The sequence below is a fragment of the Alligator mississippiensis genome, chromosome 4 (genome assembly GCF_030867095.1).
Source record: "Alligator mississippiensis isolate rAllMis1 chromosome 4, rAllMis1, whole genome shotgun sequence".
Lineage (NCBI taxonomy): Eukaryota > Metazoa > Chordata > Crocodylia > Alligatoridae > Alligator > Alligator mississippiensis.
The window spans coordinates 187411772-187554569 of record NC_081827.1 but is presented as its reverse complement, the minus strand read 5'-3'; the positions used below and the strand labels follow the sequence as shown (position 1 = coordinate 187554569).

The window sequence follows — 142798 nt, the reverse complement described above, 5'->3', positions numbered from 1 at the left end:
AGTTGTATATTTGATACCCCTGTCCTAAGGCAAGAGACATTAAGTTGTTGCATTTTGGTAAGTCAGTCAGTGCTTGGCTGGATCCAGAGGAGGCACTGCTAAAGGAGCACCCACTCCACACAGCAGCTTAGCACAGACATGAATTGCTTTAAACAGTGACTTATATTTTATTGTTCTGACCAGTTCTAGCTGGGAAAAGATGATCTAGCAGGACAAGAAAATCCCTTCAGCTGCCTCACATAACTCCTTGGTAAGCTTTGTCTGAGGCTTTCCAAGCACATTCTGAACTCCACAGGGAGAAGTAATAGTTCCTGTTAATTTGGGCACCCTGATTACTTCTCTGAAAAGTTGTTGGCCACCTACTAGGAAGGATTTTGCTTAGACTCAGGGTACTCACAGTGGGATTTTAAACCAAGCATAAGTCACGATAAGCAGAATTAGTACACTCCTTGTACCTGTTCAGCATAGTGCCCTGCAGTGCAAAAGCAAATAACTAACAACAAATCTGGGAAGGTGATGGTGAGTAGGTGAATAAGAATGACCAAGAAGCCTGGACATTTTTAACAACATCCTCCCCATGGAGAGGCAAACAGGGAACTCTGCATTTGGATGAAGCAGGCTCCTTTGCTGAAATAAGTAGACAGCTCCTCTTCCTAACTGCCAATGAATGGCTCTTGCTCCCAGGCAAGTCATTTCAGTTTGCTGTGCCTCAGTTTCCTCATCTGTAATAGAGATGCCCAATGTTATGAAGAGTACCCTCTGAGACAGCTGTGTATTCCTATCATCCCTTGTTTGCTACCCAGATTAGTTCCTCTTGCCTCTATTTAACCCTGTAGTAAAGTCTTAAATTTTGCATTTCTAGCTTCCACCGTCATTGTACTCAAATGGACCACAATGTTATAGACAGGTCAACATGTGCCATCCTTGATCAGGGAACCCTCCCATCTGTACACCAGGAGGGATCAGCCCTTAAACATTTCTCTTCTTACACATACTTCCCATGCTCTGCCTGGCAAAGGACAGTCTTTGGGAAGGCCTCAGTAAGGGAGAGTGCGGGACTGGACAGGAAGCTGCATCCACAGAAAGCAATAAAGGGAAGAGGCAGATGGCACTTGTAGGAAAGTGGCAGGGGATGCAACAGCACATGAGGGGAGGGACATGGAGAAAAATGGAAAGGCACAGGTGCATCTGAAAGCTGCCCTCTCTGCCCAGTCCCAGCACAGATGCAAATCCCCCTGGCAAAGCCCCCTGGCTCTGCAGGTTGGATCCAGTGGCTCTGCAGACTATATGTTTTAGGGCAGGAGGGTCAGCCACATATCATATGTAAAAAGCAGGGGAGATGAGGAGACCACAAATGCACTGCCCCTGCAATAGGTGAGTATATTTTAACCAAGTTGCTTTTCTGAGGCACCTTGGAAGAGTACCGTGTCTCACAGTACAGGGGCAGGCAAAGAACCTACACAGTTCTTGCTAATCTGACCTGGGGGATGGTATGGTGGGGAACCCTTCCTGGCCCATACAGACAGACAGCCAAAGCCCCAAAACATGGTGTAGGTTAATGTTTTGTTTCCCCAGCCTAGGCCATGCCAGTCACTCATAGCCCTGCCCATCGTGCAATCCCAAACTGTCTCAAACACTATACATTGTATCCCAAATAAGTCAAATCCCTCTCCACGGATTCTCAGTTCTAACCCTCCGCTGTGCTCTGCAGCCCCCACCCCAGTGGACTGCTTCAGCATCCTCTGCCTTCCACTGAGATCTATCCACACAACTCCGTTACTGAGACCTCCGACTTCCAGTTCTTATAGTCTCTGGTGAAGGGAAAGGCAGAAGTGGGTATGCCCATAGTCATAAAGAGCCATCCACCTAGTGCTACCTCAGCACTTAAGTCATAGGGAAAGGAACCCCGCTACATATGGAATTACCAGACACCTCCCACACAAAGTAAAAGTTACTTCTTGGCTCTAGCATGGAGACTGTGAACGCCCAGATGATATATACAGATTAGCGAACCAAGAACACTTTCTTCCTTCCATAAACATGTTCAGTTTCATCTTGAAGTGTTTCCGTCTCCTTGCCCTCACTGTGTTGCTCAGGAACCCATTCCCAAATTTCACTCTTTTAGTCATTAGAAATCTTCTAACTCTCAAACTGAATTTGTTCTTAACCTGATTTTAGTCATTTAATCTTATATTAAGGTTATCCTTTAAATTAAATAGCTCCTCTCCCTCCCTGATATTTATCCTGTGAATGTATTTGTAAAAAAAAGTAATCATATCCACTCTCAACCTTCATTTTAAGCTGAACAAGCCAAGCTCCTTTAATCTCCTTTTGCAAGATAGGTTTTCCATTTCCTTATCTATCTTAGTGGCACTTCTTTGTTCCTGTTCCAATTTATTTTTTTTTGAACACTGGTAACCAGAATTGTGCACAGTATTGCACATGGGATCTAACTAATGTCTTGCACAGTGCTCTCCTTATGTCTTCCAAATATACCCTGGCACGTGCATTCTAGAATTACATTAGCCTTTTTCACAGCAATGTCACACTAGCAACTTATAGTTCATTTACAGTCTGTGCACCCAGGTTCATCTCTTCCTCTGTCACCAGTCTATGAAACTCCATGTCATAGCAAAAATTCTTGTTATTAGACCCCAGGGACTTTCAACTTCCAGCAGCCATTTGTATCAGTAACATATTGGCTTGAAAGTGAAGTTTTTCTTACTGAGGAAGTAGGTGATGTGCCAGTCAGTAATGGAAACAACTTCCTCCATTGTAAAAGCAGACACTCATGTGAACTGAGCATGTGGAAGTTGGGGTGAGGTGGTCTGAAGATAGCTTCCATTTTTAATGCGGTCACTGCAAAATTGTGAGGGCGTTCCAACAGTTGTCATTCCTTGTTTTTAATCTTCTGATTAAAAGACACTCTGAGACTGTCCAGTGTACTGTATGCCCACTAGAAGCACTTATCAGCCTTTCCTTATCTACAGGCAAGGGACAGAAGTTACACAAAAACTGGTTTAAGTTATCAGAAACTAGTTTAAAGCTGTAACAGAACAGTTCAGTGCACATAAAGCAGCTTAACATGGCTGAAACTGGTTTAAGATAAACCTGGTTGAATGTAGCATCAGACTTAACTGATTTAGGTCAAACCGGTTTATGAAATTTCTATCCCAGACCCCTTCCTGGTTCAAGTTAAATCAGAGTCCCCCAGCATTTTGCAACCCTAGGGTAGGCTGTCTGCTCCAGTGAGCAGGGCTGTCCCTGACCCTCTGCTCCCTAGCTAAAGCCGTGAGAGCTGCCTCACTGGCTGCTCACTGCCCCTCCTTTCTCCCTAGCAAACTCCAGCTAAGGTCTGGAGCCTGGCAGGGCAGGGATTAAACTTCCCTTTCCCTGAGTACAGAGCTGCCCTGCCCTTCTAAAAAACAAAAAACAAAAAAAACCTGACTGTGACTGTGGACTACAAATCCCAGAGACACCTGGAAGCAGGAAAAGGAAGTGATAAAAAAACCCTGCAGAGTCCTACTGCAATGACTGTGGACTGCAAATTCCAGAGATCTCAAGGGCAGCAGGAAGAGGTAGTGAACACACAGCCCATGCTGGCTATGTGCCAGAGAGCCATGCTCTATCACCATCTGGCTTGAGCCACTGCAGGCACGTGGCTGCACTTCCTGATTCAAAGATAAATGTCTGTTCAATTGCTTTTTGGTCCAGTCTTTGCAGTTTAGACCAATCTGCAAAGATTGAATCAATTCAGCTTTGGGCTTTCTGATTGTCTGTATTTAGCTCAAATCACTAAGTACAACTTACCTGAATTTTTGTTTTCAGGCACAGATACATATTTAATGTGTAACAAATGCCTGTGTGCTTGCACCAAAAACAAAAACCAAACAAACCCAAAAACAAAGAAAACCCACCAAAAACACCAAAAAAAGAATTATATGGAAATGATAATGTGTCCTTCTTGTTTGCCAACATTGCCATTCACTCTTTACCCCACACAAAAGATGCTTACAAAATAGCAAGTATATACCTTCAGGATAGGTTATTGAGGCACTTGTGTTTTGACTGGATTATGGCTGTATGTTGCTGAGTGGTGCAGGATGCCATAGGAAATTTGTAGGTAACATCCAAAGCTTTAGATAGGTACCATTTTGGTTTTTTTTAAAAAACCAATCAGTAATGATGAAAATTACTATTTCCTTTTTAAACTTCCTCTAATGTACCTATTTCATATACAATTGCAAGCGAACTGTCATGTGAGTGCATATGGACAGGCTTTTAGAGACTCATTTTTATTTCCTTTGGACTTTAAAAATTCTATTTCAGAAGATGATTAAACCTTCTCACACTTTGGGTAAATAGCTTATACTCTGCTGTTGTCATTCCTCTGTCCACTGGTCTAATCTGCATTTACAAGGCAGGTTGAATCTCTTGGAGGGCATCTCAAGCCACACTGCCATTAAGCAGATAGGAATCCAAGTCTCCACAGATGTAGGGCCCATGTCCATAAATATATGGTGGTGAGTGAAAACCCTTGGGCATTGTTAAATATAAGGCTACCACATTCCCTGTAAGTGCAGCAGAGATCTGCTCACTGGCCAGAGATATTTCCATGCCTATTCATATTTTACCTTAATTTGAAAGGGTGCTGGGTTGACTAGAACTAGGGTTGCTGGACACCTGAAACATTTCAGAAAAGTTTTGTATTAGTTTATGATTTATTTTACCAGTTATGTCAAACATGCCTTTAAGAGTGATTCACAGGGAAGTCCCTTACATGTTAATTATATACCCTCTAAGCTTGTTTAATTTATTAATGAGTGTGATGAAGATTTGAATTTTCTGGAGTAAAAAGTTCTGCTGAAAATGCAGTTATATCTACTAGGCTTATGGCAGGGGAGGCCAAGGCCACATTAGGGCAACGTGTAGATGTGTCCTACATGTCTTATTGCCACAGGATGCTACATAACCTATTGCAACATAGTGATCACATACGTCTACACATGATTAACAGCTATGTCGCTGTAGCAGCACACTCCAAGTATAGTGCGCTGCTACAGCAACATAGGAGCGAAATTTACCCATGTGCCGTGTGCATGGCACAGTAACCACCTGTACTGCACCGCGCTTTAGTACTTCTAAAAAAAAATTACTAAAGCACAGCACTGTAGCAACATCACCATTTGGCAATGTGTAGACACACCCATAATGTATAACATGAACTTTTTTATCCCCAGAGACCAGTAGGGGAAAAGTCTTAGCAAGAGAAATTGCATAAGTGATACTTATCAGAAGTTACAGAACTAAGAAAACACAGCCTGTATCTGTACCCAGAACCAACAGAATAAGCCAATGGAATAAACCAATCCAGCCCCTTCATTTCACAACCAGCTCGTCTTCCCTAGGAGCACGTACCATACAGAGAATCCTCAGCAAGGTCACATATGGGGCCTTCAAAAGCCACCCCACTTTTAACAGAGTCCTTTGCATAGAATGTGCTGAGTGTCCATGCTCACTCCTCCTCCTTCAGCCCTTAAATTTCTTGCTCCAGAGCTGGAATCAAATAAGTTTGTTCTGGGTTCTTATTGTATGAGCACAGCCATTGCCCCAACCTTCTCCATATCCTTCTTTAAGACCCATCTCTCCACAATACCCTTTGAGATACTAGGATAATGACTTGGAAGGTGGCCTAGAAGCAGATCACTAGAGCTTCTTGTTCAGTCACCTCTTTATCAATTCCTGTTGTCATTGACTCTGCCTCTCTATCAGGCATTCTTGTGGCCAGAGATTGTTCTGGTTGCTGACACCAGGAGCTGGCTTCAGCTTCAGGCAGCTGGTAGCTCCAGAGTCAGTGTTGGCCCAACAACCTCACCAGGCCTGTAGTCTTGCTGGTCAATCCAGCCCCCTGAAGACAGACAGGAGACAGCCCTAGGACCATCTCCTGGTCCCATGAGTCATCAAAAGAACAGTTCAGAAGAGTGGTTTCTTTGGATTTGGGCCAAAATGTTTGCATGCAAACTTAAGTCTGTTGCTGGCACTCGGGGACATTCATTTTTCCATTCAAAGTTTTCCACTGAAAGCCGATTTCCCCCTCTCCAAAATTATCCAAAGCCTATAGAAAACCTGTTTGATGGCTATAACTCTCCATTTCATAGTTCTAGAGCCTTGCAAGCTCAGATTGAAAACTCATGATAGACTAGATGGCAGGGACTAAACTGCCACTTATAAGCCACAATACTGATCACTGGGTTGGAGTGATGCTGTTGCTGTGATGATTCAGGACTTAGGTGAGAGGCAAGAATTCTTATGGGTGATCACTTTTATTGGATCAATTGCATAGCCTGAAGAAAACTACTGTGATACCTGAAGCTTGCCTATATCTGTCCCAACCATGTAGCTGGCCCAGTAAGAGATCATCCACTAGAAAACTGATCACAGCAACTATAACACTTTTAGGTTAACAATGTGTTATTAGTAATTGCTTTAAATTTAAAACATTAACAGAGTGACAGAAGAGACTAAACCCCAAAGGGACAAAACCAACGAGACAGTCACTGAACCAGATGAAGCATGACAGAATTGTCAGGCAGCCTGAGTACTCAGCAGAAGTTTGACAGCTTTGGACATATGCCTGAAAGTCCTTGCACCTTTCTGGCAGTCTGTAAGGCACTATGGGAAATGTGACCTTCCCTGCTGTCACTGTGACCAAGTGGGAGATAGCAAATACCAGTATTAGCATGCAAGTGCTGCTTTCAGCCCGCTTAATAGATTAATTCCCATCAACCTATTTGGGACTTTAATTCATATTCCTTTCCTTTGCTTGCCTCTTCCTTAAAACTCTTTACAATAACATTGCTGATAAAAACAAACAACCAATACATAACTGTCTGCTGCATATTAGCACAATGGCTGACTTCTATGCCTAGAGGTATCCAGATAGTATCTCATAGATGAATAATACTTTGGGATTCTGCTTTTTTTTCTTGTCTATAAAAGCCCACTGGCATTCCTCTAACATGAAAACAAGGTATGAAAGTGCTTCAGCTGCACAAAATCCCTAAGCACAGAAAAGGCATAGCAAGAAAATACCTCTCCCTTTCACCCTTTCTTTCTTTCTCTCTTGTATCCTTCCAGATTTTTTTCTTTTTGTTCTCTCCTTATCCTCCCTCATGCAAATAGACCCAGGGTCCCCTGTGGGGATACTGGATGCATTATCAACTATCTTCAATAGGGTTACTCTTAAGTGCTCTGGCATGAATTGGGTCCACTGTTTTTTGCTCTCCAATTGCAATCTAATAATAGCGAACAACAATAACAGACAGTTTTAAGGCCCTGTTTTGAAAAATGTATTCAGTTCCACACAAATTCCTTTGCAATTTCTATATCCAAGTCTACTCAGCAAGTATTTATGGTGGTGCAGGTGGCTGACATTTAATTTACACATTGTCAATAGCAATAGACACAAATTAGCCAAATTCAGTTTCAAACACATTTCAAAATCAGGTAGTTACTTACTGGAGGATCCTACATTGCTTGACGCTTTTCATTCTGTTCTAGACTTTGCTGCCAGCATACTTGGAGAGGGACTCAAACTAGAGCCTTGGTTACAATACAAGGCAGTAGCTTTCCAAAGCACAGGTGTTGCTTATAAATGAAAGTACTGAGACAATAAAACAGAGGTGTGGAGCAGTAATTGGGAATTTTAACATTCAACTAGCAAGTATTGGCTAGATACTTGCTGCATTGGCTATTTTTCCTGCATGCCTGTGCAGGACAGTACTGGGATGTATGGCAATACTTGACAGTCATGAACTTGTTACGTGTACTGAAGGAAAGGTGGGAAGCATATGTCATGGTGCTCCTAATCCCACACAGGTGGTTACAGTATGAGAGCAGAGTCTTGTCTCCCTCTCCTTCCCCAAATGCATTGGCTAGCACAGCTCAGTTACTGCAGAAGGTGGCATATTCTCTGCCAAGAACGGAATTGATACAAATTATTTCTTTATGTTTTTCCTCATTCTGGAGCAATGTAAGATTTAGAGGCCAAGTCAGTTTCTCTCTCCTAGCCTATTCCTAGGGCAGCAGAAGCACATGCAGTCCCAAACTCAGGATCTGTGGAAAATTGAGCAATCTATTTGAAAGGTGGAAGTAGGGGAACAAATTACAGGATGACAGCATGTGCAGAGGTTATTAGTCAGTCAGTCTGCATGCACATGTCTGGAATGCTAGCTGCAAGCTAGTGCAACTCCCCTTTAAATTAAGAGTCTGTACAGAGTTAGAAAGGTAGTGTCCTTTCATGCAATTCCCCAGCATGTGGCACAAACAACATGGTGGCAGCAGCCATTCTAATGAGGGTGCCTAACAGGAAAGAAGAGAGGGTGATTAACATGCAAATAAAGCAGTACCTAGAGACAGAGCAAACAGACAGCATGGAAGGATACAGACCACAGAGAATGCTGGAGTTACAGACATAAAACCTTGTACAAGTGTTCATAGCCAGACCCTAATGATTGTCAGAACTGAGTCTGTTGATTTACAAAGGTGACCAAAGGGGATAAAAAGAATATGTGGAAAGCTCTTTTACTATCTCATTGGGTGCATCTACACGTGCACATTTACTGCGAAGTAACCAAAATTACTGTGCAGTATGAGCATGCATCTACATGTGCATGTCTATACTGCACAGTAAATACAGTGACTTACATTGACTTGATCATAAATTTCATACCTGCATCATGCAGGTATCAAATTTATACCTGATTAGTTAGTGTGCAGTAATGCACACATAGATGCCTTACAGTAAAGTAACACTGTATGTGTGGATTGACTTGGGGCTGACTTAATGCATGTTAATGCACTTTAACACCTGCACATGTAGATGCCAGCCTATTCCTGCTTACTGTGCAGTAAATTTAAACTGGCGTAAATGCATGTGTAGGCACACCCACCAAGGAACAAAAAAGTCAGAAATGAGTAAATTCTATATTGACAGAAATAATGCTCAAACACTGGGGCAGCTGATAAAATTGTCTGATCCCAAACAGAATGAGGCTTTTACCCAACACAAAGCATCAGAAGAGGAAATTGATACTTACATTATGGAGCTGAGGACTACAGCATCCATCTGTAACATTAGAGATATTAAAGTCTCCCAAATTACAATGTACAGTTCCAGCTTCCAGGAAAGACTATAGACTACAATGAAGGAATGTTTCTGAAATGTTTTTCAGACCCCTGCGATGATCCCCATCCAAACCACTGTTCTCCTATGCCTAGTGCTTGAGCCACATGTACAGCCCCTCTCCAATTATTCTTTTTACCTCCACATGGAGTCCCAAACTCAGGATCTGAGTCCAGCTGGCTTTGTCCTGCCTAGGCGCTGCAGACTTGAGAGGAGGTGACAACGTCCTGGATTTCTTTAAAAATAATATGGTCACTCTAGCTATAACCCTTAAGAATTTTTAACATCCGCTGAAAACAAGGACATTCTTAACTTCTGTGTTAGTAGCTTCTCCTCCTCTCACACTTGTGAGGCTGATGGATATTCTGGATGCTGTGATCCCAGCTCCGTGCCACAGAAATCTGGCTCATACTGATTACTATGGGGAACTAGCCAGCTAATTAGAAAGTGGCTGCAGACAAAGTGTTCACAGTCAGACCCTAATGAGAGGCAGGCCTCCAGAGGTGAAGGATCACCATTATGTAGGGAGCAACCTTCCTGTTCAGTACAGCAGCCAGTTCTTGCTTCTTACCCCAGGTCCTTTGTGTTATTGGGTGGCAAAATGTGTAACATGTCAGCAGACTGAAATGGAAAGTAATGCTTTTGTACAGCACATTCTGCTCAGCACATTTCCCTGCTTCACCTTCATGCCGACCTGAATGAAATTGGAAGTGATGGTTGATGTGCTGACAGCAATTTGCATGACAGGCATCTTGCTTTGCTGTCCTGACCCTGTCACAATGGTTAGAAAGATTTATTTTTTTTTAAGGAGGAAAAGCCTGAGGAAACAACCCCCTCGGGGGGGGGGGGGGGGCGAGAAAAAGGGGGCATCTGAGGGTTTTGTTTTGTTTTTGACTTGGTTACAGATAAATATCTTTTTCCCTAGAACGTGCCATCATCTTTTGACAGGCTAAAAAAACCCCAAAATATTGGATTAGAGACTGACACGTCAGATTAAGTGTGCTGTAGTCACAACAAAACTCAAAGCATGCAACTAAACAAAATATAAAAGGATCCCTGCAAGCTTTTGCTACAGCATGGCTACATTTTTAAGACATGTTATGTCGAAGCTGTAGATGGACTGTCACAGTGGCTAAGTAGTTTGTCTCTGCTAGCTTAAAACCCTTTAAGTTCATGTGTTCCCTGGCACTAAATTGTTCTTTCAGAGAAGGGCTGTATGCTTTTCTTAAACCTAGGTATTTGGCCTCCTGAGCCCACTACTGGAAATCCTATCTGTCAGCTGTGATCCATTGGACTAGACTCTGAAGGTTACCCACATAACAACAGAATCAGCCTTAGCAGTGGGCAACTTGAGTGACTGCCCAGGGTGCTATGGTCAGGGGAAGTATCAACCACCCTGCCACCCCACTGATTCCCACCCCAGAAAGGAATAGCAGTGCCCAGCCCAGTCCAGCCCAGCAGGGACCAACTGAGCCCAGCTATCACTGCTTCCCAACCCCATGGGGTCCCCATCTTCATTGCCCAAAGATCCTGGTGTGGCACAGTGCAGCACAGTGTGGGGAAGAGGCTGGCAGAGGGAGGCAGGCAGGGGGTAGGCCAGGCCAGCCCTGCTACCTGCTGATTCACTCCTAACTTTCCACTCCTCTCTTGCACAAATTTTCCCTTCCTGGCTGCTGGCTCCACTCTGCTGCTCCATGTGCCCATCCTGTCCTGGCCCTGTCCAGTCCAGCCTAGCCTGCCCTGCCTCACATCCAGAGCATAGAGCAGGTATGTACGCCACTCCACTCCAGTCCTCCCCATGCTGCTCCTCACCCAGGTGACTCCAGTCCCACTCCCATGCTGGGTTCAAGTGGTGTCAGGATGCGTTCCTGCCCTATCACGGCAGCCCCTGGGTGCAGCCTACCTCACTAACCTGCTGGAGGGCAACGTGGGGAAGGGGCAGTATTGTCTTCCCATAGCTTGGGAGCTGGTGCCCTTGAGGCCGCTGCTCAGGAGGAGTTGGGCTGGGCAGTGCAGGTAGGGTGACAACTGCTCCAGTCCTGTGCCCCTGCCACCCACCTCTGCCTGTAGCGTGACGCTGAGGAATGGGGGGGGGGCAGGCTGTCAGGGAGAGGTGCCAGTGGAGTGGGGCACCATAATACAAGTTGCCCAGGGTGCCATTTTACCTAAGGTCATCCCTGCATAACAAATAAAGATTCTTTTGTAGGAAAAAAACCATCCAAAAAAACAGCCAACTCTGTTTGGTTCTGGTGCCACAGTCAACTAAACAGGGGGAACCCCCAGTTGCAGTGTTTGGTGAAACTATGTAACTGGGTGGGGGGTTCTGGAACAAGCCCACTCCAAGGCTCTTTGCCATTATATGGAGGCACTGATTTTTAAAGTCAGAGGGGACCATTAAATCATCTAGTCTGACATGCATATCAGAGTCCAAAGAATTTCACCCAGTTATCATTGTGTTGAATCCAACAACTAGTGTTTAACAAAAGCATGCATTTTAGAAACAAGGCTTTCAAGACATCAAGAGATTATGGCTCCACCACTCAATAAGGTAGTTTGCTCCACTAGTCAATCACCTTCACTGTTAAAAATATATGCTTTGTTTCTAATTTGGATTTGTCTGTCTTATCACTAGGTCCTCTGATCTATGCTGTCTTGCAGATTCATCATAACATCTCTTAGATATGACTTTTCCTATCCAACTTCAAAGCTAAAACACTCATCCACACTCTTATCTTGAGTTTTGATTACTGTAACATCCTTCTCCTACCTTAGATGATGCTATCTTGCCCTTCTAACACTGCCTCAGTATGCTGATGAAAAGATTGTTTTCTTATTCATCACTTTGACCATGTAACCACTCTCTATGCAACTCTGCACTGGTTCCTCCTTCTCTGTCACATCAAACACAATCTGCTTCTCTTCTCTTTCAAAGCACTCCACTGGCTTTCCCCACTGGATTGGTCATCTCATTCCCCCTTTCCCCCTCCCCCCACCCCCGGGCTTAGTTGGCTAACATTGTATTTCCTGTAACCTAGTTGCGTTCCCCTCCTCACCCCCATCCCTCTAATGTAAGTCCCTTGCTCGGGCAATATATATTTCCCTACCGGCTTTGTCATCTTTTTCGGATTCACAATCCTAAATATTTACTAATAAAAGTCAATCTGTTCTTATCAGGCTGTCTTAGCACCCTAAGCAAGTCCACCTCTTTTATGGCCTGATGCCAGCCTCCTAGCTCCCATTTCTTAAATTTTCAAACAAGAAATTTCCTTCTTTCTCCCATGCTCCCCTCAGACTTGGAAGACACTTCCTGAGTGCCTGTTATTTTCAGACACTTCCTGAAAATAACCACAAAGCCACCTCATTTTTCTCTCTCAAATTCCCCCCTTTTGCTACCCTGTCTATAAGAAAACTGAAAATAGGTTGCTAGCATGCCAAGTCCATCACCTATTGTGCTGATCATGTTTCCTTGTACCACCTTTCTTATCCATATATTGTCTTTCATCTTATATTTGGATTTTAAGGTCTTGAGGCTGGACTGTTTGCACACTACTAAATAGAGTGGAGGCTTAGACTGCAATTGTGAGAAGGAAATAGCCCAGGTCTCATGTTTAAGGATGGTAGAATATAATCTGTGAGAGACAATATACATTAAACCCATAGATGTATTTTAACAGCATCTCTTCCAGACCAGAGCTTGGCTATATGCACGTTCTTGGGCGATCTCTTTGTAAAAACAAGGAATTTTTGTGGCTAGCATCTCCACTACTCTGCGACTTATGCAACCATTAACATCTATATGGACTTAGTATAAAAGGGAGGCTGTTATTTTTACCTGATAGCACTGTCCACAGATGACTGCAAAAGCAATGAAAACTCTAGTCCAAGAGGTTTGGATGAATATAGTTTTAGGTTCTGACAGGAATTGAACCAAATGCTTGAAGTTTGCCCATCACTGATGTACCTATGCATGGGTGATTCAAGTACTCCTAGACTCCCTACATAGGTGCAGCACTCAGTCCTTCAAGAAAGCCAGATTATGCAGTATAGGGAGACTTGGGTGAGTTTCAATATTAGTGGCTATTTAGCTGACTCTTTGGAAGGCTTCCCGTCATAATTGGTTATTCAGGACGTAGAACTGTTTCTTTCACAAATCACAGGAAGAGGAGTGAAAAAAAAGTTTAACTCCAAGAATAAATGCAAAGTTGAAAGTCAAAACATGAGCTGCTTGAATCCAAAGTTGCAGCCCCTTTAACCACAGTGTCACTTAAGGTTATACAAAACAATAGCTGAGAGTCTGTAATTTAGCTGTGCCCAAATACAAAGCCTCCAACTTGGCAAAATCAAACATACAATTAGCAGTTGCTTCTTGTGATTAGGAGGAATTGTTCTCTTGTGACCTCTAGCACAAGGGGGAGGCTATCTGCTCATTCTCAGAACCTCGGAGTCTTACCCAGATTGTTGCAAGGCTGACTATTTTAAGAATACCTACTGCTATGCGGCTGGTTATGGAAAGCTAACTAGGATGCCCCAGTAGATACAGATGTACTATAAGATACAGTATGCCCTGAGCACAGCTATGAAATTGAAGTGTATAGGAGAAAGTCAATGTCTAAGTGGGTTACTAGTCTTGTTTAGAATGGGAAAAGAGGATAATAGGCAGCTTCTTGCCAATCATGTTGATCTCTTCTATGCAGGATCATATGTTGAGCTCATCACAGTGATATCGGAATATTAAGAAATATGCTTTTTCTCACGTTTGTTATATCCTCTCCTCAAAAGGACGTGTGTGCAGTGGAACATTTTGTTCTGGAAGTCCTATCTATCTAGACACATGCATGTTACTGTGCATCTATATTAGAGAAGACAAAGAAATGCACCCTGTACTTGGAAGAGAAGGCAGGGAGACTGTGATGGTCTTTAGTTCCCAGGGGAGCTCATTTTACAACCCCCAATAATGTTCTGTCTCTTGCACAGACAAGCTTTAACATTATTGTTGAAACTGCCATGTGCTTAAGGAGCAAATCCTTTGACAGTGGTCTTTATCCTGGAGTTTTAAATAATCTTTTAGATAATTTACTGTGAATTATTGAGCGGGGTTCCCCAAGAGTCTTTCTGGGGTCTGGTAGAGCTTAATCTTCATTAATGATTCATAATGATTAATGCTTGGTTCACTGGAAATCAGGGCAGTCTAAAATACCCAAGGTGTCATCACAAAAGGCCTAATGGTGAACCCCATCTTACTAGCAACATGAGAGACTGGGAAGAGTTTGCATTAATGTTAGATTTGGAGGTTTGGTTAGCTTAGAGTTTCAGTGGGCACATAGTTTCATAGTTGTTAAGGGCTGGAAGGGACCTTACAGATCATCAGGTCCAGCCCCCCTACACTTGGGCAGGAAGGACTGCAGGGATCAGATGACCACAGCAAGATTGGCATCAAGATGCTTTTTGAAGATCACAAGGGTGGGTGACCCTGGGGGGACCCTGTTCCAAACCCTTGGCACTCAATTTGTAAAGAAGTTTTTCGTTATGTCTAGCCTGAAGCGATCCTCAATCACCTCATGCCTGTTATTTCTTGTCCTCCCCCGGGAGGCCTTGGTGAACAGATGCTCCCCCAGCCCCTGTTGTATGCCCCTGATATACTTATAGGCTGCCACCAAGTCCCCTCTGAGTTTTCTCTTCTCCAGGCTGAACAGTCCCAAGTCTTTCAGTCTCTCCTTGTATGACCTGGTCTCTAGGCCTCTGGCCATGTGTATGACTCTCCTTTGGGATCTTTCGAGCTTCTCCACATCCTTCCTGAAGTGCGGTGCCCAGAACTGAATGCAGAACTCCAGCTGTGGTCTCACTAAGCCCAAGTGGAGAGCGAGGATGACATCCTTAGCCTTGCTTGAGATGTCTCAGTAGATGCATGTCAGTGTTTGATTGGCTCTGCCAGTCACGGCATCGCATTCTACATGAGACGCCAAATGTGCAGTAGACTAATTCTACTGCACATTAGCACAGGAGGCAAAAACTGTGCTAATGTGCAGTGGAATTACTCTACTGCCCATTAATATCACAAAGAAAGCATGAGCTGGCACTACTGCGCAGTAGCATTGATTATGTTGCATTAAGTTAGTACCTGTTATTATAGGTACAAAACTTAACATGCCATAATTACAGTGCATTAATGAACATATAGATGTAACCAGTGTGTCTTAGATCAGGATTAGTAATGATGTTAGAAATATCTTTGGGGCCAGGATTTTAGGTTCAGTTATAAAGTTGGGGTTAGCATTAGGATTGGGATAAGGTATCAAATCATTTACAGAAGTTTCATAGGTGTACAATTCTGCCTTTGGTCAATGGAGCAACTTCCAAAAGTTGCCTCAACGTGCTGGCCTTGTGCCGTCACTCTGAACTGCTGCTGATGTAGTTTTCATTGCAGGCACTTGACCCTCAGTGAAAGACTCTCAGTGAAGCTTTCTTATGGGGAATTTATGGATTTTTTGTTCTTACACTGTTCTTTTTCTTCTTCTCTTTTTTTTTTTAAATATTTTCTGAACATGGTTTTAAAACAGCATGGCTTCTATATTGCTTTGAGGTCCCAGGCAACAGGACTGCATAGCCAATGGCCAAACAATAGAGGAGGGTCCAATGACAAGTTATCTTTTTGGTTAGTTGAGTTTAGGGTGTACTCCTCCTCCTCATAAAACTAAACAAGCCATGATCTGGTCTTGTTATTGAGCAGGCTGACAGTGCCCCAAAACTAAACTGATCAGCAAAGGTTTATCTATGCAGCCCTGAGAGATATCTTTTAACTTTAGCTAATTTTGCATTGAAAGCAAGGTACAGTACTAGGGTACTAGTCTAGGGTTTGCAGTTCACAGTTGGATCCCCTTCTCTGCTATGAGCTTCCTGTAAGACTTTGGGCAAGTCTCCTTGTGCCTCAGAACCTATTTATAAAATAGGGATAATATTACTGTCCTAACTTCCAGGGCTGCCATGAGGATAAACATACATGAGAACCTGAGATAGATACTGGGTTAGTTTGTGAGATGACTACCTGAGGAAGTACCTGCATAGAGCTGTAACTGGCCAGTAGTATGCTCTGGGCAATATTGATGGAAGGTTCAGGGGCAGTGGATGGAGGTTATTTGCTTTTTTGTCAAGACATACATCAAGTGCTCATTTAAACACCAATTTTCAGCAGCAAAAAAAGGTGACATCTGCCTCCTGTAGCAGTGGACTTTTAGCTGCTGCCCCTGCACCGTCTGCCTCTGCTGCTGCTTCACCCACCCCACTGCCTGAGCCAAAGCCAGAGCCATTGCAAAAAAGATGCAAGGTGTAAGGGACTCTGATCAGCCTGGGTTAAGTTCTGCCAGAGACTCTGATCAGGCAGCTTGGGCTAAGTACCAAGGCCAGCAGCCACACTAGTAGTGAGCCTCAGCTCATGAACTCTGTCCCAGCTTAGGGACAACAAGCATCTTAATTGGCTGCTAGGAGTGCCTCCTATCCACTTAAGAGCAGCTGGGGTCCTGGGTTTGGGGTCAATAATTCTGACCCAATTCTGCTGTTGGAAGCCTCCTGGGTCCTGACTTTGCTTTTGGTTTATTTCTAGACTTTGGTTTTGGGTTTTCCTGTGGCTCTTTTTCCTGGTTCCTGACCCCAGTTTGGTTGTGCTCTTGAACTTTGCCCCGTGGTGATTAGACCAATGACAAGACAGTACTTGGCATCTGATCCCTGAATCTTGACTCTGGACTGTGTTGTGGACTTGGCCCTTGCATTTGGTAGTATGGCTCCTGTCCTTTCCCCTGCTTTCCCTCAGTGGTCTAACTATTAGGCTAGACCACATATGCCCTGGCCCCTTATATAAACATGCATGGGGGGGAGGGGAATGGGGCGTCAAGATGTCCCGCCAGTTCCATCCCGGCAGCACCCAGGATTTGTACCCCCACCTGCCATTACACTACCGCCTCCTTATACACCAGGAGGTGAGCTCTCCTGTATCTGTGCTGATTGGTCACTAAAACACGGACCCAGGAGGTCCTGCTTACCCAGCCCGGACTGTGAATAGCCCTGGAAGGGGAACATGGTAAAGTGCTTGCGATTTAATGACCCATTTTTTGGCCTTATAACACCTACAAATTGACATTGATGGGAAAATCATAGAAAAGTAAGGTTGGAGGGGACAGTTAGCCCAACCCCTTGCTCAAGGTGTCACTGTCTAAATCATCCTGATCAAGTATTTGTGTAACCTTTTATGAGAAACTTTGGGAACAACCCTCATATGCAGCTACCAGATACAATGCCCAAAACATCATAAACATCTTTTAACTTACCACTGGTAAAGCAGGGGAACAAGAGCAGTGTCAATGTCCTGCTACTGCAAGGACAGAAAATAGCTTGTTAAAACATGCAGGAGAGATCCAAGAAAGAGAACCATGCCCCCAGGGGCAGATCCAGGGGGGTGCAGTGACATGGATGCATCCTCTTTTCACTCAACAATACCATAGGGGCAGTAGATTCATAGATATTTGGGTTGGAAGGGACCTCAGCAGATCGAGTCCGACCCCCTGCCCTGGGCAGAAAAGAGCACTGGGGTCAGACAACCCCAGCCAGGTGCATGTCTAGCCTCCTCTTAAAGACCTCCAAGGTAGGGGAGAACACTGATGAATTTGTAGGTGGCCAGAAGATCACCTCTCAGCCTTCTCTTGTGGAGGCTGAAGAGATCCAGGTCCCTCAATCTCTCCTCATAGGGGTTTGCTGCAGGCCCGTAACCATGAGTCCCTCTGAACCCTCTTGAGGTTATCCACATCCCTCTTGAAGTATGGTGTCCAAAACTGGATGCAGTACTCCAACTGCAGCCTGACCAGTGCCACATAGAGGGGAAGTATCACCTCCCTGGACCTGTTTGTCATGCACCTGCTAATGCATGATAAAGTGTGGTTAGCTTTACTGATCACTTTGTCACACTGATGATTCATGTTCATCTTGGTGTCAGCAATGACTCCAAGATCCCTTTTTGCTGCTGTGCTGTTGAGAATGTCCTCCCTCAGCCTGTAAGCGTGCTGATGATTCCTTCTTTCTAGGTGCAGCTCCTTGCACTTGTCCTTGTTGAACTGCATCCTATTCTGCTCTGCCTACTTTTCCAACCTGTCCAGATCCACCTGGATTCGTCCCTATGCTCTAGTGTGTTAACTTTACCCCATAATTTGGCATCATTTGTGAATCTGGACAGAGTGCTTTCCACACCCTCATCCAAGTCGCTGATGAAGACATCGAACAGAGCAGGTCCAAGGACCAAGCCCTGTGGGACTCCACTGCCCACATTTTTCCAGGTCGATACTGACCCATCCACTACCACTCTCTCTCGGTATCGACCCCTAAGCCAACTTGCCGCCCACCCTCCTTCCTTTATTGAAAATATGGACCACATTGGCCCTTATCTAGTCCTCTGGGACCTGACCAGAGCACCAAGAGTGCTCAAACAGCTGTGCCAGTAACTCAGGACTCTTCTTAACAGTCCAAGAAGCAAGTAAAAATTCCCCCTGCTGCTGCCGCTGTCTCTGGCCCAGCCTAGCACTACATGGAACTTAGTTGCAGCAAGGCAAAAGTAGCTCTGGAGCCCCCTTGACCTGGGGACAGCAGAAGTGGTGGGTGGGGGAGAGAGTAAATGAAAGGGTAGAGGTGCTGAGCACACTGGGGAAGGGACAGGGAAGGGAATATTCTTACCCAATAGAGGGACTTAAAAAAAATCCCCCACCACTGCTGTAGTCTGCCTGCCCTGGTAAGAGTGGGGCAGAGGCTGGGGTGCAGCAGGTTGCTGCTCCCATACCCCACTTTCTGAAATTCTGGATCCACCCATTTTGTTTTCTGCAACAGAAAAAAGTGAAAACCCATCAGTCCATGACAATGTTACCTTGGCAAAAAATTATTTCCTTATCTCAAATGTGGCAATTTGTCTGGTCCTGAACAAAGGAGCAAGGTCTTCAGGCCAGACCCATGGGCTTTTTAGTCCCAGCAGGAGCATTAGCACATCCCAATCAAAAACCCCAGCTGGGGCAGGGTGAGTTTACTATAGAACTTCTTATTGTCCATGTCCCAAGGGTTGAGATCTGTTAGTGGGGTTTAGAATCAGGATGGACTTATGACCCTTACTCAAAACTGACTAATGAGAGGAGAGATTAGGGGCAACAAAAGCTGTTAGAGTATGTTTAGTCAGTAGCATCCTCCTTAACTGTTCACACATTATGTAGGTGGGGAGGGGGAATCTGGCTTTTCCGATGCTACTGAAAATAACTCACTGATGCAAAAGGGTCAAACTTTTTTTTTGTTTTTTTGCTGCTGGACTGCTTGTTTTTTCTTCAGTTGCACTATTCCTTTCCAGCTGATTATAAGAATAGTGACACGCTCCTTGTCCACTTCTGTTTTGTGGCTGTTTAACAGAGTGTTAGAAATCTAAACAAAATAGCACTGGGATGGAGATGTAGCACAAAAGCTAAAAACAAGTGTCCTGTGAACTCTTTGGAAATTTTATTCAGCCTCCTTCTGTGGCAAAACAACTGGAGCACTGTCTCTGAAAGCTCCATCTCTGCATGAACAGTACTTCCACTTCCAGACTGATGAACCAAAAATGCTTATCCAAATTCATTGAAATATCATTTCACCGTGGAGGAAATGTAATGTTTTCTCATCATAGGGAGAGACTTGGGAACTGCATCTTCAGCATCGTGTCTTATTTTGTCTTTATTTTATGAGGGTCAAAAATCTACTAATGTAAACACACAGGCCCACTTTTCCAGGAATCACTGAGAACCTAGAATATTACAATGTCAGCCATAAATACAGCCATGCAGATGATTGCTGTGCAATTACAGCACAAAAAGCATCAGTCATTGGTCTAATCATGCAAGCCAGTTCTGTACAATTACAGCATAGCCATCATCAGTCAGACACAGTTGCTTAGGCTAATACCATATGATTACTGCATAAATACATCAGACAGACAATCACAGATGATACCACTGCAGTGTTACACAGTCCATCAAAAGAGTACAAAGTCTAACTGCTAGGAAAATGCTCTTTGCTCTAATACCATCTGCACAAGATACTTAGCTTGCTAGCACAAGACTGATAGAATTCCTCTGGCTCCTACTGATTTTTTTTAACCTTTAAATGCTGCAGTAGTGACACAGTGTATAAGCCAGGGCTATCCTCTGCTGAGCACAAAGCCCTGCAGATGTGCCAGTAGCATGCTTTGACTGCATGAGAGTTTAGACTCCTACTGAGAAAAGCAAGTTCAGCATTGGCAACAAGTGGAGCTGACCAACATTTTTGACTGAAAATTTTTCTTGGGCAACAATGCCCTTTTCATTATTGTTTTGTGGAAAATGTACATTTTCCTTGAGATTTTTCAGATTTTCTAAAAAACTAAGAGTGAAAAAATAATAGCTTCAGCCTTATGTAAAATATTTTAACAAAATCTATAAACAAGGCACTTTTTCTCATGGTTTCATCAAAAATCCCACCCAGGGTTGTTTAAACTAGCTTTCTTAACAAAAGTGACACCTGAAAGACTATAAATCAGAGCTGGGAGAAACACCCCAACCAGGCAATTTATCTATCTATCAAGCCTTTGCAATCCCCATGTTATGATTGAGCGGGAACTTTTAAAGATACCTTGTAATCCTTCTGCTGATTGCCCATAGGGCCAGGATTTTTCCCCCCCTTATGAATGCCTTATAGCAGGGATGTGGGGCTCCTGGAGGGGCTGGGGATTTCATGGTTGGGACCAACACCAAATTCCCAAGGAAGGAGTCCCACTAGGGACACATGTTGGCAGTGAGACGAGAGGAGGGTGAGCAACAGCTGCCGCTGTTCTCACTGCCACTCTCCTTACCACTGTACTGGGTCCAGATATGGCCTGTGAGTCTCCTCTCAGTCTGATTCCTACCAACGAGGAGCCCCATGATCTGGCCCAAAGGGGTGGGTGAGTCTGACACTCCTGTTGTATAGGAGTGTTTTGGTTTTTTACTCCTTCCTCTACAGTGCTGCATCACTCTTGGAGCAAGTGGCTTGAGAGCAATATTGCATCTGGTTGCACTGCCCTGGCTTCTTTTCCATACTGAGAAATCATTGTACAATTCAGAATGACCAGCAGTTCTTGGTCAGAAGGCTGTCATATATAACGGGGCGATGCCAACAATATCTAGCTAAGCTGGAGAGTGAGCCCTATGCCTCCCCTATACCTAAATAAACTTCAGTGAGACTTGTCTAGCTCAGCTGAAGAGATTGAAGCTAATTCATAAATAACAATGTAACAAAGCCATGCAAGATAGAAATGGAAAATGTTTCCATTCCAAAATCATTTTCCAAGCATGTAAATCTACTGTAAAACAACAATCTTTGTACACTGGAATTCAGAGAGGTGCCTGTGTTGATTTAAAAAACAAACCAACCAACCAACCAATTATGTTAATACCTGTGATTTGGCCCAAAATTTGCCCAAGGATGTTTATTTGACTATGAACCCCCATCTACCAAGTGGGAATTTCTTGTGCACTTTCCTTAGAGGATGCTGTACTGCCAGCATCAAACACATCTACTGTAACTGTGCTTGATACAGACATGGGCTAAAAATCACTACACTGAGAAAGTGCTGCTTCTTGCTGCTTAATAGATTGACTAACATGCAAGATAAAAAGTCTGATTAAAATAATTTGGATGCACTAATCATACCATTACCATTTAAATGCCATCTCAGAGGTGTTTTATTTGGTTGGGTTTTTTGTTTTTTGCTTACCCATGACCTGTACCTCTAAATTCTGGTGCTAGCTGAGAAATAAGCAGTTGTTACTATTCTGTGAAATGCAGATATTTACAGCACTGTTTGATCGCATACTATTCTGCTGTCTCCACCTTGTGGCAAAAGTATTGTATTGTCGTACAATTGGCTAAAATGCCAACCAGTCAAATACATACAAAGAATGTTTGTAGAGGCACAATGATCCTTGTACCAGACTTTTATGTCTAATAATTTGTTTAGAATGGTGTTAACAGAAGTTCCTAGGTGAGCTGCTAGTTTCTCTCTGTTTCTTTTTTTTAAATTTATTTTCCTCTGGAGAAAGTGCAAGTTCACCAGTATTTGCTTGCTCTTTTAAGCTGGTAGTATATAGATCAAAACTATTTGAAACGTGTTTGTGAATATTTTTAATTCATGGATATGATTATTCCTTCCCACTTAGCAAATGTTTTTCAAGCCCAGTGAGCAAGAGGACAGCAGAGAGGAAAGGACTCAGATGCCAAAGCAGATGGCAGCCTGTAACACACACAACATTTTTAGATCATACCTGGAAAACACCGCGCTGAAGTTAGCTATTGTAGAACGTGCACATTATAGCAGCAGGATGCAACCTGCGAATCTGAACCATGTACCCTGCAACCTTTATCTGGCTTTAATTGTTCCCCATGATAACTTCACAGAGACAGAGCATTGCTTTTTTAAGAACTAAATGATTTCCATATGTACGTGCTCTGAGAGGGGAAGGAAAAAAAACTCCTGCTCCAATAGCTGTGTTCACATAACATTATCATTGTCTGCTTTATGTACTGGCTGTGGGCTCCTTCCTCATTGCCTGCTAGGGGAAGTCACCTGTATCAAGTGAGTGCCCAGGTGCTACAAGGACAGCAAATGAGAATGGAGTAACAGCATGGTCTGAAGCAGTTCTGAATCTGCCTGCTCCCACCACAAATGTTTGTTTGTGATTTGGCCAGACCCGGATGGTAATGCAGCTTTTTATCTGTTAAAATGGGAGTGGCTGCCTGAGTACATAACTTATTTTATGACTGGAAGGGATCATTGTAATCATTGATATAAATTCCCCTTCCACCCAACACAGGTTTCATAGTTTCATAGTCGGTAGGGTCGGAAGGGACCTGAGCAGATCATCAAGTCCGACCGCCTGCCATGGCAGGAAAACGACTCCAGCAAGTTGTTCGTCTAACCTCCACTTAAAGACCCCCAAGGTAGGAGCCCGCACCACTTCTCTTGGAAGTTGGTTCCAGATCCTAGCCGCCCTGACAGTGAAGTAGCGCCTCCTGATGTCTAGTCCGAATCTACCCTCTGCCAGCTTGTGACCGTTATTTCTAGTCACTCCTGGTAGTGCTCGGGGGAACAGGGACTCCCCCGATGCCTGCTGGTCCCCCGACTAGTTTGTAACAGGCCACTAGATCCCCCCTCAGCCTTCTCTTGTGGAGGCTGAACAGGTTCAGGGCCCTTAGCCTCTCCTCGTAGGGCCTGCCCTGCTGCCCCCGATTGTGCGGGTGACCCTCCTCTGGAGCCTCTCAGTGCTGGCCACATCCCTCCTGAAGTGCGGCACCCAGAACTGCACACAGTACTCCAACTGTGGCCTGACCAGTGTCTCATAGAGGGGGAGGATCACTTCCTTGGACTTGCTTGAGATACATCTGTGGATGCATGACAAGTTGTGGTTGGCCTTCCTGACTGTGTCCCCACAGTGTCGGCCCATGTTCATTTTGGCATCAATGATGACTCCAAGATCCTTTTCTGCCTCTGCACTGATGAGAAGGGAGTTCCCCAGCCTGTAGGTCTGCTGCTGATTCTTCCTCCCCAGGTGCAGCACCTTACACTTGTCAGTGTTGAAACCCATCCTGTTCTCATCTGCCCACCCCTGTAACCTGTCTAGGTCTGATTGCAGCCTTTTCCTCCCTTCTAGCATGCCCACATCCCCCCACATCTTAGTGTCATCAGCAAATTTGAACAGGGTGCTTTTTACCCCCTTGTCCAAGTCACTGATGAAGATGTTGAACAGTGCGGGTCCGAGGACCGAGCCCTGGGGGACCCCACTGCCCACATCCCTCCAGGTCGAAAATGACCCATCCACCACTACTGTCCAGGTGCAGCCCTCCAGACAGTTAGTGACACATTTGACTGTATAGGTGTCGACGCCACAGTCCCCTAGTTTTTTAATGAGAATGGGGTGAGAGACAGTGTCGAAGGCCTTCCTGAAGTCCAGAAAGACTACATTCACTGCTACCCCTGCATCTAAGGGTTTTGTGACCTGGTCACCAGGTTGGTCTGACAGGACCTGTCTCTAATGAACCCATGTTGGTTGCCCCTAAGCATAATCTCCCCTGCTGGCCCCTCGTGGACATGCGCCAGGAGAATTCTCTCAAAAAGGTTACCCAGGACTGAGGTAAGACTAACGGGCCTATAGTTTCCTGGGTCCTCCCTCCTCCCTTTTTTGAAAATGGGAACCACACTGGCCCTTTTCCAGTCCTCTGGCACCACAACAGAGCACCACAAGTGCTCGTAAAGCCATGCCAGGGGTCCTGCAATGACCTCTGCCAATTCCCTCAGCACCCTGGGGTGGAGATCGTCAGGACCAGCTGATTTAAATACGTCCAGTCCCTCCAGAAGTTCCCTGACTAGGTCCTCGCTGACCCTAGGCCTGGGTGTGCCTCCCACGGGACCTGAGGGGGTCTTGGCAGACGGGCTGATCTGGTCCCTGCTCAGGAAAATGGAGGCAAAGAAATTGTTAAATAGGTTAACCTTGTCGTCTGGTGCAACAACCAGATTTCCTAGCGTGTCTTGCAGAGGCCCCACATTACTTGGTGAGGTGAGGCAGTGGTTCTCTCGTTCCTGCACTGAGCCTGATAACTTGATCTAGGACATATTTGCAAAGAGACACATTTAAAGTCATGAAAGGATGGAGAATCCATCTCATTCATGATTAAGTTGTTTTAGTAATTGCTTATCCTCTCTGTTAAAACACGTTGGATAACTAGTCTGAATTTCTTCACTTTTTTACTGCTTCAAGACACTGGATCTTATTCTTAGGGGTTTTTTGTGTTCTTTTGTTTTTTGTGCTAAATTAAAGAGCCTATTGTCAAAAATCCTCCCCTCATATAACTATTTACAGTTCATGATCAGGTCACCTCAAACTTCTCTTCACATGAAACAGTTTTCACTTATTAATTCTTACACTATATGACAGGTTTTTCCAGAACTTGAATCACCTGGGTAGCTTATTTTTTACCTCTTTCCAATTTGTCACCATTCTGTCTCAGTTTTGGACACCAGAATTGGACACAATATCCCTGTAATAACCTCAGCAACATCATTTGTAGACATAACACCTCCTTCATTCTCTCGTGCAATATTCCTTTGTTTATTCGACCAAGGATCACATTGGCTATTGCAACATTAGACTGGGAACATGTGTTCAGCTAGTGTCCACTGTGATCCCTTGGTCCCTACTAGAATTACTGCCCTATAATGTGACCTAGATTCTTGTTTTATAGATATATGGCTTTGCATTTAGCTGTATTAAAATACAAGCTTAAATGAATTCAACTCTGCCTAACTGACTTGTCTCCACCTTTACTTAATTCAACAACGTTGTGTTATTTGCATATTTGCTATCAGTCACCGAGAGATCCTTCTAGACTCTAGATCATTGATAAACCTACTGAATAGCACTGGGCTAACATATCCCTGGGAGGGATACAAAATGGATTATGACTGTCCATTTCCAAATACTTTTTTCTGAGTACAAGTTTTAATGCAATTAATTTGGGCTGCACTGATTTCTGTATGATATCAAGGTGTTTTATTTTATGAAAAGGTCATGTGGGACTAAGTCAAATACCTTCCAAAATCTGTGTATATTATGTCAATACAGCTACCTTAATGATAAGTGTATTAAAAAAATACCTGCTTTCCATAATTGTGATTGGCATCAATTATGCTGTTGATGCTTTAATTCTTTACCATAAATGATTGAAAATATGTACGTGATAATGTATGACTGCAGGTATACAGTAGTATTGCATTAATGATGTCATGTTCAAGGTTGAGAAAACATTTATGTATCACTAATTTTTATGACAACCAATTTATAGAAATATTCCTTAGGCTAAACTTTTCCATCTATGTGATCAGGTTAACAACAAATCATTTTACTCAAATAAATAGTTTTACTGCAGTGATTGCCATCAAATTAAATTCATAACAGATATTTGTCCTCTAAAGTTTTGACAGATGATTTTTTAATTGATAAAACATTAGACATAAGCAGGAAACTGAATTCTTCCAACCACAAAAGACCCAAATAGGTGACACCTATATGAACTCCCTGCGACACTCCATTAATATGCTGCAGGCAGATGTGAAAGGACCATCACCTGCAAGTCCTTGGCCTCTTTGCCAAAGTCAGGGGAATTATTTTGAAATGGCCAAGATTCTGGAGACAGCCATCAGACTATAACAATGCTGAACCCCATCCTACATGTTGAGTTCAGCCCAGGCAAGGAATCCATCTTTAGTTCCTATCCATGTGATGGACTAGAGAAGGAAGGCTCTATAGCTTTGTTACTAACCAGCTAATCCCTTCTTTACTTCAGAATTGGCTATTTCTCTGACACACAAGTCTGATGGATAGTAAATGAGACTGATTCAAAAACATTAGTGAAATGTTCTGAGATATGTGAGAATTGATTTTTTAAAAATATCTTAAGATTCTGGCTATACCATAATTACTCTACCACATGCACCTTTCCCCCAAAATTATCCTTCCAAAGTTAGGATATGTGTCTTAAGCAGGAAAGTGGACATTCTGCCAAGAACAGAAGCATGGAGATGCTGTAATGGGTGCGGTTTCTTTTTCTTCTCTTCCCTCTAGCAATCACATGGAAAGAGAGACAGAGTCTAGCAGGGGCAGATGGAAGGAATCAATAGTGCAGTCACATCCCATTTTGATTTATGCTCTTCCAAAGTTTAAAACCAACTTTTCAGCAGAAACAGTGACATTTCCAGCAGTGGTGAGAGAGTTAATTGACTTTATGGCTCATTATAATCTACCTGATTCCTGCTAATGGCTCTTTACTTTATAGGTGTTAACAATCGTCTCTCCTTTTTTAATGGTCTTGATGTTTCACTAATCAAGCTATGCTTTGTTCAGCATTTTGCTGTGTTGGCTACTCCTGGTCTTTCTTCTCCAATTTCACAACCCAGAAGGTCTTTTAAAAAACCTAGATCTGCCCATGGAACCCAGTCTTCAGCAACAGCTAGTTTCAGCATGTGCCTGCACAGCCAAGGGCTGCTGACAATTCAGCAATGAAAGGGTTACAAGTGTAGCTTTTTGCCTGAGTACAAAAGGGAGAATGAGTAAGCTGAAGTAGAGGCTCTGTCCCTGTTCTACAGGCCCATACTTCTGGAAAAAAAAATTTTTTTCTTCAATCTCCTTCCCAAAAACAAGGTGTGTGTCTTATTTAGGAACATGAGGCATGCGAGAAAATATGGTAATTACACTACATTGCAGAAAGCTTTGATTTGGATAGGATTCTTCTTATAAGGACATTCTTTGCATGTCAACATCTTGGTAGCTCACAAAAACCTTGGAAAATGATTTGGAAATATGGCATACCAGGTGAATTATTTGTGTTTCTTGGATATTCATTTTCCTTTTTGCATTTAATAGCACTAGTACAGGGGAACAGAGGGCTAGGTAGGAGGTAGGTGAAGGGGAGAGTCAAAACAGAACTGCAAACCAGGCAGTGGTCCCCTGTTTTGAGGGACGAGCAAAGGACAGATGAGTCTCTGAGTACACAGGGAAAGGTGGACAAGGTTCCTTGGGTGTACACAGAGAAAGGTGTGCATTTCTAAGAGAATTACAAGTTGACTTTTTAACCTGACAATTGTCAGACACATAAAAGTAAAACAAGGGTGGGAAGGAAAAAAGTCATGAGAAAAACAAAAAGACATGCTGAGTTATTTAAAAAAAAAATATTTGGGACAAATTTTAAGGGTTTTCAGGGTCTAGCTCTCACTTTTTAATCTCTTTAGGCTGGCTATACCTGTGCATGACAGAATAGCTCTTGCCAAGCATGGCTGTAGGGAAACTTTCCTTCTTCATAATGCCACAGGGTAGCTTCAAGAGGCTGCATCTCCCTGACTCAGCCTTCCTGCTGCTCATCTCCTAGGTCTTGAAAATTCATAGGATCAGACATAGCCTTCCTCTGACCCATGCAGCTCCTTTTCCATATAGAAAGGCAGCAGAGCTCACCTTTACTCACCTCAAAAAATGACTTATCTGCTGGCCTGGGACTATTTCTTCCTTGTTCCAAGCTCCCAATCCTGACCTGGAGCCCCCTGCTATTCTCACCAGGATCCGTTCACAGCAGCTCTGCCAGTTCTCATGCCCATTATACAGTCCCACACTTCCCAAATTCCTTCAGTGTGGCAATGCTGCATGTGTAGCCCACAATCCCTTAATCCTAATCTGTAGGCTCCCCTTTCCCCTCTATTCTCCTAAATTTCTAGCCTTGGCTTCCAAAGCATGTACACACTTTTCTCAGTGCCCCTCCATCCCAGCCTACAATAAGCTTGCCTTCTGTAGAAAAATAATTCTATTTGTATCCTTAATGTAGGCAGGATTTCCTCTCTACCCTCCTACAGATCTTGGAATGTGTCCAATATAGTTGCACATCAAAGATGTCAGGAAATAAATTTTACTCCCCTCAAAATATTATAAACTCCTAGGCGCTCCTCTAGCTTTTGCTCCAGCTTTCTGCTTCTGAACAATCTCAACTTTTGGATCCATAGCTAAAGAGTAGTTTGGATGTATGGCTGGGATCCTCTGCATCAGTGAAATAATTGTAAATTCAGGCTGGCCAGAGGGACCTGCAGCATGATTCACCAGGTGTGTAAAGCCCATAACTCAGGAAACATAATGATTTAAGAACCTAGAGAATCTCTGACCGGAGTCCATCTCTAGGCACATATTTGGTAATCTTAATATCTAACGATATCTATTTGGGCAGTACTTAGCATGATTCTTTGCTTTAGCTCAAGCTGAAAAAAATTAAAGAGGTCTTATTGCTTTAATTTTATATGAAAGCCAAGTATTTCCTGCCCCGGTCCACAGTATTCACCTGTGAGGCCAGGTGGGGTTCTTGGAAAAGCCTAGCGATTCTGTTTGATTACAAAGTTAACATTTAAATTTTTTTGCTCTTCAATTAGTGTTTATTTAGGTCCCCCTTGATCAACACTGACAACATAAAGACTTTTTTTACACTGGATAGATTTAAATATTGTTTCCAGAAAAATTATTCAAGTGAACTTTTACATAAAAAGGGCTACTCCTATCCCAGAGTCTTATTATTATAATGCCCATAATAAAATATGTTACAAGTCTACATGAACCTTGAGTTTCACATCAGTTCTCTCAGGTATGTCTCTCGGCATCAGAATTCTTCCCATTGTCAAACATTACTAGGACAGCCTGAGGGGAAGGATAATCTTGTGAGTAAGGCATCAAACTGAATCAATGTTTCCTATTCCTGGTTTCCAGCTTTGCCACAGATCACTTTCTTCTCTGTGCCTTGGTTCCTCACCTATAATATGGGGATACTACTACTGCCTTGGTCTGCTTAGGGGGCGTCCAGACATGTGTGGATGTTTGGTTCCCCAGTAACAACTAGCAGTGGCACACCTTGCACTGCAGCTACTGGTCCCCAGGGAACACCTGTGCTATGCGCACTTTGGCGTACAGCAAGTTGCCCAGCGTGGAGTAAGGGAGGCTGGGCCAGCACTGTACTGGCCCCAGCAGCCTTACCTGGGATCCTGGGGCTGCAGCCATGACAACCCTGCCGCAGAGCCTGGCTCGCAGCGGAACACAACTCCGGGTGGCCCGGCTCCACCTTTCAGCAGTGCATGCTCCCTGAGCATTCGCCGTGTCAGTTTTTTTCCCCCCCATGGTCTTTTTTGACCCCTGGTTGTCCAGGGGGTCAAAAAAACCCACAGAAAAATAAAATAAAAGTGGAGCAGCACACGCTTCGTCAGTGTGCTCTTGCAGCGTGGAGAACACTGCATGTGTTTGCGACACCACATACCACATAACCATGCTCATCTCTTCACGCTCATCTTCTCCCACGGCTCTAGGAGCGCTTGTGAGGCACTGGCCAGGTACCAGAGGATTGGAAAAGGGCCAATGTGGTCCCCATTTACAAGGGGAGAGAAAGGAGGACCCTGGCAATTATAGGCCAGTCAGTCTTACCTCAGTCCTTGAGAAGATCTTTGAGAAAATTAGCCAGGAGCACATCTGCAAGGGCCCAGCAGGGGAGGTAATCCTCAGGGTCAACCAACCTGGGTTCATTGAGGGCAGGTCCTGCCTGACTAACCTGGTTTCTTTTTATGATCAGGTCACAAAGTCCCTGGATGAGGGTGTCAGGGTGGATGTCATCTTCCTGGACTTTAAGAGGGCCTTTGACACGGTTTCCCACCACATTCTCTTAAAAAAACTAAGTGACTGCAGCATTGATGCCTGCACAGTCAGATGGGTGGCACATTGGCTAGATGGTCGCACCCAGAGAGCGATGGTGGATCGGTCGTTTTCGACCTGGAGGGATGTGGGCAGTGGAGTCCCCCAGGGCTCAGTTCTGGGGCCTGTACTGTTCAACATCTTTATCAGCAATCTGGATGTGGGTGTGGAATGCACACTGTCCAAATTCACTGACGACACCAAGTTGTGGGGCAAGGTGGGCACACTGGATGGGAGGGACAGAATCCAACTAGATCTAGACAGGTTACAGAGGTGGGCGGATGAGAATAGGATGGAATTCAACGTAGACAAGTGCAAGGTGCTGCATCTAGGGAGAAGGAACCTGCAACACACCTACAGGCTGGGGAACACCCTTCTTGTCAACATGGTGGCAGAAAGGGATCTTGGAGCCATTGTTGACTCCAGGATGGACATGAGCAGCCAATAATTGGAAGTGGTCAGTAAGGCTAACCGCACCTTGTCGTGCATCTACAGATGCATCACGAACAGGTCCAGGGAGGTGATCCTTCCCCTCTGTGTGGCATTGGTCAGGCCACAGTTGGAGTACTACATCCAGTTCTGGATGCTGCACTTCAAGAGGGATGTGGGTCCAGAGAGAGGGTCCAGAGGACGGCCACTCACATGGTCAAGGGGCAGTGGGGCAGGCCTTACGAAGAGAGGCTAAAGGGTCTGAACCTATTCAGCCTCCACAAGAGAAGGCCAAGAGGGGATCTGGTGGCCATTTACAAACTCACCGGGGGGGACCAGCAGGAATTGGGGGAGGCTCTGTTCCCCCAGGCACCACCTGGGGTTACTAGGAATAATGGCCACAAATTGTTAGAGAGAAAGTTCAGGCTGGACATCAGGAGACATTACTTTACAGTTAGGGCTGCCAGGCTCTGGAAGGGGCTCCCAAGTGAGGTGGTACTCTCTCCTGCCTTGGGGGTCTTCAAGAGGAGGCTGGACAGATATTTGGCTGGGGTGATATGACCCCAGTACCCGTTCCTGTCCGGGGCCGGGCGTCGGACCCGATGACCTGTTTAGGTCCCTTCTGATCCTAAGCACTATGATTCTATGATCTGGACGCGCCCTTAGTGCATAAAGTCTTTACTGGAATGAACAGTCCTACTTTCTATCCATGCAATGTCTAGCATGGTAGGTCCCCATAACCCTTTGTTGAGACTTCTAAATACTAGCAAAATACAAAATACCACCACCATAGAAGTCTGTGGGGTTTTAGAGAGGAATGGATGCTTCAATTAGAGTGTGTAATGGCTGTGGGTATAAGCAGTTTATAGAAACTCACTAAGGCTTTTTAGGCAGTGACTTAAGTTACATATAAGAATGCTTCAGAATCTGACTTAATGCATATGCCTCTGGCAAAAGAGCATTATGATTGATCTTCAGGCCTGAAGACAAATCAGATTGTCACCTTTGAAAGCTCATGTCTCTGAAACAGTCTCTAAGATGCCACTCTGCCCCACCTTCTGGCCAGCAGCTGATAGGCTCTTTTCTAGGCTTGAGTTATTCTGTTGCTTGTCACTGAATCTCCTTCCAATTCTGCTATACCCTTTTTTGTGAGAGCCCCCACAGTATTCCATATGCCATATAAAATGACATGTTTCTGTATTAGTTTATTTCCTATCCTGAATTATTTGTGTGTACGGTTTTTATATTTGATAACAGCTACACGGTGAGAAAAGGTCTTTATCAAGTCTTGTAAGAGAGTCTGGGTCCCTTTCCTGAGCTGATACAGTTAATTCAGGAGCTACGAAGGGGGAGAATTAGTTCAAGTTCTTAGTTCAAGAGGGGCTTTTAGCTGTTAGCTGCAAAAATGTTGTTCTATGAAGCAGGCAAGAAAATTCTTCTCCCAAAGCCTCAACATCCCTTTGGTGCTAGTCTTTTTAATATTTTTTTTGGTGAGAAAAGAAAACTTGAATTAACATTAAAACTAGCTGGGGAATTTATTAACCAAGTCCTGTGGGAATTAGGCAAAAAGTAGAAGAGCAGCCAGGATGCTGCTGGCCAGGCAAAATCTTGGTCCTTCATGAGAATCTATGAATCTGAAATGGGAGATTATGACAGGTTAGGAGTTAGCAAGTGAATGAGTAACAGTGGTACACATGTGGAAAATCCCCATAAAATATTAAAAAGCATTTTATTTTCAAAAGAAACTGAGGTATACAGTTAAATTTAAAATGCCAACATCACTTTACACTCCACATACGCTAAACAACAACACTGTCTGACTTTTTGGGAAAAGGCACTACTTTGGAATGCTGGGCTCCCACAATCTCCCCTTGGTCAGTGGAAAGACACTTACGGAATAGGGATACAAATAAATAGCTGGTAAGAACACAATATCTTAAATTATTCACTTTATTGGAGACCTGCACAAGTTTTGCTACACAAGGGCCAGCTTAGCTTGTAGTATGGGAATATGCAAAAAGATTTTAATGGAGAGTGCAGGAAGAATTTACTGTAGTGTCCAAGGCAGTTGGAAGTTAAATGAGAGAAAGAGCTAAGAAGAATGCTAGAAGGTACACTTGGGAACACAGGAAAGGACCCACTAACTTCAGGGTGCCTGTTTAAATTTAGAAGAAAAACTGAACTTTTCCATTACTTATCCCCCCCACCTTAAAAATCGTTTATTATATAGTCAGAGTTTACAAAACCAGGAACTCGAGTAGAAGCACAACGCACAAATCAGCCTGATGCATGCACAGCCAACCCTGTGCAAATGAAACCTGCGTGTTCTGTTTTGTCCACTGTGCAGTGAGCTAACAGTACCACTGCTACAATGGTTGGCAGAAGAGACGCACCCACTGCCCTGTTCCCATCAGCCCTCAGCCATGTTGACGTTTCAGTTCCACAGAGAAGGGTTAGCTGCAAATTTGACACTTATCTGAAGCTGCCAAAGGCTCATTTGTGACAGTTAATCAAAATAAAGGAAAAAAGTGAGGAGGTACAATGACCTTCACAATGGCTGGTCATAATTCTGTTGTACCTTCCTCCAGGAAAAAGGTAATACCCTGTAGAAGCCTTCTATTGGGGTTAGGCTGAGAGTGTAGGAGAATATTAGCAAGCAAGGACACTTTACTCTACACCCTCTTTGATATTGTTAAATATCCCTTAAGCCTAAATGAGTACAACCATCTTGGACTTACTTCAGGCTAACAAAACCAAAACAGCATGTTTTTGTCACTCTGAATTTGCCACTTTCCTTGGCTGATCATTTCACATGTAAATCTAAAAGGGACTCCCAAGAATCAAAGGACAACTGACTTATAAGGTTGGCTATGACTGTCAGTCGAGACAATCCAATCTCCTAGAAAAGCATTTGTTTTCCACAAATTGTTTTGCTTTTTATATGGCAACCATTGATCCTCCTGGATCACGGTGTATGCATGAGGGCCACCCAGACCTTTGATGTATATGTCTGGGCAGAAATTTTTGGAGGAGTGGAAGCTGCCCAGACCTTCCATCATCCCTTTAGGCCACTGAGACAAAATCCAAAGACCAGACTGAGTCCAGATGTTTGGTGCCTCCATGGCTGTAGTTGTATAAGGTCTCCCATGTGTAGACAAGGATTCTACCACTGAACCACGGAGAATGCTTTTTATATAGTGTGGCCCTATATTAGTAAACAGTCATAAGTATACAGTCATTTTGGGAAGATGCTAAACAATGGTAGCAAGGTAAAGGAGTATACAAAGTTTAACTGGCATTTTTTTTAAGGGTAGGTTACTACACTGGCTGTATTGAGAGTGACAGATTTGTGAGTTACTCCAGGACTCCAATGAGGTGCTGCATGTCTTGCCATGGCACAACAGCTGATATTCACACTGACATGGCAAGTATCTTAACAGACGCACAGCACAATGAGCCAGACAGTAACCAAAACACTGCAAAGACAGAAAATGACTGGTTTGGATAAACTAATTGAGAAACTGGGATACTTCATTTCTATGAAACTGAAAACTCTTGAAAGGCCTTTGAAAATGTGCCAAGAGTCTTACCTGCCATAGGTAGGTTTATTTAACTGGGTGGCAAGATATCCCCAAATGCTATTTATGGTTGCCTCATTCTGAGTGAATTTAATGAGGCAGAAATGTAGTGAATGACAGCTCCATCAAGCAAAGTATCCTATTCAGAGAAAAACTATAACAGGCAGTGCAAATCTCCATTCATAACTCTACTTAATATAACCCAGCTTTGGGCTTGCTCAAGTAATTCAGTCTTTCTATTCTTCTACCTGACTTACTGACCTCTTTGCTGAGACTGCTATTAGAATCACCAGCTGTGAAAATGGTCTGTGTTTGTGTAAAAATGCCACCTAAGCTTTCACTTCAATGAATAATAATTGTATTGTTTGACCAGTCTGAAATGTTCCAAGTCACCATTTGAAACAAGAAAGATTTCCCCATGGAACTGCAGATTCTGTGCACAGTCTGCAGCTCTCCCAAAGTGCAGGTTACAAAGCCTAACCATCCTTCTTGTAAACAGAGGATACAAGGCATCAAATACAAAGCTGATAACCAGCTGAGCACAAGTATCTTAAAGAAAGGCACATGGTACAGATCGTAGACATACTATAATTATGGGACTTTTTGTTAAGTCATTATTCAGAATAAAATTTTGAATGGAAACATTTTGTCTGCATCACAAATAATGCTCTCTCTCATAAAAGTTAAATTTAGACTTAAGAAGTGATTGTACTGACCTTCTATATCAGCTGTAGCAAGAACTGAATCTTGGGCTGCAGCATTTTGGCCAGTGACATCAATGTTTGGTTAAGAAAATGAATATGATATTGCTATCCACTTGTGCTTAAAACCCAACCTCCAATTACACAGTAGGAAGGAAAAAAAAAGATTAATTTCCTCAAAAGAATGCATTTTCCATAAACATTTCCTTGGTTTGGTGTACTGACCACTTATAGTCCTTTGGATTTGTCTGTTAATATACAATTTTCCAGTGGGTTGGTTGTTCACAGTTCTTTTCTTTCTCACCACAAAACCTGTTATAAGTTGTTTTGGGGTCAAATCGCAGAATCTCCCTTTCCTCATGAATCCGGAATGAAAATGTTGAAACTGAAGTGCCTATAAAATACCTGTGAAGGGAAAAATCAGAACTGATTTTTGGAGGGGTTTTTGTTTCTGGTATAAATAACTGCCTTATTTGTATCCATTTTCTTTTTATAAAATTATTGCTACTCAGGAGCACACAATTACATCTCAACAGCAGTATTTAGGTTTGCTCAATTGTAAAATCTGATTCCACATGTAAAAAGTCAAATTAGCTACCTAGCATGAGCGCAGATCCATTGGTCAATAATTGCTACTCCTCCATCTTTGTAGAGCTCTAACTCTTCCCAAGTGGGTTCAAACCTCACCATCTCAGGCAGTAGCTTCTTGAGTTCTTCAGACTCTGAAAGGAAGAAACAAGACTAACTCACTATTGTCCTACACAAAAATTTCATGGAACTTCTGAACAAATCAGGAAAAGTTAACATTTACTTGGGATTTCTTAAATGCTGAAGAAACCAATTCTAGCAGAATGAGGGGGAATTAAATTTATAGGACAGGAAAACAGACAGCACCACTCATCTTATTTTCTTATCTTACAGAGTGTTAGGGTGACATGATTTGGATCTTGGGGAACACTGAATTTGCAGCTGAATACAAGGCTATAGCCTGTGGCTCGGCAAAGCTGCTAACCACAAGGCAGAATGATATATTAAAAGTAACATTGCAAGACGTTTAGGCAAGCATTTTCCTAACAGTGTCATAATGTTGTAAGATATATAGCTCACTGTGTAAGGGGGAACAGGATGCAGCCCACCAGCTATTGTTAGGAGATGAACAGAAGCAAGACCTCGGAGATGGTGAAGAAATCAGCAAGAAACCGCAATTGACTGAAAGAAGCCGGGGTCAGGGTCTTATGCATGCGCTCATAGCAAAAAGACATGTAAATAAATGAAATACATAGGTAATTCCATGCTAATAAAACAAACAAGGGTGGACTAGGACCCCTACGAAATGGGCAGAAGCAATTGGTGATGGACAGGGGGGACAAGGCTCAACTCCTCAACGAGTACTTTGCCTCAGTGTTCCTAAGTGAGGGGCAAGACAAGGCTCTCACTGGGACTGTAGAGAGGCAGCAGCAAGGCACCAGACTGCCATGCATAGACCCTGAGATGGTGCAGAGTCACTTGGAGGAACTGGATGCCTTTAAGTCGGCAGGCCCGGATGAGCTCCATCCGAGGGTACTTAAGGCACTGGCTGACATCACTGCACAGCTACTTGCGGTAATATTTGAACACTCGTGGCGCACGGGCCAGGTCCTGGAGGACTGGAAAAGGGCGAATGTGGTCCCCATTTTCAAGAAGGGGAGGAAGGAGTACCCAGGCAACTATAGGCCAATCAGTCTCACCTCCATCCTAGCCAAAGTTTTCGAAAAAATTATCAAGGCTCACATTTGCAAGAGCCCGGCAGGACAAATTATGCTGAGGGGAAACCAGCACAGGTTTGTAGCAGGTAGATCATGCCTGACTAATCTAGTCTTTTTTTATGAACAGGTTACAAAACGCCTGGATGCAGGAGTAGGGGTTGATGTCGTATACTTAGACTTCAGGAAGGCCTTCGATACGGTATCCCACACCATACTGGTAAACAAGTTAAGAGGCTGTGACTTGGATGACTACACAGTCTGGTGGGTAGCAAATTGGCTACAGGGTCGCACCCAGGGAGTCGTAGTGGATGGGTCGGTATCGACCTGGAAGGGTGTGGGCAGTGGGGTCCCGCAGGGCTCGGTCCTTGGACCGATACTCTTCAATATCTTCATCAGCGACTTGGACGAGGGAGTGAAGTGTACTCTGTCCAAGTCTGCGGATGACACAAAACTGTGGGGAGAAGTGGACATGCCAGAGGGCAGGGAACAACTACAAGCAGACCTGGATAGGTTGGACATATGGGCAGAAAACAACAGAATGCAATTCAACAAGGAGAAATGCAAAGTGTGCACCTAGGGAGGAAAAATGTCCAGCATACCTATTGCCTAGGAAATGACCTGCTGGGTGGCACGGAAGCGGAACGTGAACATGCTTGGATGAACATGAGTCGGCAGTGTGACGAAGCCATCAGAAAAGCTAATGGCACTTTATCGTGCATCAGCAAATGCATGACGAACAGAACCAAGGAGGTGATACTTCCCCTCTATCGGGCGCTGGTCAGACTGTAGTTGGAATACTGCGTGCAGTTTTGGGCGCCACACTTCAAGAGGGATGTGGATAACCTGGAGAGGGTCCGAGAAGGGCCACTCGTATGGTTAAGGGCTTGCAGGCCAAGCCCTATGAGGAGAGACTAGGGCACCTGGACCTCTTCAGCCTCTGCAAGAGAAGGTTGAGAGGCGACCTTGTGGCTGCCTATAAGTTCATCACGTGGGCACAGAAGGGAATTGGTGAGGTTTTATTCACCAAGGCGCCCCTGGGGGTTACAAGAAATAATGGCCACAAGCTAGCAGAGAGCAGATTTAGACTAGACATTAGGAAGAATTTCTTCACAGTTAGAGTGGCCAAGGTCTGGAATGGGCTCCCAAGGGAGGTGGTACTCTCCCCTACCCTGGGGGTCTTCAAGAGGAGGTTAGATGAGCATCTAGCTGGGGTCATCTGAACCCAGCGCTCTTTCCTGCCTATGCAGGGGGTCAGACTCGATGATCTATTGAGGTCCCTTCCGACCCTAGCATCTATGAATCTATGAACAGTAAACAGATGTGGAGCTTGAGATAGGAGGGAATATGGGTGGAACAAAGAAGGGACAAAGGTGGAGTAAATGTTAATGAGCATGAAGCAAGGTGTATAAATGAGGAAATAATGTTCACTGCAGCTCCCCAGTTTGTCGGAGCTTTGCCTGAAGCTGTCTCCATTGTGAATAAAGCTGTTGGGTAGCAACGTGTGCTGGTGTTTGCTCTCTGAGCAACTGGATTGTCATCTCCCTAGTTGTTGGGTGCTACATGGAGTCAGGGTCTAACACAGAGATAATGTCAAGAGCCACAGACCTGGAGGCAGCACTGCCAACAGGTGAAAGCAGAAGTCTGCTGGGCCAGTCTCAAAAAGTCATTAGGTGTCATCAGGTAGACAGCAGTAAAAATGTCACCGTCTATTACCAACTGATACAGGATCCTTAACACACGCATTCTGTTGCTAGGTATTCTGCCCCAAAAATTCAGTAGATTTGGTGACAAAATATATGTTGGCAACACTGCCTAGGGGACCAGCTTTCAGACACAGAATGATCGCACCACTGGTTAGATGTCAAGAGACCCCCTCCACTCCTAATGCTGTTCTCAAATCATGCTTAGAATCAATAAAAAACACAGCAGCAAGAAAGGGAAAGAGGAGGGGGACTTGGCATAGAAAACCCACTCTTCACAGGGGAGGCTTTTTAAAATAGTTTTAGATGTTTCCTGTACATTTTGCGCACGAGAGGTGCTGACTGAATGCTTTGGAAAAAACTTGTTGGGTTAGAGCCTATTCCATCTATGAGGTATACAAGCAAACCTAGTCACCTAAGTGTTTTTCTATTATTCCACCCCACTCATGCCCCTGGGAAATACTAATATATCTATTTTTTCTAATGCACCATCATGTATATAGTTTTAAGACTAAGTCAAAAAGCAGCGAGGAGGAAGAGGTCCTGTTCATCTTTTGAGATAAAGATTTTTCAAGGGCTAAATGAGAGTGGAATAGGATCAGATTTAGGCACCTAAAAGGTGGAACAGGATCCAGCCCATTCTGTTTATTTGCAGAACAGGCACTCCATGGCCAGAACCTCCCTTACCAGTAGGTCTCAACCCTGATTAGGAGAGGCTAACACAGCAGTTAAGGATGGTCCACTTTCTTTGCTATGTACTCCCTGGCTGCTTTGAGAGACCAAATAGGGTCAGTTACAGCAAACATTTGCTAAGTAGACTTCTGCTCCTTGAGAGACAGACCAAGAAACCAAACTCATTTTGTGGAGACTGCCCATGACTAGTTTCCAGTCATTATGCATTTGCGCTGAACTTCAGCTGTCAGTTTAGAAGTGAAAGACTGCAGAATCTCATTCTATTTCCCAAGTCAGTTAGTCTCCCAGGAAGACTATTACCGAGTCACTGATGAATGTTAACTGATAACTGGTCACTCTCTTGTCAATTGCGCCCAGTGAACAAAATAAATTTAATCTACCTACCCTCCTCAATAGCATCAGTGGCTACAAACACTTTCTTAAGTTTATATATCTCCATAAGACTGTGGATCTTCTTCACTGCTCCATGTAGGGTTGGCACATCTTCTCTGTGACCCCAGATGAAATCTTTTCTTCTGAGATGTACCCCAAGGTATGATCCTCCTAGAGCAGTGCCCAACTGTACCTGGCAGAGCATAATTCAGCACATATCAAAACTGAATTACATTGGTGCTGTTTCAGGCTGAAAACAGTTTTGGTACATGAGCATACATTCTGCAAGAAGGTCTGGGTTAATCAAACCATGGTAAAGAATTTGTGCATATTTTATAAGACTTAGAATCATAGAAAAGCAAGGCTGGAATGGACCCCCAGAGGTCATCTAGTTCAACCCCCATTTCAGATAGGATCATACCTCTCCAAACCATCCCATACAAGTTCTCATCTAACCTCCTCATCTAGAAGACAGGAGGGTGATCCAGGCTGACCTGCACAGGCTCAGCAAATGGGTGGACGAGAACCTGATGGTGCTTAACACTAAAAAATACAAGGCTCTCCACCTTGGGAGGAAAAACCTGCAGCATCCTTATAGGCTTGGCAGTGCTACACTGGCTAGCACTACGGAAGAAAGAGACTTGGGGGTCATCATTGACCACAAGATGAACATGAGCCTTCAATGTGAAGCTGCGGCTAGAAAAGCGAGCAAAATGCTGGCTTGCGTCCATAGATGCTTCTCAAGCAAATGACATCTTGGGATTCTCCTGTTGTACTCGGCCTTGGTAAGGCCACAGCTGGAGTAATGAGTCCAGTTTTGGGCCCCACAATTAAAAAAGTACGTGGAGAAGTCTGATAGAGTCCAGAGAAGAGCCATGCGCATGATCAGAGGTCAGGAAAACAGACCTTAAGATGACAGGCTGAGAGCTACGGGGCTCTTCAGCCTGGAAAAGCGCAGGCTCAGGGGTGATCTGATGGCCCTCTATAAGTTTATCGGGGTGACCACCAGTATCTGGGGGAATGTTTGTTCACCAGAGCGCCCAAGGGATGACAAGGTCGAATGGTTATAAACTACTGCAAGACCGTTTCAGGCTGGACATAAGGAAGAATTTCTTTACTGTCTGAGCCCTCAAGGTCTGGAATAGCTTGCCATCGGAGGTGGTTCAAGCACCTACACTGAACACCTTCAAGAGAAATTTGGATGCTTATCTTGCTGGGATCCTATGACCCCAGCTGACTTCCTGCCCTTCGGGTGGGGGGCTGGACTCGATGATCTACTGAGGTCCCTTCCAGCTCTAATGTCTATGCAATCTATGAAATCTATTCCTAAAACTGCACAATGAACCCTGCTGCACAACTACAAGGCACATTACCCAAAAGCACCCTAACCTGCCACATGTAAAGCAAGGGAATGAGGACTGTTAGGATGTCTTTACACGTGCTCCATGGTGGTAAGGAGGGGTGGTGCTTTTATTAGAGTGACTCTTGGGAGCTGCTCTAATTAAAGTGCCCTCAGAGTCTCATGTATTCAGCATCCTGCACTTCAAAATGGCAGCAAGACGCTTTAATTAAAACTCATTTGATGGGCAGGGATGAATACACATGACACTGAGGCTGCTGGAGCATGCTAATTAGCACACTCCAGCAAACTCTATTAGGACATGTTGGAGCAGGCGTCACCCACGTGTATAGATGCCCTCAATGTCCCACTGCTGCAAGGGTTTTTAGAATATATTTGAGAGACCCTCTTCCTTAGACTTCTTGAGTGCATTTTAACAACTCTTGCAGTAACAGGACACTAACAGTCCTCATCCTCCTGCTTTACCTGTGGCAGGGAAGACTTATTATAGCTCCTAACTGTGTTTTGATACCTGATAGCAAGTTGAAGAAAACTGTTCTTTGGGTAATCAACACAGTATCCGAAAGTTTAAACTGAACATTGCTTCTTGACAAGATGCAGAACATATAAAACAGAATAGGACATATTTTGTGAAAGTGGGAGAACAGGAAACCTTGCATTGCTCTTTTTTTCAGCAGAGCTCAATCACAACAGTTTCTGAATGTGAAAAATCAGCTCCAGAGCAAAGAACATATGGAGGGGCAGACACACTGTAGGTGCCTAACTACAGTACTAGCACTGAGAGCTAAAAATCTCACCCATTTGCGTCCACTGTTCTCCACAAAATACGGTCAAAATAGTGAACAAAATCCTTTATTGAATAAATGTTACAGGAAAGACAGATTGCAAATGGAAATACCTTCATCTGTGCCCAGTCCTCATTGTAATGTGTCTTGTCTGCCTCATCAGTGGAATCAAGGTATTTGTTTCTGAACTCATCCCCCACCACACGTAGGTGTTTAGCAAACACCATACTTCGACGGGTCTGTGAAGAGGAAAGGAGCTGCTGAGTAATCATCCAGTGAGTAGGAAGACAGTGATGAACACCTGCATGTGAGAAGCTGTTTCTTTTAGGTCTGCTGGGATAGAGCTAGTTTATTAATACAAGGCTGTGCAATTTTTAGCATTTAATGCTACTTACACAACATTTACATCCCACATCATCCACTGGCCACCGCAGGAAGCCATGCATACATCTCCTATCTTTTAAAAGTTATTTTTTTAACTTTTAAAAATAATCATACTTTATCACATTTTGTTAAGTACTGTGTTAGTTACCAGCCAATGGCCACTGTGGTACTGAGCACGTCCTATACAGTGGTTAATATAAAGTGTCTAGTGCAGTGATCTCCAAAGGGTGTGCCATCAGAGCAGAAGCATGCCATGGAAAATGGGCTGGATTGGTTCCCAGACATGCCCAGCACCAAGCACAGGACTGGGCCCACAGACCAGGTCTGGCCCACAGACTACTGAATGAAATGTGCAGACAATTTTAAATTTGGAAAAAGTGTGTCTTATCTAACAAAAGTTTGGGATTGTCACCATGTGACACAGGGCACTTGGTAAGATGGATCTATGGTCTGATCTAATAACTATGAGTCCTTATGTTCTTGGGAAACAATGGGTTAGTGTTTATATTCCTTGTGCTATCGTACAGTCTGTCAGTTTTTCCCTGTGGCAGGCATTAGCATTTAGTTAATAGATGCCTATTATTTAAACAGTTTTTCAATGATTTTCAATGAACTTAATGAAGTATTATGAAGTTACAACCCAATTCTGAGGCCCAGGCCCAGGACAGGTTTCATAGTAGCTAGGGTCAGGAGGGACCTGAACAGATCACCTAGCCTGACCCCCTGCCACAGGCAGGAATGAATGCTGGGTTCACGAGACCCCAGACAGGTGATTGTCCAACCTCCTCTTGAATTTGCCCAAGGTAGGGGTGAGGACCACTTCCCTGGGAAGTTGGGTCCAGATTTTGGCCACCCTAACTGTAAAATATTGCCTTCTGATCTCCAACCTATACCTATTCTCCATCAGCTTACTACCATTGTTGCTCGTCACCCCAGGTGGTGCCGGGGAGAAAAGGGCTCTACCTATTTGCTGATGATCTCCCCTGATGAGTTTGTAGGCAGCCACCAGGTCCCCCCTCAGCCTCCTCTTGCTGAGGCTGAACAGGTTCAGGACCCTCAGTCTCTACTCATAGGGCCTGTCCTGCTGCCCTCTCACCAAGTGGGTGGCCCTCCTCTGAACCCTCTCCAGGCTGGCCACATCCCTTTTAAAGTGCGGCGCCCAGTACTGGATGTAGTACTCCATTTGCCTGACCAAAGTCGCATAGAGGGGGAGTATCACCTCTCTGGACTGGCTTGAGATGCGCCTTTGAATGCATGACAAGGTATGGCTGGTCTTGCTGGCTGCGGTCAGGCATTGGCGGCTCATGTTCATCTTGGAGTCAATAATGACTCCAAGATCCCTTTCTGCCTCTGTGCTTTCAAGAAAGGAACTCCCCAGCCTGTATGTATGGTGTGGATTCCTTCTCCCAAGGTGCAGCACCCTGCATTTGTCTACGTTGAACCCCATCCTATTCTTGTCTGCCCACTTTTAGAGTCTGTCTAAATCTATTTGCAGCCTCTCTCTCCCTTCGGGTGTGTCCACCTCGCCCCACATCTTAGTGTTATCAGCAAACTTGGACAGCGTGCTTTCCACCCCCTCGTCCAAGTCGTTGATGAAGTGTTAAACAGTGCGGGCCCGAGGACCGAGCGCTGGAGTACCCCACTGCTCACATCTCGCCAGGTTGAGTACAACCCATCCACCACTACTCTCTGGGTGTCAATTTTTTTTCATCAGCCAATTTTTTACCCATCCAACTGTGTAGGCATCAATGCCACAGTCGCTTAATTTATTGATGAGGATGGGGTGAGAGACAGTGTCAAAGGCCTTCTTAAAGTCTAGAAAGACTATGTCCATGGTGACACCATCATCCAAGGATTTAGTTACTTTGTCATAAAAGGCAGCCAGGTTGGTCAGGCAGGACCTGCCTTTGATGAACCCATGCCAACTGCCCCTGAGCATGATCTCCCCTGCTGGTCCCCCACAGATGTGCTCCTTGATGATTCTCTCCAAGATCTTCCCGAGCACCAAGGTGAGGCTTACGGGCCTATAGTTACTTGGGTCCTCCTTCCTCCCTTTCTTGAAAATAGGGACATTACCCAATTTCCAATCCCCTGGCACCTGGACAGATGACCATGAATGCTCATACAGCCGGAACAAGGGCTCCGCGATGACCCCTGCCAGCTCCCTCAACACCCTTGGGTGGAGGGCATCTGGACCTGCAGATTTTTAAATGTCCAGCCCTTCCAGAAAATCCCTAACTACCTCTGCACTGACTGAAGGCGTGACAGAGCTATCCCGAAGATTGTCCCTACCTCTGGTAGGTGGGATGTTCCAGTCCCTGTTCAAGAAAACAGAGGCAAAGAAATTGTTAAAAATATCAGCTTTCTTGTCTGGCGTAGCCACAAGATTACCGTTTATGTCTTGCAGGGGCCCTACATTGCCTGATACCCTCTTCTTGCTCCCAAGAATGCACCAGGTTGGGACACAGCGGTGGCTGGGATGCAGCCACTCTCCACATGGCTGGGAAACAGCAGTCCCAGCTGCTGGGACAGCTCTCTCAGCCATGTGCACATCAGGATCCATCCCCACGGGGCAAGGGCCAGGAGACACTGCAACCAGTATAGCTCTCCCAGCCTTGTGCACATTAGGACCTGTCCCCATGGGGACAAGGCCAGGAGATAGTTGCCCCTGCAGGTGGCACTCTCCTGGCCCCGTGCACATTTTGACTGGCTCCCATGTTTCCTGCCAGCCCCTGGGCTGGTACCTGGGGGAGCCTGGAGCTCCCCCTGGCTGGTCAGGCGGTCCGCGCAGGGCAGAAACAGCCCTGAACCGGGCTGCTCTCATTAGGCGCGAATCTATGCCTTATAGGGAACATGAGTACACATGTTCCTGCATGTTACTGTGCAGTAGCCTCACTAAACATTAATTGCATGTGTGGACACAGCCACAAACTAGTAGTATTGTCATAGGTCAGCACTCCTGGGCTTCCAACCAGTTAACTACCTGTGGTCCATGTATCAAACACCATGGACCTTCCTTTCCTCAGTAATAATACCACTGCTATTATAGCTTAAATACATATTACACTACATCATCTTTATCCTTGGCCCACAGCACTCACATTTACTAGGAGATTAATTTGGCAGTGGTCTCTTGGCATTTGTGTTCTCATTGCTACAAAATACATAAGGTGAAAAGCAGAAAAACTATAAGAACGTTTATTGGATGATTTTCTCTTCCCTGGCCCTCACACATTTGGGCTACCTCATGTAAAAATTTGTACAAACATAACATATACAAAAGTATTTTGATAGAACAAACATTAAGCTTCTGTTTCATTAGGTTAAAACAACTACTAAAATCAGTTAAAATGGGTATGATATGATCAATGTTCTTGTAGCATCTACTTAGAAACAAAGAAATTATACAGAAACTTCTAGAAGCTCAGAAGGAAACGGAAACTGATAACATCACTGGCAACTGGAGCAAGCAGCATGGCTCATGGGTGGAATCAAACATATTAAATTATGGTTGATATATCAAATGATATACGTTTGATATATCAAATTGGCTGCAAGAGGAGTGGGCAAAGTGGCAAAGTTTCAAACTGTGGAGGGCGCTTTGTTACAATCTAGACATTTCTAGACAGTAGAAATGGTATCTGCTAACAGGAAGTACCTGATGTGAGACAGGTCATTTTACTAGCCAGTTTTCACAATGCTGAATTTATAAGAAATATGAAAGCTTCCATCACCATCATCAAAATGAAGCCACAGTTATTTACCTTTTGGATCTGGGAATTTGAGTAGCTTTTCCACAACGATTCTTAGCCTAATGGTTGCACAACTGAATAAACACTGATTGATGCCCTAGTGACTGGTGACATTTTGGGTTATTCAGCAAAACTCTCTTGTATTTGCAACCAGTGGGCACATCTATACAAGATGCTAACTGTGCCGTAGCCAAATAATACTGCATAATAGTGCGTCACAGCACTAACAGTGCTAATACGCTACTGGTGCAGTATTATTAGGCTACTGCGCAGTAGCATCACTTAAAAGATGTTTGCTGGTGCTACTGTGCAGTAACTCCAGTTACTGTACATTTATTTAGTACTTGATTATATAAGTACTAAATACATGTGCAGTAACCACTGTGCAGTAGCATTTCGTGTAGGCACACCCAGTACGTTGAAATCTGAGATTATATAAATCTAGTTCAGCTTCACAAGAAACGGGGGGATAAAGACATTCAATACACTGCTGAATCATCACTTGATGCCTTATTTTCCTATGGGTGGATTGCTGATTTAGCAATGAAAATCTTTTTTGTACCCTGGTAACTTCAATCAGATTCTCTGGGTGGGATTTTCCAGTGCTAAATTCTGGCCTAACTCCATTCCCAGTGAATTCAATGAGAGTTTTATTACTCACTTCAGTGGGAGTAGTTAGGCCAATGCTGAACATTTTGGGAAATCCTATTTCAAATATTTATAATCTTGGGCCCAAATGGACAAGGAACTGCATATGGTCACAGTCCTATTGACTTCAATGCACTGGACATAGATATCTACCATTATAGAGGTCCTTTCGGGATTGAAGCCCTGGGAACAGAACACTGGAACAAACCTCTGGGCTAGATTCACCCAAAGCAGCAAGAGGACATTTTTTGGTGATTTATTCCATCCATCTGTCTGACAAAGAAGCTATGAATCCTGCTCCATTAGGCTGCAACAGAGATTGCCCACAGTTGTAGTGTCAGTTCAGAAAGGCAGCCAAAAATCATAAATGGTAAGCATACCCAGTACTGGATTTTAATTAAAATCAAGTAGAAAATCTTGAGAAGCTAACTAAAAAATACTCACATTCCAATAATCTCTTCCTCCATAGTGGTCATGAAGAAGGTTTTCAGCTCTGTCTAACATCACTGACCTATTAAAAATTGTAAATCTGAGCACAATTCCCTTAGAAAGATAAACTTACAATATTACATTTCTCTATTCTTGTCCTGAGTAGACATAAAGAATTAAACAATTACTTCAGCATATTCTGTTTACAGTAAACACCACACCTAATCTGTTTTGTATAAAGCAGGCATTTTCAAATTGTAATTCACAGCTTACCATGGATGCATGAAGTACTATTTGGTCAAAAAAACCTGCCTCTCCTCATTACTAGCTACCAATCTTATTTAACATAGTTTAATGCAAATTAAAATGCTAATATAACTTGCTATACTTGCCACAGCATTATTGTGACCATGAACAGAAAGACAGGTGATCTGCAGCTATGGCCGATGTGAAGACAGGTAACAAAATGATCACATCTTAACAGAGAAAATGATACTCTAAAAATATTTGAGTCACCTCATATCAGCATGAACAGCCCTCAAAAAAGTAAACAAGATGCACCCATGCACACGCACTCACACACACGCACACAGACACATTCTGCAAATGTCTATGGAGGATAATTTTACACATGCAGGCACTGAGTTTCAAGCTAATATTAACTGAACAGTATTACAATGTGCATACATCTTATCAGTGTCCACTGGTTATGAAGGTATGGTTTGTATGGTTTTGTGGCACTATTTTCTGCTGGAATTACAGCTGTACAAAGTTTTAAATATACAACTGCAGAGCTTTGTAGCAACATTACTAAGGAATTTAATTTTAGGCTTTTCCCTTTGAAGATCAGGAGGTGTACATTTGATATTGATAGAATATTTAGGTTACAACTGTAAACACTCTAAAGATAGGAAATACAAACTTAATGTTCTGCTTGTAAACTTATCTGTTTACAGGGTAATGTGAAGATGAAAGAGGAAAAAACCCTTGAGACATCTCCAAATGTGACGTGTATATACACTGTGATACTCAAAACTTTAATCGGGGTAAACACTGCTATTTTGAAATGAAGGGGTTTAATCTTCCTCATTGAAAATAGATCAAAAAAGAATGTCAGAACTAATACTATGCAAAGCAGACTCTGCTGTTAGCACATGAGCAGAGACATCATTGAGCTCCCTGCTGCCTTATATAAACTGCCTAACATAAAAGGTTGATATGCAGCGGCACTACTACATGGCAGCATTCTTTCACCTCAGTGGTGAAAGAACAGGTTAGGGATTACTCAGAAAAGCTGGATGTGTATTAAGTCCATGGGGCTGGACAGGATGCACCCAAGGGTGCTGTGGGACTTGGCTGATATGATTGCAGAGCTGCTGGCCATTACCTTTTAAAACCTGTGGTGGAAGCCAGGGGAGGTCTCAGGCAAATGGAAAAAGGCAAATATAGTGCCTATCTTTAAGAAAGGGAAGGAAGAGGATCCAGGGAACTACAGACCAGCCAGCCTCATCTCATTCCCCAGAAAAAAAAAAAAATGGAGGAGGTCCTCAAGGAATCCATTTTTCTCTTTCAAATAATTAAAAAGGTCACCATGGATTCACCAAGGGCAAGTCATGCCTGACCAACCTGATTGCCCTTTATGATGAGATGACTTGCCCTGTGGATGCAGGGAAAGCAGTGGACGTGATATACCTTGACTTAAGCAAGGTTTTTGGTATGGTCTCCCACAGCATTCTTGGAAACAAGCTAAGGAAGCATGTATGGGTTGGTTGGATGACTAGACTAATGTGGGTAGAAAGCTGGCTAGATTGTTGGGTTCAACAGGTAGTGATCAATGGCTTGATGTCTAGTTGGCAGCTGGTATCAAGTGGAGTGCCCCATGGGTCAGTCCTGGGGTCAGTTTTGTTCAATATCTTCATTAATGATCTGGAAGATGGAATGGAGTGCACCTTCAGCAAGTTCACAAATGGCACCAAGCTGGGGAGAGTAGCAGATGAGCTGGAGAGTAGGGCTAGGATTCAGAACGATCTAGACAAATTGGAGGATTGGACCAAAAGAAAACTCATGAGGTTCAATAAGGACAAGTGCGAAGTGCTGCACTTAGGAAAGAAGAACACCATGTATTGCTATAGGCTGGGGACCAACTGGCTAAGCAGCAGCTCTGAAGAAAAGGACCTGGGGTTACAGTGGACAATAAGATGGATACAAGTTAACAGTGTGTCCTTGTTACCACGAGGGCTAACAGCATACTGGGCTGCATTAGTAGGAGCGTTATTAATTATTCCCCTCTATTCTGCACTAGTGAGGCTACATCTGGTGTACTGTGTCCAGTTTTGGGCCCCCACTACAGAGAGGATATGGACAAGTTGGACAGAGTCAATCAGAGGGCAATGAAAATGGTGAGGGGGCTTAGTCTGCAAAAGAGAAGACGGCGGGATTTAAGAGCAGCCTTTAACTACCTGAAGGGTGGTTCCAAAGAGGATGGAGATAGACTCTTCTCAGCTGTGGCAGATGACAGAACAAGGAACAATTATTCTCAAGTTGCAGCAAGGGAAGTTTAGGTTGGATATTAGGAAAAACGCTCTCACTAGGAGGGTGGTGAAGAACTGGAATGGGTTATAGAGGTAGTTTTTAAGGCCTGGCTTGAAAAGCTCTGGGAGTGGTCTTTAGTTGGGGGTGGTCCTGCTTTGAGCAGGGGGTTGCACTAGATGACCTCCTGAGGTCCCTTCCAACCCTAATTTTCTATGATATGGTATATACATGGGACTCCTTTCAAATGTGAAGTTACCTATGCGTGTTTGCAAATACAGACCATGACATTTAAAAATATTTACTCTATCTTCACATTCCATTAGAGCAGTTTTCATGTATTACATGTATTTGATTATGAATTGAACTATAAACTCATATTGTGTTTTTTTAAATCACTATACAACTCCAAATACCAATATTTCAAGAGCAAAGTAAATCAGAGATGTCTCTGTGTAGCAGGGACTTTGCATAATTAAATATTACAATAGGGGTGAGAACTGTAATCTTCTTGTGAATTTTGATACAGTAGGAATAACACTCTGTATTATGAGATCACTCTTAGTAATGCTTCTTCATGCATCATAAATATAAGACTATACTTTTTTAGTAAGTGATTTGACTGGGATTTAGTAAGACCTGAGCTCTATTCATGGCCCTATTGCAGACCTTCCTAAGAAAAAGTGAAATTTTCCAAAGGTGGGCACTGAATTACTATATTAATTTTGAATCTTTTTTCAAGAAGTGCTGAACACACCCCAGATCCAACTGAAACTGAAGGTAACAAAGCTGTGCATCCAAAAATTACTTTTAGAGTTTGGCCTTATTGTCTGTTCAGTTCTTCATCAATAAAGTTGCCTGTAATAAAGCAGTACTGTATACTTATAATTTTCTAATTGGCAGTGTCACAGCTATTTTCCATATGTGAAATCAGAAAGGATTTCATATGTTTTAAGAAGAATAAATGCCTCATCCTGAAAGTAATAATCACCCTCTTCACCTATGGCACCTTGTAAGCAGCTTTAAGAAGGACAAAACATACATCCTCCACAAAACAGATGGAACATGAAAGGAGAGGCAGTCAAACCTAGTGGGGGAGAACAGGTTAAGCATGGTTGCTGATATTCAAGGCAACCAAAGGGAAGGAAACTTGCCCAGAGCTCCCTCTTGCTCTTCCTGTGTAGCAGTCTGCAATGCCACCAGTCCCAGCTGTCCTCCCAACACACCTTTGATCTGCTGCCATGAAACAACAAGACACAGAAATGGAAAAGAATTCCTGGATTAGATTGGAGTCCCTTGCTATTGCAACCACCACATCACATCAGCTTCCATGAATTGATCAAGTACATTCTTAAAACAAGGGGGGGGGGGTTGCCCCCACTACTCCTATTGCCAGGCTGTTCCAGAACCTCACTGTTCTAAGGATTAGAAAGCATCTTGTACCTCCCAGCATAAATTAATTCATGACCGGTTTATACACATTTGTTTTTATGCCAGCATGTTATTTGCTTCTTCCTCTCTGGTGTGTACTCCTACCCCTTCGTGCAATTTTAGAGAGCAATAGTGTCTCCTTCTCAACTTTCACTTTGCTAGGCTAACCCAACCAAACTCTTAAGTCTCCTCTTATATTGACAGGATCTCAGATCTCTTGTTGAACCAAGAAGTCCTTCTCTGCACCTGAGAGCAGAGACATAAGCTGCTTGCTCTCCCCAAACATATCTTTCACTCCCTGACAGTGGAAGTCTGTGACACATCATGTTCAAGAAGTAGAATTTCAGTATTAAACTTTGTTTGTTTTCCTGACAGCAGATCAACCAGCTATTGCAAGGAAGGCTGAGGACAGAAAATGCCTATACATATAATATATGTGCACTCAGGGAGAGCAGAAAGGGGCTCAAGGTTGTTTTTCTCTTTGAAAAACAACCCCAGAAGATGTTCCCAAAAAGTGGGTACCTGCTCTTGAGAGCTTTAGGAAGGCTACAAGCTGAGAAACAGGAATATGGGACAATACTCAGAATCATCTGTCATAGTAAGTACCATATTTACCATATTACTCGAATCCAAGTAATCTCTGAATTTAAGATAACATTAATAAGTAGATTCTATAAATGGAAAATTTATAAATGTTATAATTTTCCATGTACAGAATCTAATTATTGAAGGGTCATCTTAAATTCACCCCCCACCCCCACTGCAGGAGGGAAAGCAGTGGCAGGGGGGCGAGTGTTGGTGGGAGTCAAGCAGTTTGACTTCTGCCCCTTTCATACCTTGCCACTGTAGATAACACCACCTGCCCCACCACTTGCTCTCTCTGCTGTCAGCTACCCAGCACCTGCCCCACAACTACTATTTGCCCCCACCCATGTCTGCCCACTCAGCACATGCCTGCCTTCCCTGCCCTGCCCTCTCACCCATACTTCTCCACCTTTTATTTACCCTCATTCCAGCTCCAGTTCGGGCACAGCCAGAGCCATGCCAAAACTGAAGGAAGGGTAAGCAGTGGCAGGGGGGAGGGGACAGGGACAAAAGGGAACCCAAAATAAGGGGCATTTTCCCATCACGTTAAATGGGGAAAAAAAATCCTTGTCATGAGTTTGGGTGAACACAGTATTTCTTAGATACTGAAATCCTTGTAGGCAGAGTGAATGGCTTCTTGTTCAATACAAGACAACACATACTATTGATGCTCAAACTAGCAGGAACAACTAATATCCTAGAAAAATGTGCCTGTATTTTTGAAGCTTTGAAGTCAGTTGTAACTTGGAGCTCTGATGTCACAGCCATTTTACAACAGTTTTAATAAAATTTAACCTCTCCAATATGGCTGTACTATAAGAATGTAATATGGTATGCGCTTCCCCTAACTCCAGTCTCTTAACCTGAAATGGGTTCTTGGAAACATAATCTGAAAGTAAATAATAATATGGTGCAATTTACCGTGCAGAAGTATTTTTCAAAAGAGTAGGAGCTATGATTGAGGCTGATCCTTGGACAGAGAGACACGAGACATTGAGGCCCCGTGTTTCCTCATAACCCCAAAACCAGCCCCTGTAAGAAAAAACAACACCACCACATGTCAGGCAGCAGGCCACTATGCTTAAATGAGTTTGTTCTGTACAGTAGAATTAGTTAACAGTACCTTCCTAGAGACAAAACAACCTTTAGTCCCCCCAAAAAGGGAGAGCCTCCAATAAAACAAAACTTCTTTACATTTCAATTGTATTCAATAATGATCTGTTTAGAGTCAGGTCCCCCAATATCCATGTTATATTTTGTTATTAATAGTTGTTTTTTTTTAAAACCCCCTGAAACATATTTCCTGGGATTTAAAAAAAAAAATCTATTTGTGTAACTTTATCACATTTTATGTAAAAGTTGATGATTGTTTCTTTTAAGTGAAAAGGATAATTTCCCCAGTAAAATAAATGAAAAAAAGCCTCTCTCACAGTCTGTTCCAGACCAACAGTACTGTTTAGACAGTCTTCACACAAAGTTCCTTTGTGACACTGAGTAGCGGAGGATATTCTAGGACTAATGCAAGGTGTTTCCATTTGCAAAGTGACTGAAAGACAGTGCCGAGCAGAACCCTTCTAAGTGGAAAGCAACTGAGCATTGCAAACTGCCCAGAACGCTTATATTGACTCATAAAAGAAATGTTAGAAATACAGTGGCACACAATATTTCTGATGCTAGGTAAGAGCTAGAAAGGTTTTAATGAACTCACTTTTAAGGGAAAGGTCTGGCTGCCTTTTGACCAGTTTCCCTTCCTTGGGAAGTTATCATGAGTTTACTCTGTTGTGACCAATCACAGTAGACAGCATATTATCTAAATTAAACTCTTGCCAATTGCGATCCCAGAAGTAGCAGAGCTTTCTGCAGGTAAGTTTAGAAAAACACTGCTCTGGGAGCTCCTGCCCACAAAGTCTATGACTTCTGAGAGTTATGCTACAACAGTAGGGGCCAACTTTTTTGGCAGGTGTGCCACAATTTAGTCTCGCACCTTTACTGAGTGCTGCTCTGGTCCCCTTCCCCTGCCCAGTCTCCTGCTCTGCTTTCTGCCCTATCTGCTGCTCCACTGACTGTCCCACACATGCCACAGGTTGGCCATCCCTATGGTACAAGGTTAGTTAGCCAGCATCTGAGGTGTCATTCCTGGAATTACTCCTTTCAGAAAGCTACTTCCTGCAATACTAACACTCAAAGTAAAGGAGATGCCAACAGACCAAGCATACTTCTAAGCCTGTAAAATAGGTCACCAACAACTTTTCAAAAACAAGTAGGCCTAAGCTCAGTTCAGCTGATAACAAGGAGCATATAGATTTTGATTAAGCTGTTAGTGCACTTTAATATAATTCCTTCAAAATGTGGATCTATTTCTTTATAATTACTATAAATATGGCACCGATGGAGGCTCTGTGCTTACTTCTCCCACAAGGCTTCCAGATAAAACTTAAAAAAAAAAAGTTTAATTTACAAGTAAGGCGCTATCTATCCTAAAACACCATCACTGCCAACTCCAAGAGACCAGCAATTAAGCTGAGTTTCTTCCTGCTCCCCCATCACCACTAGTTATGAAGATTTTGTAGAAAGCACTGATCACAGTGGTACTTGTGAATAACAATTCTGTTGGGGATTGAAGAGGAACAGAATCTTACCTCTGTCCCAGAAGCTGTATTGGCTCTGCAGGGTGAGAAGGATTAAAAGGGTAAAACAAGACAAAACGAAAAACTGTAACTGAAGTCAGCCAGAACTGCTGTGAATAAATTTGTCATGTTTTGTCAGTGTTGAGATGATGTTGTTGCCATGATGATCCAGGAAATATATGAGGGGCAAGAATTCCTATGGGTGCTATCTTTTATTGGACCAATGGCATGGCCGGGATAGACACTGGTAAGCTTTTAGGCCTCTATCATTTTTTGTTACTTCCAAATCAGCCATAGATATAAAATTCCAGTTTGAAATGATAATACGTAACTACCAGCCCCAGAGACATATATTGTTCATTTCTTGTAGTCTCTATACTCAGAGAGTAATGGATTAGGAGGGAGGGATAAAGAAGCGTGTCAACCCCATTCATGTGGGTGAAGTAAAGCAGCTTCCTAAGGACTATTCCTGCAGGTGGACGCAGGATTAATTTAGCTGAAAATGTATCATGTAAGTTTTTCCACAAACTCCCCCCCTCTAAAAGAGTACAGTTCATGTTTTCAGTTGACTTGTCTCATAAGGAGGGAAAACAGCTGCTTACTCACTGTTTTCCTTGTAAATAAAAGTGGGTTATGATTTCAGCACAATGGGTTTCTCTGGCTAGAAGGCACTGCCCCGCACTGAAGACACTGCAATAATCCAATATAGAGTTTAAAAAATGTCTGAATAACTACAGTGAGGACCACATTAAAAACAAATGAACAGCCTTCATGCTTAAACAAATTGACAGAATACGCCCTTGACAACTACTAGTACCTGAATCATGGCTGCAGGGAAGCCATTTATGCTTCCATTAATGAAGAACCCAGTAGTTCCATATCAAGTATAGGTTAAATTTTACAGGCATTAGAAAGTATTTCCATAGGGACTTTAGATATTCATCCTATGAGTTTTACTTGGAATAGCTTTTAAAGTTACTCTGCACTAAGCCTCAATTAAAGGTTATCTTTTTAAGAGATTCTAATTTCTAATTTTATTTCTTAAAAGTAATAATCACCTCACCCAAGGTGATTTTTCAAGTTTCTCCATAACTGGAAACTGTCAGAATTTTTCTTGTTTTCCAGAAAAAAAAAAATGTTGTATTAAAAACCTGACAAAAGACACCTCCCTTCAGGAGTTGAGACAGAAGGTATCAGGAATAATACATGCATTACTTTCAAATAACTGCTAGAAAAGTGTTTCCAAAGTAGTTTTCCCCAGGCTCAGCTTCATTTATAAGACATCTTTCTCCCTTGAGACTCAAGGGAAAAAAAAAAGGAAAATTATCTAATGGATACCATATCTATTTTCTCTCTCTTTACAAGGCTGAAATTCAAATTTCCTCTCTCTGCTTAAGCAGTTTTATTTGAAATTGCATCTCTTACTTACACTTCCCTTAACACCCCACCCTCCTAACCCCATAAGCCAAGAAGTGTCATTGTTCCTCACAAATAAAGAAAAATGGATATTAGGACTCTAATATACTGCAAGACATTACCTGTAGTAGTCATGTTTGTCTTTTGAGTACATGAGCTGATCAATGCATGGCCTCTCATCTATTTTCTCCTCCCAAGTTCCTTCTTTCCATCCTTCTGCATAGCCTTGTAGAACATATACCTGTTCAATAAAAGGTCCGCCTGACTCTAATCAGGAAATGAAGAGAGATTATCATCAAATACCTGTTCCATGCAACTTTATATATAGTAGCACTACTACTTGTTAAAAAATCTGCCATATTTTTGAACGTACTATAAGTTCAGGAAATTTACACACACACACACACACAAAAGATCAAAGTGAACTGTATCATAGGTGCTCCACTTATACATGTAATTTAGTTCGCTGTATAACACAATGGCAGTTACAATTTGTTGTCTATGGATTACATTGTAAGAAGTTCTGGAAAACTGTATATTAAATGCAGATATTGTGTAAATGCCTAAGTGCAGCTTCACTATTTGCTTTGCAACTAAGGGAGACCAAGCTGCCAAAGGGATGCTACTAGAAGCCCTCTCGGCACCCTAGTCAGCTCAACATTATACAATATTGACAGGGCTATGTACTTAAGAAGCACTGGCTATAAATCTATTATTTAACATGAATTCTTCCCCATCCTTTTAGTTTTATCTTGAGTAATTTCCCCTCACTCTATTTCTCTCTCTTCCCTTCTCTTGCCCCCTTGTGGTAATCTTGTGATAAGAGGCTAGGACATGGAAACTGGACACCCCTTGGATACAGTAAATTTATGAGCATCTACGTTATCTACGCTCACTCTTAAAGATGGATTTAGGCTTTAGCTTGGTATGTCATCCTAACGGCAATTACCTTCTAATACAAAACGTCAGGGAACTTTGGTTGTTTTAATTATGCACATAAAAATGGAATTTTTAATCTTTCAGATGACTTTTGCTTCTACAATTAAAGAGGAATCTTATTTTTCAAACCTAATGTCCTAGAGTCAGTCTGTAATTACTTCTGCCATAGGATTTGTTAAAAGTACTTAAAGTTAGTGAGGCTTGTGTGCTGAGGATAAGGAATACCTATTTTATGCACAGAACCATATATGTCCACTACTGTCTTTTTCTCATAGTGACAGTAATCATGTCAAATATTTTAATAAGACACTAAATTTAGTGACCTACCTTGAAACTGTTATTACTTGCTGGAGTGCAGATTGACTTTAGACTCATTAATGAATGTTAAAAATCAGTTATTTACATGGCCTTGTAGAGCTGGAAGAGAATACAGGACCCTGATCTTAGTAGCTACATCGGTACTTAGCCAAAAGGCAGTTTGTCAAAACTGTATAATTAATAAGTCTCACCATAGTTTATTGGGAATCCAGTATGGCATGAGTGTCAAACATATGGCCTTCAGGTCAGATCCAGCCTATGAAGCCACATGATCCAGACCAAGGATCTTGTACTGAACCTGCACGCTACACGTGGTATGCAGAGCCTTCTGGCACATGGGCTGGGCCTGGTAGTGCAAGCACTACTCACAGCACAAGGTGTTGGTCCAGTGCACACGCTGCATGTGATGCCCATGAGAGACTGACACTGAGCACTGGCACCGGGGATATTCCAGATCCAGCCATGCTGGAGTCAGTAGGTAGGGCTGTCTGGAGTGACACTGAATGCAGCATGTGCCCCGGACCAACCCTCTATACCGCGAGCAGTGCTTGCAGTGCTGGATCCTGCTCACGTGCAGCCTGCACCAGCCCTGCTCCTGAGTTTGAGCTGCCTGTGGCATGCAGGCTGGCTCTGCAGGTGATGCCAAAAGCACAGGGGGCTAGCACAAGGTGTGTGCTGCACACAGCACCCTGTTGGACTCGCCCTGCTGACTGGCTCTGGCACAGCCTGATCTGACCTGCAGACCAGCTGAGACACCCTCATCTGGCCTGCAGGGCTGATTAAGTTTGACACCCCTGCAATAGGGAACAGCCATTTTTTATGTTTTAAAAAGGAAATCCCCCCTCCTCCCTCCCCATTTTTAGATTGCTAGTACAGCAGCAAAGCTCACAGATCCTGGGTTGCAAAAGTGCCATAAACTTAATCAGTGGACTTCAGTCTAACAGATGTATGTTTATGCTGCCACTAACAAGCTGCAGTTGCAGCAGTATGGACATACCCAAGCTAGCTTGGCTACAGCCAGCAGCATAGCCATGGTGGCAAGAAGTTCAGCACAGTCTACCTGAAAAGCTGGGTAAATACCTAAGTAGCTAGGCTGTGGCTGTGCAGAGCTCCAGGCTATTGTAGCTATGTTGCTAGCAGTACTTAAGCTAAGCAGTTCAAAGCTAACTCAGGTCCCTGTACATAGCCTGCAGTCAATGTCTAGGAGGATGTTTCACACAAGATATGTAGAACACTTAGAATGAGAATTTTGTGCATTTGCAGCACAGTGCACTTGGCACGCCTTTCATCCTGGCCGTTCAGCCACTGCTCTGTTGCTATTGCAAGAACAGCCTGACTAAAACACGAAACGGCCTGTCCTGACCAAATGTGCTTTTTAATACCTTTCAGAAGAAAGGTGGGAAAAATAATGCAGGTCAGACTGCAGCGTAAACTTTGAAAGTCACTATTTTAACTTGGATCAGCTGTCTGCCCACTATTTGCATCCTAGCAAAGGTGCTTCTCCTTAACTCATATTTGCTTCTTGTTTTTTAGACAACTACTTTCAAAACAACTAAACTGAGCACGCTGAATACACGCACAAGAGCAGGCATGCTAACAGTGCTCTTGGGTTCACCAATGCAGGCATACTACCAGTGCTCTTGGGTTCATCTTGTTCGCAGGTAACACACAGTAAGAGGAAACGTACAGAATCTGCTCAATGATCAAGCCAAGACTGCCAAGATTTCCCTTTAGAAAAGGTCTAAATATTGCATTAACACGCTTCAGTTTAGTCACTGGAAACCAGACTCTAGTAAGTAGAAGAAATGACTGAAAGATTTAACGTACCGTACCTGCAAGGAACTGCTCATATTCAATGACAGGGATGTTTTTGTCGAGGCTTGGAAGATCAAAAAACTCAGACCAAGGGATTCGGACCTGATGAATATCAGGACTCTGCCAGTGATAAAGACGTCCCCAAGGAGGCAGGACCAGGACCCAAGCTTCTCTTTTCAACAAGGTCTTCAGAAGCGAAGCAATGCGAATGTAGACATCCCGGCGTAGATTGAACCCTTCGGGAGGATTCACATCATACAGAAGATACCTGGAGAAAGCAAGGGGAAAAGAAAGACTTTAAGCATTTCCACCCCGTATCTTCCCCCCCACTTCTTTGGTCTCATTTTAAGTGGCCCTGGAGTCATCTTCTGCACTTCCTCGTGGGTGGGGGTGGGACAAGTGTGCGGCTGCGCGTAAATAACCGTAAGGCTTGACATCCCCCAACACACACCAACTGCAGACGCTTCCCCAGCCTGACAAAGGGTATTTATACCCAAAAGCTTGTTAAGAGTTTTTCCAACTACTGGTCTAACAAAAACCAGCAGATTCACCGGAAGAACCTGGTCCGCCCCACATCCCCTCAAACAGGTTGAACCCTGTGGGGGCCAAGTCGGAAGGGCAACAGCTCGCTTCACCACTGGGGGGGGAGGCTGGCAGAGATACAAGGCGCCAGCCGGCGGCTGCCGCATCACTACTGTCACTCAGCGGCCAAACAGGAGGCTAAATACTCTGGGGGCGAGCCCAGTCGTAGCTGAGGAGGGAGACAGAGGTGACAGCCTGCCTTGGCCCTGTCCCGGGCTGGCTCCTCACCGTCTGCGGGCCGCGGGGGCGGCGCCGGGCAGCGAGGCGGCGCCGTGGCCTGGCTGGAAGACGGCGGGCGGGGGCGGGGGCTGGGCGGCCCGCGGCGGGCACAGGGCGGCGGCGAGGCCCAGGAGCAGCAGCAGCGGCGGCGGCGGCGGCGCCGCGCCCGGGGCCGCCATCTCCAGGCGGCAGGACACGCACGGCACGTCCGGGCTCGCTGCGAGGGGCGGGCCCGGGCCCGGCTCCCCTCCTCCCCCCTCGCTGCCGGGCTCTGCGGGGGGAGCGAGCTGGGACAGCTGCGCAGCCGGGCGGGGGCTGCCTCGTGCCGGGGCCGAGCTAGTCACGCGGCCCGTGGCTGCTGCCTGTGTCCCGTCCTTCTTGCAGCCGCTGACAAGGTGCCAAAGGCGACGAGGGTGATTATTACCTGCAGGGCGAGGCACGTGTTCTTCTGAAAACGTACGAAATCCTTTCTGATTTCACGCGGGGTAAATAGCTGTGACACCGCCCTTGGACAAGGGTCGGTGTGCAGCACCGCGCTGCACCACCTTATGACAGCGAGCTTGACTGACCCGACAACAAGGCAAGTCGTTGCCTGGCTGCTGGGCCGTGTCACCGTAAGTGCCAGTTGGCTCTGCGGGGCGCTCAGCACTTGAGAGAAGATTCAACATGAATCTAGTAATTCAGTGCCCACCTTTGGAAAACTTCCCTTTTGCTTAGGAAGGTCTGTGGTAGGGCCACGAATAGAGCTCATGTCTTACTAAATCCTGTCAAATGACTTATGGGGAAAGCAGCCTTGTTATGATGCATGAAGAAGCATTACTGAAGTGATCTCATTGTACAGAGTGTAATTCCTACTGTATCAAAATTCACAAGATGATTATAGGGCTGAGCTAGTCACTCAGCCCGTTGCTGCCGGCTGTGCGGGATGGGTTGGGATGAACCTGCCTCAGGCAGGCGTTGGACACGACTCTGGAGGTCCCTTCCAGCCCAGCTTCCCTGCGGCTCCCTCCCTCCAGGCTGGCACCATTCACCTGCCCTGACGCCAACCTTGAGATGCTATCATCTCTACAAGTCCTGAACCCTGAGATGGGGCACGTTGGCAGCAACAGTAGGGAGGGCAAAAGCAGCAGGCAGGGAAAGGGGAAGAACGACAGGTGCATGGTGGTGCTGGCATTTTCTGCAGAACTCTGTCGTCATCATGATGGGCTTGGCCTTCAAGGTACCATAGTGGTGGGAGGAGACACCAGAGCCATCTTCACATCCTTGAAGGGCTGCTGTAAGGAGAGAAAACACCTTTTCTGGCTTGCTGCAGAGGTGGCCCAATGGCTCACAGTTGCAGCCAAGTTGGTCTAGGTTGCATATCTATCTGGGAAAATGTCTTCACTGTTAGACTAGTGAGGCAGTGGAACAGTGTGCCTAGGGGAGCTGGGGACTCTTCATCATTGGAGGTATTCAAGGTTGGACAGCCACTGGTGGGGGATGACGTAGGCATAGTTATGCTTATGTTCTTCTATGGGTATACAGGAAGGGACAGAGTGCATGTCCATCCGCCACTGTCTGGGCCCGCTCCCCTCTTCCCTCCTGCCACTTGGGATCCAAGTCTGCTCCCCCTGCACTGCCATGGCAGCAGAGAGGGGAGGAGTGGGCCTGGGCCCAATGCAGAGGGTGTGGGGGGCAGACCAGGCCCAAGGGTGCGGAGAAGCCAGGGGCGAGGCAGTCACATGCAGGATTAAAGCTGGGCGGCAGGGCAGCTCCTGGAGGAGGCAGCTGGCTTCGTGCATGTAGAAGGGACATCAAGCATTGATCCTGCAATTGCTTATATACAGGCAGACTGTAAGATCTAAAAATGCTCTTTAGGGCAGAGACCATGCTATCTATCCTGTGTCTGTACAGTGCCCACCTATGAGAAGCCAAATCTTAAACAAGTATTTTGAGTACTTACTTTTAATACTATTGTTTATGTTAAAGTAATTTTAGTTTCTGGAAAACAGAGGATATGCCTCTAAAGGCAGCAGCGTGTGTATTTTCATTTTCTTTTAAAAGTGTACATGCTTTGAAAGCTACTTAACATTTGGTATGTGTAGATAAATCATCCTGCCCAGGTATAATTTTGCGAGCTCAAGCCAGCAGACAAGATCTTACCAGAGTGAAAATGTAAAGAGTGGATATAAAGTACTACCCCCCTCCATGACAACTGTAGCCACATTGAATAGTGCATTACTTCCAAAACAGTCCTAGTAAAGTCAGGCTGCAGTGCTGTTTATTTAGTCAGAAAGTCAAAAGGCTCAGTGAATAGCTTAGACTTTTTTAGATACTAAGTATTGATTTTATGTGTAATGTTTATTTAGTTGGTGTTGGAACTCTGTGATTGTCTTTTCTACCTTCTTTCCCTGGCATAGATAGAATTAGGACAGTAGTTCAATAGTTTACGACAATTTGTGTGTCCAGTAAATAGCATACATATTTTTATTGGAAATTATTGGCAACAAGTTACAAAATAGAACTGTGATCTATAAGAAATAGGTGTTTGATTAAATTTTACAATACACTTTGTTGCATTTGGTGAAATGCCTAACATTTCTGTGGACACTTTGTGGAACTGATATAAATTAATAAGAATTCTATTTCTGTTACATAAATCACAATGCCAGTATAGTGTTCACTTAACCATGTAATAAGAATAAAGCTTTTCAGTAAAATGAGGATTCATTTTTTGTTTGCCTTCTAAACATTCCTTCAGGGACGGAAACTCATTGGCTTTAGACATGATTAGAAGAGGTTTTTGGTCAGAGGCTGGAGATTTGTGCCAGTAATTCTATTTAGTTCCTCAAGAATTTGTTTTTCCTTTTGATACATCTACATGGAGGAAGAAAGACAAAAAACAAAACATCAGGAGAATGTTTATATTTTTCTTTCATGAATGTACTTTTATAACTGTATATTTGGGTGCAAGTACCTAAAAGATGGGAAGGTGCTATTCTGTACTAAAAAGTGAAGCATGTAAAAAGAGCACCTTGTTATCATGTAATGACCGCCCCTTGAAATGTAATCAGTAACATAGCTGTGTTTATTTTCTGTATAATTTAACAGCTAACAGATAAGATTGAAAAATAATTAGGGAGAATGTCCAAATGACAAGAGGCGAGCTAATACTGGTGTTCAGACCCCAACTGGACTCAGTGTTAACATTTAGAAACTACAATTTTGCATGAGAGCCAATTACTTTTGACACAGAATCAGCAAGCTGATAAACCTACAACCCGGAAATTCTCTTAATGCCATACTAAGAGTTATTCTTCTGACCAGAAGTGTACTTGAAAGGGAAGAATCCTGCCTTATTCTTGCCAATGTCTGCTTATTTGAGTAATTTTACCATCTTGAGAGGAGACTGATCATGTGAACAGAGGCATTCACATGACTTGCATACAAGTATTTACATTACTTCTCTTATTACTGATGGAACCTCTCATCCCTGGATTTCAAGGCACTTTTCCCCTCTGGCCTTAGATACAGATTACTCTGGTAAAGAGTCAAGTGCCCTCAGCTCCCACTGACTTTGATCACAGTAGCTACAGTTTACTAAATAAACTAGAGCTATGAGTTCAGGCATGCAATTTTTTGCCTATATTCTTGTCAAGTGCCATGACCTAAACCTGGGCTTCATCAGTAACTGGATGGGAAGCCAAAGGAAATAATGTCTCTCTCTCTGAATCAGCACTAAATTAATTCCCCAGCATGAGAGCTGGGGCAGTGAGCTATAAAAGGCTCCACCGCAAGAACCAGTTTGAGAATAGATGTGTCACAAAACATCAACAGGCTTCTTCATTGAACGCAGCATTTATCCTGGTGTTCTGCCAATTATACATATCCCAATGTTTGGAACAAGGATTAGGTGTCAGAATACCTGGATCCTGTTCCACACTTCAAGTCAATGAGTGTGTGACATGCAAATAGTTAAATCTGTCTCACTTTCCACAACTGTCAAGTGCAAATAACCTCTCTGTAAAATGTTGACATCCTCTGATTACAGAACTATATATAACTGCACAATGTTAAAACCTAAAATTATACCTACAGTTCAAATGTTGTATTGTAGTACTATGATACACAACTTCTGTACTGATTCTTGCATGATGACAGCAAAATTACACCTCCATAGGTAAGGGTGGAAATACCTACACTAAGCCCCATTTTTTTTTTAACTCCCACCCCAAAGTTTTAGATGTGCTTGCATAAGATTTGAGGATTCCTTCAGATGAAAAGCATATTATAATATTCCACTATCTGCACATTCTGAATGTCTGTACAGCCTCACAGACTATCAGGATATAAAGGTTATACTACAAGAGATACCACTAGTAAGGGAAATTCCTCTAAATTTACAAAGATTTGATTTACTACAACACCCCCTCCCTTACAGATATGTCTGTACCTGCTGCCACTCTGCTTCTGTGCTGTGTTTGTAGCCAAGTAAATGGCACAACCCATGAGCTAGAGTCACCTGTTCAAAAACAAAATTGGTTTTAGTATTTTGTAAATATTTATTTATGTGTGTACATCATTGTAGTATATAACAGCTCACTTGCAACCACAGCTCAGCTGTTCACAAGCAAATATGATAGCAATAATCATTAAACAGTATAAAAAAAAAAATCAGTGGTTCAATACATGATAATTGAATGTCAAAATCTGTGATGACAGGAAAATAGAAAGAACTGCAAAAAACACAAAAAATAATGCTATACAGTCTAACCACAATTATGCTACTGTTTCAAGAAAATCATTTAATAGTTTAAATTAAGAAAATATAAAAATATAAAGAACAGATTATATATAAATTCACCAACAGAAACAGAAATTCTAGCAGACTGTGTATATAACAAGAGCCACCTCTGAAAGGTCAGCATAGCTTTATCATCAAGTTCTTGACCTCAAGATGGACATTTTCAAATGTGAAGCTAGTTTACCTACATTAATAAGCACATACTTACTGTAAGAATGCTGTAGTAATCCTCTTTATTTTCTTGGCATTGCTGATATATATACTCCACTCCAAGGAAGATGTCCCCCAAGTTGTATTCCTCTCGAAAACAAGGCTGTGGAAGCTCTCCTGCTTTCACATTCTGTAAACAGATAATCCAAGCCCATCCAGAAATTAACATAAGAGAGAACTTGGTTATGCAGAGTATCTTTCCATCTTAACAGAGCACTAAGCTAAGCACTAGTACACCAATGAGTATTCATTTAAATAGTGCAGTCTCCTTATGCTCAAGAGTACAGAACCTTAGACATTACAGATTTAACTGAGGGCAGTAACACCTAACTCCCACCAAGACCACAAGAAACAAGCTGAAAAGGTCTTTTGGCCCTCTGATCCTAAGAATGCATCGCTTGCTGTGAAATACCATGTGCAGCATTCAACAATGTATTTCACCTACATTTGACTTTGTTAGAAGGTAGAGTTCTCCTAGATAAACCATGCCAATACTTTAAGTTGCATCAAAGTAGAGACAGTACAAAGTAGATCTGAATGAGACAAAAAGGAGAAATACTTCCACTAATTATTGTTTACATTAGAAAACCCTGACTTTCATGTCTGTGCACCAAAGTGTACATTTTTGCTGTTCTCTTGTCAGCAGAAATGAATTGGGATACAGAAGTATCTCAACATAAGAGACATGATGGCAAAGCTACATTTCCATGTTATCCCTTTCATACCGAGGTGCCTGACAATCTCAGTTATCTAAGCCTGTACTTATCTTCTGCAAGAAAAAACCCTGTCCTCTATAAAACAGAGCCAAAAAGTGTTTGTAATGATCTCAGATATAAATTAGTCTCAGTGTAAATACTTTAAGATCTCTGACGGTTACCTCGAGGATTTAAACATTGAAAATGTGACAAAAAACAGGAATGATACTGACTGTTGCCAGCTACCTCCTGGAAGCATAGATTCCAAATGGCCAAGGAATGGGCCGTGGTAAGTTTGATTAATATTATGGCTCCTTTTACATGCAAGGAAGATTGTCTAGCACGGAATTAAAGAAGATGCTCTCCCAAACCCTCTCCCCATAATCATAGAAAATTAGGGTCGGAAGGGACCTCAGGAGGTTATCTAGTCCAACTCCCTGTTTTATTACCGTCCCCAGCAGCACCATCCCCACCTATATCATTCCAGGCAGGGCTTTGATGAATCGGCCTTAAAAACCTCAAAGGATGGAGATTCCACCACCTCTCTAGGTAACCCATTCCAGTGCTTCACCACCCTCCTAGTGAGACAGTTATTCCTAATATCCAACCTAAACCTTCCTTGCTGCAACTTGAGACCATTGCTCCTTGTTCTGTCATCTGCACCATAACATGCCTCGTGTCACCGTTAAGTCTCATGATGTGTCTATGATCCCCCAAAACACCTTACTTGTATCATTGGAGACAACTGATGCAACAAAATATGGCAGAAATGTTACTTTAGTATTTACAGGACAGTACGTCATTTTTACACAGCACTTTTCATGAATACATCTCAGAGCACTTTATGTAGGAGGTCAATACTCTGTCAATTATCCCCATGCTGATAAGGCTACTTTCTCTATTGGCTTGCAAAGGAAGTCAGTGGTCTTAAGTAGACCAAGACAGTCTGTGGAAAGGAGGGGAAGAAAACAAACGAAAAACCCCAACTTTACCTCATGAAACGGAAACGACAGCACATCAGTGGGGACATCTATTTTCCTGTAGGTGCTATTGAGATGCTGAATGGTTCTGTTATTAACACAGATGACACCCAGGTCAAACTGCTGAACACCCAAAATCTTCTGAAGAATTTCAATTTTCTTGCGAAGCGGGACTCTCCTGATGGGAATGACTTTCTGCAGATTTTGAATGGCTAAACTCATCTCATGATCTCATCAGATACTGACACCAGGATGCTCTGTAAATTAATTAATTAAAAAAAAATAACATTAGACATTAGCAACAGTTAATAATTCACCTATGCTGAACAGGCCCCAAGCAACTGCACTCACTGTCAGGTCAGGTCAGGTTAGTAGCCGGGCACTGGAACGCGGAGAACCTGGTCTTTGCAACCTATCGCCAGCCCTCTCCGCCGCCAAATCCTCTTGCCCCAGTGGGAAGCTACGAGCAGTTAACTCCAGCAGCTCCCCCGGAGCCCGTGCCACTCGCTGCACCGCACGAACAGTCTCAGTACACCCGGCAACATTTGTCAGATACGCTCTTACTCCGGCGGCGGCTCCCGCGGGCTGGGCTGGGCTGAGCCGGGCCGAGCGCACACCCCGACGCCCCCAACCAGGGACCGAAGCGCCGCAAAGCCCTGCGATACTGCCGACCCCCCACCCCCCGCCCGTTGCGCGCGCACCCGCGAGACGCGCCGGAAGTGGCGGGTGCGCAGGCGCTGAGCGCGCATTCGGGTTCCCGGTGCGGCGATGGCGGTAGTGACGCATTCGGTGAGATGCGGGGGACCTGGGGTGGGGCGGTTCCCGGTGCGGCCCCGGGCCGGGCCTGAGGCGCCGCTGTGGGGGCGGCGAGCTGCGGTAGCGACAGGGACTGACCCTGGCTGGCGCGGAGCGGAGGTAGCTGCCCCCCGGGCCTCGCCTCGCCACTCCGCCTGCGCCACGGAGCAGGGTGCCTCCCCCGGCGGCGGTGCTGAGGAGGCGGAGGGGTGCGAGCTGCGGAGCCAATTTTCTTGGCTGCATCAGCCTGATGTATCGGTGAACCTCTGTTTATCTTCAGCGACAGTACATGGGGCGAGTTGTGATCGGTGGTTCCCTACCTTTCAAGACTTCAGCCCCCTCCCACCCCCTTCGGCCTTGTTAGGCTTGGCAAATGCTAGCTCTTAGCTTCCATCTGTTTTTTTTTACTACAAAAAAGAGCAATTTTTCTGTTACAAAGAAGTTGGGAAAATCACAGTGTGTTTAATGCTGTGGATTCCGATTTGAAACCCCTTGGTTTATCTTGTGAATCATGTGTAGGTATTTGCACATCAACCACTGCTAAAATGCATGGTGCCCTTAAAAGGAACTTGCAAAGATATGATAAATACTTAGTAAAGAAATTAATAATTTGCTTGGCTGAGATTTCCTGTTATAAATCAAAACGTGGTGGAGAATATAATGTTGTTTGTGCTTTTGTATTTCAGCTTACCAGAAAGACTGGCTGGACACTGAATGTTAATGAATAGCTGAGCCCAGTGGCTCATTTGCCCCTCTTTTTGAAGATGAATCCCAACAATCCTTTTCATGGACAGCAATCTGGGATTTTCCAGTCACCTTCTAGTAGTTCTGTAGGAACGTTTCAGGCTCCACCACGATTTCGATTTGGTCAGTCCTCAGTGTTTGGACATAGCAGTGTAGGAACAGTACAGAACCCAGGTTTTGTGCCACCTGGCTTTCCTCAGCCTTCAGGGTTAGGCCATGCCTCTCCAAGGCAAACCTTGGGGTTTGGGCCAGCCTCTGGGTTTATACCATCTTATGGGCTTGGACAGGCTGCACATTTTGTGCCTGCTTCTGCGCCAACTAGCTCTTCCATCGCTATTGACCAAGGATTCAGTTTTAAACCACCAACTAATCTTGGGACTTTTCAGAGTCCTCCTAACTTTGGGGTTGCAACTGGAGAAGCTTCAAGTAGTGGCTCTGTGGGATCTGAGTTCAGCTTTAAAACACCAGAAAATGCAATGTTTAAACCAATCCTTGGTGCTGTTTCTGAACCAGAGAAAGCACGAAACCAAATCATCACAGCACCTTTCACATTTTCCCATCCAGGGAGTAGTGGACATGGAGGATTGGCTCCTTTTGGCCTTTCTCAGGAGACTAGTAGCTCAGGTAACAGTACAAATTTCAGTTTTTCAAAACCAGTTACCAGCACTAATTTGCCATCTTCCTTTGCCTCCGTCTTACCAAGCAAAACAACAGAGGATGAGAAAAGGGGGCCAAAGCCACTTTTTGGAAGCCCTAGTAGCAGTTTCACTACTTTTTCTAGCTCATCTGCTGGGTCGTTGGCTTTGGGAGAAAACTTCCAAGTCAGTAAAGCAACTAAATTAGAACATGAAGATCTTCAGACTGAGCCACTTCCCAGTCTTGTAAAGGGAATGAAAAGAAAAGAGGAACAAGATCATTCTCCAAGCAGACAAGATTATGATTGTGGAGAGGAGTCTGAGCTTGCATCTAAGAGTGACCGTCCTCCAGACAAGCGACCTGTTAGATTAAACCGGCCTCGTGGTGGTGGCTTGTTTGGCCGAACATTACAAGATGTGTTGAAAAGCAATAAAGATGGTGGACGTATTAAGAAAGAGACAAAAAAGGAAAGGGTCTCTTTGGAATCTGGAGAAATCGAACCAGTGGCTTCATCTGGCTCAGGTCAACATGTGTTTGCAATACCACAGTCCTCAACCCCATTAAAAGAGGAAGACTTTAAAGAGAAAACAAAGGAAGGTAAGTACAAGGAATCACAACTAATCAAATTGGGCAATGAAAATTAACGCTACTGAAAATAGACATTAACAGGATGATTTGCCTTTATTCTAATTTGCCATTGAATCTTCAGCTCTGGGCAGGAATGGAAGTAGATTTTACAAATAATATACTTCTGCATCATAGCAAATCTGTTACGAGGTGACACAAAAGTAAATGGGTTCTCTTGTGTAGAGTTAAAGTTGCAAAAGCTTACACCAAAATGAAATCTGTTGTTTATGCAAAAACTTGGTTAATCAGGTTTATGGGACCAGTGCTATTAATCAAATGTTGATTACTTTTTCCAGAGATTGAAACTGATGAATAAATAGAAGTTTTGAGCCAGAGTAAGGGAAGTGTATGGGTATAGTTAAAAGAAATAAAGTAGAAATATGTATAACGCAGGAGACACATTTTTTTCCCATAACTTTTACAGTTGCTACTATAATTAAGATAGTTGAGGAGTATATCCTTCTCTGTTTCACTTGTTTTAGCTGATGCCCAACTGGGCTACTCTTTAGCAGAAATACCTTATTAATATCTTTGCTGTTTGATTTTTGTTTTACAAGGTGGATATTTTCCAGTGTTACTTGTGTTCCTCCACTTTGTTTCCTGTCTTCCTTTGTGTGCTGCTTGTTTCACATTTCCTTCATTCATCTCATCTCCCTTCTCTTCTCAATCTCAGCCCTTGCTTTCTCCTGAAATATGTTTTGTGTTTCATCCGTTTTATCTGCTTTGGTTTGTATCTTTCTTCCTTTATCTACTCCATAATTACCTCAACTTTCCCCTCCACCCTACTCATACCCTAGTACTTCTTTATATACTGATCCTTCATTTTGAGGTTGAAGGGGACTAACCTTGGAAAGGCCCAATGCTATGCACTTATTTTACTTTGCCATAGTTACTGGATACTATGATGATAGATGCATTATAAATAGGGTGACTAGTAATTTGAGGGAAATCCAGAACACGGTAAGGACATTTGGGATTGGGGGGGGGGTGTACCACCGTGTGCACACACACCCAGCCCCTATTCTGTTGCACAAGTGAGTCTGCTTCCAGCCCAGCAGGGTCCGGAGCAGGGAGTAGCCCATTGGCTGGATTCCTGGAGAAAATTGAAGCAAAAGTCCTGTATTGGTCGAAAAACACCCACACGTGCCCAGCTCCTGACTCAGGAACCATACATGCAGGTGTGTTCCTGCCAGTCTGGGACTTCTGATTCAATTTTCTCCGACAACCAGGGTGCCTCCAAAATCCAGGACTCTCCTGGACAATTTGGGACGACTAATTATGAATGCATGTCCAGTAATTCAGTCTTCTTATCCCCTGCTGCCTCATAGTTTCATATGTTTGTGTCACTTCATAGCAGATTTGGTGTGATACTGCCGTGTATTGTATAATCCACTTCCATTGTTCCCCAGAGCTGAAAAATATTTGTAAAATAAATAATTAGACTTGTATGCAGTTTTGCCCTTTGTAACATTAAAGGGGTTTTAAAATTGCCACAGGAACTTCAATTTTGAATTTCCTTTGTCCATTTAAATTCTCATACTTAATATTGAACTGTTGCAGCATTTTCATTATTTGATCAAAAAGGAGCACTTGCTGCATGTTTCGGGACCATTTTGGCTGTGAACTTTTGACTTGTCATCCAAGTTGTGCTTCTGTCTGCTCATTTGGGGTCTGATTTGGAGCCTAATTTCAAATATCTTTCAATATTTTATCTCAGATTCTGTTGTTGGAACTCCTGCACGTCGAAATCGAAGTAGCGATAGCGTAGACAGTCTCGGGGGTTTATCACCAAACGAACTCACATCAATCCAGTTGAAAAATGTCCCTGAGTTCCTTAATGACAGAAATGTTCTTGAGAAATATTTTGGTCATATTGCAAAAGTCCGGCGGATATTCACCAGGCGCAACAAAAAACTCGCTATTATTCATTTTTTTGATCATGTGAGTAATATATTTAAGGCTAAATTTCTCTGTGTATCTAACTATTTGTGTTTAAGATATTTACAAGCATTCTCTGTCTTAAGAGTGTATTAGAATTACTAGCATCTGTTCTAGCCAGCCAACCAACCAACATCTGGAAACATGAAAAGTGAGATTGCAACAGGAACGTAAACAAATTTAGTAACATACTCAAGTTCTTTCTATTACAGCAACTTCAACAGTTGGCTATATGGCATTGCAAACTATATAGTTGCTTCATCTAATTGCAAAGTAAGGGGTTGGGAATGCTCAAGCTCCTTTTAATCACTTAGACATTATAGAGAATCTGCGTGCTTGAGAGCCCCAGTATGTAGTAGTATTGGCAGATTTTGTTATAAGAGCCCCAAAATAGAAAAAGAAGCTGTTACAGGTTGAACTGAGGAACACTGAGAGAAGCACAGTTGCTTGGTTTTTATCTACCCCTGCTTTGCTTTGCTCTAGCCAGTGTTTTAGCATCCTACTTAAACAAGTACTAAATAGTCTATGGATTCATATCACCAAATTGGCACAACATTGAACATAAAGGGTGTTTGCAGAAGTAAAAAACCCCCCCAAAACCCCATGCATTACAGGTTTCCCTCACTTTATGTGGTAGATATGTGCAGTTTTTCAGGAACGTAATTTCTGTTTGCATAAAAGGAACCCACTTTACAAGGTAACAAATAGGGATATGTTCCAAGAGTACAGAGCGGCCCAACACCCCCCCCCCCCCCCCCCCCCCCCCCCGGGAAGAGCCTGACCTCAGGGGTTGGATTGAGTGAAGTCTTGATCTGCCCCCCTGCCAATAGTGAGGGAGGGAGTGAGGCTGGGGCGGGTTGCGGTACAGGGGCACAACTCCTGCTGCTATGGGCTGCCGCTCTGGGTGGGAGGTTGGGCCACACTGCACTTGCAGCAAGCAGTGACGGCTCTGGGTGGGGAGGGGCGGCGCTGTGGTGAATTTTGGGGTGGTTGCAGCCCCCCCCCCCCCCATGCCACCTCTGCTTGTGCTGCGCACAGCCTGGCCCAGCCTCCACTGGGAAGAGCCTGGTGTGGACCTCAGTCCCAGCCTGCAGCAGCAGGAACCGCACCCCGCCCCCGCATCCTGCCCTGGCTGTGCAGCACCTGCCTCTGCCCCAGCCGCAGCCCCAATCCCTCCTTCACCATCAGCAGGGGGCCAGATCAAGACCCCACTCACCCCAGTCTCTGCTCTTGTCTGTGCCCTGCTCCCTCCCTCATTGTCAGGGCCTTGATCTGCCCCCCTACCCCCTCTGGCCCTTTCTCCTCCCCCCACAGACTTACCTGTTGCTGATCATAAAAGAATGCATTTACCTCGTATATAATGAATTTTGAGTATAAAAAGGGTCATCACATAGAAGTGAATTCGCATATACAGAACCTGCATAAAGTGTGGGAAACTTGTATTTTAACTTGGCATGTTCCTGCGCCAAACTCCACACATGCCTAGAAATGGCAGCACATTACTTCAGCCAGGCTTGGTAGGTTGCTTTAGTAGGCCTTTTTTGGCACTGTTATCTAATAGCTGATTGAATCAGCTTTAGCTAAAAGCACCAAGAAGCCCTGCTGAAGTTCCCGATCTTTACAGATACTGTAGAGCTGGGTTGAAGTAATGTGCTGCTGCTTTCCGGTAAAACACAGGTTTTGTTTTAATGTCTGCAAGCAGCGTGCATGGCACCTTAGGTGACATAGCAAAGACTGAGTCTTCCAGGCTGGACTACCTACTAATCATTAGAGGTGCATCCAATAGATCAGGATTGAGGTATATGAATAAGCTAGTGTAGAGAAGACTCTGCTGGCAACACACAATACTGTATCTGCTCTGTGGTTAATATGAGGCTTTTAATCTCAAGTGCTCTCGCTAAGGTACGGCACTGAACAAAGCAGAACTGATTTCAGTCATATGTAGCCTCCCCCCCACAAGGCAATCCTTGATAAAGGAAGTCTGTGATTATACCCTCCTGCTTGTCATATCCTGCATTTTGGTATGAAATAATGACTAGGAAGGCAAGAACTGAATCCTTGCTGAAATAAGCAAACATATATCTTTATGCAAGTTGTATAGTTTTCTCTGTATGTTTTTCTGATGCAAATTGACTCTGGTATTGCCTGCTATTTTTCAGGCATCTGCAGTTATGGCTAGGAAGAAGGCAAAAGGATTTAATAAAGATATAGTAACATTTTGGCATAAGAAGAAAACAGGTAAGTCTCTTTCCTGTGTTTCCTTGTATAAATGTTGTATATAGTTATGTTTATTTCAGTGGAACGGCATGCAGGGGATGTGACGCAGCCCCATGACCTGTGGCTCCATCCGATGACCTGCCCTGGCCCCAGAGCCCCATTTAATGCCAGGTCTTAGTTTGGTCTTAGAATTCATCATGCACTGTGGTTCTGTTTCTTTCTCTCATTGTGCCTTATATCACATATGAGGTCATTGCTATGTTACGTGTATGATCTGTACAGTTTGTAAGACAATAGAAGAAGGTAGTTTAGGTCTTTTAGGCATGGCTTTTAACAGACTTCTCCTTAGACAGTGGTCTGGCTTGAAAATATATTTCCCATTTTCACTTTTCCTTTGGAACTGAACTTTCAAGTTGACATTAAAGTATGCAGGCAGAAACCGATTATCACTTGGCTATATGGTGCAAATGAACATGTATACCAGAGTAGTGGAGGCCAACCTTTTTGGAAGGCATGCCATGCCATAAATTAGCATGAGACTCTCTGCAGGCAGCTCTCTGATATCTTTTCCCCTGCCCTGTCTGCCATGTGCCACACACAGGCTGCCTGTGCCACTTGTGACATATATGTCCCTTGTACTAGAGTGTGCAGATAATTTATTTTAGATTTGTTGGTCAGACTGAGACAGGTCAATTCAGAATGAAAATGTTATGGATTTTTTGGTAAATCAAAACATTTCATTGAAGCTGAATGAAATACTTCCTTTGACCCGAAATAGAACATTTTGGTTCTAAGCACTTTACTGCTTCCAAATAAAATCTTAGGATTTTAGAAATGAAGGGCTAGATTTATTTGGGACCTACCCATCATTCAAAAAACACAGAAAGAAAAAGAGTGTAGTTGGTGGTTCACCACTTCTGTCTGGTGGTCCAATGATTAGAAGACTTCCATGTGACAGCGGGAGGCTTAGGTTCAAATCCTGTCTGTGCCTGATTTAGCCTGGAGACTTGAACTAGATCTCCCACTACTCAGAAGAATGTCTGCAGCACTGGCCTATCAGGTATCTATTGAGAGTCTTAATCTACCCTGTTGAAGCTGTTCGACTTTATATAAATCATTACATATATAATAATAATATTAAACTCAATTATCCAAATGCCTTAGAGATGCCCAGAAAATATCGACTTCCAGATAAGTGGAATATTCTCACATTTTTGATGGATATCCTCATATTTCTGAAATCCAACATTCAGATGAATCTAATCAAGCTTTGTTTCCTCACAATCTGCTAAATAAATACAAGTGTTGCTAAATAAATATTTTTTTTCATTTCACATTTAATTACATAATAGTATGGGATATAGTGTTTAATCTGAAACAGAACAGTCAGCTTTATAGCTTTATACTGTGGAATTATACTGCTGCATGATATAGCTTCTAATGCAAAATAGTTTGTAAGCACTAAACAAATGCAAGTGGCCAGGGAAGAAAATTAAAAGAAATTGGAACACATTCTTTGTCCAGAAGTAAAGCTTTTAAAATGCTGATTGTAAAATTTGACACAGATCTGACCTCACTTGGCATGTCATTTAGGTCCTGCTAAGAGAGAATTTTCACCCAAGGAAAAAGCAGATGAAGGTGAAGGAAGACAAAGCAATGAAGAACAGAGCTATGAACATTCCCCTCTTCGCAAATCTTTAATAAGATCCTCTGCTGGTAGCAGCCTGCCAAGTAAAAGGTATGTTCATTTGACTAGGATTCTGGCCAATACTTGTTCTGGGAAGAATGCCTATTATCCTCATGCGTATGAAGTAGCCATAATAATTTTGTATCTAATAATCAGAAAAATGTTGTTATTGTTTGTGTGTTCTTTTGTTCATTTTAGCTGGAATTTTTCTCTCTCAGGAGTCTCCTGGCCTTGTTCAGATTTGAAGTTTATGACAGGTTGGAAAGATAATTTACTGCACAGTTGCGGAAAGAAATCTGACTTATTGCATGACTTAGTAAGGATTATTGTGAGTGATAGCTTTTACTGAATCAACTGTATAGTTGAGAGGGTTATAGGCAAGCTTTCAGGTATGAAGTACCCTTCCTCAGGTTTCTGAGAAGAAAGCAGACATAGCATGAGCTGTATAGCAGCTAGAGCACAGACCTGTGTAAAACTCCAGTGTAAATGACAACAGGATATAAGAGACGTTACTAGGTAGCTAACAGACAGGAGAAATGCACTAGAGGGGATAACCCAAAAAGTGGAAGAGCAAGACCATTAAGCAGATCCTTATTACCTATGGAGTACAGAGAGATTATTGGGGGATTGGGTAGATTATAATAGGTCATTAAATCAATGTCTTTTAAGTCCTTGGTTCTTAATATTTAGTAATCATTTTTTCCCCCTAAGCCCTTCTCTTGAAGGTGTTCTGTAAATTTCCCTTGAGCACCAGGTCTAAAAAGGAGTGTGTTTTCTAGATAGTAAGCTAATTTATTTAGGTTCATCAACACATGAATAATTTTATTACATATTAAGAAATGCCTAGTGGTTTAGCATGGTCCATTTTGGAAGTTGATGGATTAAGCTAAATTGCAAAAAAAGGAGATTCTTACCATGGACTAGAAATGTCCTTTAAGAAGCTGTTGCAGATGAGCAATTTCACTTACTTTCCTACTTCACTTGCAAGTGTCAAAATAATGTTGTTTGTGTATACAAGTCCTTATTCTTAATATGACTGTTAAATTGTATACTAGGTTTTTTACAGTGGTACCCGTTGTTTGGCTATGAGACTGCAGAGGCAGTGCTCTTCCTTTTTTTTCCCCTTTTAATGGACTTAGTTGTTCCCATTAAATTTCAAATAATTATAATCTTTGTTCTTGGTTTTCTGAAATGATCAGATTTTGAACTGAAATTTGCTTACTTATTGTCTTTGCAGAGGTGAATCTGTTTTGCTCTTGTTGTGTGGCTAATTATTGTGATGGCTCATTTTGCTTCAGATATATTGTAACCAGCCACATTTTAAAACTTGAAGCTTGCCCTGCAAATGCATCTCTGTTGGTACATACTATCATAAACTTTTATAAAAGTCGCTTGTTAGGTAGTCAGTTTTTATAAAATATTTTAAGTAATGGGTCTTTTATATTCTCTTAATATATTTTATTGGTTTGGATGATAGTGCACACGTGTAAATGGGACTAAATTGCATTTTTGAGTAGTATTCAATTTGTGAAGAATCATCTAACCTAAGTTGAATAGGCGTCAAATGATGCAATGAGCCGAGTAGTCTAGTACTTCAGTATTACTTCCAAACATGTTGGCCATGATGAGAATAAGGCACAAACCTCTTTACTGTGCATAATAAACAGAAAAATATATTCAGTATAAGTACAAATTACAATAAGTTGAAGATGTGAAATAGATTTAGTAGTAATGCAAGTTGACATAACACAATATAGGGGATTCAGACATGTAACTTCCATTAAAATCAATTAATTTAGTGTTAATAGAAGTTGTATTTAATCAAATCCTCAAGATTGCTCTGAAAATGTCAACTGCAATGTGCAATTGTAATACCACTTTTGTTGACAACATGACATCAAATTATAGTTGTAAACAATAGAAACTGAGATGTACCACAGAACAGAAAGGCAATCAAATTACTATCCTTTTTGTCTTTTACTCTGTAATACATGTACAATAGTATGTCATTCATAAAATCATTTATTTCTAGTTCTCCAGCTAAGAAATCTGCTTTTATAAAGTCACTGCAATTTGAAGCAGACCCATTTGATTCTGGGTCTGAAGGACAGATCTCTGAGAGTTTGGGAACATCAGCGTCTTCTCTCAGTAACTTAATAGGATCAGTAGCAGAGACTTCTGAAGAAAAATATCGCCTTCTGGACCAACGGGATAAAATCATGCGGCAAGGTAACACTTCTAATTACACATGCATAGGTGAGGGTGATCAAGTCTAATTTCAGTTGCTTCAGATTAGGAAGGATACTTCTGCATAAGGGAAGAGAATATTTTGGTCCCGAGAGGTATGAACAACTACCAGTCAGCTCTGTATGATGTTAATTCTGAAGCCTGAGGATGACTGCTTGTTCCACAGTCCATCATTGTATCAGAAATATCCAACTGCTCCAGCATTTTAGATAGTGTGCCTCAACCCATTTCTCCACCTATCTGACCTCACCTCTTTTAGGTTAAGAAACTCTTATGTTTTTATTATAGGTTTTAGGGCTGTCAACTAATCCCGGTTAATGCATGTGATTAACGTGTTAATCATTGTTTACATTAATTTATTTAATGTGTTAATCATGCACATGGTTTTGGAGCTTGCTCCTGGGCTCTGCTCCACTGTTGTCACTGCTGCCTCCGGGCCGCCCTGCGGGGCAGTGTTAGCAGTGCAGAGGCCCACAGGGCAGCCCAGGCACAGGCTGTGGGTGGCTGCAGTAGGTGGTGGAGGGGTGCGCACAGACACCTAGCTGCAGCCTGTAGGTGGCCAGGAACACAGCTCGGCAGCATGTGGAGCAGCACCTAGCAGGCAAGTCTGAAAGGGAAGGGGTGTGTAGGGGGGCAGGTTTAGGCCCCCACATTGAAGGGAGGGAGTAGGTCTTGGGTGAATGGGGCTCCAGGGCCAAGGCAGGTCATGGGATGGAGCCACAGGTCATGGGGTGGCGCCACATCCCCTGCCCGCTTAGCAGTGGGAGGCACAGCATGGCGTTGCAGGTCTCCCAGGGCAACAGCAGCAGACTGCAGATCCCCAGCCCATAGCAGCAGCCCACCTCTGCCCTGTGCACAGATCTGGGGAGCATGTGCCTGGGTGTGCACACAACGGCAGTAGTGGCTTGAGCCCCTGAAAGAGCTGCCTACAGCTCCATCCCATGACCTGCCCCGGCCTCAGAGCCCCATTCACCCTTGCTCCTGCCTCTTCCCCTGTTCCTCCCTCACTGTGGGGGCTTCTATGCCCTTCCCCCACCCCTTCCTTTCCCACATCCCTTCCCCCACCCACACACTTACCTGCTGTGCTGTCTCTGTGTCTGCCCCTCATTCCCAAGCCACAGCCCCCCCAGCCTTGCTGCTGCCCCTCACTCCTGACCCACAGTACCCCACATCCTGCCAGGGTATGCGGGAACCCCTCTCCCTGGGCTCCAAACCCCCCACGCACCTCCACAACCCCCAACACTTTCACAAATTCCCCCCCACACACACACCCCACGTCCACTCTCCAACCATGCAAAAGTACCTGCATAATTTTGCAAAACTCAGTTTTTCTGTGCATAATTTTGAGTATTTAGCTGTGTGATTAAAATTGTGATTAATTGCGACTAATTTTTTTAATTGTGCAACAAATTGCGATCACATTTTTTAATCGTTTGACAGCCCTAGTAGGTACCCATCTGCGTGCACTGCCTTACCAGGCTATGTACATTTCTAGATACAGTATTGTTGAAGCTGAGAAATTCACGTTCGGGCAAAAAACATTGGGACTCCAGAGTTACCTTTGTAGACTGTAAGTTTCTTAGGAAAATGATTGCGTTGTATCTGAATAATAATGTGTGGGGGTGTTGGTTTGCACCAAAAAACAGCATACCTGAAGGTACACTGTAATTTGATTAGATTTATGTGATTTATTGTTTTTCATTTAAGTCGTGTACAGTAGCTAGTGTGGAAACAAAAGGACAGAATGCCTGCTAGTTGTTTTCTTTTAATACTTTTTTAGCCCGAGTAAAAAGGACTGATCTAGGCAAAGCTAAAACCATTGTGGGCACATGCCCAGATATGTGTCCTGAAAAAGAACGCTACATGAGGGAGACAAGGAACCAGCTCAGCATTTTTGAAGTGATTCCAGGATCTGACAAGGTACGAGGCTCCTGTAAAGATCACTGTTGTTTTTATTTAACTTGTTCGACTGTTGTCATTGTCTCATTGGTGCTGTGCTTTCTATCTCTGGTTTAATTCTGGTGAAAAATTGTAGGGACCAAAGATTCAAGATCCCAGACTTCATATATAGAATCGTAGAAGTAGGGTCGGAAGGGACCTTGTAGATCTTCAAGTCCAAGCCCCTGCCTGGGCAGGAGGAAAGCTGGGCTCAAATGACCCCAGCCAGATAGTCATCAAGCTGCTTCTTAAAGACCCCTAGGGTAGGAGCTGGGATTGCCCTACAAAGGGAATCCCATGTTTTAGAATGCAACATAAGCTTGCGAATTCTCATGCTGCTAGACCCTTTGGCTGCTTTGTGAGGGTTGGTTTGGAAGTTGGCAGTTTTCAGTTTGTGGCATAGGTTTATTCCTAGCTCTGCTACAAACTGCTTGTGTGACTTTGGCCAAGTCACTTAATCTCTCTGTCCTGCTTTTTGCCTTATTAAATGTAAATAAGCTTCTCTTCCTTACAGGAGATTTGTGATAGTAGATCTGTTATTGTTTTTAGAGTGGTCAGATAGATGCTTCCCATTGAAGATAACCAACAAAAGCCGTGTGCGTGTGCGTGCACACACACATACGGGTGCCAAACGATTAAAAATGTTTATCAGAATTAGTTGCACAATTTAAAAAAAAAAAAAAAAGTTACAAGTACAATTTTAATTGCACATCTAAAAACTCAAAATTATCTACAGAAAAATGCAAAATAATGCAGGTACTTTGTATGGGTGGGGGAGTGGGGGGAATTTGTGAAGGTGTGGGGTGCTGTGGGTGTGTAGGGTTTGAAGCAAGGATGTAGGGTACTGTGAGGCAGCAGCAGGGCTGGGACAGGGCTGTGGGTTGGGAGCAAGGGGCAGGCATGCAGATGTAGACACCACACACAGACAGTGACGTGCTAGTAAGTCTGTGGAGGGGAAGGGGCGGGGGGGTGTGCAGATCAAGGCCCCCATGGCAAGGGAGGGAGTGGGGCAGGGGCAGCAGTCCTCTGGACTGCCACCACTGCCCCACTGTGGGGCTTGGAGGCAGCAGAGCAGAGCCCAGTCTCCAAAACCACATGTGCGATTAACATTAAAAAAAATTAATGCATTTATCGCACACATTAATTGTGATTAATTGACAGTCCTAATATATATATAAGTATATTTACATGCAATATGCTGTATATTATATTTTGTATATGTATGTATTTACGTATTTATAATCACACAAATAAAATATAAATACATGATGTGCAATATTAAAACAGACCATGAGGTCAGCATTTGCAGCTTCCCTGTCAAGTGAAAATGACAAATAATCAAAAAGGATGCTAATCTGTGTAGTGAAGGTTGTCCACAAATGCATATGATGGCAAATTCATTTTCAGCAGCCTAAACTATGCTGACATAGATGTTTGGCCATAGTTAAGTTAAAAAAGGCAGTCGGCTTCACACTGAGGATTTTAAGGTGCAGTGTTTGTTTTGTTGATTTCTGTCTTCTCCCTCTGTCAGGTAGACCATAGAGCAGCAATAAAGGAATACAGCAGGTCCTCAGCAGACCAAGAAGAGCCTTTGCCTCATGAATTGAGACCTTCAGAGGTGTTGAGTATGACCATGGACTATTTAGTGACACAAATCATGGACCAAGGAGAAGGAAATTACCGGGAGTGGTATGACTTTGTATGGAATAGGACACGTGGAATTAGAAAGGTAAGCACTGGGACTTTGCACTATTTGACTGCAAAAAATGCCAGCAAAACTTTAAAGTAAACAAAACACTGGCACTACAAGTTGAAGACTGATAGATACAGAAATCTGCTAGAATGGCTGTATATATAAAGCATGAAATGTTTAAGTGGAATTGAAGATGATTTGCTGTTTGGCTGTGTTTTGAAATACTGTTAAAGGTTTTCTTTGTTACTCTGGCCAGGATATAACCCAGCAGCATCTTTGTGACCCTCTTACTGTATCTTTGATTGAGAAATGCACTCGCTTTCACATTCATTGTGCACACCATCTGTGTGAGGAGCCTATGTCCTCCTTTGATGCCAAGATCAACAATGAGAATCTGACTAAATGCCTGCAGAGCCTGAAGGAGATGTATCAGGACCTGGGTAACAAGGGGCTTTACTGCAAGAGTGAAGCAGAGTTCAGAGGGTACAATGTCCTGCTGAATCTCAACAAGGGGGATATTCTCAGGTGAATTGTCAACTTTCTGCACCTTTTGACCTGGTCGTTCGTATAACACTTATACAGTGTAGACTTAATGGCTGCTGCTGATGATCTAAAAGAACAGTCTTCTGTTTAGAACCAGAACTATTCTCCTTGGCCCCACTGCACTTCTTCAATCTAATAACATTAGTTTTTTAGGTTGTTTTTTTTCCATTGAGACAGATAGAATGACAGATGGTAAAGTTTCCATCTTTGGTGGAAACAGTTTTTGACGCAACTGTGTGAACAGAGTAGCATCATACTAAATTATACTTGATGTCTGTATTGTCAGTGAAAAATACAAATTTTTAGAAAGTAAGCTTAGAACTTTGGAATGTGAGAGAATGCAGCAAAAATGGCAGAGAACCTAAATTATGAACCCTGCAATTTTCCCCCCTCCTGTTTGCTTCTGATTAACATACACTGTAAATTGTGCAAAGATAAGATCAGGCACATGCCTTTTTAAAGCAACAGCATGGAATGAGAGAGAGGAGTTGGCATACAAGATTTGGGGTTTTATTACTCTGAGGATACTTGATAAAAGTGTAGGCTGAGAAAAGCATGTCACTTCACCCAAAGAGAGTTGTTGTGTTTTTTTTTTTTGTTTTTTTTCAGCAAGCGCATAACTAATACTATTATGATGACACTAGTAAACCTATTTATGTAAGAATAAAAAAGATATGGATATTACTCTTAATTAAACTTGCATACAGGAGACTCTCACCATTTGTGGGGGATATGTTCTGGAGATCCCTCTGAATGCTGAAATCCATGAATACTGACGGGACTCCCCATCAGACCCCACAGCTGCCCCCTGTTCCCCCCCCAATTGTTTGCAGGGCTCCCCTGCAGCGCCTGTGAACTGACCTCTTCCCCCTGCCGTGCCACACACTCTCTGACCACCACCGCGGCTCCCTCTGGGGGAGAAGATGCTGCCAGTGCCACTGGTTTGCTCTCCACCCGCCTCCTGGCTCTGCCCTCCCCTACTCTGTGCAGCGCCAGAGTCAGGAACTCAGTGCAGTGCCCTGACCTACCCTGAGCGCAGCTGTGCTGTTGGTGCAGCACACCGCTAATATTCGAATCTGCGAATCCCAAGTTCACAAATATTGAGGGTTTCCTGTATTTTAGTTTCAGTAATGTTACTGTTTTCTGAAAGATTCTATTTTCAAAGAGTTTTGTACAAGTTGCTTTTGAGCTGTGATCATTAATTTTGAGGTAAAGAATTCCTTTATTTTTCTTGTCTTAACAGAGAAGTACAGCAATTTCATCCTTCTGTTCGGAACTCACCTGAAGTTAGGTTTGCAGTTCAAGCCTTTGCCGCATTAAATAGCAACAACTTTGTAAGGTTTTTCAAACTGGTACAAGCAGCTTCATATCTGAATGCCTGTCTCTTACATTGTTACTTTAATCAGGTAAGAAGCACAAGTTAATATTTTCTAAAATGGTATCTAATAATGTAATGCTAGGGTTTTTGTTTTAAAAAACACCAAACCTAGTGAACATTTCTTAAATGTTATTATTTGTATAAACTGTATCAAATCAGCAAAGGAAATAACCAAAAAACCATTCTTCCACATTAAAAAAATTGTTTATCAAGTGTAGAAACCCTTTTTATTCTATGTGCATAACAAAGCAAGTTTTATATTTTTATAGCCCATAAGGTATAGAAACTAGTTTTTCAGAGTGGACTGTGTAATTCTAGGAAAAGGGAGTTGAGACTTGCTTCATGAAATATCCACAAGTTGCTGTTGGAAATCCAGTACCTGAAAAATACAAATGAAAGCACTCAAAATATACCAGCCTTGATTTACTGTCCAAGAGGAGTGAAAGCAAAAAAAGGAAACAGTAAAAGGTTAAAAGAGAATTTAAACCACCATTTCTATTTGATTAATTAGGTGGTGTTAACATAGAATTGTTCTTCAGAATTCAGATTTTCATGTTGATGTTGTTCCTTTAACTTCCAGGGTTGAAGAACAGCTGTGTCCAACACATTTTACAAACTTAACATTTATTCGTTTTTTTTTCCCCCTCTCAGATTCGCAGAGAGGCACTTAAGTCTCTCAACTTTGCCTACACTGTGAGCCCTCAACGATCTACTGTCTTTCCTCTGGATAGCGTGGTTCGTATGCTTCTGTTCAAAGATTGCCAAGAAGCTACACACTTCATAAATGATTATAGCCTGAATGTGTCTGATGGGTGAGCAATGCAAACTCTATTTTTGTTAGTGCCTAAAGACTCTGGGTGCTGTACAAACCTACCCCCAAAAACTTAAAGTTTAAAATAGAGGGGAAAAATGTAAAGTGCAGTGGCTGGAAGCTGACATAAAAGCAAAGCAATAACAATATAACAGTAATGATACAGCACATAGCTTGTTTGCTCAGTTTGTTTTTATTTCTATATTTTTATCATTCTGAGGCTCAAGAGTCATGAAGTAGGATTGCATAAAGGGGTTGAGTGTGCAGAAACAAGAGAGAATGGAGATGGGAGAGAGGAGCATGGGGGGCCATCAGAAGTAGGATTGTAGTGGCAGGTGAGAGAGATTCGAGCAAACCGACAACAGATGGGAAGTAATGCCACACTGGAAATATTGTGAATACTACGGTACTTTGCTGACATTGCTGTCGTACAGAGCCTGTGATGGTCAGGGTGGGGAGATGCAAAGAGCACTGCTGGATCTCTGCTTGTAATGCCTTCTGTAGACACTTCTTTTGGAGAGACCTGTCATGTAACTTTGAAACAGAGGGGATGGTAGGTCCTTATGCTCCAGAAATAGAGGAGACATGTAGCCTTATTAAATAAATAGTGCCAAGTATTCTTGGGCTGTTTGTTACTGGCATGTCAGTGACTAGCAGACTGATCATCAGGGAGGCCAACAGACTTCCACAGGGCCAGTGCCAAGAAAGAACCTAACATCTATATGGGTGGTCAGAGACTAAAGCATGATCCCTGCCCAACACACCTGTGAGTGTCTTTAGACAGAACCCTGACTTAGTGGGGACATCTAAAGAAAACAGCAGTAAAGGTCAAATCCTGAAACAACTTGTTAGCCAAGCTTGCTGGATCAATGTGGGGAGCTGCAGCCACAACACTCCAGATTTCAGCTGTTGCCCTATCATATTTAGCATATTGTACACCTGTCTGGCAAAGATCATCACATATGCATCTTGTTGACACTCAGCTGAACGCAGTGTATCATAACTGGAACCCACTGCTCAACTCCCCTTCCCTGGCTTCCTGTCCTTGCAAATATCACTCCCCCACACATCCATCATCTGTTGACCTGAAAGTTGGTCAAAACCATTTGTAACACACCTTACTTACCACTCTACAGTGGTCTGTTTAATCCACCCAAGACGCACCTTCCTTCACGATGCCCCTTATGGAGCAGGATCTGTTTGCAGAAGCCCTCTGGATCAAGGAATGGGAATTGCAGGAAGTCACAGACAAGTTCCTTGTGACAAACCCCACTTGTCAATCTGCTGTCTTTCAACTGCTATGGCGAGAGTGGTTCCTGCTAAACAGGTTCAGATCAGACCAAGGCCCCTGCGCAGCCAACCTTCATCACTGGGGTCTTAGTGCTAATCCATCATGCATTTGTGGAGAGATGCAGACAGTGCCACACATCACCAGGGAGCGTCCCCACTACAAACTAAGATCTGGATTAATAACTCTGAACTCGGTTAATGAGAAGGCTGTTGCTTGCCTTTGCAGATTTGTATTGGCTAAATAAATAATTGGGGTGAAAACCAAATTTCAAGTACAATAGGAGTTGTATCCACAAAGCTGCGTGTTAGAAAGTATCCAGCAGATAAAGGAAGTGTTAGAGTGATGATGTAGCCATGTTGGTCCAGGAATTATGTGGGAGGCAAGGATTTCTTAGGGTGATATCTTTTATTGAACCACCTGCATAGCTGGCATAAAGTCAGACAAGCTTTTAAATTCAAGACAGTCATCACTTGAACATAGACAAGCTTTCAAATACAAGATAAACTCTATCTCAACTATGCAGTTGGTCCAGTAAAAAATATGACCCTAAGAAATCCTTGCCTGAAGCAGATAGAGTTAACAGTAAAAAAAAAAAAAAAATAGGCATAAATATGTATGAGGTTGCCAGAAAAGGACAGTTCAACTTACACCACCTCCAAAGTGGAGAGCAGTTGTTTCAGAGCTCTTTCCATCACCACTCTGGGTCTATCCAGAAACTGAAATTGTGGCCAAGAAGAACAGTTGTGGTAACCCAGCATCTCTAACTGCACTAAACCTTGGACACTGCATCCTTGCTAGTGTTCTGTAGAATACATTGGAGAACTTATTTTAATTATCCACTAGGATCATTGCTACCTTATAAAGAATTCCACAATAACGGACAAGATGCATAAAGAGCAGGAGGATGTGTTTCTTCCACTGAAGTTAGAGAAAACAGGGCAGACTGTTGCATAGTAACCAGTGTTGGTTATAAAAGGATTACCTAAAACTCAACCAGATAAGCTGAAGGGGAGTTCCAAGTCTAAATTAAATAACTACCCAGTTCTTGTGGCAAAATTCTGAGCTACCCAGGAAACATTGTATGTTTATCATTAAAAATGTACCTAAAACCAAGTTACATTGCATGGGGGATTTTTCAAAATACTTTGTGTAAACTTGAATGGTGGGTTGCTGACTCAAAACATCCCTATCCATTCTGTGACCTGGTTTTGTTGAATTAATGCTTAGTAAGTATACACAGTGGGTGTGTCTACACATGCATTTATTGCATGTAACTTACTGCACAGTAAGTGGTTTTAGGCTGACATCTACATGTGCAGCTGTTAATGCTTTATGGTGCTGTAACACAGCTTGCTGGGTGACCATGTTGAGCCTGCCTTGGTCAGCACCCTGGACAGCCCTGGCCCCTGCTCTAATCTCTTCCCAGTGTTCCTGCCTCTCCTTTGAGGAGAGTGGGCTGTGGCTGAATGCCATGGTGTATGCTGCTGCAGATGCTGGAGCCATGGTTCCGGCAACAGAGAACACTGCCCATGCCGTGTAGTAATTTTTAGGTTACTGCACAGTAACTGTACACGTGTAGATGTACCCAGTGTGTTTTTTCTAGTTCATTGTTATAAAATGAGATGGCTGGAAATAAGAGTGCAGTAATAAAAAGCTTGAATATTTTGCATCCTTCTTTATGTCCTACTGGATTTGTGTAGGTTACAATGATATTTGTCTGGTCTGTTTTCTTTTTCACTAGATATGTGGAACTGAATCGCTCAGCTTTCCTGGAGCCTGAAGTATTGCCCAAACCAAGGAAGTCACTGTTTATAAAGCAGAAGCTAACTGTGTCAGTTGGAGAAATTGTACACGGAGGGCCACTACCCCCAGTAGTTCACCACATACCTATATGTAGCTTCAATGGACAGAACAAATACACTGGCGGGACTACTACTGTGGAGTCAGCAGGCAGCAGTCAGAAAGCCAGTATAGATATGAAAGGTAAGAGCAACAGTTGGACCCTGCTAATGTTTTACTGTTCAAAAATGCCATGGTACAGCATTTCACAGTGGGGGTGGGGGGCGCGTTTCCTATGAAGACTTTTTCCTCAGTTTGCCTGGGTTGAAGCTAGGTGAATTTTTTATAAATTCTAAAAAAGAAGAATTTTCTTCAGATATATTCATGTCCTTTTTGGTTATTTGCTTTCAAGATATAGTCAAACAAGCAAACTGTTGGGAAGGAATATTCACTAAAATGGAAAATATATTCAGAGAAATCAAATTTTGGATTTACCGGTATAGGTATTTTCAGTGGAAACCTGATTCTAAACAGTTGGGCTCAATAAGTCAGGAAATAGAAACCATACCATGTGCTCAGTCAAACCTTTGAACTCATCTAGAACCTTGGATCTTGAATGCTTCAACAGAGTTCTTACAGGTGATCTATAAACTAAAAATGTGTTAAGTAAATAATTAATTGCTTGCAGACAAGTTGAGAACAAAAAAGGAGACCTGATTTGTTTAATCAATGCTATCAGTTACAAAACAAATTTTGTTTATAACAAACTCTCGCTTTTAACAACATTTTCATTATGATGATTTAGCAAATCAGCTAACTATTAGCACACACCCCCTCTTTCAATGAATTTTTCTCTTATTCCCCTGGGGGTTTCTTATAACAGATTGTGCTGTATTTGTTCATTTCTGTTGCAATTCCTTTTTTCAGACTACTGAGTTAATGCTTTTGTTGCCTCAGACAAACAATATACAAACATATATTTATAACCTTAATAACTTAAACATACAAAACATATCAGGTATTTTGTGAAAGCAGGAAGCTTGTGTGTTTAATGTAATGCACCATAGAATATGCAGTTAATTGCAGGGCACTGAGCCTTCATTACAGGTTCATTCTTGATGATATGAGGGAATTTATCAAACAAGGCAACTTTTGAAGATAAATCACTTCAGTTGATGACATTGCTATCTTGCACTTTTCTAATGGATGGATTTTGTCTTTTTAGTTTTGGTTGTAGAAGGAAGAGCAGAAGAAAAAGGTTTGGAGTCTGAAGTGGCAGTGATCCGAGTCCAGCCTCCATGTCAGCCTTTGGCATCACTGTTATCTCGTCCTCCTGCACCATTGCCTCCCTCTGCACAGTCCCCTTTCCAGCCTATTGTGCAGCCTGAACTTGCTCCTCCAAAACTGGAGCCTGTATACACAGACATGGTAAGGGGCTTTTGTTCCTAAGATGCACCACCTCAGGAAATGTCTATTGAATTTTGATTTGAGATGCCTTTCTGCCACATATTGTTGATACTTGAATAGACCTTTTTTGGATGGTGTTTAAGAATTTCTTTATTTCACATGATAAAGATCAGAGGAGAAACTTGGTGCTTCAGAGTTTGGGGTGGTTAAGTATATAATAAAAATTGTTATCCTGAACTTCTATAAACTGAGAAGCTAAGGGACATCTTCATTGTGGTGCCTGGGAATTGACTTCTACTGTTAAGGGCAGCGTAATATCTGATGACCATGCTGACAATGTTATCTACTGCTGTTGTCTTACCAAATCTCATAGGCCAAGCAAGGTTTAGCACTTAATTGGGAAATATCTAAGCAAAAGCCATTAAGGTGCAGAAAACAATGACCCCACCTTATTAATGACACTGTTCATTAATGATTCAGTACTTGTACAGTCCCCTTCAGGACTGAGACTGAGGTAGTTCAATCCAGTGGTTAAGGCTGGAAATGGGAACCAGTTTGTTTCCCCTATTAGGACCATGACATGGGTGCTCCTAAAAAGAAGTATAGCCTGGGATTAGAGCCAAAGACAGGAAGTGAGATATTCATCTTGGTTCAGGAATCAGGCTGAGGCTAGGGCACAATCTGAGAGGGAGAAGCCAAAGACAAAACTAAGCAGAGGTCAGTAGCCAAAAGTCAGGGGTTGGCACTCAATCTAAGGATCTAAAGCCAGAAGCAAGAACAAGGATGGTAGGGACTGAATAACAGGCAGGAGCTGCTGTGCAGAGTCATAGAGCTACTTCAGGACGGTGTATTTTGTAGGCTGGTGTTTGAGCTGCTCTTAAATGTGGGACCATGGCCAATCTTGCAAACCGGTTAACAGGTAACCCGCTCAGTCCTAGCTAGAGCAAACTAACTTGCAGTATTGATTCGTCATCACCTTAATTAGGGAGATGTAACCCTTACAGTTCAACTCTCAGTATTTCTTGATGTATTTAGTGTTTTTCACAGCCATTGGTATTTAAAAGCAACTAAAAAAGGCATAGTGGGTTTTCATGCTGTAGTTTCAACTTCTGGATTGAGTTTGTTTAATTTATAAGTAAAAAGATGAGAGTTTTTTTGTGAGCTCTAAATTCACCAGTTCTTAGGATTCTTCCTTCATTTCAGCTACCTTATTATCAGTGGACTTAAAGGTGGTGATATTTTGTTTCACTATTGAATATTCACTCTGAATTCTTCCTTCTGTGCATTTTAGGACATAGCGGAAGTGGTGGAGAACCTTGTGCAGGATGTCCTCAAAGGAGAATGTAAAGAAATTGGCAAAGCAGGACTGGCTTATGTGACTGCAGCTATGTGGTAAAGGCAGTTCTTACTGATGTCACAGGGGTTTTTCATCATCTGAATGCTATTTTATATCAAAACTAATCTAAAAACGGTGGTAGCTAATACATTTGTATTGGATAGGAGAAGATATTGATTGGATGGGCAGTATCCAGAGTCATGTTACTTGTGCTTGGCTCCTTCTCCACATTTAAATTAAAGCTTCCTTTCCTGAAATGCAATGTGTCTATACATTTAATAAAATATTTTTTATTCCTTTAGCCTAAGCATTGTGCTGGTTTAAAATTCAATTGATTGGACGCAATGTAAAACTAGTTTTCATAAAAATCAGGGCATGGATCTGAAAAGGATTTTTAGGTTGACTCTCCACATCTAATGTAGCCAAGGCAGCCCATTGATCAGAAATGTTGGTGCCCAGGCAGCTCCCCTAAAAGCTGAAAAAATTCATACTATACATTAGGTACCTATTTTTTTAACACAGAGAGTAATTTACCGTTGGAACAACTCTTTATTCAGAAAAGGAGAAAAAGAACATGAGCAATGATTACTAGATCTCATTACTAGAATATGATCTCAGTTGCTTACTGGAATCTTACAGCTTTCATTTGTTTAATGCTCATTTCCTAAACAATCCTTCTAAAGTAAAATTGGAGTCTGCATGTGGATTTTGTGTCTCTAAATATTCTTATTCCAAAAATTTTGATCTGAGGGCAAAACTTCCAAAGGGGGCCCTGCAGAATGTAGGCACAAGAGCAAGAAACATATACAATACCCGTTCTTAAAGCACCAAGAGTAAATCTTGAATTTGCAGTGCATAGGTATAGTTCATATTACGCATTCATAACATACCACCTTGACCCCACTCACATTGACACCAGACTTCCTGCAGACCCCTGCTTGTAGCAGAGTGCTAACTTGTTCCATTTGTTTATTGTACTCTTTGTTTTGCCTGTTTGGGTTAATCCATGTTAGTATAGTTAACAGTCCACTCAATAACACTTCTTGCTATTGTTTTCCAAAGGAGCAGTGGGTGTTGCACTAGGTAAAGTCAGTTTGGGAGGATCAGAGTAACCATTTGAGCCCTAGCTACTGATGAAGGAGCATTGGAAGAAGCAGATGATTTTTGTTAACTTAGGGCATTTGTACACATGTTGCACCTGGCACTGTGACCTATACATTTGTATAAATGGCAAAATGCGCATCAGCGCTGAGAAAATGGTGGCAGCACGGTTTCAAACTAAAACACATGGAAGATGTGCTAGTTCAAAAGCATACCACCACCATTTTCTGTATGCTAACATTCATTTTGCCACTTACACAATTGCACGCGACGCAGCGCAGTGCACATCAGCTTGTATGCAGAGCAGACTCGATTAATCAAGTTTGCTCTGATGCGCTGGATTTCTGGCATGTTAGAGCAGACAAAGGTATGTGTATAAATGCCCTTAGGTTTTTTTAAGGGGTTGTATCTTATGCAGTCCTTGTTCATGTCTGCTCAAGTCAGGATCTTCTTTAGTATATTTCAAGGCATGGTATATTTTAGACATTCCTGAGTGACTGTAGTTTCAGAATACTTAGAATAATCAACTTTTAAAAGTAACATTGGAGTTGTATTTTTGCTAGGGGTCATAAAGACTCTTTTTTTTCTTTTTTTTTTAACCATAAGTGATTTTCTTATTACAAGCAGTCCAGTAGTCTTTAGTTCTTCCCATCCTTTTTATTGCAGGATTGGAAGTTGCTAGAAGTAAATACAGTAAATTCAGTGAGCACCAAGAAATTTGATCTGAGAGCTGACTTAGGTTCTATGAGCTTTGTGAGGTTGAGTGTCACTGTTTAAAAGATAATTATTTAAATACTATAAAACTACAGACTAATTAAGGAATGTCTAAAATAAACTCTGCCTCCAGAGGGTCCAGACTTGTTCATTCTTCCTCCCAGGTGATGACTAGTCTGTACTATCAAAGCAGGATATTGATAAGTTTGATTTACATAAGTTTTAAGGAACAAAAATGGGTCTGAGCTAGAGGATGTCGTTATAGAACAGCACAAAAACCCTGTGCCTTTTGTTTAGAGATTGTGCAAACCAGAGTTTTTGGTCTAAGAGAACTACTGTTTTTCGTGCAGTGCCTCTGATGCTGCCATAGAGGAACTTGTGACTGAAGTGACAATGGAGGTTCTTAGGCAAGTGGCAACAGATGTATTCAATGCGGAAAGGGAACGAGTCCAAGAGGAAAAACGCAGAGTGGAGGAAGAGAGGTGAGTCTCTTGATATTTCTTTTGTCTCCTATGCCTTGTGAATGTTGTTAGATCAGGTAGTGCAAATTTGAGGGGTTGGATATCTGTAAAGGTTACTAGTGTGACACCCCCCTCAACCCCCCCATGACAGATGACCTTTTCATTTTGTTAAAGGGCCCTGTGCCTATCCTTCTCTCAGAAGGGAATCCCACAGTTTGCTGCACTCTTAAACTGGGACCTGAGATCGAACCTTGATCACCAACTGCCTGCCCTCAGCAGGCCCAACTGCGTTTTGAATCCCTGCTATAGAATTGTCTTTGGGATTTCCAACCACCATGAAAGTACAGTGACTGTTTATTAATAACAAAGCATTTTTCCAGCAGAGCATAACTGACAGAGAAGAAAAGAGTTAAAACAACAGAAAGCCTATACATGAACTGGCCTAGCTGAATCTTAGCAATCCTTGCAAGTAGGTTATACTTTCCCTGGAACCCCCCCCAAGCATTGGACTAGAGTGAAGAAAACTGAACTCCTGCTACTTCTTCCTCTCTTCATCAATCTCTCCCCTGGAGTTTGCAGGCTCATTTTTATTAACTTCAAAGTCCCTTTGTTTGTCCTGAATCCTCGGAACCTAGTCTAATTTGACATGTGCATTTCACCAGGGAAATGGAACTAGACTTCCAAGAGTAAATTTGTAGTATGATCCATTATGAACCAACATCTTAAAGACATTGTCCAACTTCCATGAGATGTGTAAAATCTTCCAAAACTCAACTAACTCTCTGCCCCAGTGTAACAAGATAGCCTGACAGTTATCATAGAGATAGATAAATATCTACACTATTGACAAAAATAACAGCGATTTTCTAAGTCTATATCTATACGTCTTACACATCCTCTTCTCCCTGTAACCTCCTCCAGAAAAATGCAGGCCAGGGTAATTTCCAAGTATACTAAGGATGTCTGGCACCTGTGTTGACTTTGTCTTAGTAGTTACCTTTTAATGGTTTTGTTTCACATAATGGATATTCCCATATTCAAAGCAAGATACAGTTGGTTTTTATTGCTGAGGAGTCACAAGTCACCAGGTTCCCTGCAAAGCTGGTTATACAGCAAAACTCCAACTTCTGTTTCTTTGAGAAATATAAGTCAGCTTGATGTGAGGTTTAATTTTAACAAAGAAAAATCATCAGTGGTGTTAACATTGCATGCATGTGTTATGCAGTGATTTATAACTCTGCTGACCATTGTATGTAATGCTTTCTATCTTTTAGACGGAAGCAAGAAAGAGAACAATTAATAAAACAGTTGAGCCAGTCCCTGGGTACAGAGCTGACAGAAGAAGTAGTAAAAGAAAGTGTTCGGGAGACTTCAGCCAGTGAATTAAAGTAAGTAGAATGAACATTAGCTATGTATAATTCAAAACCTAACAGCACCTGAAGGGGCAAAAGACTCTTCTGAGAAGGTGAGAATTTGGCAAGTAATGATCTTGCTAATCTTTCCTTTACTAATCTTCCCTTTACATACAGTGCAAAATGTACAGGACCCATTATAATGGAAATTCACTTAAATTTAAAAAATGCCTAATTCCCTTTCACAGTACATCCTTTTGCAAAAGGCAAAAAAAATCTAAAGTATGTTTCTATATAAAAAGTAACCTGCAGAGGAACAAGGGAAAACACAGATTTATTCCTTTTTATGACTTCATAGAGGTACATCAAAAAGACACGGTCTCATGGGTCAGGGAAGAGCTATTCTTTACCTAAAGAAATATCAGGAATGTGTATTCAGGATTTCCCTCTTTTACACTATTTGTTGCTGGTGGGGTGGGAAATAAAAATATGACAGTCAAGCTGCAAATGGATAGGTTGGGGTATCAGGTCTTGAAGGCAGACTTCCTTTTTTCAAAATGGGTATTCATGGAGTTGGAAGGGATGCCTCCCAACATCATAAGTCCAGGGGGGATATGAGTCTCCTAAGTCTACAAGGGCAAGAGATCTCAACATGCTTACCAGTTGGTCCTGCTACACTGAACCCATCCTTCTAGACACAATAGCTACTGAAGGAACATTGCTGTTGTGGGCTTCATTTACCCTTAAGATTGCTCAATAAAAACCTCAAAGTGGACATAGAGGGAGTTTGTACACCTCCAGGCTGTAACTACATTGATCTTTCTTGTCTATTACTTTATGATCTATACTGTGTGCTCAATCTCTGACCCACAGGCCAAATGTGGCCCAGAAGCCATAGGTATCTAGCCCACAGGGCTCCCCAGGGATTGGAAAATTTGGTGGCAGGGGAGTGGTGGCAATAAATACAGATACCCTTTTCTCCCCACTGCCAAATTCCCAAACCCTGAGCCCCACAAACCCAGGTCATGCCCCCTCTTACCACATGTACAGCTGGATGAGGCTGGGCCATATCCCTGCCCCCTGGGCTGGACAGGGCTGGGCCCACATCCCCCTTCTCCCATAGATCCAGGTTGGGGCTGGCTCCCTTTCCCTCCCCCACTTCATGGGGCTGGGTCAAGCCCCCTTTTCCTGTGGGCATGGGTTGAGGCCATAGCCTAGCCCCCTTCTTCCCTCCCACAGGGCCGGGTTGGAACCGGGATGCTCCCTGCCCCCCTCTGCATGGCCAGATGGCCCTCCCCTGACTGCCCCATGCTGGATTGAGTCCATCAGCTGGATCCAGCCTGTGGATGGCTTGGACACTGCCCATCTGGCCCACTGGCCAAACAGGTTGAGCACCACTTATCCACCACTTCTACCTCTGAAGAAGTAAAGTAAAGAATGATGGGATAAGGAAGCATGGACTGGCTAGGTTTCAGAACAGACAAGAGAGCATGTTCAGCTAGTAGAAAACTGGCAACATCTCATATCTGCTAACAATAATCCCTCCATCTGATAAGGAACTGTCACAGTTCAGGCTGAGTTTTACTTTTGATCCCTTTGCTTAGTCTCTGTGGGATCCTGGCCACATGTGAGACTGCACCTGTACCTTTCGAAGGACTGAGTCTACTCCACTTCCACATGGGGTCTCCAGGTCACAGCCTACCTGTTCACTACTTGCAAACACCAGCTATACTGTGTCCTCAGCAGGTTTTGGCCTCTGCTATAGACTTCTGCTCAGGAGCCTGTGATCAGAATGATAATGCAATGACTTTCAACAGTTTTTGTGTGTGCTTAGAATATCGTATTTTCTCACATACTGAAATATACACCTTTATTGTTGAAACCCAGAATGAAACCTAGTAAGTGACTGTGTATCATCAACTAGGGAGCTGAGCCTGTTAATTTTTCTGCTCCCTGTGGATCACTGCATATTTTACTTTTGGTTTCACCCTTAAGGATCAAAATCTCTTCTTAGGATATTCCATATATATAAAAAATACTCATTCCAATGTCCAGAAGCTGGTTTTTGGGGAGAAGGTCTGTGTTGTGTGCAAGAAAACATGGTAAGAAATCCTAACTGTTTTTCATTTTATGTAGGTTAACAGATTTCTGAAAAACCTTGTGGCTTTCAGAAGGTTAAAAAATTAAGTGCCTTATTTTGATTATTTATAGTGCAAATGTATAATTTTTAGCCGTATTCAGCTCTTACAGCTATGTACTTCTTTCTGGGGATTTTGGCCTTGGAACTTCCTTTTGTTTCATTCTAAACTAGGTGTGCTTTGGAAAGGGATCGCAGAGCTCGCATTGCCCGTTGCTCCGAAGAAGTCTGTGCTGACATCATGGACCTGTTTCTGGAAGAGGAGATATTCCAGAGTGCTAAGGAGACGCTCCAGGAACTCCAGTGCTTCTGCAAATATCTGCAGCGGTAAGTTGTCAGGGTATCCTACAGTTACAGCTCTTGAGAACGGCTTCAAATGTATTTTACCAGAATTTAATATTACTATTTGCTACTAGCATATTATTTGTTTATGCCGTCAGGACCCTGTAAATGTTTAAGTTCAGACTTGAACTTGCTATGTTTTTAATGTTAAGAAGTATCTAACAGTTAGATACAAAACTGTGAATTGTCTGGGACTGATTACTAAGAGATGTACCTTTCCCTGTTCAGATCTGTGGAGGTGCATGACGGGGACCCATGCTTGAATAAAAGGAGGCTCATCTTTGTATGGCCTTTCAGCTTCAAATGCTTGTCAGTGGTCTAACATAGCTATAGTGTACTGACCTTTGTGGTGCACTGCAAGGCCCATATGTTTCTATGTTTGTGAGGGATGGGGAAGACTTTGGGAGACTGTAAAGATATGGAATACATTCTTGTGGCTTCTGGGTTACTATGTTAGTGGAAGGAAGTTACCAGAGTTTGTTTTGTAGCTATTTAAAAAAAAATGTTAGGGACAACCAGAACAGAGAATAGGAATTTATTGTTATGTAACAAGGGTAAAGATCAAAAAGGAAGAGACTACAAATATATGTATATATGTGTGTATACATGTATGTGTATATCCACGTGTGTATAATATTACATTGAACTATCTCAACTCTTTTGAAATTATTAATATAAAAATAGTTCTGCTTTGATAAAGCATCATTTAACCAGCGTATCCTGTATGTATTTAATATTTACTTAAAAAATACACAGGGGGTTTTTTTTCCTTTCCCCTCCTTCAGTGGTTGAGTTTTAAGGCATCTTGATATAGCTTCAGAGTAGGTTTTCTAGTCAACCGTGCTGCAAATGGGTTCCTGGTAATTGTCTGGGGATTCAAAATCAGCTGGGCATAAAGCTTACCAAATGATTTCCAAGTGTGTTATTGCGTGCCTTAACCACACCCATAAACTCTTAGGGTTGGGATGGACCTTATTATTAAGGGTATTTTCAACAAGGGAGATGCTGGCTGACAATTCGGGGAAAGCAAAATGTCTGACTGTATACGGATCATTGTACATGCACAGACTAAGAACACTGAAATTAAGGAAAAAATATTTTCAAATCAAGCAATATGCATAGATTTCTCAAGTCTGGGTCTGGTCTCTTTAGTGCCTGACTACAGGAACCACTTGGCTGTTATGATTTTAAATCCCAAATGGCAGTTATAGTAAGGAGGAACAGAAGTCAGGTGCCTAACTTTTCAATGTGCACTACCCAGTCGTGGTGTTTGGTGGGGAGAAGCCTCCTGGGCTGCATCCACACAAGTGTGGACATTTGTATCCCTCGGGACAAGAAGCAGTGGCACACCTTGTGCCACTGCTACTTGTCCCTGGGGAACATCTGTGCCACACGCCCTCTGGCATGCAACAGGTTACCCAGGGTGGGATAAGGGGGCTGGGCCCAGCACTGGGCTGGCCCCAACAGCCTTACCTGGGGTCCTTGCGGGGGCCTGCTGGGGCTGCAGCAGTGGCAATCCTGCCACTTGGAGCCTGGCCAGCAGCCAGAGCATGGCTTCAGCTGTCCAGACTCCAGTTTGGGGCAGTCCACACTGCCCCCGTATTCGCCACTCTGCTTTTTTTTTTTTTGTGGAGGAATTTTTGACGTGGGATCTCTTTGCAGTGCAGAGAACAGCTGCATGTGTGGTATGTGGCACCACAGATGTGTCTGCAGTGCCACATACTGCACGACCGCGCTCATCTGGATGTGGCTCTGGTATTCTGTTAGCATGTCCAACTGGGAAGCAACAGCAGTTCTCTGCTCTGATCTGCTAAAACTAAAGTGCCCAAATAGGTGCAGAAAGTTAGTGATGAAGAAAGGATCTGTGAAAATAAGGTAAGATTTAGCAAATGTTCATTAATAAATCATTTCAACATGTTCTTTTGTGAAGATGGAGGGAAGCAGTAGCGGCACGGAAGAAGCTGAAGCGTCAAATGAGGGCTTTCCCAGCAGCTCCCTGTTGTGTGGATCCGAAAAACAAACTGAAAGCATTATCCCCCAGTGCTGAGTGTCCCATTGTGGAAGAGAACCTCGCTAAGAGGATTGTAAACTTGGGACATGCAGGAAAGCTGGGCATCTCCTGCACTAGGTAAGAACACTCTTAAAAGGGTGCACTCAATTTGAAGAAATCTAGATTATTTCAAAAAATAGGTTGAAAGTTTTGTGTACTCCTGGGTTCCTCCACCAATATTTATAGATTTTTACAGTTGCATTTTTTTATATACTTTTTGTGAAGGGAAAAAAACACAAAATCACAATCGCTGCATACTGTGAGTCAGATGCACAAGGGGTACAAACTGAAAATTTGGAGAGAACTTTTCTCTAATTTCTCCCATAATAAAAAAAACAAACAGACTTCCAAGAGCTCCTCAGAGCTCTTCCTGACACGCTTGTTTTTTTAATTGAAGTTGGAATTTCTTTCACACAGCTGGAAATACTCTCTTCTGTTTCCAGGTTACGGTGGCTGAGAAACAAGACGATGCATCAAATGAAAGTTCAGTACCTTTACCAGCTGCTGCTCTGGTATGTTGGAGTTTCATTGAAGCTACATTATAACAAAAATACTTTGAACCCTGAAAATATTCATGCAAAGTTGTGTGGATTATATTTTGTTATATTTTCCCAGCCAGTTCCACAGCATATACATAGCTAAGGGAAAGTAACAAACACTCTTAGAGTGCCAGAGTGGGTCCCCTAAAATGTAAGGACCTTGATCCTTTGGCCTGTACCTGTAGCACACAATGTCAGAATGTTAATTAAAAGTAAACACGTGGTAGGTAAGTCATGATCTTGTGAAGGTTATATATAGACCGTATAAGTGAGATATGGTCTCTGGCCTGTGACATGAGGAGGATCAGTTCTTTAATTAGTGGGCTAATTGCAATTTAAATGCTGATAAGTACTGCAGACTTATTTCTAGGATAATGGTGATCTGTAGGTCACTTCAGCCCACAACTGAAGGTTAGATAGAGATTGATGGTTGTGGAGTAAGTTTGCAGTTTCCATAGTTTTAGGAGGTTGCCTCTATAATACTGATGTATGCAGACCTGCTGCAGCTGGAGATATTTCCATTGCAAATGGCAAAAGTTGAGGGGAAAGAGAGAGAGAGTACTTGCATCTTAATACAGTGTTCATGCATATTTTGAGAAGACATTAGTTTGCAGCTGTAGATGTCTATACTCATTTACCTGAGCCTTTCGTAGGAAGGCAGCAAATAAATCAATTAAATAAATACATAAATATTTAAATATAAGGTGGAATTAATGAACTTGGGTTCTTGTGGGCTTAGGGAAAAAGAATTCAGTGAATCAACGTACTGATGTGGTCAAAACTAGTCAAAGGTTTCTGCCCTTGTTGAGGTGAACAAAATGAATTTGTCTGGGTTTTTAAGCCAAACATTATTGAAATATGCCCCCCAAATTTTGTAACTTTTAAAAAAGTAACAGATACTTGACTTTTCAAACATTCCCACGGTATTTTCTATGCTTATTTACAAGTCTTTCCAAAGACATTCTCTTCTGAAATGAGATATATGATAATGACTGATTACAACATTTCAGGCAAGTGGATGCTGTGAACATGATAAATAGTTAATTTTTTATAAAATCCTGAAAAGATGGATTTATAAATTTAAAGCTTGGTTTACTAATTTTTGGAAACTGTGCTAGACAAACAACTAGTTTTCTCAATGCTTTTGCAAGGACGTTTAGGAAATCACTGTATTGTATACACTTGAATGCACTTGCCTGATCAGGATTCTTATGAGCATCAAATACTTGCATATTAACAACTTTATAGCGTTTATACGAACAGAAGCTCTCGTCCTTTAGGTCTAACTTTACATCTGCTGGTCATGACTATATTGTTTGCTGCATTTTAACATCTTCAGGTAAAACATGAGGAAAAAATTAAATTAGTTCTTTACTAAGATAGGATGACATTCACTAATTAATAACCCTTTGTCCTGTGCTCACAACTTAAGTTTGTTGTTTACATTGTGAACAACAGGACCACAAAAGCTGGCACTCTTTTTTTTATGCTTAATTTAGGGTAGAAAGAAGGAATTTTTGTAGGGTATTTAGTTATTACATTGGGGGTTTTTTTCTTCTTCTTCACCAACATGGTTTTTCTTTAAGTGATGCTGCCTGGACTCCTCTAGATCTGCCCTCACTAATCACTGAACATATCCAAGTTCAGCGAGAACAGGTATTTTGGAAGGTGCTTTTGGTGTTGCCAAGCTATGAAGAATATCCAGCAAAGGATCCCAGCAGGTAAGGAGCTGAATTTGACTAGTGTTTTCTTTCATGGCATGACAACATAGTAGAGGAATAGCACGAAGGTAACACTGTCATTGAAATATGTCTCCCTAAACAATAGATAGAACAAAAAGTAATGAATGACAGGGCAGAGTAGTGACCTATGGTCTGTGGTATGGTCCCTGATTTCTTAGCTAAGCCTTGAATTGAATGTATTCAAGCCTTTTTAAATATAGCTTCTGTGGCAGAGAGGTGACTTTCATCACCCATTGGTAGAGATGGAGCCATGTTACCTTTTCCTTCTTATAGCTTGTTATAGATAAATATATTCATATCCTAAGGTTATTGTATACAAATGCATTGAAAAGAATGTCAAGGGTACAAAGTCAAACACAATCTAGAAAACGTCATAATATAGCTCAGAATGTCATGTAATGACTCCTGCGTTAAACCCAATAGCCATTACAACCCAATTCAGTAGTGGATGAATCAAGAGTGTATTTTTCAGAAAGAGATTCATTCTTTATTTCAGGACATTAGGTGAACAATATATCTATCATTTCTCTGGCTAAGCTTATCTGCTAGTTATGTCATCACAGATTTTTTTGAAAAAAAGGTGCCCTTTGCATGGAGTGTGTGTGTTTCTACTTAGCTTTTTAAAAGAAGAATAAAGTGGCAAAAATAGAAATTCCATTATGGTGGGACATCCACATGTTATGCTGACCTTTCCACCCCTCATCATCATCAGCTGTCCAGAATACTTTGATTCACAGCACAATCCTTTGAGGTGTGAGTAAAAGAAATAACTAGTAGCAGGCTTTGAAGGATCAACTGCTTTGTCAGTAGCTTATATACCTCATTATCATACTGCAGGTAGATGTTGTAAATCAGGATTCATTTCCTAGCTCTGAGAGAGAATGATGCCTAATATTTACAGAAAGTACAGTTGTGCTTGTAAATTCTGCATTTTTGTTCTGGCAGACAAGGTTCTTTGGGTGAATCTGGTATCTTTTATTAGACCAACTTAAATAGTTGGACAACAATTATTAAGCAAGCTTTCAGGTTCAAAAACCCTTCGTCAGGCTAAGGAAGTTTCTGCAGTTGGTGTGTGTTCTTCCTGGATGGAATGAAAAGTAAAGAAGCCAGGCTGGGCTGGTATGCATACAAGACAGGTAGTCAGTGAAAATGTAGATTGAGGAGTCGATGGGTGAGAGACAGGCTGGGGAAGAGAGAAGGGGGAAGAATAGTGGAGAGATACCTGGGGAGTCAGATGTCAAGCAGGTTATAATGTGTCATAAATCCACTGTCTATATTTAGTCCATGAAAGCTTGCTTAATAATTATTTTCCAACTATTTAAGTTGGTCTAATAAAAGATATCAGATTCACCCAAAGAACCTTTTATTAGGTCTAATAAAAGATACCAGATTCACCCAAAGAACCTTGTCTGCCTATGTCCTTAGACCTACACACCTACAACCCTGTAGCATTTTTGTTCTGGCATTTGTGGCTAAGTGAATGAGATTGGGATCTGTTGTATTAGAAAGTTCTATTCCTAGCTCTGTCAGATGGGTAACCTCTTGAGTATTCTGTAAAATGGGAGAAATTATATTTGCCTGCCTCCTATGCAAGCATGAGGCTTTACCAGATAATACGGCAGCGAAGCGCGCCAAGTGATTAGCTCCAGTTGGAGAAGATCTCCTGTTTCCCAGCCTAGCACATCTCCCCATAAGTCAGAAGTAGAGCCTAGGACTTCACTGAGATTGTGAAGTCCAGCCCTGTGGCTTTCATTTAAGAGAACGAGTAAAGTCTATTAGCCTCTTCAAAGAAGTTCATATGTATAAATTCTGTGGGGCTGGAGCATGTCCAATGCAGAAAGACTATTTCAGGGTTTTAATAGCAAGTATCCAAAAAACTTTATTGATCGGATATACTTGAAAATTTGTTTTAGGTGTTTCATAGTGCAAACATCCTTGTGGGTTTTCATGAAGACCTAGGTTATCTAAGCAGCTGATTTTCCAGTTACTGCTACAAACCTTTTAAAGAAATAGTAGGAATGTTTTAGGAGGATTGTAAAAGGAAAACTACCTATCTTTCTCTTAACCTTGTTTTTTGAAGAGGCTAAGTTATTTTTTCTTGAAACTGAAAACAAAGAAGTTGTTTGTCACAGAAATTACATTTCAGTCCAGTTGATAAACTTGGCCAAGTCATTTGAACTAGGGAGCTTATAATGGGATATACTGATGATACTGAATAGATTGATAATAGGGGGTTGTCAGTATGCTATCAAATAAGAAAAGATTGTTTCTTTTATATTCACAGGATACTAGCAGATTGGTTGAAAGCCAAATTTACAGCAGATACAAGATGGAAGGCTCAGAGAGATGTAACCCCCAATGTAAACGACAGAGTTCAGACGCTTGCATTATATAATTCTATTAGTATGCAAGAAAATCAGGCTGTGCATGTCAGTGTGTGCATAAAGGTATATTAGAATAATCCATTAATAATTGGTCAGTCTTTTGTTTCATCACCACTATGACACTGGGTTAACTGTATGTGGTGTTATCTGCAAGCTTGTTGTCATTTTCTCTTTTGTTAAATGGGAATCACGGTACTGGTCTCTTTTTATAAAGAATACCAATCCACTCTTGAAGAGTGCTACTTAAGAAATAGGTATTCATTTATTTGCAGGCACAATAGTCAGGGACCTTCACCATTCTTTTTTTTAACTCTATCCAGAGTTTTTTAGGATATTTAAAGAGTGAATATTTAAAAAATATAGTTACACACATACCTTGGACAACATACTACTGTAAATTATCAATCCAAGGGGCCTGCAAAATTCATGTCTAGTCTTAACTTGTGTCCTCATGTTATTTCACTTCTGGAGGGAAACACAGACAGACAGGGGGAGAGAGCAACTTTGCATGTGTGCCTGCAGTTATTGAGGGAGCAGTGGCATTTCATTTAAGCTGCAGCCATAAGTTATTTTAGCAATCTAGCAAGGCTGTAGTTTCCCTTTTCCTTGAACAGAAGTTTTTTCACTAAAAAAAAAAATTAAAAATCCCTTTTCTCTAAGTTACAGTTCTTTTTTAAACAAAATGTATTGATTTTTTATTACTTTTTATTTTTCCTATTTTTTTGTCAAAAAATTGAAAAACTAGTATGCGATTGTGTAGCAAAAGACTCATATTGAATATTGACAAGGTAGTAGAATTAAGATTTTGTAAATGATTTGAATTCAGCTTTTTCTAACTTCCTAGCAACTTAAATATAATTACATGGGAGTGTGAGTGCATATGAATGTATACAAGATATACCCACAGTTAATTTGTTACCTACATTTCTTAGTATTTCCTTCTTTGCAAGTAAGATTTTTTTTCAACTAGTTAGATTAAAACACTCTATAAAGAGCTCCTAGCTGAAACGCTATTGGTGACTTTATTTACAGTTTTCAACATGTTTAAAATCCTCCTCATTGCTATAATTGCATTAACAGTGTCAATTTTTCTTTTTGTCTAGGTGGCTCATGGCACCCTTAGTGACTCTGAGCTTGATATGGCTGAGACACAGAAAGATCTGCTTGGAACCAGTGGTCTAGTCCTCCTGCTTCCCCCTAAAGTAAAGAGTGAAGATGTTGCAGAGGAAGATGTTTATTGGCTTTCAGCTTTGCTTCAATTAAAACAACTCCTTCAGGCTAAACCTTTCCACCCCATAATACCTCTGGTGGTCCTGGTTCCCAGTCAGGGAGAAGAGGCCACAGAGAAGGAAGTTGAAGAGGGTGTGTGATTTTATTTGCTTTAAAATAACTACAGATATTCAGAAATATGCCGAAAGGCAGAGAATAAACAGCAACGGTAGTTCTTCAAATTACAGCATTTAGTTAAGGGAAGGATTCTCAGACTTCTGGCAGAAATCCAGAACGGCTTAGGAAAGAGGCAATTTAAATTGAAAAGAAAAATGTACATTTTTCAAGGTTTTTTGCTTTTACTTTTATACATTGTGTTTTATTGCTTGACTGAGAGAAAATATAGCAGTGCGACAAGGTGTAAATCTATGCTGGCAATAGGAATGGACTGAGTAGGTGAAATTTCACTTATGTGTTCTCATTTGAACATGTATGGAAATAACAAAAACATTGCTGTTTCAGCCGTTGTTTCTCTTTTAAAGGTTTAATGCTGCAGGATTTGATTTCAGCTCAGCTTATATCAGATTACATTATTGTTGAGATCCCAGATTCTATCACTGACATGCAAGGCACCAGAAAGGTAAGAGCAATAACTTTAAATTTAAAGAGCTGTTCAAATACCTTAACACCAACATCTTTTTCTCTTTTACCATATTTACTCAAATCTAAGACTACCCTGAATTTAAGGCAACCCCCCAAAATTAGATTCTATACCTGGAAAATTATAATTTGTTATAATTTTCCAGGTATAGAATCTAATTATTGGAGGATTGTCTTGAATTTGTCCCATTTCCCCCCCCCCCCCAACTCCTCCCTGGCTGGGGGTGTTGGGTAGCTGGAGGGTCAGACACTTCCCTTGCCCTCTGCCCACCACCACTTCTTCCCCCTGCAGTCTTACCTCCAACCCTGCCACCTGCACCTCTCAGTCTCTTCCCTTTGCCCCTAGCTCCACTCTGTCTCTTCTTTCCCCTCCCCCTTTACTGTCAGATGCTGCTTGGGCTTTATTCCCTACCCAGAGCACAGCACATGGAAACACAGCCCTTGCTGGGCCATGCAGCAGCATTGAACCTGCTGATAAGTTGGATATGGGATGGAGGGTTTTTTGGCAGTCAGTGCACAGCTGATTACTGTGTATACTGTCTACCCCAGGGCATTCAGAATAGGATAGGATTGAAGCAGTTTCTCCCCTCCCTAATGTGATTATATATAGGTCCTTACCTAGAGGCTTCCATGTGCCAAATTTTCCCTTCTCACTAGCTGTGTTGTGTCAGCACATGAAATAAAAGCCTGAAGGGAACAACATGCAGCTATTTCATTGCCCATTTTTCCAACCTGCACATTTCATGCAGTCATAGATTCTGAGACTAAAAGGAATTGTTTTGATCCTTTAGTCCCATGGTTGACAACCTACAGCCTGCATGCTAGGTCCAGCCCACAAAGACATTTTATCCAGCCTGCAGAGCCACAGGGCTTCAGCAGCATTTTAGTGGCAGGGGCTTTGCCCACACCAGAGCCAAGCAGCAGAGGTTGAGCCAGAAGTGCCAACTCATCTCAGACCCAAGCAGGGTGGTTTCAGCCTATCACTTGTAAAACGTCACAGACCACAACACTAGTGTGCTATCCTGTGTAGCACAGCTAGAGCGTGTAGTACAATGATTTCTGTATCAAACCTAGTTATCTGCATTTGAGCTAGATTATATCTTTTGGAAAGCTATCCAGTCTCTAGATAGAAACTACAAGCCCCTTATCTTTCTTAGTGGCTGATTCCTCTGCCACAGGATAATACTTGTATATGGTAAAGTACTTTGTCGCAATGCATGTGTAGAGGCTGACGAGGCTGACTGGGGCATGAGGGTGCTTCAGTGCATGGGCTGCCTACCAGCTAGCCCCACAGTGGAGCACCCTTGTGCCCCAGCCAGGCCCTCCACAGCATGTTGAATCAGGTCAGCAGCCCCAAGCTGGCAGGCTGACCCCCTGGGCCCTGCTAGCTGGGGCCATTCCAACCTGGCTCACTGTGTTGTGGTCCCAGGCACATGTATAAACATGGCACCCCAGAGCAATAAACTCCAGCACAATATATTTAGTTTATTGCTTCGTATTAATTGCACGTGTGGATGTGCCCACTCTGTAGGTATTTCTAGACCAATCAAATCACTTCTAACTTAAGAGTTAAATAATTATAAGTGTCAGGGTCTAAGGAGTTCAGCCAAACTGCCTGGAGAGCATAATGCAAAAACCCATCCTGGAAAACAGTTTGTTAGAAATCAATGGATTTCATGTCAATGAGTACTTTTAGTCTCTGAAACAAGGTAACAAGTGCTTAAATGGGATCGTTTTCAGGGGTATTGCACAGAGGTAGAATAAATTAACATTGTCCCAGGATTTAGGAATGTCAGGCTTCCTGCTGTGAGATTTGCTCATGTTATATAGCAGGGCTGTGTATACGAAATCATGTAGGCTGCAGGATTAAGACCTTAGTGTCATTGCTTATTGTGGAGGAAGGTTTCTGATGCTGACTGTGTTGTTCTGTAAATGTTTGTTGTAGCTCTCTGATGCTGTGCAGTGGCTAATTGCCCAGTGTCCCAGTTCCCTAGAACTCTGCAGCCAAACCCTTCTACAGTACATTGAGGATGGTGTTAGCCATGAATTCAGCGAGCGCTTCTACCATGATCGGAGAGAGAGACGTTTGGCTGGCCTGCCCTCTCAGGAGCCTGGTGCCATCATTGATCTGTACAATAGTGTGCTGCAGTTTCTGGCTGGTGTGGCTTCCTCAGAACAGGTCTGTGACCTGTCCTGGCCTGTCACTGAATTTGTGGAACCTGGGGGCAACAAGCTGCTTCCTCATCTGCAATGGAACACAGCGGATCACCTGGCCTGGCTGAAGAAGGCAGTGCTTTCCTTCCAGATCCCATATATGGACCTTCCTCCTCTTGGTGGTACGTAGTTCACGTGAGGCAACATGGCCGGCTTTAGAGTTGCTTCAGTGTCAATATAAAAGCTCTTTTCCTTTAGCAATAAGTCTCTACCTTTAGTTTTAAACATGTTTTGACCTTTGTATACTGAAGTCCTAACCATAGATCTGGAGGCCTCAGTCTGTAGCCTCAGTGAATGTTGTTCCTTGTCATAAAACTCCTGCATATTAAGACAATCAGAGATCCTTATTTACACTAGGCTGTTGCTGGAAGAGAAGAGATTGTAGTAGTAAATTAAAACAGAGGTGTAATGATAGACGTAAGGTTGGGGAGACTTTCCCCACACCATGTGTGACTCTTGACTGTTGTTTCTCCTTGCCATTTTGCACACTCGGAGCTGTTATTCAGGGGAGATGAATCTAACCAGTTGCATGTAATGTTTTGGTTTAGCTCCCTGGCGACCTGTTTGCTCCATGATTTTTCAGTATGCGTCCCAGATTGCCAGTTGTCTCCAGACCCAGCCAGTAATCCAATCTCAAGTGGAAAATCTGCTGAGCAAAACTTACTGCAAGTGGAGTGGCAGGCTGTTCGCTAGCTCAGAAGAGGATGGCCCTTCAGTTGACGACATCCCTTGGGATGATATCCTGGCACTCTGCATTGATCATAAACTGAGAGACTGGAAACCTCCTAAGGTGCCTGTTGCACCAGGTACTAAATGTTTTGCAGTAGACTGGTCTTTGCCTTGTTACATTCTGCTTTCTTGTTTTGCTTAAAGAATTGTGACGTGTTTATTTGTGCATTTGTATTTGGTCCAGTATCATTAATGCAGCAGATTGGCTGTGCTGTACATCATCTTCCTACTGCTCTCTTCAGTGGGATGATTTGTTTGCATTTTCTGTACTTTTTCCGTTTGTCAATCATAGGATATGTTCATTGTCCATATTGTTCATTCTGAGACCTCCAAACTCTAGAACTGTATATTCATTATTCTGTGTATTTATACATGCACAGTTCTTGCATATTGGTTGAGGTTTTAGGCAGGTATCTGAAGGCAGAATTTGGCCCCATGGCTGAAACTGCCAGGATCTGTTTTGTCCAAAAAGTTGCTCTGAAGCTCTGGCTTAGAACTTTTACTAACAACTATTGTAAGATAAGTCCCTGAACGCTGTCTTCCAGATTAGGGCACAATTGAGGTTGTGCTCTGAGAATTAATGATTAACATCTAGTGATATAGGCATATCTTCAGAAGTACTGGGGATAGAGCAGAAAAGAGAGATCCAAAAAATGGATATATAGGATAAAATAAGGGTAATTATTAAATTATGCTTATCACAGTTGTTATGATTTGTGATGAAAATATCTCTGAAAGATGTACAGTAGGCTTGAGAAGGTTGCTGATTTATTTCGAAGGGTGTGCCTCAGTAAAGGCTTACTTATTCATCTCAACCAAGATACAAAACCAAGGTCTGAACTCTAGCGAGTGACTTGGTTTTGACAAGCTGTAAAACTAATTAATAACACCTCCTAAGAGAGGATTTGAGGTCTAACTCCTCCAATCTGACCTTTTTTAAAGAAAAATCAGAATAGGTTTCAATTTAGAATCTTCTTGTCTGAGAGGCGCTTCATTTGATTTTTGATGTAAAAGAATCAGTTGATGAAACAAGTATTGGCTCTTTGTTTACTGAGGAGTTGGGAGTATTGGGAGGCTAAAAGGAGAAGGATAAAGCAATACTTGACAACAATTTCCAGCAATCCAATGTAGTACTTGTGGGATATCAGATCAGTCCCCAAAGGCACACCTTTGCAATTTCAGTCCATTTAGCCATTTGCAGTCTTAAATTGAAGACACAGTTTCCTTTTGTATATTTTTAATGCTCAGTTTGTCTTGATGCTGATTTGCCTATATTAAACCTGATTTGATCTTTGTAGAAGCAGTGAGTAAAGATGGCCAGATCCATGTGTACTTCTTCAAGGAACATTTAAAAAACTTTACTGTCCCTTTTTCATGGGAACAAGCTACACTGCAAACTCTGAAGGAGATCCAGCAGGGACATGGAAGGTGAGGGTGGTGACTGTTTTCACTTTTTTTTTTTTGTGCTCAATATGCATATATAATAAATTGCCCAGACAGTTTTGAGTAGTACTGAGCAAACTGAAAAATTGCACAGTACTTTCATGAAGCTCATAAACCAGACAGGTTTGATGTCATCTCTGCTTTTCATATTTCCATGGCCAATGCCTTCCTGGGAATGACCTGTTATAGCTTTACACTGGAAATGGGGAGAAAACTTGGTAATTTTATTCAGAGTTGCAGGTTTTTCTTACATTTTGTAAAGAAATGGATTAGAGCATTTTAAATCTGTTATTAAACATAACATAAGTTCTTTTGTGAAAGAACACCATTGTGGTAAAGGTACAGTTGAATGTCAGGCTTTCTTCTGGTGCATAGAATACGGAGGAAAATAATGTTAACTGAAGGGAATGGTGAAGAAATCAAGTAAAAGCAATAGCCTCAGTTCAAGCGCTTTAACTGTGACATCCATAACATCCAATTATAAGGCCTGTTGCATGTTTATTACTGGTTAAGCTGGTCATATGGGGACAATTTTTTTCTGTCTTCTCAATCAAAGTTCACTACAGGATTTTCTTTTCCTGTACCATAGGTACCTAATTCAGAAAAGTGGGTTGTTTCAGTAGACTATGAGCCAGCAATATTCTGTTGCACTTCATCAGTCTGGTTTAAAATACGCTTCTTGTCAGATAAGTTATTTTTATTGACGTCAGTCATTTTATAGCATCTATGTTCACAAGAAGTCTCTGTCCAGTGCTTTTAGGATGGAGAGGGAAATGCTCCCTTGCAAGTAAATGTACACAAGGAGCAGATTGCTTGAGTGCAGTATAGAGCCTGGGTGGGGAGCACTAATATCTCTTTAGCAGAGCATGCTGCTACCCTCTTATTCTCCCCTTGAAGGATGAAGCCAGTTGCTAGGTTGCTCTCAGTGGCCTGGCTGACACGTAGCCGAGGTAGCATGAACCATCTATCACCCTGGGAATCTTCTAGGTAAACTTCATCCCTCTGTTGGGGCCAACACAAGCTCCCTGCTCCACTTTAATTCTATAGTAATTTTATTTGAAGGTTTCAGTGGCATTTAGGTGATGTGCAGCCCTTGAGCTGAACCCTCCACCCTGTGGGAATTTTCCCCCAACTGATGTGGATATCTCCTTATTTCTAAACTTCCAGGAGAAACACACTAATTTCTGCCATTTGTCCTCCCTCCAAAATATTCTTCTTTTTCAGGTCAAGGACAAAGTCTCCTCGGTCATTTTCAAAACACTCTCCTGTCTCCTTGCCTGCAACTGAACATGACATCAGCTTGAGCACACAGTCAGGCCATGAACTGAGACTTCCCACCGCAGCAGATCTAACACACACAACCTCAGCCAAGGAGCTCCTCCCAGAGCATTTGTCTTCTCAACTGCAGCTGGAGAAAATTGAGAGCAAGAGGTAAGTGACAAGAGCAGCATCTAAGGCTCATTCCTTGCTGACTTAGTCCTGGTTCTGCAGCGGGTAGAGGTCTGTGAAGTCAGAAGGTTTCTGCTTTCTGCAGTGAGAAGCTGAGGCCCAGCAGATATATGAAAAAGCAAAGGCTATTGTTGACAATTGAATTTCCTTTTTCCCTTAGGCTTACGGTTATAGTTTTCCCCTGCCCCCAGCCTAACAACAGCTATCCAGAAAGTTACTACAGGATCATCGTCCTAAGATTTGAAGAGTAGCTAGTGGCTGTCTGCAAATATTAGGGCCTTCAGCACTACAGCAATTGTAAACATGGAGAAAGGAGAGGTGGTTGTTTCCACAAGCTGCTGGGTTATAGCACTGAGAACCAAATCATAGAGCGTCACCTGTGCAGCACATTGAAGCCAGGGTTTCCATCATTCTCTGTAATGTTAAGATTCTTCTCTCTGGATGTCACCTAACATTAAGTGCATTTGTTAGATTTGCTTTGAACAACCTGCTTTAGCTGAGAGCAAACTGAACACTTAGCAGTGCATTGGGATTTAAGAGATGCCTTGTGGTTATGCTTTTCCTAAACTATGCTGTGCTCCCTGGGTCTTTCTTCTGTGAAGTGCAGGGGCAGAGTCTTAGTCAATTCATTTAAAGCGTCCAAAGACACTGTGTATCTGACTTACTTTCCTTCTGTTTTCTGTTACATATATTGCAATTCCATCAGCATAAGGAACATATACTCTGTAGGGAAAAAATGTTCTCTTCTTACAAAAGCCAAGCTGGAATTTAAGTTACACCATATATCCTTTCTTTCCCCTAGGTTTGAAGAACAGCTGCACCAGTGGTTAGCTGAAGACACTGGACAACTCACAGACTCCTTGTCTCTTCCCTTCTATCTCCCCCAGACACTGGTTGCTACACCTCAGATTATCCATCCACTCATTAAAACTTCCACACCCTGTATCCCACAGGTAAAAAATGAACATCTGAAGTGTCTTATTGCTGGAAGCGTAGAGAGCTTTAGCTCTGTATCTTGTGCCAAGAATGAATAATACGCTTATGTGCTGAACATGCTAGGGAACTAATATGTGTTTAATGTTACAATTTTCCAGGTATATCTGAATTTGGGAATTTTTTGGTGAGAGAACCTTTGCTTTCTTGGCAATTTCCTTTCTGAGAAATAAGCTCTGTCTCTGATGAGCTAGGGCTCGTGTTTGCCTATTTCCCTATTTATAAGTTTAATTGCATGTATTTATACACTCTCAGACCCAAATTCTTGGCAGGAGCACAAAGGGGATTTGAGTACATTGGTTATGCCCCACCGTCTGAGCTGGGAAACATGAAGGAAGAAGAGGGCTTTAACAAGTTCATCCTTCCATGACTAAAGTCATGTCCCTTGGATAGTAATTCTTTAACAGTATTTTCTTTTTCCTTCTGACCAGGCTGGGAATCAGGTGGAGGAGAAGAAGACAGCAGAGGGGATGGGAACTTCTCTGTCAGACAAACTAAAACACTTGCAAAGACTGATTAGAGCTAACAAGGAGGAGCAGATTGCCTGTGAGCTTCACTTCTCTGCTGTGTTGGACATGACAGATATTTGACTGGGGCTGAAACCACAATGTGGAGCAAAAGATCTCACAAAGGAGCCTAGGCTATACACATGTAAACCGCAGGAGTCTGCTCTCCTCCTTTCTAGACATCCTAGAAAAAATATTTGACCAGGAAAGTTCTAGCGTGTCACCTTCTCCCATAGACAAAAGTGATTTCTCAGTCCTTGCCTAAGCAGCATAGCCTTGTCCTTGAGTTCACATTTGGTATTTAGCTTGTATTTGGAAGTTCTTGGACTTATTTGCAGAAAACTGCCATGTATTACCCAGTTCATAGGTTGTGGGTCACAGCTGGCAGAAGTTGAGGTAGTAGCTGAAAGGAGAACAAGAAAATATCGCAAGTGGGTTGAATGAGAGTGTTTTAATGAAGTGACATTTGTCTGTGTGATTTCAGTGAAAGAACAATGCCATGAAGTGGGTTGCTCATAAATTCAGTAAAGGGTCCTAGCAAGAAGAGAACAATTTGACTCCAAACTGAACAATATAACCAGAAGTTTGTAGACATTTGAGCAGCTTCGCTGGTGGTAATGGGTTGTAGAACATATTGCTGTTTTTATTTAGGTATAGTTACGCTATGCTTGAAGCAACATACTAGGGCACAAATCTTGATGCCCTGTTTGAGAAATATTTGATGCATTTTCATTCTCAGGAAGCCATAAGATTCTTCTACTGTTTTGTCCCTGAATAACGCTTCCTAAGGTAGCTGAAGGGATTTTGTACTATTTGATCTAAATTCTGTTATATTGACAATTTATGGCACTGAAAATAAGCTGATCTAATGTGTGGAAAGAGGTGCTGCTAAGAAGCAAGTGTGTGCTGTTTTATTTTAAAATAACCGTGGCCTTGGAGATTTTCTTTTAGAGTAGCTGTTGCTGGGGGGGCACGTAATTTTTAAGAAGCTAATTACATTGAAAGTTACATATTTTGGATGAAAATAATACTGGCTACACAGAAATCGTGTTCAAATGATTTTGTGGCTGAACTTTTTTAATGGACCCTCCTCCCCCCCCCCCGCCCCTTAAAAATCACATTCTCAGACTGGTTTTGCTTGGTTCTCCTGAGCATTGTTCCTAGCAAGTTTGGTAGTCTGCACTTTTTTTTTCCTTCCTCACCAGTCAGAAATATGTTGTCTCCTTTTAACACTTTATTTAAAATTCTCACTAGTTTCCCAAGGTTTTTACTTTCTTTCCCCAAGTCCCACATTTTACACTTTTTTGTTTTAGCGTTAAAGCTTTTGTCCTGAAAAAACGCATACTAATTATTTAAGTTAAACATAAAAGGACTGCTGACAAAAGTGGGACTTGAAACTAAAAAAACTGAAGGGGAGGTTATGCTTGAAGGCTGTTCCTTCTAGTAAATCTTCAGACATCTGTCAAAATAGAACTTACTTTTGGTTATTTTTTTAAATGACCAAAAAGTAAAATTAACAAGTCTTTATGTTATATTGTTTCCAACATGTTTTGCTCCCAGTGTTGCTGATGCACTGTGTTTACACAGAATAAGTGTAATGGAAGTCTGTAAATGGAATAACGAAAGCCTTGAAATATTTTGAGATCATGCTTTAGTTGTGTACAAAGGCTGATGTAAGCTGTTTATATCTAATAAAATGTGGCTTGAATAGCATTCTCAGTTTTTATTGATGCATTAAAATGGGCACACAATCACAATATCAGTATGTATGGGGGGTGGGAGGTAGGAATTGCTTCTTCGTTTTAGCTCTGGTCAGTTGACTTCCCTATTCTGCACTCCCGTGGAAGCTGCCTTCCGAGCTAGGATAGCGCACAACATAACACAATCTTCTCCTGAGGATCCAGTAGGCAGCAAGGGGCTGGTGGCTGCAGCTCTGTGACCTCCATACCTGTGTGGGTCTGTCTCTGGGGCCAGTGGCAGCCATTTCACTTCCCTCCTTGTAGTAACACAGGAGAGCAAACTTAACTTCCACCTCTGAAAGGCAGAGAGAGTAGATGGGTTGGTGTCTCTCAGGATGCAAGGGGAGGGGTCACAATTAAACTGAGCAGGTAGCAGGTTTAAAACTGACTGAAGGAAGCGCCTTATGGCACAGATTGTCATTCCCAATGGCATAGGCAACGTGTAGTGGGAGCATGTGCCTCCCCTGAGAGTGGCTGCCGCTGAAGCCACTAGTGGCTTCTGCAGCTGGTCACGACCTGCCCCCCACTCACCAACAGCATCTGCGGGTGGTTGCCACTTACCACACCCGCCCCCCCACCCCCCCCAACACTGCTTCAGGTGTCTGCAGGTGGTCCCCCTGCTCAGCACTGCCACTTATAAATGGTGCCCCCCGCCCAGTCTTGGGAGGCACCAGTTCATGCCCAAGGGTAGGGGTTGGCACTGGTTGCCCCCAGCTGCAGCGGAAGCTGGCAGCTGAGCCAGCTTCAGAAAGGGCTCGGGCACATTCTTGGCAGAAAGGGGCATGAGTAGCTACTGAACGCAGGAGCCAGGGGCACAGCCTCGGTCTTCAAACTGCCTGGGCCTTAAATGCTAGAGCAGGGGCAGGCAATTATTTCAGGTGGAGGGCTGCTTACTGAGTTTTGGCAAGCCATTGAGGGCGGCATGATCGGCAGCCAGGGGCAGATAAATATTAATTTTCTAAAATTTTTAGGGGCCCCGCAGGCCAGATAGAATGGCCTGGCAGGCCACATCCAGCCTGCGGGCTGCATTTTGCCCACCCCTGTGCTAGAGGCTGCAAGTGAGAGGGACAGTGGGAAAAACTGTTCATACCCAGTCTGCTGTCCTTCGGCATCCAGTCTCTGCTGCTGTGCGATAGGCCTATTTGCTGGGCTTGGAGAATGTGCGGCCCATAATGAACAACTATAAGCCCTCCTTAAAGGGAATGCACCAGCTGATTGCTTGGGACAAATAAAGAAAACAGGAATGGGAGCAAGTGTTACAGATGCAGAACAAGGGATTCAGAAGGCAACACCCAGTAGAACACATCAGCCAGTACTTGCTGCCTCCTGAATGGTCGAGGGAGCCTGTGGACTTGGGCTGTATGACACTCGGAGCTGGGCTAGATGGACCTATGGTCTGACCCAGTCCATGGCCATCCTTATATTCTGTCTCTGCTCTCAGTGGGCACATCCTGGCTTGTTCAGCTTCCTCAACTACAGCTGCAGTCAGTGCAGCTGTGGGCCAGCTCTCATGTATGGGGTCAGAACCCCTGACCCTGGTTCTGCTGAGAAATGGTAAAGAAAAAGACAGAACCCCAGCCCTGCTGCCCACGCCCTCATCCCCTAGTGCAGCTGGAACAGCTCCAGGAGCCCAGAGCAGCGTCTCTGCTGGGAAGAGAAACATGGGGCTGTGAAACTGGGGCAGTGTAGGGCTCCTCGGCACAAGCTTAGCCCTGCCTGCAAAACCTGTCCCTTGTCCAGGCAGAAAACCCCCTGTCCCTGGAGGGTGATGGGTGGGAGGCTGTGGGAACAGAAACACGCCCTGAGTGGGTGGTGGGATGCCATAGCTCCTTATAGACCTGACTCAGCAAACTGGGACAGTATCTCTGACCGCGTCCCCGAGCTGGATGAGCGCGGGGCGGCCAAGCCCGAGACAGGCCCCGAGCTTCACACCGACCCGGGCAGGAAGAGGGCGAGTCTTGATTGGCTGAAGGATTCACCTGCAACAATGGGTGCCCTGCCCTCCGCCAACCAGGAGCCGGGACAGCTCTTTGTCCCCAAGGCACGACGCGCGACACTCGGCCTCCCGGGGCGGCCTCTCGCTCCTCCCCGTCGGTGGGATTGGCGCGCCGGTCAGCCAATAGAAAAGAGGGCTCGGAGCGGCGCGGGGCCTCCCTACAGCCCCCCCCAACCCGGGACTCGGCCGAGGGCGGTGGCGGGACTCGAACCTGCCCCGCAGGACCTGGAGTCTCCCTCCGGCGCCTCGGACCGCTCGGCCACTCCAGCGCGGGCTGCCGGGCCGCACGGGCCCCGCTGTCACTGCCGCGGAGCGGCACCCGGCAGACCACGACCGCGGGGGGAGCGCTGCCCGTGCCGGGGCACTGCCCTCGGGCCGCTGCGGCAGGGCGAGGCGCAGCCCCACCTGGGGCCACTGGGCCGCCCCGTGCCGGGTCGCGCAGCGCCGAGCCCTGCCCTGGGGCTCGTCCCCCCGCCCCGCCCCGCCGCGCCCCTTCCCCGGGGGAGCCGCGGCACGGCTCCGCTGTGGCCCTAGCAAAGCCCCGAACAAGCAGAGCCCCGCGGCCCGTGCGCTGAGCAGGGCTTTGCTCTGGTCAGCCTGTGTTTCGGGAGAGCACAGCCCCCGCGCGGGAAGCCCCCGGCGATGGGGTGCGGCCGGTGACACCGGCAGGAGGATCCTCCATCACCTTTCTCCCTCTCCAGGAGCTGCGGGAAAGGAGCAAAGTGTTCAGAGCACAAAACTGCGGGGAGCCGCGCGGGGCTTGGACTCTGCGGCGGCGGCAGCTGGGAAAAAGGCAGGGCGTTGTCAGGAGTGGGATTCGAACCCACGCCTCCAGGGGAGACTGCGACCTGAACGCAGCGCCTTAGACCGCTCGGCCATCCTGACACCCGCCCGTCTCCCTGCGCCTGTGGCAGACCTGCCCGATGTCCGCCCTCCGAGGGGCCCTCGTCTGTGCACACGGACCCCCCAGCAAGGACAGCTCGCCTTCGGCGCTCGTCTAACCACGCACTTGCTCTAGCAAAAGACACCACCTTCACAGCTCCTTGCCCCTCACCTCGCTTCTGGGCCATCCAGGCTCCAGCGCTCTAACAATGCAGTCTCTCCCTGGATTTAGCCTTAGCATTCAGCTTTATTCAGACAATGTCTATCGCCTCCGCACTGGGGGGCTTACACGCGCGGAGAAGGGCCTGCACCCCCGCCTTGTCTAACGCGGTGGCCGGCGAGCCGCGGCCCGCACAATCCCTGCCCCTCGCTTCAGTGGCGGGCCGTCCCGCGGCAGCGCCGGCCGCCCGCCCGCCATTGCGCCGTCCCCAGGAGGGAGACGCGAGGCCCGGCGCGGCGGCAGTGGCTCGTGGCAGAGGCGGCGGCGTGAGCGGGGACGGGCCGCAGTGACAGCGGGGCGGGCTGTCAGCGCGGCCCGCACCCTGCTCTTCACCGTGCTGCCGGCCCGGGCCTCCTCTGCCCGGCAGTGCCCCCCGCCTGTGCCGCAACCGGCTGGCTCTCCTGCGGCAGGTCGGGCTTCGCACAAGGCGCGCCGGTGTTTCCAGAGGGGAGAAGACCCGCCGCAGGCCTTCCCCGCACCCCGCTGCATGGGAAAAAAAGGGAAGACCACACGGCGCAGCGCCCCATTACTTTGCACCCTTGAAAAGCAGCACGAGCAAAGCAGAGCGGCCACGTCCCTGGGTGGGCTTGAACCACCAACCTTTCGGTTAACAGCCGAACGCGCTAACCCATTGCGCCACAGAGACATGGAAACACTCTCATGCCACGAAGAGGCGGGTCCTTGGGTACAAAAGGCCCAGCCCTCTCAAGTTCTTCCAGGTCAAAACCAGCGACTTGTATTGTGTCCAGAAACCTACTGGGAGCCACTGAGACTCTGGAGCACTGTATTTCTGGGCTGATGGTGACCCTGCCCCTCAGAAAGTCGACCACCATGTTTTGCACCAGCTGCAGCTTCTGGACAGGTTTCAAGGACAGCCCAACCTAGAGCAGCACATGGCAGTGATCTAGCCTAGAGGTTATAAAGGCATGGCTAATGGTGGCCAGACCTAAATTGAAAGGAAGAGTTACTGCCTTCTCACTAGATGGAGCTGCTTAAAGGCACTCCTTGCCACAGCCATCACCTGAAGATCCAGGTGCAGCAGAGCATCTCGGGGCACTCCAGGCACCTGCACATGCCCCTGGGATGGGCTGGCGTGTTCAGGTGTTAACCCAAGGTTGGTGGTTTAAGCTCACCTAGGGACAGGCCGCTCCTGTGCGGAAAAAGCTCCAGTGTTTTTAATAGGGGAAAAGACCTACAATTAGGCTCTTTTGTTCCCCGCCCAGCTACAGGACCCCGGGCGGGAGGAGGGGGGATGGCAGTGCCAAACCAGCCGGGGCAGCGGGGGGCTGGTGGGGAGGTGTGCGTGCAAAGGGGGAGCTGTCTGCGTAATCAGTCCTTCTTATCACCCTGCTTCATGATTCCCTGTCCCAGGGGATTCAAACGTCCGTCATCGGAGCAGCGGACGAAGCAAGAGACGGGGGAACAAACAGATAAAAGAGCTGAAATACAAGCAAGAGATTATTTTTTAACCTTGGCTCTTTTAAAAGCGCCACATACACATCACAGAGGAAATGCTACGCCCCTGGGTGGGCTTGAACCACCAACCTTTCGGTTAACAGCCGAACGCACTAACCCATTGCGCCACAGAGACATGAAAAGGTGCTTCTCCCTTTTCTTGGTCACCCCTGTGTGGCCTACTGGTGCTTCAATAGAAACAAAGCATGTCCTCAAGCTTCATCATTAAGGAAACCCAACAGAAGACTGATGATGGACATCGTAATAGTAACAAGGAGGAGGATAATAGAAGCAGAGACCATGCCTCTGCAAGCTACACAGGTCCGAATACCTGTAGGAGTCTGAAATGAAGAAAACCAGCGGGAATGTCTTGAAGCTGGTCTGGTTGTCTTCTCTTCTTTAAAGCCTGATCCTTGCAAACAATGCATGTTCTCACTGTCCTCACCTACCATATCATGAGCATCATTGTAAAGCATGTGCACTTTCTCAGGTTTAGAAGCCTCAATCGCTTGAATATTAAGGCTCTTTTAGAAGTTTCTAAAAATGCATTTGGAGATGCTGTATATTTCGCAGTAGGGTGATGACTCCGCATAGTTACCGTGATGAAATGCATGAGTGATTTAACATTCGTAGGCGATATCACTCGTCTGCCTGAAGGCAGCGCTGTTCGCTCCGCAACACACCAAGTGATCTTGGGCCAAGAATCCTCTGCATCAGCAGTTCTGCCTCCTGGAAAGCATTTCCATCTCATTCAATGTTTGCAGGAAAATTCAACTGATGCTTTTGGGCATTTACATCTTTCAAGCGAGCCCTGGCTATTTTTCAAAGTCCATTTCCATATGACCCAGAAAGTGCTCCAGCAGGCATGCACTTACAACTAATCAACTTGCAAGAGAGCACACAAGCTGAAGCATTTTACCGTGGACGTAAGCTGGTTGAGTTTAATTAAGGCCTCTCCCCTAGAACTGCCCCTGCAATGTTAAAGGATGAACAATGCCAGGCTTCTCGATTCAGAGCCACATGCAGATGTGAAGAAGCCTTCTCAGCAATGACTATGAACAAGTCTAAGGTCAGATCCAGGTTGGCAGACAATCATATTAACATGGAGGTTAAAGGTTGAAGACTGAAAGCGCGAGAGGAAAAACCCTGGTCAGACCCAGTTCCCTCTCCCTTCAGCATCTGCCACTGTGGCAAGATGCACTGCCCCAGTGACACACCATGCCCAGCTCCTCCAGGCAGCTGAGTGGGGCCACCCCTACCCCGGGCCGGGAAGGGCCGGCACGAGCGCGGGGAGAGGGTGCTCCTGCCCCGGCCCCGCAGGAGGCAGCGCCTTTGTCCTGTCCCCACCGCGCCGGGAGAGGAGGAGGGGAGCCGGGCCGCTGCGCAGGAGCACCCTCTCCCCGCGCTCGTGCCGGCCCCTCCCGGCCCGGGGCAGGGGCGAGCCGGGCCCTGCTCCCCCGGTTCCTCGCGCGGCCGGGGCGGGGCGGGGCGGGGCGGGCCGGCGGCGGGGTGCAGCCGGACAGGGGCTCCCCGTCGTGGCCGCGCAGCCCGGGCACGGCCCGGCCGGAGCGCCCCGGAGGAGCCGCGCTCACACGCAGTCCCGCCGCGTCGCCCTGGCCCGGCCGCGCCCCCCGCCCGGCTTGCTCGCTCGCCCCGCAGGGCCCGGGCAGGCGGGGGCCGGGAGCCAGGGGCGCCAGGACACGGGTCTGTCATGTCACGTCACGCCGCCCTGCTGGCCAATGCCCTCTGCCCCCTCGCCCTGCTCAGGCTGGGGTAGATCCGTTGGGACAGGTCACGCACACATGCTCGGTCCCCGAATCGGCTGGGCTCTGGCCCCTGTCACTCGCCAGCTCCGACCGGAGGCTCTGAGCACCTTCCTACATGCTTGAAATGACAACGGTCTGTCTGTGGACCCAGATCTTGTAGTGGAAGAGGCTTGTGTGTCCCAACGATCCTCAGAACTGTGTGGCCAGGAGTCTTGCACTCCTGGCAGGGGTACCCACGGCAAACGGGTCCCAGGGGAAGTGCCAGACACACCAGGATCCAAACTCCAAGTCCTCATGATGGAGCAGGAGGCAGAAAATGTCAGGCTCTCAGCTGCTGTAAAGACAGAAGGCTGCAGCAACATAGAGGTCTCCTGGCCTCTAGGGTTCTCCCTTCCCACTGAGCTCAGAGCTCTACCTTGTGAAAATCATGTGGTTGCTGATTCTGCACACCAGCTTTCTGACACTGAACAATGAAAATCTGTTGGGGAAATATTGAGGTATCACCCTCCTTTTTACAGCAGGGAAAATCCTTGCCTGCATCCTCCTGAACCATCTTTTACCTCTTGCTGAGGAAGTCCTGCCAGAATCTTAATATCATTTCAATCCATCCCATAGGGCAATTCACATGATCTTTGTTGCCCTCTAGGTCCAAGAAAAATGTTAGGAACAACACCAGGTCCTGCATATGGCCTTCACTGACCTCACTAAAGCTTTTTATTCCATTAATCATGCAGACTTATACTGGCCAGAATTAGATGTCCAGAAAAGTACATCAAGGTCCTGAGACTTCTCCACAACCAGATGACTGTGAATATTCTATGTAGCAGATCAAAGACCAATTAATTTGTCATCCAAACTGGGGTCAAGCAAGGATGTGTTGTTGCCCCAACTCTGTTCTCCAGTTTTCTGACAGTCATCTTTGTTCTCAATAAGGACCACCTTCCTTCTGGAATTGACATCAAATACCAAACAGACAGAGGGATCTTCAATCTGGGATGCTTTTGGTCAAAGACCAAAGTACTCAAAACAACCAACCTTCAGTATGCCTAAACTGTGTCATATTTGTGCACACTGAGGAAAATCTTCAGATCATGCTGGGTCTTTTCAGAGGCCTACCAGACTTTGGGCCTCTCTCTCAACACTGAGAAGACTAAAGTGCTCCATCAGCCAGCCCCAAGCTATGAATGTGAATCCCTCCCCAAATTACCATTGAGGGAAAAACCTCTGAGGTAGTTAAGCACTTTCCCTACCTCAGTAGCCACCTCTCCCAGAGTGAACACTGATGAAGAGATGCAGCACAGGATCCAGTATTCAAGTGCCTCCTTTGGGAAATTGCTTTGGTGTGTCTTTATTCATCCTGATCTCCAGAAAGACACCAAGATTCATGTCTACAATGCAGTCATCATCACCACTCTCCTCTCTGGATGTAAAATGAGGGTGACCTACAATTGCCATTTCAAGAGCCTAGAGAATTATCACCAACGATGCCTCTGGAAAATACTCAACATCAAATGAGAAGATCGCTGCACAAATGTCAGCATCCTTGCTGACACCTATATTACTAGCATTGAGTTGGTGATCCTCAAGCACCATCTTCGCTGGACAGGGCATTATGTGCAGATGCTTGACTCCCAAAACAAGTGCTCTACTCCCTGCTAGGTAATGCCCTGAGGTCTCCTGGTGACCAGAAGAAGAACTACAAAGACATATTGAAGGCATACCTAAAGAAAACAGATGCTGAAATCCAAATTTGGAGGAGCTGCCTGCTGACCAACTCCAATGGTGCCACAACCTCAACCAAGCGGCTGCCCATTTCAGCCTAAAGTATCTTGCCCTCCAAGTAGAGAAGAGAAAGCAGAGGAAGGAAAAGAAGAGAACTCCTGGCCTACAGCCCACCCTCCCCTGTAGAAAGACCTGCAACTTCTGCAGACAGGTCTGTGGCTCAAGGATTGGACTCTTAAGTCACCTTGAGACCTATAAATGAGCTGTGATAGAGATCAACCCTGAATCAAGGATTCCTGCCACTGACAAAGTTTTTGTTTGTGGAGTTTCAGAAGACTTGAAGAGCTTCTTTCAATGGAAAACTGAACTTACTAAGTAGCTGTGTGCTGGACTAAATTCCTGGACTAAATTCAGCTGACTAAACTGAGTAGCTGTGTGCTGGACAAATTCCTGTAGAGAACAGAGTGAAAGGCTCTTCTTCAGCCCCTTTTTCCCAGCTGCAAGGGAGCCCCTTTTTCCGCAGGCACACCAAAAGCCTGTGTTCCAGGAGCTCCCCTGCCTAGGCACCCCCATGCCTGCTCCAGTGGTGCAATTGGTGAGCACATGGTACTTATAAGGCAGTACTAAAAACCTTTGGAGCTATACCAAGGTTGTGAGTTCAAGCCTCACCTGGAGCACGAGCTTTTTGCCTCTCTCACGAGCAGCTCAACCATGGCCTGTGCACCTCTGCTTTCCAGCCCAACTGAGGCCTGCAGAGCTTGGGAGGTGGAGGGACCTTTGTGGACCCCTTGACCTTGTTCGTACTCTTTGTCCAGACACATGAAAGGGGCAGAAGAGGTGCCAGGCAATGGAGAACCCAGCTGCAACAGAGTCAGCCTCAGAGCTAAGGGGGATGGTGTGAGACCAGCTTAACTCCGTAATGCGTGGTAAAACTCAGCCCCTTGCTGTGGGAGCCTGCCCTGCCGGCTGTCCTGGCGACAGGAGGACAGGAGGGTCTGCTGGAGGAGGTTGTGCCAAGCGTAATTCCCAGGTGCCAGCACTACACCTGCAGGTCTGGGGGAGAAGGGCCACCCCTTCCTTCCAACTGCCTTGTAAGAAGCTGTGTGCCATCCCAGGGCTTGGAAAAGAGTTAAAGCCTTTCTGCAGCTGTGCAGAGAGCCTGTAGGAGTCATGGCCCTGCAAGGAGCCAGTGAGGGGCTGGGGGCAAATGCCTTGGTGCCTCAGTGGCAGCCATGCTGCTTTCTGTGCAGTGGAGCTCAGCTGGACCCCAGCCAACACCACATGGGCCCTTTCTGTGGCCAGCTGGAATGAGGCCCCAAAGTTCTGCCTGCACAGGAGGGAGCACAATCCTCAGCTGCTCCTAGTCTCCTTGCCCCTTTTTTTCTCTTGCAGGCAAAGCTCAGAGGTACCTCCTGTCACCCAGCCATGCTCTCGGCTCAGCCTCAGCCCCAGCCCCAGCCCCAGGCCCAGACCTGACCCAGGCAAGTGCGGGGAGCTGCGGGCCTGCAGTGGGACAGACCTACCCCGCCACAAACAGGAGCCCACCAGAGCAACACGACAGTAGTTCTCAAGCAGCTCTTGCAGAAGAATCCCAGGTACTTCTCTCCCCAGGAAGCAGCTCCCTTCCCTTGCTGAATGAGGCCCAAAGCAGGCAGCAGCATACATGGTGTGTCACTGGGGCAGTGCATCTTGCCACAGTGGCAGATGCTGAAGGGAGAGGGAACTGGGTCTGACCAGGGTTTTTCCTCTCGCGCTTTCAGTCTTCAACCTTTAACCTCCATGTTAATATGATTGTCTGCCAACCTGGATCTGACCTTAGACTTGTTCATAGTCATTGCTGAGAAGGCTTCTTCACATCTGCATGTGGCTCTGAATCGAGAAGCCTGGCATTGTTCATCCTTTAACATTGCAGGGGCAGTTCTAGGGGAGAGGCCTTAATTAAACTCAACCAGCTTACGTCCACGGTAAAATGCTTCAGCTTGTGTGCTCTCTTGCAAGTTGATTAGTTGTAAGTGCATGCCTGCTGGAGCACTTTCTGGGTCATATGGAAATGGACTTTGAAAAATAGCCAGGGCTCGCTTGAAAGATGTAAATGCCCAAAAGCATCAGTTGAATTTTCCTGCAAACATTGAATGAGATGGAAATGCTTTCCAGGAGGCAGAACTGCTGATGCAGAGGATTCTTGGCCCAAGATCACTTGGTGTGTTGCGGAGCGAACAGCGCTGCCTTCAGGCAGACGAGTGATATCGCCTACGAATGTTAAATCACTCATGCATTTCATCACGGTAACTATGCGGAGTCATCACCCTACTGCGAAATATACAGCATCTCCAAATGCATTTTTAGAAACTTCTAAAAGAGCCTTAATATTCAAGCGATTGAGGCTTCTAAACCTGAGAAAGTGCACATGCTTTACAATGATGCTCATGATATGGTAGGTGAGGACAGTGAGAACATGCATTGTTTGCAAGGATCAGGCTTTAAAGAAGAGAAGACAACCAGACCAGCTTCAAGACATTCCCGCTGGTTTTCTTCATTTCAGACTCCTACAGGTATTCGGACCTGTGTAGCTTGCAGAGGCATGGTCTCTGCTTCTATTATCCTCCTCCTTGTTACTATTACGATGTCCATCATCAGTCTTCTGTTGGGTTTCCTTAATGATGAAGCTTGAGGACATGCTTTGTTTCTATTGAAGCACCAGTAGGCCACACAGGGGTGACCAAGAAAAGGGAGAAGCACCTTTTCATGTCTCTGTGGCGCAATGGGTTAGTGCGTTCGGCTGTTAACCGAAAGGTTGGTGGTTCAAGCCCACCCAGGGGCGTAGCATTTCCTCTGTGATGTGTATGTGGCGCTTTTAAAAGAGCCAAGGTTAAAAAATAATCTCTTGCTTGTATTTCAGCTCTTTTATCTGTTTGTTCCCCCGTCTCTTGCTTCGTCCGCTGCTCCGATGACGGACGTTTGAATCCCCTGGGACAGGGAATCATGAAGCAGGGTGATAAGAAGGACTGATTACGCAGACAGCTCCCCCTTTGCACGCACACCTCCCCACCAGCCCCCCGCTGCCCCGGCTGGTTTGGCACTGCCATCCCCCCTCCTCCCGCCCGGGGTCCTGTAGCTGGGCGGGGAACAAAAGAGCCTAATTGTAGGTCTTTTCCCCTATTAAAAACACTGGAGCTTTTTCCGCACAGGAGCGGCCTGTCCCTAGGTGAGCTTAAACCACCAACCTTGGGTTAACACCTGAACACGCCAGCCCATCCCAGGGGCACGTGCAGGTGCCTGGAGTGCCCCGAGATGCTCTGCTGCACCTGGATCTTCAGGTGATGGCTGTGGCAAGGAGTGCCTTTAAGCAGCTCCATCTAGTGAGAAGGCAGTAACTCTTCCTTTCAATTTAGGTCTGGCCACCATTAGCCATGCCTTTATAACCTCTAGGCTAGATCACTGCCATGTGCTGCTCTAGGTTGGGCTGTCCTTGAAACCTGTCCAGAAGCTGCAGCTGGTGCAAAACATGGTGGTCGACTTTCTGAGGGGCAGGGTCACCATCAGCCCAGAAATACAGTGCTCCAGAGTCTCAGTGGCTCCCAGTAGGTTTCTGGACACAATACAAGTCGCTGGTTTTGACCTGGAAGAACTTGAGAGGGCTGGGCCCTTTGTACCCAAGGACCCGCCTCTTCGTGGCATGAGAGTGTTTCCATGTCTCTGTGGCGCAATGGGTTAGCGCGTTCGGCTGTTAACCGAAAGGTTGGTGGTTCAAGCCCACCCAGGGACGTGGCCGCTCTGCTTTGCTCGTGCTGCTTTTCAAGGGTGCAAAGTAATGGGGCGCTGCGCCGTGGGGTCTTCCCTTTTTTTCCCATGCAGCGGGGTGCGGGGAAGGCCTGCGGCGGGTCTTCTCCCCTCTGGAAACACCGGCGCGCCTTGTGCGAAGCCCGACCTGCCGCAGGAGAGCCAGCCGGTTGCGGCACAGGCGGGGGGCACTGCCGGGCAGAGGAGGCCCGGGCCGGCAGCACGGTGAAGAGCAGGGTGCGGGCCGCGCTGACAGCCCGCCCCGCTGTCACTGCGGCCCGTCCCCGCTCACGCCGCCGCCTCTGCCACGAGCCACTGCCGCCGCGCCGGGCCTCGCGTCTCCCTCCTGGGGACGGCGCAATGGCGGGCGGGCGGCCGGCGCTGCCGCGGGACGGCCCGCCACTGAAGCGAGGGGCAGGGATTGTGCGGGCCGCGGCTCGCCGGCCACCGCGTTAGACAAGGCGGGGGTGCAGGCCCTTCTCCGCGCGTGTAAGCCCCCCAGTGCGGAGGCGATAGACATTGTCTGAATAAAGCTGAATGCTAAGGCTAAATCCAGGGAGAGACTGCATTGTTAGAGCGCTGGAGCCTGGATGGCCCAGAAGCGAGGTGAGGGGCAAGGAGCTGTGAAGGTGGTGTCTTTTGCTAGAGCAAGTGCGTGGTTAGACGAGCGCCGAAGGCGAGCTGTCCTTGCTGGGGGGTCCGTGTGCACAGACGAGGGCCCCTCGGAGGGCGGACATCGGGCAGGTCTGCCACAGGCGCAGGGAGACGGGCGGGTGTCAGGATGGCCGAGCGGTCTAAGGCGCTGCGTTCAGGTCGCAGTCTCCCCTGGAGGCGTGGGTTCGAATCCCACTCCTGACAACGCCCTGCCTTTTTCCCAGCTGCCGCCGCCGCAGAGTCCAAGCCCCACGCGGCTCCCCGCAGTTTTGTGCTCTGAACACTTTGCTCCTTTCCCGCAGCTCCTGGAGAGGGAGAAAGGTGATGGAGGATCCTCCTGCCGGTGTCACCGGCCGCACCCCATCGCCGGGGGCTTCCCGCGCGGGGGCTGTGCTCTCCCGAAACACAGGCTGACCAGAGCAAAGCCCTGCTCAGCGCACGGGCCGCGGGGCTCTGCTTGTTCGGGGCTTTGCTAGGGCCACAGCGGAGCCGTGCCGCGGCTCTCCCGGGGAAGGGGCGCGGCGGGGCGGGGGGACGAGCCCCAGGGCAGGGCTCGGCGCTGCGCGACCCGGCACGGGGCGGCCCAGTGGCCCCAGGTGGGGCTGCGCCTCGCCCTGCCGCAGCGGCCCGAGGGCAGTGCCCCGGCACGGGCAGCGCTCCCCCCGCGGTCGTGGTCTGCCGGGTGCCGCTCCGCGGCAGTGACAGCGGGGCCCGTGCGGCCCGGCAGCCCGCGCTGGAGTGGCCGAGCGGTCCGAGGCGCCGGAGGGAGACTCCAGGTCCTGCGGGGCAGGTTCGAGTCCCGCCACCGCCCTCGGCCGAGTCCCGGGTTGGGGGGGGCTGTAGGGAGGCCCCGCGCCGCTCCGAGCCCTCTTTTCTATTGGCTGACCGGCGCGCCAATCCCACCGACGGGGAGGAGCGAGAGGCCGCCCCGGGAGGCCGAGTGTCGCGCGTCGTGCCTTGGGGACAAAGAGCTGTCCCGGCTCCTGGTTGGCGGAGGGCAGGGCACCCATTGTTGCAGGTGAATCCTTCAGCCAATCAAGACTCGCCCTCTTCCTGCCCGGGTCGGTGTGAAGCTGCACCTTGCCCTCCATGCGCGCCTCCCCTGGGGTTGGGCTCGGGTCCCGCTCCCGGGATCCGCCTTCCTGCTCTCCTTCTTCCCCGGTGACATTTTCCCCCGTTCCCGGCTCCCGCGCGTCGGAGCTTGGGCGGGGGACGCCGAGGAGACGGGGATTGCCGGGCTGCTCCGTGCCCAGCCCCGACCTGCGGAGGACGGGGGACATTTGCTGCCTTCATCTTTCAGACGGATGCGCCCCCAAAGCAATCCCACGTGCCCCAGCTACGGAACCAAATCGGGAACAATTTCTTTCCTCCTGTTCCCCCTCCCTGCCCGCACCTGTCCCCGCGGTAAACAGGCATCTCTTAGCACCTGTCTTGTCAGATCACCTTTTCGCCACCAGAGCTTTTCTTTACGTAATACCCGTCTTTCACCCGCAAATCCTGTAGTGGGAAGAAACCCTTCAAGGGTTTTTGGAAAGAAAAGAGCTCCTTAACCCTCTCCCCCACGTCCCAGGATATCCGGAATAGGGCCGGGACACACACTGTTGGCGCCCAGCTGGTAGTGTGGCCGAGCGGTCTAAGGCGCTGGATTTAGGCTCCAGTCTCTCCGGGGGCGTGGGTTCGAATCCCATCACTGCCATCTCTTTAGTTTCCCAACTTATAGCAGCGGTGAATCTGATATCCAATGACGTCCGCCTCCCCTCTTGCTGGCAGAGAGAGGTGATAGGACCGTCTCATTTTTTAGGCTTTTTATCCCTGATCCTTTACTCTGAGATACTCCTTCCTTATCCCCTCTTTCCTGTTCTTAGTATGCAAGTTCTGCCTCCCCCTTGATCCATTCCCCTAAACAATCCAACTACCCTGTGTCCCTGTTTCCAAAACTATCCTGACATGCGTGAGACACCCCCACCACTCCGTATCTCTGAGCCTCCAGATTCTTTCTTCTGGGAGAACCTAATATCAGGTTATAGGGGGCTGGGTCAAAGAATTGCACGAGGGGTTTAAAGGGTGTAAAAAGTGCCTTAGTGATTCCTTAAGGCAATAGCTCTCAATCTTTCTGGCCTTGAGGCACCCCTGGCTTGACTCCATGGCTCTCCTCCATTCCCCTTGTGACTGAGCAGCACCTTGTTTCAAGAACCTACTGCACTTATTGCAGTTACAGTTGTCAACTCTGAATCTATTCCAGGAGGTCTCCAGAATGCCAACGTGCCCACAACCCACAACACAAACTTGTGCATATCAATTATGGATGACGGTGTAGAGACTTTATGGCAGGAAGGCAAATATGCATTACTATTACATTTTAAAAATCCACTGGATTACTATATAAATCAGATTCAGTATTTAGTATTTATTTTAATGAATGCCCTGTCATTATCTCCTGGGTGACTCTCAGCAGTCCCTGGAATTTTATGTTTAATTCCTGGGGACTCCAGGGCAATCCTGGAAGGCTAGTAACCCTAACTGCAGTGCTTACCTCCTTGCAGAAGGAGTGGGCAGTGTGGGCAGGGCAACGACCAGGCAGGGAGGAGACTAAACTTTCATTCATCTTCTCAGGCCTGCTTATCTCCTACACCTTGTGGCACCCTTCAAAAAATCTTGGGGCACCCCAGGAGGCTCTGGCTGAGATCACTGCCTTAAAATAGCAGAGTGGGGGGAAAAGCAAACAGCAAGGGGATGTTAGTAAGCAAAGGCGAACTCCCAACACTGCCCTCAAAGCTTTACCCTGACTGAGCTCTGCCTTCCACAAGAGATCCTGCTTGTTTACATGCCCAGTTGGGACATTACTTGAAACGTGGTATTTGCACAGCAAACTGGACTCCCATCATGCAGAGAGGACTTGGGGGCTCTGGCCCCTCTAATCCTGTCTGCAGGATGGGGCAGGCCCCTGACAGGCAGTCAGTGCTTCGTGTGCATACGGGATGTCATGGGTACTAGTTCACGGAGCATGTAACAAGGTGTCGCTCTGTCTGCATCTGATCACTGCAGGATCCCTTGGAAATCCCTTCCTGTCTGGGATCTCCCTCGTCATGGACTGTTGCTTATCATCTCCCCCCTGCCTGTAGATAACTCTAGATAACCCCTTGCCCAGCAGACTTGTTTCTGTCTCGGAATTGCTGCACTGTGATCAGTAGCGGCCTTAGGGAGGCCTTAAAGAAGGGCAAACTGGGTGACCACCCGGGGCCCCACAATTTAGGGGGCCCAAATTTTGGGGGCTGAAGCTTTTGCAAGGAAGTGGTTCTATTTGCATTTTAACACTCAACTATTTGTCTAATTCCCCCAAAGAATATTAAAAAGAACTATGATACAACTGTGGTGGGTTAATATTTACTTGAGTACATACCTCTAAGGGGCCCCAAATGACTCTTTTGCCCAGGGCCCCAACAACCCTAAGGCCACCACTGCTGGGATCCCCCATGGAGTTGCAGCTGTTGTGCTGTGATGGGGGAACAGACAACACTTTCATTGGCTTTTTAGTGTCCAGTGCAATGGAGGGTGGGGAGGGCAATCCCTGAGGCATCTTTATTGGTCTCTCAAGAGAGACCACCCCAGGTCCCTAATATCACCTGGCTTTCCAGGGACCAGTTGATATATGCCTGCAGGGACCACACTCAGAAACCCAGACCCTGGTAAGTCAGGGACAAAAACCCTGACTGGCTAAATTATACCTAGTATTAAATAACCCTCAAATCTGGTGTCACAATCACTGGACCTGATTTGTCCTTAGATGGTATTTGCCATTTTCTGTCTCTCGTTTCTGCTAAAAGTGTTGCTGTGGATCATAGAAACATGTCTCTCTCCAGAGAGATTCAAGAGCCTGCACACAGCCTTTGGGGGTTGGAGTGAGATGTGGGTCTAGCTGTGCTGGGGAGAGAGGCTAAGGCAGGTCTGCCTAGAGCGCTAGGCCCCAGCTAGCCAGCTCTGGAGAGGGTAAGGTGCAGAGTTCCTGTGCCAGGAGCCATCAGGGCCATTTCAGCATGGCTTTTCTGCCACTGGTGTTTTTGTGTGGGCAGATCACCAAAGGTGGCGTGTGATGATTCAAATGGATCCCACAAAGATGCTTCGGGATAGGGATGATCCTGCCTTAGGCCGGGGGTTGGACTAGATGACCCCTGGAGGTCCCTTCCAGCCCTGCCTCTTGATGACTCTAGATTCATAGATTCACAGAGTCGGAAGGGACCTCAGCAGGCCATCTAGTCTGACCCCCTGCCCCTGGCATGCAAGAAAAGAAACACCAACCCTGGTGTTCCTCAAGGAAACCATTCTTTAGGCTCAGAGTGAGTCAATCCTATGGCAGAGAAAAGGGGGCAAAGGGGCCAGGAAGCCCCTTTGGCTAACCAGGGGCATCCAGGATACCTTAAGAGCAAAAAAAGAGGCTTACAGGAAGTGGAAGCAGAGGGTAGCAAAGAGGATTATACTTCTTTGGCCCGCACCTGCAGCAAAGATTCGGGATGTGACGGAGGTAATCCAGGCCAGGATCAAGCCCACCGATTACTACCCCATGGTCCTAGTCCATGTGGGTACTAATGATGCGGCCAGGAGAACCCCCAATCACCTGATGGCGGACTACAGTGCTCTGGGCGGCGTGCTGAAGGAGTTCGGTGCACAGGTGGTATTCTCTTCCATCCTACCAGTGACCGGACGAGGAAGACGGCAGGAGAACTGCATCCGAGAAACCAACTGGCGGCTTCGGCAGTGGTGTCTCGAGGCAGGCTTCGGCTTCCTGGACAATGACCCGCACATCACGACGAGGGACATGCTCAGCTGGGATGGGCTTCACCTGTCCCCCAAAGGTAAGCGTGTGTTTTCTTCTAGGTTGGCGGATCTCCTCCGGCGGGCTTTAAACTAGGCTTGTCAGGGGGAGGGGAGTACGAGGGCGGGGGAAGCTGTGGACCACCAAACCATGTGGCACCCACAAGGACAGCCCAGCCTGAAGAAGGAGAACACTGGAAACCTGAAAGCCATGGGGAGACCAGCACTACAGAACAGGTAAGAAACAAGAAGGTAAGAAACAATGGGCCCCTTGGGACTCGGAGCGGGGGGGCAGCAAAGGCACCAGTCGCAGGGCTCAAGTGCCTATATACTAATGCTAGGAGCATGGGGAACAAGCAGGATGAACTAGCGCTCCTGCTTGCACTAAACACCTATGACTTAGTGGGGCTAACAGAGACCTGGTGGGATTCATCCCATGACTAGGCAGTACATATTGAGGGCTATAGATTGTACAGAAAGGACAGGTCAGGGAAGAAAGGAGGGGGGGTTGCACTTTATGTCAGTGAGCAATATACATCAACCCTCATCAAGACAGAATCCGAGGTTGAGGAAGTAGAAGGATTGTGGGTTAGGCTACATGGGTCTGCTACAGACCCCCACACCAAGGGGAAGAAATAGATGCGGGGCTCCTGAGGCAACTCTCGGAGACCATAAAAGCTAAAGAGGCAGTAGTCATGGGGGACCTAAACTACCCGGACATCTGCTGGGAGACACAGACAGCAAGGTCCCATCGCTCACGCAGGTTTCTAACCTGTGTACAGGACCTCCACCTGACACAGGAGGTGCATGGTCCCACTAGGGGGATTGCCATACTGGATCTGGTATTGGCAACGGGGGATGACATGATAGGGGACCTCCAGATCGGTAGCCATTTGGGAGACAGTGATCACCTAATAATAGAATTCAACATAAGACGTCGAGTGGGTAAGGTAACTAGTAGGGTGAAAGTGCTAGACTTTAGGAAAGCTGATCTTAATGCACTCAGGCGATTAGTCAAGGACGCACTGCAGAGTAGGAGTTTTGAACGGATGGGAGCCCAAGAAGGGTGGCTGTGCCTTAAGGAAACGATCCTTCGGGCACAAAGCAAGACGATCCCCGAGCGAGGCAAAAAAGGGAAAGGGGCCAGGAGGCTTCCATGGCTGACCAGAGAAATCCAGGGCAGCCTAAGGGCCAAAAGGGGAGCACATAAAAAGTGGAAACAGGGTGAGATCACTAAAGATGAATATACCTCCTCTGCTCGTGCTTGTAGGGAGGCAGTTAGGCGGGCCAAAGCTACCATGGAGCTGAGGATGGCAACCCAAGTAAAAGACAACAAGAAATTGTTTTTTAGATATATTGGGAGTAAAAGGAAGGCCCAGGGAGGAATAGGACCCCTGCTAAATGGGCAGAAACAATTGGTGACAGACAGGGGGGGACAAGGCTGAACTCCTCAACGAGTTCTTTGCCTCAGTGTTCCTAAGTGAGGGGCACAACAAGTCTCTCACTGGGGTTGTAGAGAGGCAGCAGCAAGGCGCCAGACTTCCATACGTAGATCCTGAGGTGGTGCAGAGTCACCTGGAAGAACTGGATGCCTTTAAGTCGGCAGGCCCGGATGAGCTCCATCCGAGGGTGCTGAAGGCACTGGCCGACATCATTGCACAGCCACTGGCGGGAATATTCAAACGCTTGTGGCGCACGGGCCAAGTCCCAGAGGACTGGAAAAGGGCTAACGTGGTCCCCATTTTCAAGAAGGGGAGGAAGGAGGACCCAGGCAACTATAGGCCAGTCAGTCTCACCTCCATCCTTGGTAAAGTCTTTGAAAAAATTATCAAGGCTCACATTTGTGAGAGCCCGGCAGGGCAAATTATGCTGAGGGGAAACCAGCACGGGTTTGTGGCAGGCAGATTGTGCCTGACCAATCTAGTCTCCTTCTATGACCAGGTTATGAAACGCCTGGACACAGGAGGAGGGGTGGATGTTATATACTTAGACTTCAGGAAGGCCTTCGATACGGTATCCCACCCCATACTGGTGAACAAGTTAAGAGGCTGTGATGTGGATGACTACACAGTCCGGTGGGTGGCGAATTGGCTGGAGGGTCGCACCCAAAGAGTCGTGGTGGATGGGTCGGTCTCAACCTGGAAGGGTGTGGGCAGTGGGGTCCCGCAGGGCTCGGTCCTTGGACCAATACTCTTTAATGTCTTCATCAGTGACTTGGACGAGGGAGTGAAGTGTACTCTGTCCAAGTTTGCAGATGACACAAAGCTATGGGGAGAAGTGGACACGCCGGAGGGCAGGGAACAGCTGCAGGCAGACCTGGATAAGTTGGACAAGTGGGCAGGAAACAACAGGATGCAGTTCAACAAGGAGAAATGCAAAGTGCTGCACCTAGGGAGGAAAAATGTCCAGCACACCTACAGCCTAGGGAATGACCTGCTGGGTGGCACAGAGGTGGAAAGGGATCTTGGAGTCCTAGTGGACTCCAAGATGAACATGAGCCGGCAGTGTGACGAAGCCATCAGAAAAGCCAATGGCACTTTATCGTGCATCAGCAGATGCATGACGAATAGGTCCAGGGAGGTGATACTTCCCCTCTATCGGGCGCTGGTCAGACCGCAGTTGGAGTACTGCGTGCAATTCTGGGCGCTGCACTTCAAGAAGGATACGGATAACCTAGAGAGGGTCCAGAGAAGGGCCACTCGTATGGTTAAGGGCCTGCAGACCAAGCCCTACGAGGAGAGACTAGAGAACCTGGACCTTTTCAGCCTCCGCAAGAGAAGGTTGAGAGGCGACCTTGTGGCTGCCTATAAGTTCATCACGGGGGCACAGAAGGGAATTGGTGAGTATTTATTCACCAAGGCGCCCCCGGGGGTTACAAGAAACAATGGCCACAAGCTAGCAGAGAACAGATTTAGACTGGACATTAGGAAGAACTTGTTCACAGTTCGAGTGGCCAAGGTCTGGAACGGGCTCCCAAGGGAGGTGGTGCTCTCCCCTACCCTGGGGGTCTTCAAGAGGAGGTTAGATGAGTATCTAGCTGGGGTCATCTAGACCCAGCACTCTTTCCTGCTTATGCAGGGGGTCGGACTCGATCTATTGAGGTCCCTTCCGACCCTAACATCTATGAATCTATGAGTCGGTCAGGAAGGCCAAGGCAAATCTAGAACTCAGGCTAGCGTCAGGGATTAAGGACAATAAAAAGTCCTTCTTTAGGTACATTGGGAGCAAAAAGAGGGCATGGGGTAGCATACAGAAGGTTCAGGCTGGACATTAGGAAAAACTTCTTCCCGGTTAGGGTTGCCAGAATCTGGAATGGGCTCCCAAGGGAGGTGGTGCTCGCCCCATCCTTGGGGGTCTTCAAGAGGAGACTGGAAAGGCACCTGGCTGGGATCACATGTAGCACTAAGTGCATGTGTACAGAGACACCCCTGCATGCCTAGGCCCACATGTCTGCATAGCATTCCCCTCCAGGTGAAAACAGTTTAAGCTGCAGAGTTAACCATAGCCATGTTAGATCTGGCATGTGGCTGGAGCACCAATACATTCTTTATGTATTAGGCATATCATTATAGTTTGAGCCCATTTTGTGCTCTTGATAAAGTCACTTGCTGATTACGAGTCATCCACATCAAAGGCAGGAGCTTTGGCGGGGGAGGGGAGGGAGGGAGGGAGGTTACAGCACTTCCTGCATCCTGGCCAGCCCAAGGTGTGCTACCTCTGTTATCTGCAAAGGACATGAACTAGCCAAAATCTGGTGTCTTGTGGGAGTTGTGGGTCCCAGCTAAGACACAGACGTCAACAGGGAGACATCAGTCCTTGCTTGCAGATCTCCCAGCCGCTTGCCTGGGAACAAATCAAACTCTCATCTTAATCACTGGGAGCATCTGCCATCAGAAGTAGGAAATTGTTCTTTTTTGAACCTGGTGTCTCTCCCCCATGTAGGGAGTGGGAGAAGCATTGTAGTTCTCTTAATACTCCCAGCATCTTCAATGGGTACAACCCTCCAAGGAGTAAAATGCTGCCTGTCACAGGGGGCTAGAAAGGCATGAACCCATGGCAAACTTAAAGGCAGTGCTCCACATGAGGCTCAAACTTACAACCTCAGCATTGGCTTTGCAAGTACTGCTGTATAAGTACCACACACTAACCTATTGCACTACTGGAGCAGGTGCTTACTGCAATTTCAGTACTTTATTTTTCATCACAGCCTGCTATATCGCTAGCTCTAATATTCACTGGATCACTTGAACCAGAGCATTTGAAACTGCTTTTGGGAGTGCCCACGTGCCTTTGAGGACTGGACGCTGACTCGGGAGAGGGCTCCGCAGAGCAGGATTGCTGCCTGCTTGGCCTCTGGGATGTCCCCTCCCTGCTCTTCTCCCGTGGGGACAGAGCCAGAGTATGTCCCCTCTTGTCCCGGAAGAGATCAGTCAGGTTGATCAAGGAAGAGCAAGGTGGGGAAAGACAGGGGCAGAAGGGTGTAAAAACGGTAAAGCAATGGAGAAAAGGAGTGGCTGAAGCAAACCTGTCCCGGGTTAAGTGCTGCTCTTCAAGGGCTTGCAGAAGGGTAGCTCCTTACTGGGTCTGTGCCATAACCACCAGCCTTTGTCTACAGTGAGCCAGACTCAACCCTCAGCGAGAAATAAAGATGGTTCCTCTTGTTTCTTTCTTGTTTGGATTAATTATCTGGGGCATGGATTTATTCACAAGCAGCTTCCGTCCATGGATTTTCTCTCCTAGCCTTTTTGGGATAAAGACCTGGGATTGTAGATTCAGGCACCTCCAGCCCCACCTAGTTCTGTGTAGTCCAACCCTTCTGCTGTGTTCCTTGCAGTCCCCCAAAGCCCCACAGCCTTCAGCTTCTTCATATACTCTTACTACTGTCTGTCCATCTGCACCCACATGGGAAGGGGGAGCACCCCACACTACCTTGAAGTCCCATGTAAATATAAAAATGTGTGTGAGGTGGTAGCAAATGTGTGAATATACATACACAGATACACAGGTATGGGTATAACCTTACAAGAACTCTATCTACACCCTTAGAAGTATGTATAGCTCAGGTTTGACTAAGTGATTAATTTAAAGTACTGCTTGCAACAAAAATTACCTTACCTCTCAAAGGAGAAGGCATGTTCGGTATGACTCTATTTTGTTATATTAAAAGTCAGTTTTCATGTAGATCAGGAAACATTAGCATCTCTCTCCAAGTGTACACAATACCAGAGGCAACACATGATCACAGATTAAAAGAGCAGGAATCAGAAATTTTCAATTTTCCTGTTGAAGTTATTTTAATCCTGAATGTGTAGAGATCAATTTACTTTTACATTCCACATTGAACAGATCTTCATCATTATCTTTTATCCATGACAAAGGGGTGGGGAAGGGGGCTTTAAAGGCCCCTGGGGTAGTCGCTTGCTTTGTGTCCGGCTGAACGTAGAGCCCCAACTGCAATAAATAAAAACTTGCTCTTCTGGAGTGGTATGAAAGGAGATAATAAAATAGGGCATTGGGTCTTGGATAATTTTTAAAAAGGACCAAGAATAGAAGTGCTTTTTCTTTGAGAGCCAGATCATGCACACTCTTCTGGGCATGCTGCCCTTGGGCAAAATCTTATCTTCTGGGTGAAAAAAAAGGCAAAAACACACAAGAGAGCCTGATGACATCATAGAGATCACCAGACTTTCTTTCTTGGGCAAAGATACTTTCACATTCAGTGGCATTAGAGACCCAGGAAAATTTCCCCTTCTCTGAGCTTTGAAATGAACATGCTGAGTGTTTGAATGCAATAGTAGGAATGCAGTTTGGTGGCATCATAACACCAGGCGTGGCTAAGTATAGCATTACTTGCGTTAGGGAGGATTCCAGACCCATATCTGGTTGCTTAGCTCAACTGGGTAGAGGATGATGCTAATCATATCAAGGCTGCATGTCTGATCCAGATACAGGCCAAAAAAACATGCCCCTTCTCTCTCTCTCAGTGATTTTGATCCGGGCTTTGGGGGTGGGGAGTATGAAATGTAAAGCCTGCAAGTATAGTTCCTTCTCAATTTTATATTACTAGCTTAAAACAGATACACAATGAAAGGCAGATACCAGTAGGTCCATGACCAAACAGCAACAGGAACAGATACAAAACCAAAAGACATCTGCTCTCTCGGAAGCAGCTGCAGTTGCTAGTCTACAGGAGTGTGTGGGGGGAACATTCATAACAATGATTCTTTGAACTGATGTTAAAAATGAAGTACTAGTAACATAAATGCTTCAACTTTTGCTCATGCTGCATACCTTTGAATTATGATTTTTCCTTCAGAGACATTACATTTAATAATTCCTTGGAGTCTCAGAGCAGCGGAGACTCCCTATGTCTGAAGAAGCATAACTGTGCCTGAAAGCTTGCCAAGAACATTTCCCCAGCTATTCAGTTGGTCTAATAAAAGATATCACATCTACCCAAAGAACCTCGCCTGTACATTTAATAAGGCACCCATCAGATCTAGGGCATTTTCCAGGCACTGTGGTTGCATCTCTGTGGAGCGGAGGCTCTGGGAATGCAAATAAAGCAAGACAAAAGCAACATGTTGTTTTCACCTAATGCCCACCCTGCAGCTGCTGAAGGGGAGAAGGGGACATTCAGCCTGCAGAGTCAAATGTGTGATCACAACGGCTGGAGGTTACAAGTCAGAAAAATGTCGGGGGGGGTGGAGGACAAAAAAATCTTAGTCCTAGCAGAGGATGGTTTCGATCCATCGACCTCTGGGTTATGGGCCCAGCACGCTTCCGCTGCGCCACTCTGCTGGCTGCAAGCACAGCTCGGCTGCGTGCTGAGCTGTGCAACCCGGCGCTGGGCTCAGAGGCGCCGTCGGCACTGCCCGCTGGTGCTGCTGCTCGGCGGGCTGTGCGAGCCCTGCCGCTGCCACTGCCCGGGCCCCGCAGCTCCCGGAGCGCTGTCGCAACTGCGCTGCCCCCGCCCGCTGCACCCCGGGCTTCTTCCAGGCGGGCTGGAGCACGAGGGAGCTGATCTCCGGGGAAGGGGAGTCCAAGGGTGCCCGCCTCTGCCCTTTGCCCGAGCCTGGTGCCTGCTGGCTGGGGCCCGTGCCCTGTGCTGGGCGCTGGCAGGGGGAGCCGGGGAAGCGCTGGAGCCAACTAGCTCCCCGAGCAGGGATCCTCAGCCGGGCGGACGCTACCCCCTGGGTGCCACTGTTCCCTGGGCTGCCACCACCCCCTGGGCACCCCCCTCCCCGGGCTGCTACTGCCCTGTGGGTGTCACTGTTCCCTGGGCTGCCACCACCCCCTGGGTGCCACCATCCACCTGAGATGTCACTGCTCTCTGGGTGTCAGTGCTGACACTGTGTGACCCCCCTGCAAGGCTAAGGCACCCAGGGGCAGCCAGGGCGTGAGCCACAAGATGAGCCCAACAAGTTCCAATCACAACCCCTTGTGTCAAAACCACATGCATCACCTACCAGGTCTCCCAGGTCTCTGCAGCAGAGGAATTGCTCTATTATTTTTACATAATCCAAACCTGAGTGAAGAGCAGGTACTGGCATTTTCTGAGGGGTGCCTTGAAGGTAGTCCTGGATTCTGCCCTTAGTCTGCCCCAGCTGGAGGAAGGTAAGGAGTGGAGGCCTTTCCTTAACTCATTGGCTCTTTGAGCTCCAAAGGCAGAGGGAAGACCTGAAAAAAATCTGCCCTGTCTTGTCCTGCCATCACCCCATCTCCCTGTTTCCATTTTCCTAGTAAGACAAGTCCCCTTCTACTTCCCACCATTCCCCCACTTCCCAGGTGCCTGCAAAGGAAACAGTGGGAGTGTCAATACCTTCATTAATGTGCCCTAATGACCCTGCATGTAGTTTAGTACTTCCTTAATGAAGTACTAACTGAATGCCCAGTAACTAGAGTTACTGTGGAGAAAACGAACAGTTTTCTGTGATGCTTACTGCACATTAACCTAATAAGACTGTGCAGTAGGCTATTAGCATGGTTTTTGCCATGACACTACTGTGCAGTGTTATTAAGCTAATGTCCTGTAAGCGTCTCGTATGAATGTGCCCAGTATTTTTTTTAAATGACAGAGTGAAAAAGAATGACACAGGCCAAGGATGTCAGCCTTCTTGGAGAACAAACATGCCCAGGGGCCTGTTCTTATTCCCTATTTTTATTCTGCAGGGCCAGATAAAACATTCACACGGAAGTTGAGGACAGAATACCTAAACCCCTAAACTGGGAGAACTTTGCCCAACCCAGTTAAGAATCAGGGGTAAGACATAAACAGCACACATGACACTGCTTTAGGCTTTATCTGTGCATTTCCATCCCCAAGGTGCCCTTTTCCTAAAGACAAACAGGGTATTATTTATTCACCCAAATGCCTAGCTGCAAAGAAGACTAAATAGTTAGCAAGGGCATGTCCAGATGGGTACACGTGCACTTTGTGGTGCCTCAAATGCTTCTGAGGTGCTGCAAAATGTATGTGGTGCAGATGAAAAAGTTCTCTGTGCTGCAAATATGCAGCACAGAGCCAAAATTAGATACCGGGAAATCCCAATATCTTAAAAATAAGAAGCCACACCAAAAAAAAATCAGGGTGGTGCACATGGCAGCACCATGCACAGCCTGAAACCAGAGCCTGGCCAGATTCCATGCACCCAGCTTGCCAGCACTGCAGCCCTAAGAGGCCCCCAGGATCCCAGGTAAGGCTGCTGGGGCCAGACTAGGTGCTGGCCCTGGCCCCAGCCTACCCCACCCAGGGGAGGATCTTTGTCCCCAGAGAAATGCATATTCACACTCATCTAGACAGCTTCCAATTATCTGAGATACATCAGAATACACACCTGTCTCCTCATCCAGGATAAACCAGTGTCATGTGTGCTGCTTATGTCTTACCCCTGATTCTTAACTGGGTTGGGCAAAGTTCGCCCAGTTTAGGGGTTTAGGTATTCTGTCCTCAACTTCCATGTGAATGTTTTATCTGGCCCTGCAGAATAAAAACAGGGAATAAATACCGGGCACACCTGTATATGCACACCTGTCTGCTCCTCATCCAGGATACATTTACAGTGATCTACAATACTGGTAGAGAGGCTGTTAAGATCTTAGGAGAGATACAGAAGGAAAGAAGAGTAAAACATATAGAAGTAAACAGAAAAGGGGGGGGGGAGCAACATGGGAATATCTAAGGAAGATTGTGTCAAACTAATTTAATATACTTCTATGAAACAATACCAAGTTGAATGCTGAGGGTTTGGAACAGGCTACCCACAGAGGTGGTACAGTCACCCACCCTGGAGATCTTCAAAAAGTATCTCGGTGCCCATATTGCTGTGGTCATCTGATCCCAGCAGTCTTTCCTGCCCAAGTGCAGGGGGGCTGGACCCGATGATCTATAAGGTCCCTTCCAGCCCCTAACAACTATGAAACTATGAAACAGACATCTTGGATAAGCATAGTGCCATGGATTTAATTTCTTTAGATTTAATCAAAAATTTTGATAGCGTGCCTCATGGGAAATTATAGTTTCATAGTTTCATAGTTAGTAGGGTCAGAAGGGACCTGAGCAGATCATCAAGTCCGACCCCCTGCCATGGGCAGGAAAGAGTACTGGGGTCAAACGACCCCAGCAAGGTGTCTATGTAGCCTCCTTTTAAAGACCCCCAGGGTAGGAGCCAGCACCACTTCCTTTGGAAGTTGGTTCCAGAGCTTAGCCGCCCTGACTGTGAAGTAGCGCCTCCTGATATCCATCCTGAATCTGCTCTCTGTCAGCTTATGGCCGTTGTCCCTTGTTACTCCCGGTAGTGCTTGGGGGAACAGGGACTCTCCCATTCCCCGCTGGTCCCCCTTGGCCAGTTTATAGATGGCCACCAGATCCCCTCTCAGCCTCCTCTTGTGGAGGCTGAACAGGTTCAGATCCCATAGCCTATCCTCATAGGACCTGCCCTGCTGCCCCCTGATCATGCGGGTGGCCCTTCTCTGGACCCTCTCAATGTTGTCCACATCCCTCCTGAAGTGCAGCACCCACAACTGGACACAGTACTCCAACTGGGGCCTGATCGAGGTCACATAGATGGGGAGGATCACCTCCTTGGACCTGCTCGTGATACATCTGTGGATGCATGACAAGGTGTGGTTAGTCTTTCTGACTGCATCCCCACATTGGCGGCTCATGTTCATCTTTGAGTCAATAATGACTCCAAGATCCTTTTCTGCCTCTGTGCTGGTGAGAATCCAGAGAGGACTGGGATCACAGCTACAATTGTGAGTTAGATGAAGAGGTGGCTGAAAGACAGACCACAGTGAGAATACTGGCTTGAGAGTAGTTACTGTGCCATCCTGTTTATAATGTTTATAGTGTCCTTGGTATTGGAACCAGAGGTGCCCTCAGATCTGTGGATGACATGTAGCTGTGGGGTATGGCCATTACAGAAGACAGTGGTTTAACAGTGTGAAGTGCATTCAGAGCCCACAGGTGTTACAGGGGGAGTGTTAGCCACAGGAACAGCGAGGAGAGGGGATGAGCTTATAATTGAGCATCTGCCCATGGAGATCTCTTCTGCATCCTCTAACACTTCCGTGTTTTTCATCTGCTCTCCCCAAAAACTCCCTGATACTCTGTGACATACCTTCGTTCATTGTTTTACACTCAGCACACATCCTCCAGCAGCCTTCTCACCTCACTCACAGACACCTGCTGGCTGGCTTTACTTTCTCTCTGCCAGAAAGATAGGCAGACAAGGTTCTTTGGTTAATCCAATATCTTTTATTGGACCAACTCAAATAGTTGGACAATTTCTTCTTAGCAAGCTTTCAGGCACAAATACCCTTCGTGGTCTGTGCCCTTCCTGGATCAAATTAGTAGTAAAGAAGCCAGAGGCTGGTATGCATCCAAGACAGTGAGTCAGTGAAAATGTAAGACAGGTAAAACATAAGAAAATGAAAGACAGGTAGGGGCTCATCTCTGCACTTGTACAGCAGCTTTGCACTTTGCTCTGTTCCTCAGCCAGCAAGGAAAGCTGAACACAAGAACAGGCCCAAATATTAGAGTCAGGGTCATTTGGGAATCATTTTCCCTACTTCCTCTTGTTAAAATTGTTGTGAACTCCAGTTGACAAAAGCTGTGCTTCTGGGTGGGCTTGAACCACCAACCTTTCAGTTAACAGCCAAATGGACTAACTGATTACACCAGAGAGACTTCAGATGGCCCATTTTCTCTGTTTGCATTCACAGAAGCCTAACTAGAAATACTATTCCTATGGATGTATGTCACTGTTAGGAAAGAAAACAAATGCCTGTGCTAAAAGCACAGTGCATCAGTCAAGCATCAGAGGGATGGTGAAAGAAGCTGCTTGCTTTGTGAAGAGAACAAACCTTGATGTGCAGTATTGTGGGATGAGGAAAGACATGGGCTGCGGTCTTTGGGAGCTGGTTTGCTTTGAGAAGCACAGAAGGCATAAATCTGCTTTGCCTGTCTTGCAAATGCTTGGACATGGATACATGCTAAACTCAATTACCCTCATCCCCCTCATTTTTCCCAACTTGGCTGCATTTCTTCTCTGAAGTGATCTCACCTCACTATTTTTGTTCCCTTCTCTGGTATCCGGGCAGTGGAGGGAGTCTCTAACTCCTCCAGCTTAGGGGGAGGCTCTTCTCTTCTTGGGGCCTGGGAATGTCCTTATGGAGTCTCAGCCTATAGTTATTCCTCCCCATTCCATAGGGTTTATTTCTGGGAGAGGCAAGGAAACATCTTTGCTTGTTCTGATGTGCTCAAGCTGCCCTGTGAATAAAAAACCTAAAATAGGAATACTGAAATCCATGAAAAGCCCCTTGGCATTTCTACTGAAGTGTTTTTCAAGGATTTGAAATAAGAAAATAATTTGTACCACTCCAAGAATTTCTTTTGACCAGGGCCAGACACAGGCTGCCTGGGGCCCGGACAGAAGTCTGGTAATACATAGATACATGGACATAAATGGTAATTTTAAAATTATTATTATCATTATCTCTGATGAAGGGGTGCCCAATACTAAAAGTTTGCCTGGGGCTGCCAGGGATCTAGGTATGGTGCGGCCTTGGGTAATAGGGGGAAGGTGGGGTGAAGGACAAGGATTCTCTTCAGATCAGTGTATTCCTGTTACAAAGGCATGTTTCAATGTCTGCCTTTTTCAGTCAATAAGGCAGGAGACTCTTAATTTCAGGGCCATGGGTCTGAGCCCATGGTGGGTTAGTTACTTCACTTTGACAGGGCAGCAATGGATTTATTTTATTTTATTATTTTTTGATCAGATACAACCTTTCCCTCCCAAGATGCTACCTGCCACCTTTTACTCTTCAGATTTTCACATATTTCTTGCTCTGGGGTTCTTACACCTTCCTTGAGGCAGAATCCAGTTAGGAATTTGTGCCTGCTATTCATATGAGCTCATTAGATAAAAGCTAAAGGTTACAGACAGCCAGTGGGAGAAATCTTGGAAGTCA

General features: G+C 44.8%; 3 protein-coding genes, 1 long non-coding RNA gene and 6 other non-coding genes across 12 annotated transcripts; 6 read left to right on the top strand and 4 right to left on the bottom strand.

Annotated features, from left to right (window-relative positions):
- Positions 1-32443: 32443 nt before the first annotated feature.
- On the bottom strand, positions 32444-59736 carry POFUT2 (protein O-fucosyltransferase 2). 2 transcript variants are annotated; one of them, XM_059727189.1, is made up of 10 exons: positions 59551-59736; positions 58758-59008; positions 55791-55935; positions 52547-52657; positions 47096-47162; positions 41981-42106; positions 39735-39915; positions 35811-35934; positions 35438-35617; positions 32444-32567 (listed from the first exon to the last, which is right to left on the bottom strand). In XM_059727189.1, exons 1-9 carry the CDS (start codon positions 59718-59720, stop codon positions 35464-35466), a joined length of 1329 nt encoding a protein of 442 aa, XP_059583172.1. In that variant the 5' UTR covers positions 59721-59736; the 3' UTR covers positions 32444-32567; positions 35438-35463. The 2 variants fall into 2 exon arrangements, with proteins under 2 accessions (XP_059583172.1, XP_019347524.2); XM_019491979.2 differs by lacking the exon at positions 32444-32567 and having other exon boundaries at positions 32644-35617; positions 59551-59735.
- Positions 59737-61984: 2248 nt separating this feature from the next.
- On the bottom strand, positions 61985-66884 carry YBEY (ybeY metalloendoribonuclease). Its single transcript, XM_006274366.4, has 5 exons — positions 66561-66884; positions 66222-66466; positions 64533-64664; positions 63974-64042; positions 61985-62397 (listed from the first exon to the last, which is right to left on the bottom strand). The coding sequence occupies exons 2-5, from the start codon at positions 66429-66431 to the stop codon at positions 62311-62313; spliced, it is 498 nt and encodes a 165-aa protein (XP_006274428.1). The 5' UTR covers positions 66432-66466; positions 66561-66884; the 3' UTR covers positions 61985-62310.
- A 40-nt stretch (positions 66885-66924) lies between these two features.
- MCM3AP (minichromosome maintenance complex component 3 associated protein) lies at positions 66925-113014 on the top strand. 2 transcript variants are annotated; one of them, XM_006274367.4, is made up of 29 exons: positions 66925-66998; positions 67691-68981; positions 70729-70952; positions 73109-73187; positions 74760-74904; positions 76886-77082; positions 78881-79020; positions 80570-80767; positions 80988-81256; positions 82518-82680; positions 83304-83464; positions 86496-86737; positions 87759-87961; positions 89232-89332; positions 91442-91573; positions 92827-92940; positions 95216-95368; positions 97314-97511; positions 97877-97945; positions 99559-99693; positions 101999-102161; positions 103202-103460; positions 103850-103947; positions 105913-106303; positions 106730-106987; positions 108209-108338; positions 109578-109784; positions 110605-110755; positions 111227-113014. In XM_006274367.4, exons 2-29 carry the CDS (start codon positions 67769-67771, stop codon positions 111383-111385), a joined length of 5952 nt encoding a protein of 1983 aa, XP_006274429.2. In that variant the 5' UTR covers positions 66925-66998; positions 67691-67768; the 3' UTR covers positions 111386-113014. The 2 variants fall into 2 exon arrangements, with proteins under 2 accessions (XP_006274429.2, XP_019347724.1); XM_019492179.2 differs by lacking the exon at positions 66925-66998 and adding an exon at positions 67052-67124.
- A 2824-nt stretch (positions 113015-115838) lies between these two features.
- TRNAL-CAG (transfer RNA leucine (anticodon CAG)) lies at positions 115839-115921 on the bottom strand. The gene has a single exon. It is a non-coding gene; the product is annotated as a tRNA-Leu (tRNA).
- Positions 115922-116710: 789 nt separating this feature from the next.
- TRNAN-GUU (transfer RNA asparagine (anticodon GUU)) lies at positions 116711-116784 on the bottom strand. The gene has a single exon. It is a non-coding gene; the product is annotated as a tRNA-Asn (tRNA).
- A 4874-nt stretch (positions 116785-121658) lies between these two features.
- Positions 121659-121758, top strand: TRNAI-UAU (transfer RNA isoleucine (anticodon UAU)). Its single transcript has 2 exons — positions 121659-121696; positions 121723-121758. It is a non-coding gene; the product is annotated as a tRNA-Ile (tRNA).
- A 2805-nt stretch (positions 121759-124563) lies between these two features.
- On the top strand, positions 124564-125786 carry LOC132250374 (uncharacterized). The gene is made up of 2 exons (XR_009462070.1): positions 124564-124819; positions 124937-125786. It is a non-coding gene; the product is annotated as an uncharacterized LOC132250374 (long non-coding RNA).
- On the top strand, positions 124774-124847 carry TRNAN-GUU (transfer RNA asparagine (anticodon GUU)). The gene has a single exon. It is a non-coding gene; the product is annotated as a tRNA-Asn (tRNA).
- Positions 125637-125719, top strand: TRNAL-CAG (transfer RNA leucine (anticodon CAG)). Its single transcript has one exon. It is a non-coding gene; the product is annotated as a tRNA-Leu (tRNA).
- A 1343-nt stretch (positions 125787-127129) lies between the features above and the next one.
- On the top strand, positions 127130-127211 carry TRNAL-UAG (transfer RNA leucine (anticodon UAG)). The gene has a single exon. It is a non-coding gene; the product is annotated as a tRNA-Leu (tRNA).
- The last annotated feature ends 15587 nt before the right edge of the window (positions 127212-142798 follow it).

Bases quoted from the DNA above. Each gene is read 5' to 3' on its own strand.
- YBEY (XM_006274366.4), bottom strand. From the start codon at position 66,431: ATGAGTTTAGCCATTCAAAATCTGCAGAAAGTCATTCCCATCAGGAGA. The intron at 64,043-64,532 runs GTAAGTATGTGC...GTTTTTGAACAG, and splicing joins ATTACTACAGCATTCTTACA to GTGACTCTAGCTCATGGGTT. The intron at 62,398-63,973 runs GTACAGACATAT...TCCTCCATGTAG, and splicing joins CAGAAGCAGAGTGGCAGCAG to ATGTATCAAAAGGAAAAACA.
- POFUT2 (XM_059727189.1), bottom strand. From the start codon at position 59,720: ATGGCGGCCCCGGGCGCGGCGCCGCCGCCGCCGCCGCTGCTGCTGCTC. The intron at 42,107-47,095 runs GTGAGTATTTTT...TCCTCTTCACAG, and splicing joins GAGGAAGAGATTATTGGAAT to ACCCGTCGAAGTATGGTGTT. The intron at 39,916-41,980 runs GTATTTCCATTT...ATGCTCTGCCAG, and splicing joins AGGACTGGGCACAGATGAAG to GTACAGTTGGGCACTGCTCT.
- MCM3AP (XM_006274367.4), top strand. From the start codon at position 67,769: ATGAATCCCAACAATCCTTTTCATGGACAGCAATCTGGGATTTTCCAG. The intron at 77,083-78,880 runs GTAACACTTCTA...ATACTTTTTTAG, and splicing joins GGATAAAATCATGCGGCAAG to CCCGAGTAAAAAGGACTGAT. The intron at 106,304-106,729 runs GTACGTAGTTCA...GTTTTGGTTTAG, and splicing joins GGACCTTCCTCCTCTTGGTG to CTCCCTGGCGACCTGTTTGC.